The 144179-nt window shown below is 38.7% G+C and overlaps 1 long non-coding RNA gene across 1 annotated transcript; it reads right to left on the reverse strand.

Annotated features, from left to right (window-relative positions):
- Positions 1-15524: 15524 nt before the first annotated feature.
- Positions 15525-104616, reverse strand: LOC136010931 (uncharacterized). The gene is made up of 3 exons (XR_010611080.1): positions 104535-104616; positions 17739-17832; positions 15525-15869 (listed from the first exon to the last, which is right to left on the reverse strand). It is a non-coding gene; the product is annotated as an uncharacterized LOC136010931 (long non-coding RNA).
- Between the last annotated feature and the right edge of the window lie 39563 nt (positions 104617-144179).

Here is a 144179-nt window from a genome sequence, read left to right on the forward strand (position 1 = left end):
CAGCTCACACAGAAATTGCTTCCATGTACCTGCAACAAAGATGTGGAGTGCCCCAAGAAATGTATGCAGCAACCACATCCAAGCAGTGGATATATCTAGGCTGAGAGCTAAATTACTTGACCAGGGGGGCATAATAATTCTTGACACTCCTTCCAGACTTTTACTACAACCAAGCCAGATGTGTAGCTCACAATGCTAAATCCGATGGTGCCAATGGTGCCAAAGGGATCCTGTTTGCTATCACCAACTTTTAGAAAATCTTATATAGCTGGCTGTTGTGCCAGGTCCCTTATCATATCAACTGGCAACTCCACTTTAACAAAATGGTTTTCTGAACAAAATCCAAATATATACTGAAAACAGCTTTTGTTTTAGGCATGCCAATTCATTAGATGACATCAGAATTCAAAAATCAGGAAGAAAAATATAAATACCAATTATAAGGATGTTACAAACAGTGTATCGCTGAACAGAAATTAAAGAGTGATCTGAACAAATTTCAGACTGAAGTTCACAAAGGGAAAAGTGTTCTCCCATTTACAAGATCAAGTACAAAGAGGTCTTCACACTTCAAAAGAGCAAGATCCATACATTCTTTATATAGCACAAATCAATGCTTCATGACTAGATAATGGTCCAATAACGTTGTCTCCTGAAGGACTGCTGAGGATCAAATGGATACAATTAAGTGAAAAAATATAAGTAGTTACAGGAAGAGTTTAAAATGGATTAAATCATAAACTGCGCATAATGGCCAGTGAAATACTCTATGCAGAGCAACTGAGGTCACATTACCTACAGTAGATTTCCAAGAAGAAAGCTAGTCAGTAAAAGCACTAAATCAAATTTATAGGAAGATAAACCACCACACAGTCACTCTGATATTTCAAAAGGCAGAAAAATCAAGCAAAACTACCGCATTTCAGAGCAGTAACTCTCAACACCAACTAGAAAGTATGCCAGAGCAAATCCAAAGCTAAGAGTTTTTTCCTGTAAAGAATGCACAGAGAGGACCTTTCTGCATAGGCTTCAGCACCAAAACCACCTTGGCTGTCACCTCTATGTCCTTTCAAAAAACAGCTTTGTGGTAAACGGTAGTACATACCGGAAGCAAGCCAGACTGTATATATTCTCAACCCAGATATAAACAGGAACCACCTTTTTTTAGGAGTGCACCATCTGCACAGGTGTCAGGGCACAGTAAGCCTGAATGGCTCAACTCACATGCTGCTGTTGGGAGAGGCAGAACTTTTAGTGGAGGCTGATCTTTTTGGCCTAGACTGATCCTTTTGGCCTGTTAGCCACCTCTGTAACAATGGGCGTAAAATGAGGTCTGCTGCTAAGCTGCAGGCTGCAGAAAGAGCAGGAGCACACTTGCTCACTCCCCCTCCCTGCTGCTCAGCCTGAGTATTAGTCACTGCCACCAAGACACCACTCTGCCAATATTTACAGTAATAAATTAAAGCCTATTAAAACCAGAAACTGACTCTTCTGTAGCACAAGATTTAATGTCCTCTGCCCTCCTCCGCTTGAGAGTTGGTTTTGCTTGACTTAAATAACATATTTGTAAAACTTGAGCATAGAGTTTCTTTAAATACTAAGCAGGCATTAGTGAATAGCTTAGACTTCAAACTCTCTCCCCATGTGCATCTTGATTATACATATTGTGTATGACCAAGGCTGCCTCAATTCAAAGAGGACAAGAATGAACGATGAAAACACCCTGGTTATAACAACTACAATTTTAAAATGCTACAAGCTATTTAAGGGGTGAAGAATTTTGCAGAAATAAACAAGGCATGAGTATTCCTTGTTAGATAAAATATCATTGGAATATGTCGAAGATGACTGGTTGTTTTCCTCTGGTACTAATGAGAGGAAAAACCTGATTAATTTCAGTAATTCTGAACTTCACATTTACAAAGTAAAATTGCTCAGATACAATAGATTGATTAGACTTCTTTGATCGAATCCATCTTCATTGTACATCCCCCCTCCCCGCCCCCCCCCAAAAAAAGCACAGATAAATTTACTACAGGATTAGCTTCAGCTCATGCAACATAAATTTTTCTTCAATATTTTAAAATCAAGAGTTTGCTCAACTAGCAAAATGTTTAGAAGAGACAAGGGAGATTCATCTATTGCCATAGTGCTGTCAAGCAAACACAAGGGAAATCACAGTTACAAGAGCTACACCTAAACATGGTAGAATGTTTACACATGTTTTCTTCAAAACACAGGCCAGCCTTGGGGTGCACAGCCGTGCTGGGACAATTTTCAGGCACTACTCTGAGTCTCTAACTTGCAGAGACACAACAGCCTGGTGAATGTCTGGCAGTGTGGGCTCAGAGCTCCTCTTTTACACCACCTTCCTGAGAAAATCATTACCTTAGTTTTCTTGGGATTTTAATCATATTTAATATAACTGAGATCCACTGTGAAGCAGACAGAGAAGGTGTGATGGCATCACATGACATACCAGAAAAATGTTGCAAGAGAATTAAATATTGTTGGTTACTTAGTTTTTGCTTCGGCTTCACATTGAAAAAACCTTTCCCCGGGGGTTTTCTACTGATGTTGAAAAGATGTGAATGATTCTAGAGCTACAGGAAAATTTCAGGTGTTATTTTTATTATTCATGATCTGTTTATGTCATCTTTGTATATGGTACTACATTCTTTCAAAGGCCTGTCTTGAATCTCAAATGTTAAACCAAATGTTACCCATTCAGCTAACAGCACAGTTGACTGGGAAATCTCTGATATAATGTGAATGAGGTCAGATGGGAGAAAAATAAAGAACCAAAAAAATAAAAATAAAAAAAATGAAAAAGGAGGACAATGCACTGCCAACTGTTTGCAATTGGATTAATAAAAGCAAACTATTGAAGAACACACACAAATAAAAAAGTCCAATTATAAGGATGAAAGCATATTTTTCAAATTAACCTCTCAAACTGAAGCAGTAATAAAACATTGATATGCACGTAAAGACTCTCAAGATTGTGTCAGAATTTTTAATGTTAAATGTTTAATGTGTCAGAAGACACTTAAAATTGACTTTAGGATATATATCACCCCTAGTAAGCATAAACTAAATAATTTTTTTTTCTCTAGCAATGGCTGGGAAATGTCCTTCTATAAAACTTGCAGAATGACATTGAATTTCATTCCTAAGTGAGGCTTTTACAGAAAAAGACCACTCACTTGAGAAGAGCCCTCATGCGTTGGCTTAACTTCCACTGGATTCCACCCAAATGCATGCTCAAAAATAACTGTATTTTCAGGCTCTAGATATCTGGGGTGCTTAAGGAAACGATAAATAAACAGTGACAGGAGAAACCACTCCATTTATGCCATAGGTGTTTTTTCGCACAGTAGAATGAACGAAATAAATAAATAAAAACCGGAAATTGAACCATAACAAATCTGACAACTCTCCCCCCATAAATTACTTCATTCTGATATAAAAGCAGTGCGAGCCTGGAGTTGCTAAGGGTTATGCTTTGTGGTTTTCAGCTTCAGCTATACTTCAGCAATCATGCAACCATTTGCTCTTATGATGAAGCAGTTGAACTAGCATGTAATCACAGGCAGGCAATTTTCCATCAGATATAATTTTCCTACTACAACCATTTGAAATTGCTGCCTTAACTATGAGAACAGCTGAAAAGGTTTCAGAACAGATGCAAAAAATTACATTAAAGAATTTGCTGAATACCTGGTGATAAGTTCCTTCTTTGCTGCAGGTATTCCAGCAAGACATACAACTCAACACTTCTAGGCTGGCATTTCTGGACTGAAATTATTATTACACAGCATTAAAACCCTTTTCTGTAACTGCTTTTAGTAAATCTATCATTATATCATAAGTAAGTTATTGAATCTGGCTTCAAATTTCCTGAGTTTCTCTGTTTATTTACCAATATAAGCCATCATATGTTTCAGCCAGATTTTGCCTAACATGCACACATTCATCTATTCTTTTTTCTTTTGAGGAATAAACTAGCTTTCTTTGGAAAAATTACTGAAAGGAAAACCAACGGCTTACACTCAGTTCTTGGGTTCCTTGTACTCAAAATGTCAGAACAGTCTGTCAGTTATTTTTATCTTCTAATCCAGAAAATAGCATATGATAAAACTGAGATAGTTTTTTAAATTTCCTTGAAAAAACACACTATTTTTTATAAGCCATTTACATTATAAAGAAAGCAAAGAACTTTATTCTTCTAGAAGTTGTAGCACATCAGCTCAGTAGAAGGTTTGAAGGTTTTGACACCTTGAAACCTACACATTTTCATAGCTCATTATATCGAAAATCATAATTACCTTCTTATATGGAATTTCCCATAAAAATAAGTAAAATTATAATTTTTATTATTAATTCAGTATAACTTCTCCATATGGAAACTGGTCCAGATCTTATAATTTAAAAGAGTAATTTAAAAGCTAAAAAGATAAGACAACTTTTTTGATATAGTTTGCAGGTTTGGCATCTTGAGAATTCTGACAAAGGTGGCCAGGTCTCAGGAATAAAAAGAATACAGAAGAAAAAGATAATGAACAGAGGTTATCTTATTCCCCATGCTCATTAGAATCTCCTACAAAATTTAACATATAACATATATACAAATGCTGAAATGGATTGGTAAAGGCTATAGCAATCTGAGCATAAAAGAACAGATGACCTGTATTAGAATGCTAGAAACTAGTCATCAGAAAAAAATTGATTAATTTGGGATCTTACTGCCTTAGATTCATTAGCATGCAATTTGAGATTTCTTTAATGCTATGTTAGTATTAACTGTTCAACTCAAGGTATTCTTTGAGAACAATTCATTTAAGGCTCTCACACTCAAAATATACAGAAAACCCCCACAATCTCCCATGAAAGAAAGCTGTTTCCTTTTCTTGTACAAAAAAGTGTCCTTCTCCCTAATGTAGTTATGTCGGTTGTTTCAAGTACCTTCAGAAACTTTCCTACTTGCAATGTTTTTAAATCCTAATTTGATTTTCTTGCCGGCTTTAGAATCATAGAATAGTTTGGGTTGGAAAGGACATTAAGACCATCTAGTTCCAGACCCCTGCTATGCGCAGGGACACCTCACACTAAACCGTGTTACCCAAGGTTCTATTTAACCTGGACTTGAACACTGCCAGGGATGAGCATTCACAGCTTCCCTGGGAAACACATTCAAATGCCTCACCACCCTTACAGTAAAGAATTTCTTCTTATATCTAATCTAGACTTCCCCTGTTTAAGTTTTAACCCATTACCCCTTGTCCTATCACTACAGTCCCTAACGAAGCATCCCTATAGGACCCCTTCAGATACTGGAAAGCTTCTATGAGGTCTCCATGCAGCCTTCTCTTCTCCAGACTGAACAGCACCAGCTTTCTCAGCCTATCTTCAAACGGGAAGTGCTCCAGTCCCCTGATCATCCTCGTGGCCCTCCTCTGGACTTGTTCCAACAGTTCCATGTCCTTTTTATGTTGAGGACACCAGAACTGCACACAATACTCCAGGTGAGGTCTCATGAGAGCAGAGTAGAGGGGCAGGATCACCTCCTTCGACCTGCTGGTCATGCTCCTTCTGATGCAGCCCAGGATACGGTTGGCTTTCTGGGCTGCAAGCGCACACTGAAGCCAGCTCATGTTCATTTTCTCATCAACCAATACTCACAAGTCCTTCTCTGCAGGCCTGCTCTGAATCTCTTCTCTGCCCAACCTGTAGCTGTGCCTGGGATTGCTTTGACCCAGGTATAGGACCTTGCACTTGGCACGGTTAAACTTCATGAGGTTGGCATCAGCCCACCTCACAAGTGTGTCAACGTCCTTCTGGATGGCATTCCTTCCCTCCAGCATATCAACTGAATCACACAGCTTGGTGTCATTGTCAGACTTGTTGAGGGCGCACTCAATCCCACTGTCCATGTCAGTGACAAAGATGTTGAACAAGACCAGTCCCAACACCGATCCCTGAGGGCCACCACTCTTTCCTGGTCTCCAGCTGGACATTGAGAGGTTGACCGAAACTCTTTGCATGCAGCCGTCCAGCCAGTTCTTTATCCACCAAGTGGTCCATCCATCAAACTGATGTCTCTCCATTTTAGAGACAAGGATGTCATGCAGGACAATGTCAAACACTTTGCACAAATCCAGGTAGATGACATCAACTGCTCTACCCCTGTCCATCAGTTCCATAGCCCCATCATAGAAGGGCACCAAATTGGTCAGGAAGGATTTCCCCTTAGTGAAGCCATGCTGGCTGTCACCAAGCACCTTGTTGGTTTTCATGTGCCTTAGCATGCCTTCCAGGAGAATCTGCTCCAAGATTTTGTCAGGCACAGAGGTGAGACTGACTGGTCTGCAATTCCCTGGATCATCCATTTTCCCCTTCTTAAAAATGGGGGTTATATTTCCCTTTTCTTTCCCTTTATATTTTCCTTTCCTTTCTAGACTGCTACTAATTCCTCTCTCCTACAAGTTTTATTCCCTGTCCTTTTTGGTGGAGCTGTCACCAACTAGGTGGCTATAGCACTTTCTCCAGCCAGAGATACATACAACTTGGAAGGCTCCTGTCGTCACTGGTCATTTGCAACTGGCCTCACTGTTGCCCAGAAGCTCCCCTGCCTGTGAATAAAATCTATGCTTTGTCCAGCTTAATAACTGTGGTTGAAGCACACTGATATAAGCTGGAGAAACAGAACTCATCAACTTACTACATTAGTTTGCACTGAGTTATCTTGTTTTTAAGCTCCCTTTAGGGGCTGATCCGATTTCTTTGCAAGCCAGTATATGACTAGTTGAGGAAATAATTTTTCAGTCACACTATATATATTTCAATTGCCATTTAGAGCAAATTGTTCCAATACTAAGAACAGTGCCTGAAGCCTCCTTCCAAAGTGAAGAAAACCGGATCTCATGTGACATAAATGAAGTTTACATTAGCAAAATATGAAGTTTTACATTTTGGGGTTTAGACCTTCATTCCTCTTTTCTGATTAAGAGTAACTAGAACAATGAAAAGGAAAGAGAAAAACATTACTTGAACTTTGACAGTTACAAGTAAAAACAACATAAGTCAAGAACTTCCAGTGTCTAAACATTTAGTCACTTACCCAATAATGAAGATTGTCTACAAAAACAAACAAAATTATCATCATATTTAAAGATAATTTCATTTCAGGACAGAAGAGACAGTGATTCATGGTGCAGAAAACATATTTTGAAACAAGGTCAAAGACACTGTTATTCACTGTATGGAACAGAAAGGAAAAAGGCCATATGACTATTAGAGATGATAGGTAACAGAAGGTCCAAACTTTAAGAATTATAATTACAACATTTTTACTGGGAAAAAAACTGTTCAGGACAGAAAGCTTTAGGTCACTGACCATGAAGAAACTGGTTTCATTTCATCCTTAACTTTGTGTATACAGCATAACCCTTGTGATCAGCAGATTGGAGTCATCGTTCTGAGAAATGCTATAATGACATACTGACATTTAATTTCTCTCAAATTTCAACACTAATTTTTGCCCAAACCATCTGATCTAAAAATCTTTTTTTTTTTTTTTTTTTAATCTTTCTTGACTTTTTCTTAAAAAGTCACAACTGATCAGAATTTAGATCTGGAACAGATTTCTGAAGATTTTTTTCATGTACCCAGAAAAGGCTTTTGACTATCTATTTATCTAAATCAGATCTATCTAAATCCTCTTTGATGTCAATCCTACAGTTAGTTCCACTATAGGTTCACTCCAGATAGCAGGGCAGCTCCTCAATTCTCCTTTTATACACAACAGATTTCAAGTAGGTTTCAATAATTTTTAGAAAATACATGATAACAGACAGTGTGCCACTTCACCCCTCCTTGGCTGGTTTCCAGCTATGGGAACAGGTGTAAAAAGCACTGAGGTGTATTTGGGAAGACAGGGATAAAACTCTCCAGCCCAGATGAAGCTCCCAATTAATCAGACAGTGAAACACAATGACAAAAACGTTTTTTGCAAGTATTTTGCAAGAAGTTAATAACATGGTAAAAGTAAACATAACAATAACAGGATTGGGCAAAATATTTTAATCCCCCTTCCAAAAGGAAGAGAGAGGGAGGTATTAAAGGACATTTTGTTTTGTGATTTGTGGTTGTTTGGTTGGGTTTTTTGTGGGTTATTTTTTTTTTGTTGTTTGTTTGTTTTTTTTTTTTTTACTGGAAAGAGTCTTATTTCAACAGGAAGAGAGTAACATTTTATTGAAAAGCAGAGTTCAGGGTTCAGTTTTTATGAAAAGATGCTCATTTCAATAGAGAATAAAAGCCAGAGCATTGTCAACTACTCAACAGAAACACACACAGATGATATTTGTTATTATGCTTCTGCTCAATAGAATGGTTTCATAAAGTTTTTATTTCACCTCTCACTATGACCTTTGTTCTTGCATTTCACAATAGTGACAAGCTATTTCTTCTTCTCGTGTATAAAGCACACTAGTTTTATATTGACTTTTAATGAGGTAAACCAATACAAGATTTATTTTAATTTATTGTTCATACCATTTGTTGTCCGCTTAATATGAGACATCATATATCACTGCAAGGAAATATTCCTTGGAAGTTCTTTTAAAACTGTCCTGGGTTTAGCAGTAGCAGTCAGTTTTTCTCCTTCTTAGTAGCTGGTGCAGTGCTTTGTTTTGACTTTCAGCCTGGGAACAGAGCTGATAACACCTATTGTTTTTAATTGCTACTAAATAATGTTTATTCTGGCTAAGGACTTTGTGAGTCTCATGCTCTGCCAGGGACAAGGGGAGGCCAAGAGGAAGCAGAGACAAAGCTAGCCAAAGAGGTATTCCATACCACAGCACATCATGCCCAGGGAGGTAACTGGGAGTTACCCGGAGGGGCAAGGGCTCTCTTTGGGGGGCGGGGATCAAACTCGTTCGGCAAGTGGTATTGTATTTTCTTCTCTTGTTATTTTCTCTTATCATTATTATCATTGGTGGTAGCAGTAGTGATTTGTGTTATACCTTAGTTACTTGGTTGTTCTTATCTCAACCCGTGGGAGTTACATTCTCTTGATTTTCTCTTCTTCATCCCTCCAGGAGTGGGGAGCGGGGAAGGGAAGGAAAGAAAGAGGGATAAAAGGGGGGGGGAATGAGTGGACGAGCTGTGTGGCTGGGTTTAAACCTTAAGTAAAGGCTTTATTTTTTTCTTTCAGATCTGATCTGTGTATTTATTTGGTTGAAACTAATTCCATCCTTGATAACCATAATATCTAATTCTGCCTGGATATTGCTGAATGCTTGGTGAGTTATGCAAGAACCTAACTGTCGTGGTTTAAACCCAACCACAAACCTCGTCCACTCACTCCCCCCCTTCTTGCCCTCCCCCTGCTCCTGGAGGGACGGAGAGGAGAATCGAAAAGAATGCAACTCCCACGGGTTGAGATAAGAACAGTTTAGTAACTAAGGTATAACACAGATCACTACTGCTACCACCAATAATAATAATGCTAAAGGAAATAACAAGAGGAAAGAATACACCACCTCAACACCAGCCGACCAATAACTCGCCCCACTTCCCCCAGCCGAGCACCGACCGATACCTCGTCCAACCCTCCAGTCCTCCCAGCCCTTCCGGCTCACTCCCAGTTACATCCTGGGCATGACGTGCTGTGGTATGGAATACCTCTTTGGTCAGTTTGGGTCAGGTGTCCTGTCTCTGCTTCCTCGTGGCCTCCCCTCCTCCCTAGCAGAGCATGAGACTCACAAAGTCCTTGGCCAGACCAAACATCTGAGCAGCCACTGAAAACATCGGCGTTATCAGCACTGTTCCCAGGCCAAAAGATCAAAACACAGCACTGTACTAGCTCCTAAGAAGGAGAAAAATCCCCCAGGAGTAGGGGGAGGGCAAGAAAGGGAGGAGTGAGTGAACAAGGTTTGTGGTTGGGTTTAAACCACGACACTAATAAAGCTTCAAAAGACTTCAGAAAATTCTGGTTAAGCTATTCAAACTGAAAGCCAACTCTTCCAGTCAGCACTGAATTTGGCACTCCATGCAGGACACAATTATAGAAAGACGTGCATGAATCACAGCCCTTGAGTCACAGCCTTGTAGCATAGTAATCGAAAAAAAAAAAAAAAAGGAAAAAAAAAGAATGGTTGTATGAAGGAAGAGTAGTGATATGAAATGTAATCTTGGCTTTATCAAGACTCCATAATTGCTTTCCTTTGTAATTTTATTTCAATCTTCTTAACCAGTAGGGTAGGACAACAAAGCCAACTAGATGAAAATATAAGACCACAGAAATGTATCAATTGGAAAAGCATACGTAAAGTATGACACTTTGCTACAAGTGGAGACAGTAAAGTGCTAGGAAATACTACAAAATTAGTACCTTCTTGGCTCCAACTTCATAAAAACATTGTAGGCACAAGAACTTATGCCATCTTCATAAAACCAATCGTTCGCGGTTTTGTATTTCCCCTTAGGCTCATCCTGGATGATAGGAGTAAATGTCATGCAAAGCTATCCTTAAAATTTCATCTAGATGTCTTGATTCATAGCAGGAAATTGTGCTAATAAGTTATAAAGGTTCTGTAATTCATTATGTTGTCATTATCTTTTGTAATCTTCCTGTAATTAGGTATCAGTGGGTTTCCTTAGAGAACATATGATTGAGCCTTAAATTACAGAATACCCTCAGCAGCATATGACTGAAACAACTGGAACATTTACTATAGTGTTTCTCAAGTGTATATTTAATACATGGAGTGGGTTTTTGTACATGCAAGCCAGTCTGCCAGGGAGTGTGCTCATTACTGCATGTGCGCTTAATGTCTGACAGGTCTACGGTTATTAATAATGCGTTCGATCCCCCCATTTCATAAATTTGCATAAGCAACCTATTTTAGTTTGTGATCAGGGATTGGGGGGGAGTTCAGAGCAATACTGTAGTCTCATACTTTATGAAAACTAGCCACTGATACAGCTTAATACATGAATAAATCAGTTTCTGTTGCTCCATGTAAAACAATGAAGCGCAGGAAAATGCAGAAAACATGCAGACATTTCCACTGTGATACAGCCTAACCGGGTTATATATGGCATTCTATATATGTATTTTTATATACGTATACACAGAATATGGTGCTGGAAATCTGTCCATCCCCTGTAATGTACAAATTTGTCACCTAAGGCTCCCCTCAATAAAACCAGGAACCACCACTCTCTCCATGCTCTCTGCAGCTACTTCAAAAGGTCATCCCACTGGCCAAGAGCTACTGAGTGTTCACCCAGGCTCTGGAGGGCCAAACAAATGCTTTTCTAGCAAAAATTTAAGTGTGTTTAAGAAAACTCGCTGTGGTATAAACTGTTTTCATAATAATGTCAATGGTATCATTAAAACACTAACAAAAATACAGTTACAACTGCTCAATGAGTGTTTTCAACTGACAATTTACAGGGAGAATTACTATTTTGTTTCACGAAGCCCAGTAATATACCAGTAGAAGCCTATTAGAGTAAGTACTTATCCCTCAATGAAAAGCAAACAATGAATATCCCCTTATCTCTCTTCTTGTGCAAAGAAAGCCATTAGCTCGAAGAACTGAAATTGAGTGTGAAAGTAATACATTTTTTTCCCATACTGCAGGAAGAAATGCTGAAATAATTAACAGCACTGAGAATTCTAATCACCTGCATACTTATTTACTAATTCAGTTACTAGCATGACACTGACATCATTCTTCCACTTAAAGTCAGACACTTTATCTAGTCTATCTCAAAAGCATAGTTTCCAAACACGTCTCATACTTAGTGCCTTATCTTTAACTTCAGACAATGCTGATAAAGTTTTAAAAATAATTTTAAACATATTTTAAAATTCAAATGAAACTAAAAGATACATCTCATTACCAACGATTGCTATTGACAAAAATAACACTTCTATCTCCAACAGAGATACGGCTCCAATAGAGCTTCTATCTCCAATCTCCATAACCTGATCCTGAGCCACTGAAGTCAAAAAAGGAAATTGTGCAAAATCCTACTCACAAAATGAGAGCTCCCAACAGCCGTGATAATGATCCCATAAGACAAATACAGAAGATTCCATATCTCTGAATTTCAAATATTTTTAACCATTTTCATTATTTAGTAATTTCTTGTTACCATGAAAGTCATTAAGTTACAAATGCTGCAGTATAATCCTAAAAGTCACCTAGATCAAGATGTTGAAAACTCAACAGCTTTCCCTATGATTTTGAAAGGGGCTTCTTTGGTTGGTTGGTTTTTGGTTTGGTGTTTGGGTTTTTTTTGGGGTGGGTTGTTGGTTTTGGGGTTTGGTGGGGTTTGGTTTTGTTGTGTTTTTTTTTTTTTTTTTTGTGGGGGGAGGGTGTTGGTTGGGGTCTTTTTTTTTTTTTATTTTTTATTTTATTGCTGGACCACAAAGCAGAATCCTGAAGAGACATTTGCATAAAAATAATCCCCACAACCCACTCCTCCAAAAATGTGTTTATAAAAGTTGGGTTTTGATAATTTGATACTGCAAGTCCTTGAAAGAAAGAAAATAAAAAAGAAAAAAAAAAAAAGAGCAAAAGCAGCAGCATAAAGCTATGACAGTTAATTTTAAGCCTCCTTTTCATATGCTCACAAGGGTCAGGAGCAGCTAATGGTAGCAAAAGAGTATATTTGATGAAATACAGGTTAAATGTGATCCTGGCTCACATATGAATCTCTCAGCTTCAACACCAGGAAGCAGGGCTCAGAAATACTTGTATTAACAGGTCTGAGCTCCCATGAGTCTCTTGGTGTCAGACAAAATGTCTACTCTCCCCCTCTCCCCTGCAATGTTGTGATGTATGCTTAGCTGTTATCTTTTACCTCCAAAGAAGCTTCATTCTGGAGATGGGAGCTATAATTTTATTATGGATACCTCAGGATAATTCTGTTATCCTTGAATTTATAGAGGAGACATCTGACAAATTGTGCTGTACCCAGACTTTCTTAGACAGAAAATGTTCTAAAAATTTAAAATATTATTACAATATCCATAGTTCCACCAAACACTTAACTATTTGGCAATTTTTTTTTTTTAATTCAGATCACCTTTGATTCTTCCATAGTTAAATATTTAACAACATCAAGATCACCATTTAATAGACATCTGCAATAAACATGCAAAGCACAGTGGGAGAAATGTAGCATTAGTTTGGTGTTTTTTTCAGAAGAGACATGAATTTTCAAGGATTCAAATAAAAGTGAAAGTTTTTTCAACAGATGAATCTTCCTACAAGCTTTTAGCAGCCAGGGGAAGGTAAAGCACATTTACACGGTCAGCAGTGAGCACATCTTCCAGATATAGCAGTGTGTGGAGAGGATGAGTGGGAAATGAAATGGGAATTGATTGCACTCTGCTGTACAACAAAATGCTTGTACAAGGCAATATGTAGCAACAAGAGAGTAAAACTCAAACTCCTCATATCTGCAACCTTCCTTCATTCAACTTGGAAACCAAGGCACATAGCAGATGGGTGTTTTCTACAGTAGCAAATGCATGCTGTGCTTTTTTTATGCAAAGGACAAATATAGAGGACCTCAGAAAATATATTTGTCTGCTTGCACTGGACTGGAAGTGGCAGGTACAGTTATGTTTGCTGGCATCTTCCCCATGAACACACAAAACTGTAAGCACAGAGTATGAGTAGAATCACAGAGTACCACACAAGCTGTTTACCATGCAATTAATTATCACTAAAAACAGTGTTCAGCTCTCAAACATCACAGATCCTGGGATAGAGAGACCTGCTTCATCGGAGCACGTGCTTAAAGCCTCCTGAAACATGAGGCTCCTTTTTGATGTAAAAGAGATATGTTCAGAACATTCTATCAAGAAATCAATAGAGCTGATAAAGCAAACTAAAAGGGTAAATATTTTTTGTATTTGCTCTTGATGTTGACACATCAGAGCATTTTTGCAGGACTGAAATGCCAGCAGACAGGGACAGCGGCTTGTCTGGAGTTCACTGTTTAATGCATGCAGCAGATTGAAAAAATGAAGACACAGGCTAAGACCAAAAATCTCACCAATTTCCACCAGTTTATGTACTTTTGATGCTTTTTCAAGAACCGCATCTCCTCATGGTGGCAGATAAATAGACTAAAACACCTGTGAAAGACTAAAGACCTAGGAAGTGGCACTAAGCAGCCATCAGTCCATTTAATTGGGATGGGCATGAGAAGAAGTGTTATCCCAGAAAATATCCACTGGCCGTGATCAGAAGCTTTTCTAAGCACTGTGACCCATGTGTGTCCTGTTAACATGCTGGACACAGCTACCTTTCTGCACTGGCTGTAGCGTCTTCAAATTTGGGGGAGAGAAGGAAAAAAAACCAGGTCATATACCATGGAATGAAGGCAACCTTCAGGTTAAATTCAGAGCAACAGTCAGGCCTTCAAATCCTTTCATCACATAAAGAATATAATTATTCTGATATAAAACAAATCTTTTTCTGGGACCTTTACCCTTTTTTTAACTCCTTACATAGGGTTTCTGCCATGCTCCCTGCTCATCACTGGAACCAACTCATTTAATTTCCATCAGTTTAACAGAAGCCTTGACAAACTTCCTAAAATTACCCCTTGCTTCTTGTTTGCTTTCAATGCTTTGTTTACTTAAGTTTATTGATTTTGTGTGATGTTTTCAATTCACAAGAAACACATTAGAATGTTGCCCAGGATCCTGTGCCTGCTGCAGTGTGTGCTTTGAAAGCACAATGCTATAAATTTTATATTCCAATTTTTGTGAACTCACACTGTTGTCAACAGCATGCTTGAAAGAAGAAATCTTCTCAATTCTTAATTAGTGTAGAGGTATAAACAGCCCCAGATTGATGTTGGTAGCATCATGCACTGGACTTCATTTTCTTAACTGCAACTAAGTTTTCCCTAACACGGGAGAAATAACAAATGCCAAGAAAACTCCTCCCCACCCAGCATTTCTTGAAGCCAGGCCCCTTGATTCAGAGAGGGCATTGGTTTAATCCAAATTCCTCCTGATGTAAGCTCAAGTTGTCTAATGAGATAATGAGATATATCACTATGCATTGTTGTGCCCCTGAGGAATCTCGTTAAAAATTGCAAATAACAATATTAACCACTTTTTTTCCTATGAATACTTTTTTAAATTACTTAACAAGATCTATAGCAAGCAGAGTAGTATCCATTATTATTCGACAAAACACTTTACCCAATTTTTTAACTGCCTTAGTTCTGCAATCTCTGTACAGGAGCAGTGAACTCTCTGGGGCTCTATAGAAATGCAGAAATGACTCTGACACAGATTTTCAGGCCTTTACAACATTCGAACAGACCTTTTTCCCTACCACTTTTAAGCTGTCAGTTGTTCTTTCCTCTCATGTGTTGTACAAGGGGATGTTGGATTGTGGAAACTATTGTTACCAGATTAATGCATTGTTCCTCAAGCTCCTGACAGGTGGGTATGACTCAGGAAATTATAGATATGATGCTTGAACATCAAGAATTGGTTTAATATTTTAAAAAGGAGACCCGGACATGAAAGGTGACAAGTGAGGATACTCTCTCCCTCCAAGTATCCATATACATATGTGAGTACACACAGCTGCACTGTTGAACTTCAGGCCATTCAGTTTTTCTTGCAGCTCAAGAAATACTCACAAATCCCAACAGCATACAAAAATTGCTACATGGTAATAATGAAGAGGAAAAGAACAGTAGAGGCATCTACGAGTAACTTCTTATTCAGCACACAGATTACTGCGGCTGTTTCACAGGAAGGCACTGCATCTTCTCAGTAGTTTTCGTTGTTCTACAGCTTACTGATTTTCATATATCTTAAAAAAAGAAAAAAAAAAGAAAAAAAAAAGAAAAAAAAGGCTATGGCTGCAGAATTGCAACTTTCTGTTTCAGCTATAAATAAACTTAGTGTGAAATAAAAATAGGCCATGATGGAGACTCCAGCATTCCTTCCAAGTGCTCAGCTTGAACTGGTCAATACAATTTCCCATTATCTAAGAATCAAGTCAAAAAGTGATACTTCTAAACTCTCCAGGAAGAAGCTTGTGCTCCCTTTCATTTTCTTTTGGTGAAAGAGTTATGACTGTTTCAGAAGATTGATTTTGTTCTTACTGTAAAATTCACTCTGTTTGTGTCTTGAAGGAAGTGATTTAAACGTTTTTGGGTTCTGTTTTTATTTTTATTTTTGTTTTGTGGTTTTGTTTTTGGTTTTGTTTTTTATTTCTTAAATAACAACTAGGAATAAATTCTGTCTAACCAGAACACAGCTACATTTCTTTTGTGACTGCTTTGTGACACTTCTGAAAAGCTAATTTGAACCCAGAAATCCAATTTACGTGGATAAATCCCTGGCAATGTCCTGCTCTACTGGACTTTTTTTTAGCAAAGCATTTTAAAAACTGTCAAAACCCCATTACTAAAAGTGTGTGTAAAGCCTCACCTGACATGGTGTTTTACAAATGTGTAAGACAAAAAAAAAAAAAAAAAAAAAAATGGAGAGGAGAGGAAAAATTAAGACTCCTGGGCTAGATCCAGTCCCTTCCTTCATACCTGCGGCAAAATGTTGACCAAGCTGAAGATCTTTAAACTGGGGAGAAGCTGTATGTGCATGAGTCACCACATCAAAATGACTGCAACAGAGTAATTATGGCAGGTCAGCTGCCTAGTGGATATAGAGAGAACAGTGTAAACTTAGAGGACTGGTGCTGAAGCTAAACATGAATTCATTCATGTTCATGTAAACATTGCTTTATTCATGCATAAGCAAGACATGAAAACTAATTTTAGATGCTCAATTCCCTTAAGTGCAGTACAAACACAGCCAGAGAAAAGATGTAATGGGGGGCTATAAATAATATCTATATATATCTATCTATATGTATATATATACACTCATATATATGAGGTACGCATATCAGTGACATATCAATGTAGTAATCTGATATGAACAGAATCTTCCAGAATGAAAACTAACAAATAAAAGTAAGACATGCTTCTGATGTACAATCAATTCCATGTGCCTTTCAGAAATCTCATGAGGATAGAGCAGGTTTGAAATATGCTCTACATTTTACATAAAGGATGAGCACTTGTTCCTTCTTTTAACACCCCCTATTTCTGAAAATCTAGTTATTACACTGGCCCCTGAAATATAAAAACTAAACGTCTCTCTCTGCACCATGTTAGTGAGATCCATCAAAAAAGAAAGCATTAACATAATTTTAAAAAACATCCTTCCCATTTCTGTTTATTAAGCCAAAATGTAATTATCAGAGACATGCTGTACTAGATGTTGCCTTTGCAAACAGACGAGCCCAGCATTGTAAACAGCCTGCTTCCTAACCACATATGCATATTTATGTGCCCATTTGTAAACATTCTTATTTAGTTGATTTTTAGTCATCAGTTTCTAAGACATTTAAACACAGTTTAATTAAATTCCGTGGACTTACAAACAATTACCATATACTCATTTTAGAATATTTTCAGCAGCTAAATGTTCAGTGTGTTAGAATTTTTGTTCAAATTAATGAGAAGTTAAGATAGATGAGCTACCACTTATCTCAGAGAAAGTGTTAAGTACACTAGTAAATTAGTTTATACCAAATTGAAGAGAACAACATATTTTGATACCATTGAGAGATTTTCACCCTTACAGCTACTCAAAAGAACCAGAACTGGCTTACTTGCTGTGGCTTCACAGGGGTAGTCAATATTCAGTCCCAAATGATGAAAGCTGAACTGCTGTGTGGCTCAAGATGTCTCATTAAACAACTAGCTCTGGAACAATACAAGCAAACATAGAAGAAATCAAGGTTAAGATGGTAAAAGGCATCCACTGTTCAATGCTTAATATCTTCCTTGTAAGCATGAAGGTACAGATAGTCTCAAAAAAACATCTGATTAGGGAATAATCACTTAAAATTCAAACCTAAACAAACAGGCCAGAAGACAAAAAGTAGATGAAATACACCCAAAAATTAAAATCAAAGAAGGCGAGAAGGATGTGAATACCATTAACAAGGCTGAATGTTCAGTAATGCCTCCACGTTACTACCCTAGATGTTGCAACCCCTCCATGATCTGGGTCTCCTTCCCATGAGGCAGGCTCCATGTCCCTGTAGGGATAACTCCCAGGCAGTGATATTCACTTTATTTCTTGAAAGAAAAGCTCTTCTGTAAACATTTCCCAGGTATTGAGTGTTTTCCCTCTGCCTTCCAGCCATCTGCTTACACATGTCAACACAAGACAGGTTTTGATGGAGAACGAGGCCAGTTCTTACAAGCCACAACATCTGCCTTCCAGGTTTCCTCAGAATAACAGAGCAAAATCACCATGAACTTCTCGCCTCTTGAGTCTAATTTCCTTTGCCAGTCAACTTGTTACTGCTGGCAGAGATGTCCCTAATTTTAAGCACAATTTTTTGGAAAATAAAAATTTATAGATTTGGCCAATGTTGGTGTTTCAACAGTGGATTGATTTCAAGCTGCTCTGTAAATCATGTTGAAATATTTTAAAGCCTGAATGAATCCTGAACTTGGATGCTCAAAAGTACAATGCAGAAGTCTAAAGAACAGTTAAACGAAGCATATGAATGTAACATCTCTTTTTCAAAAGGAACTAGCTCTAAACCCCAGACTTAGGAAACCAGAGAGAACCCCCAGATGGAAAAAATTACTATGCAAAATGTACAAGCATTCTTTTCAGTGAAGTCAGCAGGGAGGCCTCTCAATAAGTGTGATGAGATAAGGAATTGTGTGAACAATACAGGTTTGAGAGACACAGAACATGTACATGAACAATACAGGTTTGAGAGATACAGAAGAGAACAGTAGAAGAGAAGATAAGAGTAAAGATTGAAGTAAAGTTAAAAATTGGAGGAAAAGTATTGTCTATTCAGAATTTAACCACATAGGAAATCATAACGTAGAACTCAGTTTTGATCACCTCAACCTTACAAACTAGATCTGTGGAGGGTCTTTTTTAAGCAAGATAGTTCAAAAGTTAGCATTCGTTAAACTTCTCCGAAGTCTTCCTAAATGACTACGCAGGAAGTCACACAGAACCAGACATCTTGTCTCTCCCTTGCATGCAATATGCAATGTGTCATAAAAGGCTGCTAAGTTTCCGCTAATTGTTATGCATCTCTAAGCATATTGGTTAGTGCTTCATATTTCCATGAATAGACTTCTATACGACCTATTCTGTCTGTAATTTTCTGTGATGGCAGCTCAGGGGTTTCCTCTCAGCACTCCTGGTTTTACAGGTACTTCTGCAAAACTCTGCAAATGCTATTTCTCTTTCAGTTCACAGCTGCCAGTGGGGAGGTGGGCATTCACAGAAACTGCTGGCCATGTAATTTTGGATGTTTAATTTATTTGCCATAACAGCTTCCTGAATTATTCGAAGTTCCATGTTGAACTGGACTTCACAACAGACACATGATACTAACAAGACAGTTGCATGGCCAGCATCCTTAACTATTGAATCCATTCCAGTTGTCTAACTGCGTTAATTTGATGGTAATTATATTGTAGGGCCCTGCTCTATATGATTATGCACCATCTACTGTAACACTTAATTGCTATCAAGACCTCCATGATGAAACAGTAACAATATATTTTAGTTACAGATCTCACAGTGAGGCATGTAAGACTTTGCATGCATCCATCAAAGTCAATGGCAAATAAGAAATATAAAGGAATATTAAGATAGCTCTTCAAGCTACAATTCATTCTTGTCTGAATCAAACTTAAGAAAGTTTGATTACATCTATTCTGAACCATAATGTCATAAAGACAATCACACAGCAAAGGGAGAGCCAGCACTAGGTCAGTAGGTACCAAAAAATAGATTTGGGAGTTGTCAGCAAATATGGAACACTAAAACCTGTGAGCATGAATAATAGTGCCTAAAGAAGGACATAAATATGAAATAGAATAGAAAGGAAAATTATATCAGTGTGAGTCTATGTGCAATTTGGGACACTCTGGAAACATAAAGAAAAATATTATGTTGACAGCATAAGAACCTGAAGAAGGCCAACGTATTACACAGACTTAATAAAAAAAAAAAAAATAAAAAAAAAAAAAGCACCAATCTCATCACCTACAGCAGCAAATGAACTAGAAAGAAATATAAGGACTGATTCACAGACATGGCAATACTGAACTGGCAAACAGCATGTAACCTAAAGACAATATTTGGAAAGATTTTTCATATATTTGAACAAAGAAGAATTTATCTACAAATATACTTCTATTTTATTTTTTTTTTTCTTTTCCTAGGCTGCATAGCTGTTATCAAATTTTCTCCACAACTCTGTAAAGGAGGCTCTTCTGCTGTTATACGTATGAAGGAAAACACAATGGTATTATATTATTCACAAAGAGAGAGACAGTGAAGACCCACAGGACTTCTGATCTTGCCCCTCTGCCCACTACAGGGCACTGCCAGGCTCCCCTTCTACACATAACAGCTCTAAAGGCAGTCTAGACAAAACCACATTCACACAATGGGTTTTACAATGAAACCCATTTCCTTTTCCCACAGCATTGCCAGAGCAGGACTGAAGACCCTGGGCTGGTCTGGTTGGGCCAGCTGCCTCCCAAAGATTTCAAGTGATTAAAGCTGGTAATAAATAAGTAGGCCTGCCAGTGAAGAAGGAATTAGGTTTTGGTACTGAGTTTAAGGATTTCTTCTCAATGGTAACTATTTATTTATTTTTTTTAAGAGTTTATAGCAAAATGGAGATGTTTTAAAACTGCAGAAATTGAAGAGAGAGGTAATAGAAGCTGATGATTTGAATTTAAAATTGGTAACTTTTAAGTTGTCTGCAGCTTAAAAATCAATAATTTTCAAAAAAGTGTGATGGACTCAGGGTGACTCTCATCTGCTGAAGTAAAGCAGGAAGAGATGTCACAGCCTTTGGAGCAGCAACCTGGTGCTTTCATATTCCCAAGAATGAGTGCAATGGGCTTTGAGAGAGAAAACACAAGCTGGAAATCTATGTTAAACTGAAGCAATAGAATCTATAGTATTGCCAGTGATAGCAAAGAACAGAAATGTTTAGATTGTCATAATTATAATGAAGTACTTGTTGTAAACAATTCCTACAGGAGGTTTTGAAGGTACAACCAAATACTGTGAACAGCAAAATTTAAATTCTTCTAAGTGCACAATACTGAGGATAGGAGAAAAGGAGAACAGTTCTGAATAGCGCATCTGCTGACCTCAGCTCATACTTGCACAGGCAAGCCTTTCAACTCCCTCTTCAACCCTGAGTTTTCCACTGAAAAAGATGGCTTAAGCTGTAGGTTTACTTGGACTTGAGCTCTCCTGTCCTCTTCACACTATGATGAAGCTGTGTCTTCCTCTCTACCAAGTGAATAGTCTCATCAAGTTAGACCTCTCAAGGAAAAAAAAAAAAAGTCTTACTACAATTGAAGCCTTCTGAAAACACTTTACTCAAAGAGAGGGTACTTAACAAGAGGGAAAAAGATAATAAACAGAAGATTCCAATACAAGAGTATCCAAGGAGATTTAAAAAAAATTAAAAAAAAAAAAAAAAAAATCACAATAGGACTAGGACTTAGCATGCGGATTTGGCTAAATATAATCTAGATGCCCCTGAGTGTTATGAAACACTGAATGATCGAAGAGTCAACACTGATCAAAGAGCTGACATTGATCGAATCACCAAATGAAGAAGAAGTTATTGGTAGGTAAATATGAAAAAAAAAAAAAAAAATCCAAAGTATTCCCCAGTAGATTTCAGCACAAGACACAGTGTAAATGGGAAGGCAAAAGGAAAGACGGAAGGCATGAAAAGGGGAAAAAATGCATATTAAAAAGAAAAGAATGATGGGCAAGTAATAATCCCATCAAAAAGCAGCTGAACAGAAAACCTAATTATTAGGAATCTGTTACAAAACACAAGCTGAGACAAACATCTAAAAGCCCATTCTTTTTTCCTACATGGCTCACACTGCTGTAGTATCTGAGCATGTCAAATCCCTGCATGCATCTATTCTCACAACACTCTGAAATGGAGTAATACCGCTATTTCTTTTTAAAGAACAGAGAACTGAGGAAATGTCATGCTAAGGCCAGCACCCCCCCAGAGGAGTTTGTGTCTTACTTTCATTGATGCAACCCAGGTGTTCACCTGGAAATCAAACACAAAATCTGTGAAAACCAGGGAACTGGATCTAAGCCCAAGGTTTACCTTTTCTAAACTGAGGAATTCATCACAAAACAAGACTCTTCCCCTAGAGGGCAACAGTGTTAGAGATGGAAAAAGCAGGGCAATAAGGCAGCACTGTCCCTCAGATTCCTCTCATTGTTAATATTTTATAAAAGAGATAAAAGAAACTTTTCAGTCCATGACAGAGGCAGGACTGGAAGCAACAAGATACAAAAATTACTCTAGGGGCATGCAGTAATCAAGATAAAACCAAAATGCAATCACAAAACACCACAGTGTCGAAAGCCCACTGCTGAATCAAATCTACTGTTAAGAACTAAACAAAAGAAAAAAAAAAAAAAAGCCTCTCTTCAGCAATTACACTAAAGTCAGATAATGGCTGCTGGGCTGTCCTTAATTCCACTGAGTAATTTTTCCACATTCCTGGATGGCAGTGCCTTCTCCTAGAAGCAATAATTCTCACATCCATAGAGGTGCATCTCGCCTGTGCTGGGGGACAATAGCTCTCATGAGCAGCAACCGTAGATGCATGGTATATACACACCAGTGGCAGCCACTCATAAATTAGAGTCATAGGCTGTCTTAGCCTGCTGGCATCTCTTTCACATAATTTAGATCCATTTACCAGCTGTATCTCCTCGTCCCTCATTTGCTGTTATTCATTAAACAGCTAATATATTATTTCCCATCAGCACCCTCCCTCATCGCCACAGTACTCGGGGGTGGGTGGGGGGGTGTGCTTTGCTACAGCTGTAAATGAGAACACCATGGTCTTTTCACTCTTCTGACAGTGACTCCACTTTTAAGCTGTTAGTGCTCAACTCCTTACCTCCCTGCCAAGAGAAATGCTGCTTAAACAGCTGTTGCACAGGAAAGAAAAAAAAAAAAAAGGCATGAAAAAACAATAAGAAGCATAAATGTATCCTGAGAAACAGGAGAAACAGTGCTGAACACAATAGTTGACCAAGTCACAGCCAACAGACTGAAACAAGGAAAATTGAGCTGCATTTAACAGAGGCATTCAAAAAAGAGCATTGCTGGCACTCTCAGACACATTGCAACAATAAACTTTCTGATCCAGTTTCCACCAAAAGCCAGAGTACTAAGCACAAGTAAAGACATGCCAAAGTGTTTCAGAGCATGTGCAGTGAGAACTTTCACAGTGCTGTAATATCAAATCTTGCTTGAGTGTTAGGTAGACTCCAGAGGCTTTCAGAGCTCCTACAGTTAACAGCTTCTGGTTAAAGACAGCAAGGACACCATCAGCAAGCAGTTACCAGTGCCGCTTCCTAGAGCATCTGGAGTAAAACAAACTTTTCATAAACCCATGGCAACAAATATATGTCATTATTAAATTTCTCACAGAAAATGTACATGTATTTTATTTTTTAAACCAGCATTGAAGTATCTCAGCCACCTACTTCAGCTCTACCTCTGTCTCATGCTCAATATCCCTGGCAACACTGGCACCCTACATCCCCCTGACCGTTTCCACTGAGGCATAATCTCACAATTCCTCCCGTACAAAGCAAAGAATTAACTGTGTTATTGCCCATGTCCATGTACCAAAAACGTGTTTTTAGATATCCAATGGAGACATCCGGTGCCCAACATTATCACTAGAACTTGAGTGGATTGATGTTTTTCCCTGAATAGAAGGCTCAAAACAGGTGAAAGCTCCCTCTCAAAGAATCATTTTGAATAAATTGAATAAATAGAAGTATTTTTGTTTAAGAACGTAAAAATATTTTATTTCAGCCCAACATTTCAATAGATTTGGATAAACTTCGTAAGTATTCCATGTCTTAAAAATTTTTGGGTTTTTCAACTTCTTGCCCTGAGCTGGGAATAAAATACTGAAATTACTCAAGTTTCTCATGGACTAAAAATGCTGTTGTCTCAGCTCTACCGGCTGCTAAAAAGCCTTTCTTAAGAAAGTCTGTATCAGAATAAAAATAATCAGATCCCATCAGTCCAATCCATTATCCTAATCAGCTTGATCATCTGGGATAGACTATACCAACATGCCTCTTGCAGGCACTATTATCACTCAACCTCATTTCAGCTAAGTGCATCAAACAAGCAAACAAAAAAAAAACAAAAAAACAAAAAATCCCCAACACACACACGCACAAACACACAAAACAAAGCAAAGCAAAAAAAGGTTAATGAAAAAAAAAAAGCTAATATGATTATGCTGTGTATGAGACACCCTGCAGCTGATTAAGTGACTGAGATCAGATACGAAAGTTAATCTTGTAAACATCTGCATATTAAAAACATGCAGATCTAAAACTGGCCATTCCTACACTGAAGATATGGCAAATTCTTCACAAATTCACAAAGTAAGCCCAGCCCTGAAAGCAGCAACACATGTGCATCAACACAACATTGGACCTGCTTATTTTGCTGCAAGGAACCCTCGGGGTGTCCTGTAATGTAGTGCTACATACCTTTACACTCCTAGTATGCTTTCCCATATTTTCCTATATTATTTTGCAATCATAATCTCTTCATTCTAATATGCCAAGGGCATTACTTACAGTATTAGGATATATTTAAAACCTCTGTAAATGATTGGTAGAGATTCCCAAAGTGACACTTCCCTAAAATTTCTAACCACATTAGAAATTAAACCAGAAAGAAGAAGAAATCCATCTTTCCCTTGAGAAAAATTCCTGTGTAATCAATGGAAAATACCGCAGTTCTGCAGATTTTCTTTAATGGCCTTATACAGTTACAGTTTTGCTCCTACCTTGTAAAATATAACAGCAACATCCCTGATTAAATTAGTACAAGCTTCTGAAGTCATCTTTGGAGAAAAAAAAAAATGAATTTTTTTATAATTCATGAAGAAATCTCAAAAGCTATATGTAGTTGAAAAATCTTTCAGCGATGCATACCGACGCATATCAATGCATAAAATAAGTGCTGTTTAAATTAAGAGCTAGTAAAGAGTTCCATACTCTTAGGAACTAAATGTTTGTGGAAAGGTATGCTTGGTGCTACAGCAACATTATGTAGCAGTGTGTAGCTGTACATGTAGCAGCATATAGATAGCTGCGTTTGATATGTACATAGTAGCAGTTACTAAGCAATATTTATCCATTCACATATCAAATCAGAAGAAAAAGGAGCTACTTGTAAGGAGTTAGTTAAATATACATCTACATGTATGTATCTATTGTATAAGTACATGTGAAAGTGTCTCTTCTGAAAACAGGCAAGAAACATGGACATATGAGCAACGCAGTTTTTCTGAGGAAAATTAGATTTCAGAATACTACTACAAAGCGTAACAAAAAATCTTACACTTTGTTGCTCTTTCACATAAATCAAGAAAGAAAAAAACCATATTACATTAAAAATGCTCTTCATCAACATCTTTGAAGCACAGTGGAGTCATCCTGTCTTAATGGCAGAAGTATGAGAGAGAAAGAAAATAAAGTAGTTTTTATTTATAAGTAATTTCCACATTGAAACGTTTCACAGATCTGAAGCTATTGAGAGACAGAGAAGTACTGGCCAGAAAACAGACATAGCAACCCTGGGAGGACTTCTAGAAGCAAGTGCTAGTGACACTTCACTCTGGCCACTATTTTCTTGTAAAACATAAGCCTTGATTTCTTGACCTAAATAGCATGATCTGTAAATATGAAGGGAGTTGCTGACTTAGAATAATTCTTCACACAGACCATAATCCTTCAGCAGAAGGAAAACATGCTGCCAGAAGAGTTTACACATTGACCCCACTAGTATTAAGTTACTGGTTCTGCCTTTATCAAATGAAGAACTTGTTTTTCCCACTGCACACACACCCTTACTGAACTGCAAAAGACTGCAGCAGCTCATTCAGGCTCTCAGGAAAAGTCCACGACTAGCTTTAAATTTATTTTGTTGGGTTTTTTTTTAACCTAGAAGAAATTTTACATCTATAGTCTAGAGTGCTAAGTGAACAGACAAATCAGTTCAAGAATAAACAACGTCTCAAAGGCAACTCAGTGCTCAAAAGCACTCCACTATGTGCATGAAACTGAGGGAACATGACTCAGCCTTAGAAAGAAGTGTGAAATAAATATATCTTTTCTTCACTCACTGGGACTTACAGAAATTCCTTGAGCACATTTTCTTATTCCATTAGACTTATTCCACTTATTCCCTAATACAGCATTTGCATTAGTCAAGGGTTTTTGGCAGCACACTGGTTAAAGCAGTATTTCAGTATGAGACCTTCCAGATATTTAGCCCAATGCACCAAAAAACTCTGCATTTATTGTGTTAGCACAGGACCATTCACATGGCTCATGCACAGCAAGCTTCACATACCATAATCACTGCTCCAGTACTTTAGAGATGATTTGTCCAGACCCCTGAGCTTAACCCACAGCCTGCGACCGTGTATTTTAGCAGCACTTCTCTACGTTTCACTCTTCCCACATCTTTATTGGCATGAGTAACAACCTAGAAATGAGAAATGGCCTGCAGTGAGCAAACAGGAAAGGCACTTCCATACATAGACTATCTTTGTAATGAAGCAGTCTTTTTTGTACACTATTATCCAGACTATTGAAAGTTTATACAGTGATTTAGCATCCTGTAAAAGCGTGCTCTGGAGTAGTTTTGGGGCAACGATTCTCAAGGGGACAGTCTGGGATACAAGTGTTTTGAGCACCCTATGCATCAAATACTCAACTGAGAATGAGTTTTTAGTTGCCAGCAAACTATTGTCCAAGAGACCCTTGTTCTGCAGGGTCACTGAGTTCATACCAGAGAGATCTTGTATGTCCCCAGGCACAAGACTGGGTGGGTTCCACAGGGTCCCTTTACAAGGAGCTTTTGAATGGATTGTGCCAGGTCTCAGAAGTGCTCCATCAGGGAAGCACAGCAAGAGGAACACTGTTTAAATTTGCAAGATTTGCTCCGTCTAATAAAGAAACGTAAATCTTTACAAAAGGCCAGGAAATAAACTCTGCTTCTGACTCTTAACCTCTAAAGAAAGAGCTCTGGAGTCCTCGTTCAGATCCCTCTTTGAAATGAGAGGGTATTTCACTGGGAAGTAGAGAATTTGTTGAACCTCGGCTTAGAGGGGGGGAAATAAATCATTAGGAAAGTAACACAGAGAGAAAAATAGCAGCTTGGAAAAATCTCATTTGAAAACCTGTTTGACTGAAGAAAAAAAAGCTGTGAGCCTCACAGAAATAAATAAATAAAGCACAGGAAGAAAGCCATCATTAAATCCAGAGCCAGAAAAAGGAACATTTATGAGAAATTGTAGTCAGATAGGGTTCCCTTTCCTCCAGAAAACAGACTTGCAAGCAGGTTTTGCATGACAACAAAAATAAGTGCAGAATCATATACTGAATATACAGTGGATTTAATAACAGTGGTAAAGAGAATAAAAACCATTCCACATGAAACGTATTTCTTCCTATAGGAAAAAAAAAAAAAAAAAAGCTTGAGATGCTTTCCCCATTTTTTGCTAAAGGGTACTGCTTTCTAGATACAGACTCCCCCCTGGCAGGGGGGTTGGAACTAGATGATCTTAAGGTCCTTTCCAGCCCTAACTATTCTATGATTCTGTGATTCTGTACATCCTGTCAAAATCACATTTTTCATTCTCATCACAAAACTTTTGCATACATGGGACCAAGCCCTACATGTTTATCTCAAGTACTTTGCTGCTCCAGACAAGAGGGAACTATTGTTACTACACGCTTCCCAGGGGTCTGCTGTTCTAGCACCAAACCTCGAACACTCCATTCCTACACCAGATTTCCTCCCACTCATTTTCTTCTGATGACTCTGACACTACCACCGAGAGCATCGTACTTTTCCCCATAACCTATGAACTTGGATTAATTTAACTGAATGAAAATAGATGAATTATTCTGGATTTATACTTTTTCAAAGCCGAAAAAGTTCTTAGTTCAGATCCAGGAAGGGACATGTCACATCATACATTTTTCTTAAAACAACAATTTAAATCAAGGTACAGCAAGGCGAAGCAAGCTATCAATTCTGAGTTTTCATTGTCTGTAATCTAGAAACTAACAAAAAAAATAAAAAAAGAAAGAAAAGAAAAAGAAAGGAAAATAATACTTTGCTTTACAAAAAATGAAAATAAAAAGGCAAGTGCAGAGAGCAGGCTGTAATTTGAGTACCTGTGCTGGAGATTTAGTGACCAGAATAGGAGCTCTGACTGTTTTAATCTGCCACTACCACATATCTGTTTTCACGGGGTTTATAATACGAAGGAACCAGAAGCACACTAATCACTATAACTGTTTAAACTTCTGATTAATGGCAAATTCAAACTAAATTTATCAAATGAAATGTTCCCTCTGTTTGTCTTATATATACACTCAACCTTGAAATATTTTTTAACACTTTTCTTCTTCTCAAATTTCATATACTGCATAAATATTCATAAGTGTAATTAACACTTATTATAGAAATCACAGCCCAGAAGACATTGCCAAAGATTTTTAAATGGACTACAAAGCAGAATGAAAGCTTTACTATTCTGCACTGACAGCAGTAGTCATTACAGTTCTCCATCTCTATATCCATCCTTCAAAGACCTATACATACATCTCTAAACACATATCTACTATGAAGACAAAAGTTATATCTTTAAATTGATATGTAGTAATACAAAATACAATCCTAAGCAAAGAATTCTGCACCTTTCATATCAGGTCAAGCAAGCCCCACACAGAGTACACACAATTTATTGTGCACAAGTTCACATTTTGTGCTCTAGTTACCAGCCTGTTGATTACTGTTGTTTCCAAAGAGAATGCTGTGGAGCATGCGCTCCATGAGCTGTAGCAGGAACGGGTCACCTGGGATGAACTAGGGAGGTCACCCACAACAGGCCCAAAGCTAGGAAGACAGCAAAGAGGAAACCTCATGCACCAATGCAGAAGACATGTCTGCCACCTGCCAACTGCCAACGTTTCCTCACTGCTCAATGGTTTACTGTCCCCCATCCCTTCCACATACCACTGGTGCTGGTTGCTCAGAAGAGCTGAGAGCACATCTGGCCCACCATGGCAAGACTAGGTGTATGGTCCCTGTGAACAGGTCTCATGAACTCTTTAGTACTGGGGCTCAAACATCTATTAGCATTTCTTCTTAATACAAACAAGGTTACAGTAAGTAAGGCTCATTGTGGAAGTAAAGTAAGAAGTGAGGTAAATACCCATGACTTGTAGAATTTGTAAATTATGCTTTACCAAATGCTGTTCCCAAGTACCAATTTATGGATATTTTGCCTGTTAATCACAGAGGGTCATCTCCTAGGAGAAGGCAGAACAAAATTACTTTTCCTAGATGTAACCAAATCTACAAGACCCTCAGAGCATAGTTATTTACAGAAACAGTTCCATTTCTTTAAAAGCAGAAGATACCAAATCCTGTCTCCTGCTAACCCACGGCCCTCTGCAGTAATACTCCCTTCTTCTGCTTTTGTATTTTGTGCATCTCCACAAAAGATACTTATTTTCTCTACTCCCTGTTGTGGTTTAACTCCAACTGGCAACTAAGCCCCACACAGTTGCTCACTCACTTGCCCCTGGTAGGATGAGGGAGAAGAACTGGAAGAGTAAAGTGAGAAAACTTGTGGGCTGAGACAAACACAGTTTAATAAGTAAAGCAAAATCCATGTACACAAACAAAGCAAACCAAGGAATTCATTTACCACTTCCCATCGACAGGCAGATACTCAAACACCCCTAGGAAAGCAGGGTTCCATCACACCTAACGGTTGCTAACACACCTAATGGTCACACTGAACTACCCCTGTTCCTCCTTCTTCCCCCAGCTTTACATGCTGAGCATGAAGCCATACAGTTTGGAATATCCCTTCGGTCAGACAGGATTAGCTGTCCAGCTGTGTCCCCTCCTAAATCCTCATGCACACCCAGCCTACTCTCAGTGGGGTGGGGAGCAGTAGAGGTCTTGACTGTGCAAGCCCTGTTCAGCAGTAACTGAAACATCCCCAAATTATCAACAGTGTTTTCAGCACCATTTCCAAAACACAGCCCTTTACCAGTGACTATGAAGAAAATTAACTCTACCCCAGCCAAAACCAGCACGCTTCCACAGCACAGAAAAGCCAGAGGGGAAGATCCTCTTCATAAGAACTTTATATACAAATCTAGTGCAAAGACTTGAGTAAAAACACAGTCTGCATCTTCATGTTTTATTCACCCTCATAAATATGCTCAGTGTCTTAAAAGGGTTTTTTTTTTTGCCCTCTTTTTTAAACTGAAAAAAATATGAAGAATAAGGGTTAGATTCCCAGGCAGTTTAGTTCTGCAAAGATCAAAAGTCTTCTGTGCCTAAAATCAGCACACAATTATTTTTTTTTTTTTAGATTCCCCATGTAACTGCAAAAGTTGGTTCTCCCTGACAATTCTTAATTAAAATGTCTTGATATTTTCTCCACGTTTTAGAAAAGGAAAAAATTAAACATCAAAAAAAGCCTGTTTCCATCACTGTATTTTAAGTGTCTTCCTGTACTTGAGCTGTACTTTCAAGGTGATTATTAACCAGTCCTATAAAAAATCAACTTATTCTTTATTCTTTTAGGAAGACAGTTAATAGGTTACATTAACAGCATTTCCTCAATTTTCCAGTTGAATTCAAACCTGTTTTAGAGTGATTTGTAACACAGCACATGATTTCAGCAGATGCCTGTTTTAGCAGATATTATTAGCTCTGAAACCATGCATAAACTCTCAGAAGGTCAGAGGAGGATTAAAAACTGACAGTAAGAGGCTCAAGTAAATGTAGGTAAATACATCAAACAATCTGTTTAACATAGACACCACATGAGTTATTAGTGTCACCTCTGAAGAGAAAGTCAAATCTAAACAGGGAAATACTGATTTTTGAAACTCAAGTGCAGCAAATTTTGTTTAGATGAAAGAAGAGAGAAAGGAAGAAAATCAAGGCAATAGCATGACTGACAGTTATTACAGCCAATTCTGCAACATGGCAGCAACATGCAGAGGACTCTCATCTCCAGCGCCTTTATCTCAGGAATCCCAGTACTTATGTCCATGAAATAAACACATCTGTAGTGAAAACTCCAAAAATTCTCAATTAAAATTAGCTGCTGTGACATATTACAGGCAGAACATAAACAACCCCCAGTTCCCATGCCACAGCTCTCTGTTGAGGCTTTGCTAACACAGGGATTAAGACTCAAACGTCACCTGCTCGTAAATCTGCAGAAGGGGAGGGTAATCAAGTCTCTAAATTCTTTCACAACCTCAGCTATATCCATAAAGGCTAGGATTGCCTATGAAAATCTCTTTAAACCTGCAGCTAAAGGTTGTGGTCCAAAGCCACAGCATGAGCATCTCAGACTGATCTAGAAGCACACGAGATGCCATTCTCACTCTGCCTTGTTTTTTGGACACTGTCATTTTCTTTGCCGAGAGAAACCAGGCGCTCTGTAGCATATTTTCCTCTAAAGTCAGTCAATTTTATTGAAAAATCCATCACAGACTTTATGTTACTATGAAGAGTTTTAGCTCACTCATTTTGTAAAATTTCAGTAATATTTGAGGTCTTTAGAGAAGAAACTGCTTGTTAATGTACTTGCGCATGCTCTAGCAGGAACCAACCTCAAATTTTCATGCTTATGCCTAGGTATTAACTCAGATATACTGACAGTGGCAAATAAATATAGTCTTCCCTAAAAATACTGTCAGGAAAGTCAGAAGTTATTTAATGTATTCTCTTGCAAATAGCTTTCAGCTTACAGTAACACAATTCTGATGGGGATCCTGGATACCAACTTGGTACTAGAAAAAGGGAGCCTTAATTACTCATACACAGTTCATCAGAATAGAAAGGTCAGGTTTGGATCTACACAGTCCAAATTGTAAAGTGAGCTTCTATGCAAAGAACACAGTAGAAGTCTTCTCCATATAGCAATCTGAGTTCTTATTCACACAAAGAATTATCTATTATAAGCAAAAGAGCTTCCTTCAAATTGTTTTCCTATTACTTTGAACAATATTGTTGAATCCACTATGAAGAATATGGCACAAAGCTTGTATATTCTTCTCTTTCATCAACAAGTCCTTTATATCAACATGTATCGTAAAGAAACAGGAGGATGAAAAACATACTGCTTTTTCCGTAACACACCTTTCTAAGCTTAGGCTAAAAAGTCATACCTAAACAGAAGTCAGAATGCAGCAAAAACTGGAAGTCCCGTTTTACTTTGAAAAGCAAAAGCTAAACAAACAGAAAAGAAGCTTAATTTCTAGTGGCAATATATCCATATTTATTCCATTGTTAAAATATAAGAGATTTATTTGCTATATTTGATTTTGATTTTTAGAACATCAAAAACAAAGTACACTGAATAACTTAAGCTCTAATGCATTTCCCTGAATGGAACATGCTCTCATGAGAGGTAAAAGAATCAGTTTACATTGAGAAAATGGACAGTAAGAAAGAAAGATTTCTTTAAACACAACTCACCAATACAACTTACAATGTCTGGCTTTATGTAAACTCCTATAAATTTGTTTTTCATATTTTGGCTAATGTAAAACTCTTGTAGCTGAACCACAATGGCATTCAATTCTTATGCGTGAAGAATTTGAACCACTGGAAACAAGCAAGAAGCATCTTGCATACAGCTGGAGAAAGGGAAGAAGATTTCAAATAATTAATCAAAAGTAGGAAAGAATTATGAACTAGTTCTCTGACACTTTGAAAGAAATGCTGAATGGAGTACAAGGCAGTTGCAGTCTCTTCAAATTTAGTTGGTATCATCAGCATGAACACTAAAACACTGTATTTCAGAGATGAGGGCAATATTCAACAAACAATAATATTCTCCTTGTGTTCTCACCATATGCAAACTGAAGTCACAGTTCACACATACAAAGGACTATCAATATAACTGCACGTTTTGACTTCTGTAGTTTTTACACAATACTAGAAGTATATTGACGCAAGAGATCAGCTTTACTTAAAAAGATTAGAGAAGCAGAAATGAAGATTCAGCCAAAAAGAAGAAAACCCTTTATTCTTAACTAGCAACTTTGATGCTTGGTAAAACTATTGTGATGGGAGAGAGACAGTTAAAAGCATCAGTCTCTTTGTCAGAAGTTTGCACGTTCCCAGGTTTAATTTCAGAAATGCCAGAATTCAGGAGTAGGGCAGATTTAACATTTGTAATGTGGAAGACAATGTACCAGTCATATGCTGATCAGCATGCTTTGATTTAGGAATTAAAGCATCTAGATGTATTATTATTACAAATGATCTACCTGTTTTAAACTACTAATGACATTAATTTATTCATGACTTGTACTGAAACAAAAGTGCAGTCAACTGTTTAGACAACGAGTCAAGGGATGGTAACAACATAGCTGTCACAAAAAAATGCCTTGCTTGCTCCAAGACACTACTGGAGTCCAACCAAATTAGAAGCAAGTGGTCAAAAAAAGAGGCAAAAGACAGCTCACACTGACGAGCTTAGATCAAATGTCCTGAAGCTCTCTGCAGGGTCTCTGCTTAGAAAGGGCTGGTAGAAATGCCATTTCCCTTATTATAATAAAATTATTCTTTTTAAAAAGTATTTTAAAAGGGCAGGAAGGTAGGGGGTTTCTCCATGCACACCGATAGCCTTACTCAGCCTGGATACCTGCCAGCAAAAGTAAACGAGGGACATGAGAAATGGTCTTTGTATCTAGAAAATATCACACACACACTGCTGGTTTGCCCTGAATGAGCCAACCAATGCCAATTAATGCAGAGCCAACAAGACTGTACCAGATTTCATCATGTAGGAGGCTAAATGGCAAATTTAAAATTACAAAGCAAGAAAATCAAAAGTAGAGAGCTTGGAACTTATCAGCTGTATGTGTGTTTAGGGATGGCTGAAGGAAATGTTATTACTCTTCAGATGTAGTCCTGAGGACATTAAACTATAGCAGTTATATACCTAATCTGCACAGGTGCTTTGATAAATCCTACAAATGCCTAACTTAACCATATATTGTATAAATATCTTTAAGATACCCAACTCTCAATCTATTAGAGTGTAATTTCTTTCCAGGAGTAACTGAATCTTGAACATATTGATGAAAAACCACAAAGAGAAAATACAACAAAGGCCAGCAATTACCAAAAGAAAAAACAAAAACCAAAAACCAAAAAACGCACAGAATATTATTTTTAACAGTCAACAAGTTCTTATGCTCCATTCCATATATTCACTACTGGAAACTCAGAATACCTTGAAGTTAACTCAGGAGTCATTCAAAGTCATTTTCACTCCTGTCACAAGAACTCATTTTTGCTTCCAGATAAATAGAAAGGACATAAATTCACAGGGGAGGTTCCCTTTCTCATATTTTTTCTTTTATTTATTTTTAATTCTTTCCGTCAAAAAGCTTTTGGTATTGTTTCGGGAACATCCATTATCCTTCAAGACTAAAAACTATATGAAAGTTTTGCAACCTTCTGATATATCATTAATGAGGGCAGTTCTTCCAATGTGAAAGAGCAGAAGAATCAACGAGGTCTTATAAATACATTTTTATGCATGTCCAACTTTATACTTGTATCACCTCTTTTGGCCAAAATTTCTATTGAAAACTCAAGGACCATTTCAGATATGGCCATTCTGATTAATAACTGATTCAGTTATAGATATTCTGATTAAACTACACCAATTTTAATCAAAACTTCATAATTTTGTCCAAGTTGGAGTCAGTGGTGGCCACACACACACATGCAGATACCTCAATGCATTTTTGACATGCAGTCTGCATTGTGAATGGGAAATTTAAATTTCATAACAACTTAATTCGAATCTGGTAAAATAAAGTGTTACAAATGCACATCTTCCCCACATGCAGTGCTTGGTCTGCATCCAAATCTAAACCATTTCTTCTAGAGAAATTTATCTAGAAAAGGAACAGAATCTCCTCCTCAAGAGAAAACACCCACTCCAGAGTCCTCATAATAATGGTAACTGTCATACATAAGGTATATTGTCATAATTTTTCTTGGAATATGTAATTAAAAGATAAATTTTACGTTGCACTTCCTATTGAATTATCATTCATATTTAGACTATCCAATTATGCATTAAGAGACAATTTTTATACTTTTTTTAAATGTACACATTATTCTGTTTTAAAATGTAAATACAATTTCATTTTATATCTTATCGAGAGAAGAATGTCCCAGATAGGCTGCTCTGCACCTACAGTAACTGACATCTGCCAGCAGTTCACATTCTGGTTAGGAAATGTCCTTTAGATTTATTGTGTTTTGTTTCATTTTTCAACTTGCCTCACCAGTTTATTTTCTAAGTACGGAATGTCACGGTACCAGCTCTGAGTGCAGATTAACTGGTGCACACTATTTGACAGTTGCAGCACTGTGAATGTCAGTACTTCTCTCTGCTGGGCTTCTTTGTTTAACAACATTCAAGCTGTATGACAGCAAGAGACCTCTTCATTCCATCTTCCTGCAGCCCCCTCAGAAGTCCAACATTTACATGAAAGAGAGAAAAGAAAATAATTTTTTTTTAAAAATGATAAAATTATGTGCATGGGTGTCAAAGCAGAAACAAAGCCACTGTAGTTGTTAGCAGTTGTCCACCTCATTCTCTCACCATTTCAACTTTTCATTGTCCATATTTGCAAAAAGACCTCCTCATACAGTTCTCAGAGACTAAAGCTGCACGTTTTTCAAGCCCATTCAATAGCCAAAACTTCATAGAACAGATCAGGATATTTAGGAAAGCTGTAGCCTAGATGCTGTGCTGCAGATGCACATTACTCCTGTGCCTGCAAAGGCCAAAAACTAGCTTTCACTCCGTTTACTTTCAGTGACCAGCAGACAAGCAGTTTTATTTCCATTCATACCCCTTCTGGCAAAGAAATGTATGTACATATATGTATTTGATCATACATATCTATATTAGTAATAGTGTTATTTTTTGTTTCACATCACAACCACAATGCTGGGTCACATTTTAGGTACTCTTAAAATTTTCCAGGGACCACAACACACCAAAAACATCCCAAAGAAAAGCTGGTTTTCTCCAACCAGGGCAACATCTCCTGCTCTGTCCTCTCAACATTTTCACTTCTCTCAGTAGCCAATAAAACTCCTACATTTATTGCAGCTCTCATTCTTGGTGGTCTACGAGCTCTCTGTCTTCAAGGCTAAAAAAGCTATTGATATTTATTTTTCCTGTTTGTTTTCACTTTTACTTTTAAGTGTTTAAAATACATTGTCCCAAGGTAAATGCAGAATATATTCTGGCCCCTTTGTTTTTACCATAAAGAAGGCTTGAGGCACCTTTGCCCCACAGTATAAATAAGTGCCAGATCTCTACTGTGCTTTCAGCTTTGAAGGGCTCAGAAAGAGATAACTACCCTAAATGTACAAGAAACGAAACTTGAAATTTTTAGCGGTTGAAAAAATGTTTTTCCATGCTTCCTAACAATGAAGCTTTTCAAATTCCATGCCAGCCAAAACAGCTAAAGCAAACTGAGCATTAGTATGCAGCCATTATTTACTCCTTTATTTTAATATATAACAGTGACGGTGAGTAGCCATAACTCTGTGAACCACATAAAAAGTTTGTCACAAAAGGTTGTGTGTTCTGAACTGCAATGAACTGTGCTCCGGTACAGTTTTAACAATGCATTTAAAAACAAATATTTTTGTTACTCAGATTGTTCTAGAAGCAATTATGATAGTGACTGAAAACATAAGCTTACTGGAGTTTGGAAAGCTGTAGAGATGAAAATGTAAGAACTAATAAAGAGCAGATTTTGTGTTATTACACAGAGTAAAAGAGATCAGCAATGACAAATTCTCCCTTGAAGGAGACATATGCCAGAACATAGTGAAGTGGGAAATAAGAAAAATGGGATTGAGGTCACCTCTACTTAACCTTTCCTGGGAAGGAAAATGCAGGTAACCCAGAAAGCTGTCAAAATGCAGGATCAAATGAAAAGTGATTCCACTCAATAAAGTTGCCTAAAGGTCAACAGTTACAGCAAAAATGAATCAAATGGGGGAAGGTGAAAGGGGGGAGGAGATGAAAGATTTCAAATGAGGTTAGCTATATCCAAGACATGAAAAAGACTCCAGTTACACTGAACAAAATCTCTGACACTATCGTTGCCCTTTGGACTTATACAGTGAAGAACTGGATTGGCTGGTGGCACCAGGGAGCTCCTACTTCAGCTTCAGAGGGGTTTACATTGGTAAGTACCTCCACTGCATTCTTCAGCTGTTATTTTTTCCTCCAGACTAATAGTTTTAATCACTATTAGACAACATCATTGCTTTTAGCTCCAGATCTTGATGGTATTACCAGACAAATAAAACACCACCCCACCCACCCCACCCATTCTCCTTAATTGTTTTGTTTTGAGGATTTGTGGGGGTTTTTTGTTATTGTTGGTTTTGTGGTGTTGTTAGGGTTTGTTCTGTTGGGTTTTTTTTCCTTTTTTTGGGGGGTGGGGGGTTGTTTGGGTTTTCTGTTTGTTGCTTTTTTTTTTTTTTTAGAGCATAAATGAAGTCATTGCCAAGACTGAGGAGTTTTTAATAACAGTCTAGAACATACAAACAGTTTTTTAGATCTTTAAAGGAAGTTGGAAGACTTACTGTAGTAATGTCTCAACAGGGCTAACTATTACTGACGTTACTAAATATAAACACAAGGATAAGGCTTTGCAGTATCTAAGGTCCAGAATGTTAGTCTTCATGACAGGAGACCAGGTGCTCCTGACAGAAAGGATATTTGAATCCTGAGGGAAATAATCGCTAACAATTTAAGTAGAAGGATTATTGGGAAGGTTTAGTTTTTTTAAAAATTTTATATGATGGGAGAGAAAAAAACATATTACTAAGTGTATGCCTTGATTCTATGGAAAATTACTATTATGCTCAAGAAAAAAATCAGTATCAAATCCAAATCTCAGTGTGCCCACTAAAAAGCATCCAAATCCATCAACTGTTCTTCTCTCAAATCCTATGAAATTGAAACAATCAATGACACTGCACTGCACTGGTACATTTAGGAGCAAGTTATAACCTGATTCTTGGTTTTAACTGTATAATGACAAATTGTAAGAAAAAAAAAATTATAGCAATCAAGTGAGGAGCAGCTTCATTTTGAAAGTTTAGAGAGTAATATCACATTGGACTGCAAAGATAGATTAGCTTGAAATTTGTTCTGTAATTAATTCCCTCGAGAGAAATCTATTTGCATGCAAAAAGAAGGAGACTTAATTAATAGCCAAGTATATTTAAATTGATATATCAGCTACTCACTGACAATTGTAGCTTCATTCTATGTTGAAACCTAGCACAGCACTGACTAGCTTTTTTACAAGGTGAAACAAACCTGTAGAATAGATCTTCTGTAAGTAAAAAAAAAAAAAAATAATGAAATTGCTCTGTTTGGATTTCAGTACCCACTAGATATGGAATAATTGAGATGGATATTATACTGAAAATATTAGAAGGTTTTTTTTCATTATGAAGGGAATACAAGTGGGAGAACACCAGTGGTTTCTGCTAAATTACTAAGTTGTATGAATCCTTTTGCATATCTCCAAAGAACCATCTTATTATTTCTAGTAATAATCTTGTCACAAAAGAAGGGTATATGTTAACAATAAATGCTAAAGACAAAATTAATACAAAGTAAGAATCACATAGCTGGACTTGAACTGTCTAGTAACGGGGCTACTAAATACAAGGAATCAGCAGCCCAGCTAGTGAGTCTTGTCATCTCTCACTGTATTTTATACAAAGTCAAATTTGCTAGGGGTGACCCAAGAAAAGCCATTAGGCAGATAAGAAGCATTCAATGTGAGACTCCACTAAAAGGCATTATTAATAGGACCTTTAAAACAATATTTTAAGTCTAGCAAGTGTGGAATTTGAGATGTCAAAGAAATCTGGAGCCCTTACCAACCTGAATGACACTGCAAGTATATATGGACTTTCACAGATGCTTAAATTCCTAGAAAAGTCCAAGCACACACACACTTTACTGCACTTCTCATGCAGCTGTAAACTAAAGCTTTAATCAGAGCTCTCAGCTGAGACAAGTCTTCTCAAGGTAGAAAAGGGTTTGGAGAAGTTTTTTTCCTGGCACTGTTTAAGCTCATGGCTGAGAAAATAAAGTATTTCATTCTCCTAGGGTGTCAGTCTGACTCCTTTGGGAAACCTTGCTTTCAATGAAACAAGTGAAAAGCATAACCTTAAAACACCACAAAATTTCTATGATCATAATAAATCTCTTCCAGCTACTAAAATTGCTCTGGTTCAACAGGAACCAGTAAAGAAGGCTCAGGGGAGACATTATAACAGTCTTCCAATACCTAAAGGAGGCCTACAGGAAAACTGAAGAGGGACTTTTTGTAAGGACATATAGTGATAAGACAAGGGGTAATGGTTTTAAACTGAAACAGTGTAGATTCACATGAGACCTTAAGGAAGAAATTGCATGCTATGAGGATAGTGAGGCACTGATGCATGTTGCCCAGAGAAGCTGTTGCTGCCCCACCCCTAAAAGTGTTCAAGGTCAGGTTAGATGGGGCTGTGAGAAACCAGGTCTAGCTGAAGGTGTCCCTGCTCATGGCAGAGGAGTTTGAAATAGATGATCTTTAAGGTCCCTTTCAACCCAAACCATTCTATGATTCTACAATACTCCACTTGCATGGTACTTCAGCCAACAGAGATCCTAATAATTAAATAACTCTAAATCAGGCACCATGAGTTTGTTATAGTTATCTATAAATCAATGTCATAATGCCAGTTATCATAATGACAACACTGCCTCACCGTTCTACAAAGATTACCATTGTTTCCCTATGGTTCTTGCTAGGGAAGTTGCAAATATATAGTTTGTATGCATAACTACATGTATGTATACACATATAATAAACCTATCACCACTCTATCTCCAGACGGCCAAATGTATGGGTTTGTTCACTTTCTCAAAGAGAAGCAATACTAAAAAACCGCATTACAATAAGCACACAACAGTTCCACCTAAGGACGTAGAAGCACAGACTCTTTTTCAAGAAGTTTAGCCATGCCAAGTGTAAGGTCCTACACCTGGGCAGGGACAATCCCAGGCACAGATACAGGTTGGGCAGATTCAGAGCAGCACTGTAGAGAAGGACTAGCAGGTGTTGGCTGATGAGAAACTGCACATGAGCCAGCTTCAGTGTGCGCTCGCAGCCCAGAAAGCCAACCGTATCCTGGGCTGCATTAAAAAGAGAGTGACCAGCAGGTCGAAGGAGGTGATCCTGCCCCTCTACTTTGCTCTCGTGAGACCTCACTTGGAGTACTGTGTGCAGTCCTGGTGACCTCAACATAAAAAGGACATGGAACTGCTGGAACAAGTCCAGAGAAGGGCCACAAGGACGATCAGGGGACTGGAGCATCTCCCGCATGAAGATAGGCTGAGAAAGTTGGGGCTGTTCAGCCTGAAGAAGAGAAGGCTGCATGGAGACCTCGTAACAGCCTTCCAGTATCTGAAGGAGGCCTATAGGGATGCTGGGGATGGACTCTTCATTAGGAACTGTAGTGGTAGGACAAGTGGTAATGGGTTAAAACTTAAACAGGGGAAGTATAAATTAGAATCTCAGAATCATAGAATAATTAGCATTCAAAGGATCTTAAGATCATCAAGTTCCAATCCCCCTGCCATGAGCAGGGACACCTCACACTAAACCTTGTCACTCAAGGCTCTGTCCAACCTGGCCTTGAACACCGCCAGGGATGGAGCATTTGCAGCTTCCTTTGGCAACTCAGTCCAGTGCCTCACCACCCACACAGTAAAGAACTTCTTCCTTATATCTAATCAATATATCAAAAGGAGCGTGATCAGCAGGTCGAAGGAGGTGATCCTCCCCCTCTACTCTGATCTTGTGAGACTGCACTTGGAGTATTGTGTACAGTTCTAGTGTCTTCAACATAAAAAGGATATGGAACTGTTGGAACAAGTCCAGAGGAGGGCCATGAGTTTAGATTGGATATAAGGAAGAAGTTCTTTACTGTAAGGGTGGTGAGGCACTGGAATGGGTTGCCCAAAGAAGCTGCAAATTCTCCATCCCTGGCGGTGTTCAAGGCCAGGTTGGACAAAGCCTTGAGTGACAAAGTTTAGTGTGAGGTGTCCCTGCCCATAGCTGGGGGTGTGGAACTATGTGATCTTAAGGTCCTTTCCAACCCTAACTATTCTGTGATTCTATGATTCTAAGTCAAACTTATCAGGTTGCTTTTATGGAGAACAGCTACTCAAAAGCTGTCACTTCCAGTAGTTGGTGTATATAACCGATGGGTGACTGGCTCCTTGACAATTGAAAGTATTAACTTGATTCTAACATTCGGGACAAAATTGACAATGAATTCAATGAGAAATTGGGTATAAGTGTCTCACATACTAAGCAATGAAAACTACTGGTTAAATGGAAAAGGCAAAGTATATATTCAGGCAAATTTTGTACTGTGCCAACCTTCAATCAACTTCATATATTACATAGAATCCAAATTACTGCCACATGCATACTTATCTTGTGAGTACGGTTGATGATGAAATTGATGTTTATCACTAAACACAAAGCAGCAGATAAAAAAATGACTTTTAAACTAAACCAGAATATTACTTAACATTGCCTTAATATCTGTACAATGAGATGGCACATTGTTCAGAATAAACCTTTCAAATATGACAAGCATATAATGAATCAGATTAGGGTAACAGACTCAAAACACTGAAGCAGGAAAAAAAGTTCAGCTTGAAAATCACATTCTCCACAGCCTTTTCATGAGGAAGGAGTTACCAAAATTGTGTGCCTACAAAAACTTTAAAAAAGTTCTCATGTTCAGTGGGTATCTTATTCCCTGAAAGACATTACTTTTCCTTTGCCACGTACCAGGATGACATGAAAAATGCTACAGATCGCGCTGGGTAACACTTGTCAGTTTGCATGAGAAAAGACTTCCAAATGAATTAGAAAAAAAAAAATTAACTGTAAGAATTTGCATTTTTGCCATATAAGATCTTCCTATTCTGGCTTTTTATTATTTCTGGGAATACTGCAACATGCTTAAGTCTGCTGGAATACAAAAGGTATGAACCTTAAACAGTACAGTAATTCACACACAATTATTTCTAAAGAATTTTAATTCTAGCTAAGACCTTTGTAAAAAAAAAAAAAAATCTTTTATAGTTACACAAATTGATTAAAATTTGAAAAGAAGAGAGCTGTTTAATTCTGTGTCTCCACAAAGATTCTGCCTGCAGAGAGTACACAGAATTACACACCAGCAGACCAGTCAAAACAAGAACCCAAACGCCATCAATATTTATGTATATAGCATAAAAACTACGTCTAACAACAATGACAGTAGTAAAATATAAATCAAGACCGCTGTTTAACCAGTGAAAAATACATCTGTTTCCAGCAGTTCATCAACTACACAGAGTAAATACAGTATAAGTCAATTCCTCTGCCCTCGGCTGCTTCTTCCCAGCTAGCAAGTTTGTGCTCCTCCAGGGTACTTTGAGTTATGACAAAAGTAGTGAAATGACCTGATCTGCAGAAGGCCTAGAAAAAAATGCTCTGACTGGAGCAACTGTGTTGCACCCAGGATCTCTCAAGAAGCTGCCTGCCCCTATAGCATTGGGTGACAAGCAGCTGATTCTCCCCAAAACCAAAGTAAACCCTAAACACAAGCATGGGAACCTCTACGTCTTGGTGTTAATTTTTTTTACTGATGCCATTTCCATACATTGTTATTTCAGCAGAACCTGGTCAGTCAATTTCAACAGTAGAAAAGCATTAAAAAAAAAACCCACAACAAAACAAAACGCCCAAAAAACCAAATAACCCACAAACATAAGTAAGTCTCTACTGACAGCATAGCCTGCTAAGTCTGCCACAAATTCTGGTAAAAAAAAAAAAGAAATTACATCTGCTTTCATCAGACATTAGAGTCCGATACATTTAAAGAGGTGGTACATAGCAACTAAGTTATAAATTGTATAGCTAAATATTTCAGAGCTTCTACACTTCTCTTTTTTCATCAACAGAAGATAGGTGGCTTTCCAGAGAATATTCATTCACTTTGTCACTTGAAATGTCTCTCTTGAATAATTAACACAAATACTTAACTTTCAAAGATGTTAGCATGTCATTACTTGTCACATAAATTGTAGAGTTAGATATGTGCAGAGGTGCATTTGAAGACTGCTGCCGAGCAACTTTCAGTGTCCATGAATAAGATATAGGACCTTTCATATTTCATTAGAGATATGCATACTTTCTATAGTTATGAAAGAAAGGTGTGCAGCATTGATTTCTAAAGTAAATGTTCACTTTGAACAGAACTTTAAGCAAATAGTAGAGATAGGCAGTAAATCCCATAGCTTCAGTCCAGAGGTCCTCATCCACAGACATATTTTCATACTAATCAACAAGATTAATTGGGCCTTTATGTATTTACATAGGCTGAAGGATAGAGTTATGGCTACATAGAGGCACAAGCAAACCATGCCTGCCTGTCTGCTACTAAATCAATTGACAATTTAAAAAGTTAGACCTGAATAGAAGACCCAAGTATCTTATTTTGCTCATTCCTGTAGCACAAGCTATAAAATTAGTATATGCTGGCAGGTTAATGTTGTTGCACTGAGTTGATTTCAATTTGTTCCCATTAACACACTTCCCATCTACATCTCCCTCCCATTCTCCAGGAAGTAATTTCCTACCTTAAATTTCAGTAATAAGCCTAATGGGAGGAGCTCCTATTACACAAATAGCAAAATACAGTGGTCTGGTCTGTCACTGTATTGTACGTCCTCTGCTGTTTCAGGGTGAGGTTTTTTTATGTTTGATATCTCTATATTTACAACCTGCCATACAGCCACTCTTCATAGTTCCAGCTTTTGGTAAATAACGAAACACTCTCAGCAGTTGCACCAGTGCTTACATACAGAACTACTGTTGGACTTGATTTCCTTAGAGAACTGGCATTTCCAGTTTATATGGAAAACGCTACCAGAATTCAGGCATGTATAAAATATTATCTAGAGGGAGGACACTCAGAGCACCTTCATACCCTGTACCAGGGACAGGTCACAGCTCAGGAATTCTAGCAAAAGCATTTGCAATGGACAGAAACAAGATTTTCAGGAGTATTTCCACTCCCTATCAATATCATTTCTTCATCAACAGCAAAATACAGTAAGTTCAGATAGGTAGAAACAATTAGTGCTAAAGTACCAAACGCTTCCACTAAGCACATTTGGAGAAGCTGGGAGAAAGCAGGTAGCTATTCTAGGACAGCTGTGGTTTGCACCCCTGAAAAGCATTTTGAAAGCTCACTCAACACCCCTGGGGGTTAGAGAGGCAGTAGATACTTAACAGAGATACCAACAGTCTAGAGATGCATTAGTCCACATATGATTCCTGTTGCTTCCCTCAGTCCTTCAGCTTCTAGATGTTATCTCAAACTGGCCAAGGGGATCACCAAAATATGTGGCTCCATTTTCCCTGGAGGATCATATCCCAGTTCTTACTTCCTATTCATTGTAGAAAAACTGCTTGCTTACTCTTTGTCCCTTGCTTATGAACATTCCAACAAACATTTGGTAACCTTTAGTTAAAGAAATCCCAGAGCACAGAGCTAGGCAGCAACTTTTCCTCAAGGGGCATCTCCCTTAACAATTGCAACAAGTGCAATTGTGAGAATGCAGTTATTCACAAAGGAACTGTTTTAAGCCAGAAATGTAGGAATGCATTTTAGTTTGATATTATTAAATGACTAGGCAATTTTGAAGTTGATTTGTGAATCATCCTTGCATGGTCCTTCTGACTTAAATTCTCTTTTGCTTAACCAGCATTCATTAAAAACAAGTGAGTCATTAGGTATAGTCTTGCTTTCAGGCAGGAGAAGGCAGTGGAAATTTCCCACTGCAGCGCATATCCTCAGGATCTAAAAGAAGAATCTGCTTTCCTGGTTAACACTGCCAAGAAGGCTTTTAGGCTTTTTTTTTTTTTTTTTTTTTTTTGAGAGGAGGGTGTGATTTTTTTGTAGTTAATTGAATGATAAATTGCTACTGATCTATGAAGATGCAGAAGACAGGTCTATTATAGCTGACAATAGTTATAGATTTAAACTAGTTTACAGTCTTAGCTATCTAATCAAAGCTTGAAATTTGAGAGGAAATACCATTTGTTAATTTATGGACAGAGAAATGATCATTTATCTGCATGATTTACCTGCATCAGTACAATGTGCCTGTCTTGTCTATGCTCCACCTATCATATTAAAAAAACAAAAACAAACAAAAAAACCAACCATAAAAACAACAAAAAAACCCGAATAAAAAACACCAAAAAAAAAAAAACCTAAAAAAATGAAAAAAAAAAAAAAAAACACTACCACACACACAAAAAACCCACCCAACAATTTCCTTACTAATGTAAAATGTGCAAGTCTATAGACAGTGTGTAGGCAGTAGACTCAATGTGCCATCTGCATGAATACCTCTGTGTTTTGGCATCTGAGACTTGTCCTCTGAATCTTCACAACGTAGAGAGCGCTTCCTACCTCCTGAAGGCAGGAGTACACCACAGTGTGCACAATCACGGGTACTTGCTACTTTTTAATTTAACACTTCAAAAGTTTCCTTACTCTTTAAAGGCAATTTAAATATTTTACATTTGTTTGGGGTTTTATTCGGGGGGTGAGGGGAAGAGGGGAGCGTGAAAGAGAGCGGTAGGGAGCACGGAGTGGTATGTTTGCGTGTGGAGTTGGTGTGTTTCTGTTTTGTTTTTTTCTCTTTTTTTTTTTTTTTTCTTCAGAGCTGGTTTCATTGTTGTTGGGTTTTGGGTTTGGGTTTTTTGGTTGTTGTTGTTTTTTTTTTGTTTTTCTTTTTTTTTTGCATAAGACTTACACAAGGAACTAGAGAGAAATTTTCAGCTTATGTCTAACTGTCAACCACACTATTAATGAACAGATCACTCCTCTTCACTTGGCTGCAATAGTACAGTCGCACTTCTCCCATCAGGAGATGGGCAGGGCAAGGAAAGACTTTCCACGCCATGGTGTCGTGGTCATGGTGCACTTTATGCATTTCAGGAAACGTTTACTCATTCAAGTCGAGTAATGGAACACGAAAGGATATCCAGTTCCTTTCAAAATTCCAGTCCAAGCAAATTGAGTGTTTCTGCAGTACATCATGTATAAAGCAGTAAATTTCTTTCCAGAAGGATATTATCAGTGGTGTGGATGGTGGAAGGTATGCATTAAAGTGATGTGAAAATGTAGAAAAGAAACATCAGAGAAAAAAGAGGTATCAAGAAGAGGAAACTGTACAAAAACCCTACAAACCACAATTCAGATGGATAACCAAGTGGAGAGAAGAACTAATCTATTGTTAAGAACGTATAAACTCATTTCTCCTGCAGTCAATGACAAAAGTCTTAATTGCACTGTTGAATTCAGACTGAACCAATATCAGCAACATACACTGTGCTATCACACACTAATTTTATTAATACACCTGCTTCACTAAAACTGCTTACTACTTTGAAAAGCTGTGTCATTTGAGAGATATAAAAAGCAGCAGGAGAAAAATGGCAAAATATAAAGCGCAACCCTTAAAAGCAGAGTTTGCTCCCAGGTAGTACCAGAAGTAGAAACGAGATCTAAGAACGGGTTTATTCTGTTGCATCTAGTGTCATGCTAACCTCAGCAGGATACCAGGTCTCACTCCAGAAGGCAGCCCTGAAATTGCTCTTAGACATGCTAACCCAGCATGGCTATGTTGAACAACTCAGACGGTTATATATGCATCAAGGTTACTTATTCTCAGTAAACCAGAATCTGCAACTCCAACATTTCCTCTGAATTAGGAATGGGCATAATGATTCTTCTCATTTTTATTGGCACATGGTGCTCTGGGTTCATAGAATCATAGAACACACTTAGGGCTGGAAAGGACCTTAAGATCATCTAGCTCCACCCCCACTGCCATGGGCAGGGACACCTCATACTAAACTATGCTACCCAAGGCTCTGTCCAACCTGGACTTGAACACTGCCAGGGATGGAGCATTCACAGCTTCTCTGGGCAACACATTCCAGTGCCTCACCACTGTTACAGTAAAGAACTTCCTCCTTATATCCAATCTAAACTTCCCCAGTTTAAGTTTAAACCCATTACCCCTTGTTTTATCACTACAGTCCCTAATGAAGAGTCCATCCCCAGCATCCTTATAGGCCTCCTTAAGATACTGGAAAGCTGCTATGAGGTCTCCACGCAGCCTTCTCTTCTCCAGGCTGAACAACACCAACTTTCTCAGCCTATCTTCATGCGGGAGGGGCTCCAGTCCCCTGATCATCCTCGTAGCCCTCCTCTGGACTTGTTCCAACAATTCCATGTCCTTTTTATGTTGAGGACACCAGGACTGCACACAGTACTCCAAGTGAGGTCTCACGAGAGCAAAGTAGAGGGGCAGGATCACCTCCTTCGACCTGCTGGTCACACTCCTTTTGATGCAGCCCAGGATACGGTTGGCTTTCTGGGCTGCAAGCGCACACTGAAGCAGGCTCATGTGCAGTTTCTCATCAGCCAACACCCCCAAGTCCTTCTCCACAAGGCTGCTCCTAATCTCTTCTCTGCCCAACCTGTAGCTGTGCCTGGGATTGCTCCGACCCAGGTGTAGGACCTTGCATTTGGCATGGTTAAACTTCATAAGGCTGGCATCAGCCTATCTTACAAGAGTGTCAAGGTGCCTATGGATGGCATTCCTTCCCTCCAGTATATCAACCGAACCACACAGCTTGGTGTCATTAGCAAACTTGCTGAGGGTGCACTCAATCCCACTGTCCATGTCAGTGACAAAGATGTTGAACAAGACCGGTCCCAACCCCGATCCCTGAGGGACACCACTCTTTCCTGGTCTCCAGCTGGACATAGAGTCGTTGACCACAACTCTGCATGTGGCCATCCAGCCACTTTATCCACTGAGTGGTCCACCTATCAGATTGATGTCTCTTCCATTTAGAGACAAGGATGTCATGCAGGACAGTGTTGAACACTGTGCAAGTCTAGGTAGATGACATCAACTGCTCTAACCCTGTCCATCAGTTCGGTAGCCGCATCACAGAAGGTCACCAAATTGGTCATCGGTGATTCATGTATAAAGAAACCAAACAAACTACCCAAACCATCAAATGCTAGTAAAAAGAGAAACTATATTCATATTTAGAAGCAGCCTATCCATTGCTAAGCCTCCAATAGCCTTTGTACGGTTTTAATTTAACAGTCATTGCGTAGCCCAGTGTTATAGATAGATAGATATTTTTGAAAACATGGATGTATACTCTTTCCAGAGGTGTTTTGTCTATTTTGTCTATCTGAGCAGTGTGGTAGTCAGCTTAATACACACGTCTTAAATTGTACACGTACACAGTCATTAGCTTAGTATAAAACTACATTTCAGTGTATATGCATTTCACATTTTGCCTCGTGGCTGAAATCCCCTCCACGAGTATGCAGTTTGACTATTCACATCTGATGTAGCCTAAGAATAGAGTATCTGATGAAGTGAGATATAGGATCAAAGTGTTAGCTTTTACACTGCAACACAGAGATGTTCTCATATAGAAAAAGAAGAACAGTATTTCGATCTGTACAAAGTGGTATTTTCCTTCAGGTTTTACAAAGCAGCATAGAAAGTGCAATTGTTATACACTGATAAAAGGAAATTTCCTCTTTCAGTTAAAATGTCAATAGTGTAAAAAACATATATTCCATATCAACACATGAAAAATCCAAAACAAAAAATCTTCCAACTGAAAACAAAAAATTTAGTTAGATTCTTAGAAGCTTGCAAAACGTCTGAAAAGTCCATTGTCCACATGCAGTCTTGCATCCACTTGTTAGGCCCTCCAGCTTCCAATACTCAGGTCTTTGACTTATTTCTTTGCTCTTAAGAGACAGCAGCCAGATGGCCAAAATTGAATATCCCTCCCAGCTGGGCAGTGTGTATGCATGTGCCTGCTACCCATCTGGCCAGCCAGCCTACAGATAGCTTCAGGCTGGCCAGCCAGAAAACATATGTTGCCTTTCTCTGAGCTAGTGGACCAGCCAGCAGAAATCCAGGAGCAAACCACGAGCTAGCAGTGAAAAGTTGACATTTTGTCCTAGAAAAATCAAAAAGCACCCCTGCTCACTTGGGCTACATACTTTTGCTGAAGGCTCTTGATATACAGAAGGATGCATAATCTACCTGTCCTCCAGTACCTGTTGTGATTATATCATGCATAGGTGTAAGCAAAGCAGGTCAGAAGCAATTAGGCAGAGAAGCCAAAGAGCTAGTGACATGCTTCTCCCCAGCATTCAGACTCTGAGATACTTGCTGAGCCAGAAACATAGCCCCATCATCACAGCTTGTAGTTGACAAGATATTCTAATTAGCACAAAGAAATAGCTCTCTCTCTCTCTCTATATATATATATATATAAATGTGTATATAAATATGTACAAACATATATCTCAATCTCTGCCATGAACACACAGCCACAGGGTTGCTTGAGAATCAGAACTAACAGTTTTAGACCAAATTCCACAAAAAGATTTAGGGCTGGATAATATTTTTAACTTACACAGGTAACTCCCACATACCTGCTTCCAGATGCACTCCAGAAAAACTCATTGCTTCAGGCTGTGCTTAATTTTCCCCTACTATGCAGGGGAGTGTTAAACATACTATATAGAATGAGGTCCATAATAGCCACATACTGAGTAGAGGATTACTAAACTACATAACAGAATATGCTGAAGAGAAGTGCATCTCTGGACAGTTTTGCAATGGATTTATCTTTCAGGAAACCAGTATTAGTCACATTAAAATCTGTATGTTTTATTTAGTAATACCCCTAGAATTTGAGACGTTTTGTGGTAAAAGGTCTCATTATAAATCTGTATACAAGCAACTGGTAATTAGATATACATAGCTACCACCATATCAAGATGAAATGCTGTGTTTACAACAAATACATTACAAACTCCAGGAAACTAAATTACCATGTAGACAGACGACGGGAATAGCAAAATACTAGCAGCCCCTTTTGCAGACAGACACTAGTATTGTCCCAGTTTCTGCAAAATAGTTTGGAGACTCTCAGTAATATTTTTATTTTAGCTTTTAGCTTCCTCTTTTACTTTTTTTTGTTTCAGTTAATAACATGATCACATAGCTTTTCTCAACCCCCATACCTTTCTTTTCCCATTCATCACTAATCGTTTAGCCCTCCCTATGACTTTCCTTCTCTTTTCTTTCCTCTGACCTCTCTCCAGACACCATCTGAGCTCTCGAACCATCTGCAGTCTCTTGTCCAGTTCCTAAAGCCACCAGAGACCCTCTCATAGTCTGTTTTTCCTCTCGATAATCACTGAAACCACTGTCACCAACACTGACATCTTCTTTGACAAGGCTTAGAAGAACCAACCTCAGCCTTCATTGATAGTCCTTAGACATTATCCTCTCTTGGGTATTTGGAGTCAGTGCCCTGGTCATCCCAGCACTGAACCAAAATACAGGATACACAACCAAATTCAGGACATACAAGACAGTATCTGCTAGGCATACTAGCAGATACTAGTATGCCTAGTACTATTTTGGAGGGATTGTTTGAGGCTATTCACCCCTTCAGGTAATTCTGGGAAATCTATGATGATTGCATTACATCTTTATTACAGAGATATTTAACCACAAATGTTTAATATACAATATATAAAGTATTGCATACCAGAGCACATGGTGCAAAATTTCAGCCTGACACAAACCCCTCTGCAGAGCCACTATTTAGATTCTAGGCTGTTGTTATGAACCTATTAACTTCTCAAGATATTAATGGCCCAGCCTCTTGATTTTTCACTTTTCAGCTCTGTTGCCTCTCAGCCTTGTAAGCCTATTACTGAATTGCTTCAAAACCCATTTACCTCCAAAGCATAAAATTCTAAACTGTCAGACAGAAAAGACATTTACTAATTAATTTAATCCCACACAAGACATCTGTCAAGGCAAAGACAGAGTATGGACCATATTTAATATTCATATTCTAGTATTATCAGAAACATAAGGGAGGTTCCATCATTTTGAGGCTATAAAGCTACATATAGCATTTGATGAAGACCTCGGCAGGTACTGTTTCTGAAGGTTTTCTTCCACTCCATGGAAAACTATTTTTTCACCCAAAATGAAAATTGCTCGCTACACTGGTGTACAGATAAGGCTGTAAGTTAAAATGGAATAATAGAATTGTCTTCTGCTTATGTTTTTTTTGTGCTTAGTTTATTTATTTTGGTTTTTTTTTTAACACCACTAACACTCATACTTGCAGCTACTCTTTGGCAAAAAATCAACACTTTACAGTGTTTCCAAGTTTCTGAGAAAATTCATTTTCATTAGTTCCCCTATTTTAAGCCACTTCAACAAAACATAGTGCAAGCAGCCACCAGAACAACATGCAAGGGTACCCGTCTGGATTTTGTAGCATTGAACTGAATTTCACTTTCCACCCTTTGGAATTTCAAGGCTGGAAAACCATGGCGATTTACTTACAACTGTCCTGAACAGCATACAGCAGCATCACCAAGCTCTACACTTGGCATTCTTTATGTCTTCCTGCAATCTGCTACAGCCCAACAGCTGGTGAGCTCACTGCTCTGATCTGTTACACCAGGCAATACCACTGTTTGGTTTCTCACTCCGAGCTCAGGCTAAATAGTAATAGAATTAGCTTTAACTTGCTTGGCTCCAGACTGGCGTGGAGCAGAGCAAGCTCATGGGCAGGTGCTACCACAGCTGTCAGGTGGTCACTCTACAATGTTGCCCGCCTTTCGCAGCTGCAACGTTCACTTGACCATGTCCTACTTTTAACTCAACTTGGGAAAGTAGTTTGGTCGAGGCCAGACAAAAACAACTTTATTTCCCACCCCGCACTTGACAAAATAAACCCATATATCTGCTATTAGTAGTGAGTGCAGCTTTAGAAAAGAGCTTATCTGAGAAAATACAGTATTACACCATGTTCTCATGCATGGTGTGCCAAGACCTCTCTCCAATATATTTGGAGACAAAAAACAAACCACGACACTGGTCTCCAGTTTTAAACACATATTAAGATTCCAGTCAGTATTTGCTTTAAAGTATTTTTTTTTTTTATTGGGGAAAAAAAGATTGCTGTTATATGACATTACTATGAATTTATTAAATTACTTTGGGAAATTATATTTGCTGATATGATTCATTTCCTTCGTAAGAGATTGACTGATAAGTCCCCTTACATCCATCAGGTGACCTTCCTCCACTGTGACATTATCAGGGAAAAAATAGGACTACACATATAACACCTCCATCACGAGCTTAAGTAATTGAGAAGTTACACTGATCATTTCAAATTTTAGGAAAGCTAGAGTTGTATTTACCCCTCATATTTGCCCAATGAAGATCAGTTAAGGAAAAAATCCAATATGAGCAGCTTCCTTACAGGAAATCCAGGTAATTCAGATAATGGCCTCAGTACAAAATATCTGCAGGTTCTCTCACAGAATGTGTTTCTTAAGACCTGAAGGCAGTGGCATTAAGAGCTCCAGGCACCTGGCAGGATCTGGCCCTACTCACAAGAGGTTACTGTTTCAGCTAAGAGCCATCCACCATCCATCAATTTGTTTCTTTCCTCTGTGCCTGTCAATGAATTCAACCTTCTGCCCATTTGCTTTGGTGACAAATTTACTTGCTACAGGCACTTTCGAAAGCCGGCAGTGCCTACAGAGCAGAACAGGACTTTTCAAGCAACTGCATTTTTGAATGCTGAGCTAAAATTCAGTTTGAGTTTTTCTTGCTATGTAATAAAGTCTTAAGTCTTCTGACAGAGGCATTGCCCTTAAAGTAACACAAGAAAAAAGATACTGGCACAAGCGGGACAATAAGCTTTGCTCTTGAATGGTGCTTTCATTTCCATAACGTCTCATTACCTAAAATACCCTTTAATTTACAAGTCATTTTCAAAAACACAATTTCTATATTATTGTGCAAGTGCAACAAATGCCATCTCAGAAAATAAAGTATTTTTATACTCAGATACCTGAAAAGAAATACAATCCAGAATTAAAAAAAAAAAAAAAAAAAAAGAGTTTTGCCCCCCCCCCATCACTGAAGTAAAGTCAGCACTGACCTGCCTACTGTTACCTCACAGTCTTGCCAGAGCCATGCAATGCTTTGGATTGGATGGGACCTTTGAGATTGTCTCAGCAGGACTAGGGTTGGGCCAGGGGCTCAGGGACTTCTCCAAGTAGGTTTTGAATACCTCCATGCCACTTTTCCTCCATGCCAGGTGGCTACCACCTCTATAAGAAGAAAAGCCACAATCACAACTCCTCTTCTGGTCTTAAAAAAGTAAGTTTCCATTGTTTTCTCCTCTTGACCTGCAGACACAGCTGCAAGAAGTGCACCCCATGCACTCCCCCTTGGGCTACCCATTCAATTTTGTCTAAGAAGCTCTTCATTACACTTTGGAAAATTACCAGAGGCTTTAAACCAAAAGCACCATCAAAAGTAATGTAAATAAACACAAGAGCCAAAAGATCCACTCCTGTAAGTGTAAAGAAGCAGTAGTACAATCACACAATGCTTTCAGCTGGTTTGCAGGGAACAGCTTCTTGTTACATGAGCCACCGTATCAAATAATTCAAAATAAGTTGGGCTTCTCTGACAGATTTTTCAGGCTGAAAATGCTTAACTGAAATGAGAGCAGCTTTGAAAACCACAGCATATCATAATTTGCCTTTGCAAAAAGGTTGATCTCCTGAAGGTCTTGCAGCAACAGAAAGTTTGAAGGATAGCAGGGTAAAGCGTTTCAAAACTACAGAAGCAGGTAAACCAAACATTTAATTTTCTTTTCACATGTTAAAAATTATACAATCTATCAATGCTATATGCTAATAAGCAGGCACATATGTATCCTGTAAGCCTGCTCAGTGATCTTTGTTCATGTCTGGGAATATGTCTTCTTACTTATGTATATTTATCTCAGTCTACTGGAAGCCATTACACATGCATATAGATATTTTCATGAAGGCACTCTACCCTTCTCAGTTTCCTACATATTTTATGGTACTGTTTACTACAATACTAATTTCCATCCTAGTTCACTTCTTACATTAGAGATACAAGTAGGTATTACAGTGGCATTAACCTGGATTTTCATAAAATAAAAATATTCTAAGTTCTACACTAGGCAAGAAATATGCTCACCTGCAAATCTACCAGAAGTAGGGGAAAACAGATTAAGGCAAACTCGGTCTCATTTTTTATGAAAGATTCAGATTTGCACTGCATTTCATATACAGAAGGTCCTATGAAATATTAGTAAGGAGAGAAGCAGAGAAGAAAGTGTAAGATTAGACTGGGCTCTGAAAATATGAACATCAAAATCAAATACTCCCAATATAGATAAAGAAATGCCTCAAGGATGACAAAGAAGAACCTTCAAAAGCTGCCAGATTGCAGGATCCTTTGCTTTCCAGAATCATAGCTATCAAAAAAATAATATTTTTTTCAAAATTCATTTTACCCACAGAGGGTTGTCTCTCTGGCACCAAAAATGAAAAGTTCTGTTATCCAACCACAGCAGAGTTTGAAAAATGGAAGTGCAACCCCCTTTTGTTTTTCCAAAAGGAAGAAATAACAAAGATTTATAAATCATTGTCAAGAAGGTGGTTAACAGTTCTGTATTAACAGACATGATTGCTGTCAAGGTAGTTTGTTATCCAAAGTACTGAGCCCTTTGAAAACCCAAGCATTATTTTTTGCCATATTAAAAGACAATTTACCCTTAAAAAAACCAACCTAACCTGGTCTGCCACAGATTAATAAAAATTTAAATTAATTATTAAATATGCTGATCTGGCTAGGAAAGGGAATACAGTCTTATTACAAGGCAACTGCATTAAATACAAGAATACATAGATAACTGTGCAACATTTTGGACTTCACCTACTATTCTCACTCAGACTTTATGTGCATTTTTCTATACAAGTATATCTGGCAGTCTGGCTGTATAGGTTCATGTTAATTTATCGCCAAGGAGATACAATATGCAAAAGCTGCAGTATTCATGCACTTGAAACACGGCAACATTTTCAAAAGTGTCTCCGCAAGGCAGATCATGTCTCATTTTGAAACCAATCCTGAAGTCAGTATTGAAAAACCCTTTCAAGAACAGATTCAGCTGAGGCACTAACTTTTTAATGAAATTAAATACTAATACTCTATTAATCTCTCAATAGTTTGATTACTTGTATACCTGTTTAACTGCATATTTAGAGGATTGATCTGAATATGAAATAGCACATTTGAAGAGATGAAGTGTATTTTTGTGTCTCTCAAACCTTCAGAAAACACATTGCTTCCAACAAAGATTTCTACTCCATCTACCTTTTTCCACATTAGTTAGCAATTTCTTAGTTTTACCTATTTCTGTCCTGAAAAAAATAAATAAATATCTATTTAACATCATCTACCTGAACTCATGTAGTGTTCAACACTGTCCCAAATGACATCCTTGTCTCTAAATTGGAGATACAAATTAGATGGATAGACCACCCGGTGGATAAAGAACTGGCTGGCTGGCAGCACACAGAGTTGCAGTCAATGGCTCAATGTCTAACTGGAGACAGGTAGCAAATAGGCATTGGGACCGGTCTTGTTCAACATCTTTGTCGGTGACATGGACAGTGAGATTAAGTGCACCCTCAGCAAGTTTGCCAATGACACCAAGCTGTGTGGTGCAGTTGATATGCTGGAGCAAAAGGATGCCATCCAGAGGTACCTTGACACACTTGCGAGGTGTCCAATGCCACACTTATGAAGTTCAACAATGAGAAGTGCAAGGCCGACACCTGAGTTGGGGCAATCCCAGGCACAGCCACAGGTTTGGAACAGAAGTGATTCAGAGCAGCCCTGTGGAAAAGGACTTGGGGGTGTTGGTTGATGAAAAACTGAACATGAGCCAGCAGCATGCACTCGGAAATCCAGCTGTACCTTAAACTGCATCAAAAGGAGCACGACCAGCAAGCAGGTTAAAGGAGGTGATCCTGCCCCTCTGGCTCTGCTCTTGTGAGACCTCACTTGGAGTATTGTGTGCAGTTCTGGTGTCCTCAGCATAAGAGGGACATGGAGCTGTTGGAGCCAGTCCAGAGGAGTGTAATGAGGATAAAGGAGCACCTCCTGTATGAAGCCAAGCTGAGAAAGCTGGGGCTGTTCAGCCTGGAGAAGAGAAGGCCACATGGAGACCTCATAGCAGCCTTCCAATATCTGAAGGGAGCCTATAAGGATGCTGGAGAGGGGCTGTTCATCAAGAACTATAGTGATAGGACAAGGGGAAATGTGTTTAAACTTAGGGGAAGTTCAGGTTAGATATAGATATATCTGAAGGTGCTGAACACTGGAACAGGTTGCCCAAATAAGTGGTAAATGCTCCATCCCTGGCAGTGTCCAAGGCCAGGCTGGACAGAGCCTTGGGCGACATGGTCTAGGGTGAGGGGTCCCTGCCCACGATGGGGTGGTTGGAACTAAATGACCTTAAGGTCTTTTCCAACCCAAACCATTCTATGATTCTATTTTATGTCTTACTCTGAATTATTTTTGCATCTATAAAGGTGCACAGGCAAGCATTTTATTTCTCTGTGTCCTAACTGGTGATATCAGTACTTTACTGTATCAAAGAAAATGCTTTCTGCTTTTTAACTGTAGCTGTTGAAAGTCTGCACATTCCATCTCTTAAGATCTGTTTTGAAGGCAACCGCCTTTCTCAATAATGTGATTCCACCCTTGAAACCAGTTGTAAAAACTCCATGTCAACTACTGATACCTAGCTACTCACTTGTGCCTGCAATTACAGCCCCATGAAGGGCTACCAGTGACTCGGAGCTGCTGGCATGGTGTGGCTCATTCTGAATTATTCTCTCTTTGCTAGAATTTAAGCTGGTTTTGACAGTGCTAAAAATCACAAAAAAGACAAATTAGTATTCCTTTGATCACTACATGCAGTAGTTTTAATGGGCTGCCTTATTTTCACAAAATACAACCAATTATTTCCTCAGATATCTTTCATCATAATCTACACAAGCTAATAAATCCCTACTTACCAATTAAACCATCCATTCATCAACCAGTCATTTACCACAGCTTCCAAAAAATCTGTATTTTTATTTGCAACTATGATTTCTATTTCCAATGACCTTTGTTTGGTTTGGACATTTTCTGTTGCTGACACTGACAGTGGGATTGAGTGTGCCCTCAGCATGTTTGCCGATGACACCAAGCTGTGTGGTCCGGTTGATATGCTGGAGGGAAGGGATGCCATCCAGAGGGACCTCGACACGCTTGTGAGGTGGGTTGATGCCAACCTCATGAAGTTTAACCATGAGAAGTGCAAGGCCTACACCTATGTGGGAGCAATCCCAGGCACAGACACAGGTTGGGCAAAGAAGAGATTTAAAGCAGCCCTGCGGAGGACTTGGGGGTGCTGGTCGATGAGAAAATGAACATGAGCCAGCAGTAGGTGCTTGCAGCCCAGAAAGCCAACCATATCCTGGCCTGCATCGAAAGGAGTGTGACCAGCAGGTCGAAGGAGGTGATCCTGCCCCTCTACTCTGCTCTTGTGAGACCTCACCTGGAGTATTGTGTGCAGTTCTGGTGTCCTCAACATAAAAAGGACATGGAACTGTTGGAACAAGTGCAGAGGAGGGCCACAGGGTGATCAGGGGACTGGAGAACCTCCCATGTGAAGATAGGCTGAGAAGGTTGGGGTTGTTCAGCCTGCAGAAGAAAAGGCTGCATGGAGACCTCATAGCAGCCTTCCAGTATCTGAAGGGGGCCTATAGGGATGCTGGAGAGGGACACTTCACTAGGGACTGTAGTGACAGGACAAGGCGTAATGGGTTAAAACTTAAACAGGGGAAGTTTAGATTGGATATAAGAAAGAAATTCTTTACTGTAAGGGTGGTGAGGTACTGGAATGGGCTGCCGAGGGAGGCTGTGAATGCTCCATCCCTGGCAGTGTTCAAGGCCAGATTGGACAAAGCCTTAGGTGGCATGGTTTAGTGTGGGGTGTCCCTGACCATGGCAAGGTGGTTGGAACTAGATGATCTTAAGGTCCTTTCCAACCCTAACTATTCTATGTTTCTATTCTATGATTCTATGATTTTCCTTTAAGGCAATTATTTCAATTTGATACTGGATTTAAATGTTAATATTCAATAGACCTTTCATTTTCTAATTTATGCTTCTGTATTCAGTATATAAACCTGTACAGAAACTGAAGAACAAGTCATTTATAAAAATTGGAAAAATTCCGACTGATGTTAGCAGGAGGCTATGGAGCAAATAAAACTAAACTATTTCTTAAAAAAACAAACAAAAAAAAAAAAAACAAAAAACACAGCTGGAATTCACAGACATCATCAAGAGGCTGGATTTAAAAAGAAATAATTATTAATATGTAAACTTACAAGCTCTCCACATACTCATGGGGAAGTCAAGAAGGCTTAAGTGAACAAGACTGTGGACTGACAGAATAAAGTACATATAAAAAAAAAAAAAAAAGGATAATCACTGTGGGAACAATTTTCAGGGAAACATTTTAACAAAAGATTTAGCTGTCTACTGACCTGTGGAAATGTGTGGATTGTTTTCTTCACACTTTTAAATCCTATGCTAAATTCAACAGGGAACAACTAGCATGCCACACTACTACATTTACATTCAGAAAACATTGGTCTCATGCACTTCTGAGGTTATACTTCAGCAAAGTACATTTAGCTCTAATTTACCAGTGCAGTCACAAAATCCTCAAGCTACATCTACACAGACCATCGCTGGCATGCATTCAAATGTTTCTGTTATCAGTCCATGGTTTGGAAACATACCTGGAGTTGGGTGAGTTTAGGGAAAGTAAATGGGGCATAATTAGCATTAAAAATAATGTTAGGTGACGCTAACATCAGGCAATTATCCTTTTTAACAGCTGCTAAGTAGTGTTAATTAGCTGCTGTGGACTACAGTTTTCCAGGTTTTACAGAGCAATGCCTATACACACACAGAGCAATTAAGCAAAATGTACCAGGTGACATAAAAAATAATGGAAATGTCAAAAATACAGTTTTGGAATGAGGGGTTTCAATTAAATTTCAGACTGCCGTTGTAGAACTAATCTGATTTTGCCAGCTGAGCCATACTGATGTTAAGCACTTCCCTGTTACACTACACATCACAGAGTACCTAAGGAGGGTCAGCAGATTCCATGCATCTGTTAATGCTATTGACATGATATATAAAAATTCACTCATACAAAAGAAAAAGAAATCTGCTAAAAAAAAAAAATGCTACAGCTACCCCATTTTCTTCAACTGTTAAACTTTCTGGAGTAATATCTAGCAAAGCCACGTAAGATCACTGCCAAAAGTTGTGGCCTGTGGTAGGTTTTCAATTCAGCCAATTCCCATGGAGCTTAACTCCACCTCTGGCAATCCAGATCCTAAATAAGGCACCGCACCAGAGCACTTGCTGCTGCATACAGCAACATACATCAAGTCAGCACAGACTGTTGTGCAGGAAGAACCACAATGCTGACGCTTGGCTTATCCTATCAGTATCGCAGCCAAGAGGCAGTACCCATAAGTATTTATAGCAGATATCCCAATTTGCTACTCATATGACTTTGTCAGTTATTAATGCTTTTGTGATTTTATTTTCCAAGTAGCCACAACCTTTTTAGCAGCACTAATTGTAAGCAGGTAGGACAAACTCAGCAACAAATAAGCCAGCAATAAGAGGCTGTGTATCTTGATCTTTTGTTCATATGTCTGGTTTATGACTCAGCAACATGATTTAATATAATATGAATTTTGAAAGGTGGTATCTAGTCAAAGCTTAACTCATTCCACTATACCCTTATGAGTAATACAGCAACAACCACTGCAGATTTTAAATCACCTTTTCACAGAGCAATTTCAATACAAGATTGCTCTGTGGCTGATGTCATGAACAGCAGGAATTCCTCATGAGGACACTCTTAATATTTGAGTGAACATATTTTGCTCCAAATCAGCCTTCAGAGCCTGACTAATTTAGTCAGGATGCCATTTTGTTCACCTCTACTTGTATTTCTCCTCACATTTTGCTTTCTACCCTTGTTTCTAAAAAGGCTTTCCATTATCAAGAAATCTGCACGAGTATCTTCACCTTTGCTGGTCATTTCTGCAACCCTTCAATAAGGTTTCATCATGAGGAATGATTTGTACAGGGAAAATGTTTTATTCATGTTTGAAAATGACCCAGATGAAACTTAAAATAATAATTCACTCCTCTGTTTTTAAGAGAAGGGCTATATCTTGGATTTAATTATAAATCTTTTTTTTAATAACTGCTAATGACACTGTTTTCTCACTGAAACCTATTTGTACCTTGTCTGTAGAGAGTTGGACTCGAATGCTATGATTTTTAATACCCATGAAGTTGTTAGAAAAGTAATGTTTAAGCTGTATCTTTAAACCCACTGTACTTGAATCTATATCTACATCAAGCACATAAATGGGTTAACAGCTTCTCCATAAGAAAACCGGGCGATTATTGATCCTGGTGGGCACACAAACATTTAAGTGGAATCTGCCAGACTGGTCTAACAAGGGACCTCTAGAATTCAAAGCCTGAGAAGTGTTTAAAAACATCCACAAAATGATTTTGTTTACATTCAATCCAAAATCTTATCCAGCTTACTATGTGCCTGTACAGCTACCCTGGACCCACACCTAGGGAAAAGCTGCAATAGTGTTGGGAACAGATTGCATTTAAGCTTATATATTGCTGGATATGTAGTTACTTACACACCTATGGAAGATTCTGAGCAGTTTTCATAATCTGCAATTATTGTACTATCAGTAAGGTTACTCATGCCAAAAAAAAATAAATACATATATATAAAAATCTAAGCTGATGCTTCTTTAGGGTAGAATAATTATCACAAGATTCATTTCACAGTAACACCCAAAATGTCTACAGAAGTCCCACTATTTACAGTAATGCATCTATAACCACCAGAGAGGATGCTTATTTTCAGTATCATCTATTGTTTTCCCTTGTAGAAAAACAAACAAAAAGCCATACAGATCTAGTATATAACTCAGTCAGATCAGCCCCGTTGTAAATGATCTCTTCAGAAACATTTCCTACTCAAAAATATCTCTGTAATCAACAGCTGAATATTTTTCAGAAGCCTGTAAACACACCCATTCCAACATTTTTAGAGGCTGTTAATTGATGTGCTTCTGTTCTAGATTGCAACTAATGATGAACATAAAGAACAGCGTAAGCTACATAAAACTCGGGCTAAATCATACACTCTGTTCGTTAGGTGAATAAAATGTCTAGTTTTGAAGTGAAAAGGCAGTTGGGTTGAGAAGAAAATTTCAATATTGTATCAAGAAAAATGGTAATAACTAAAGGGTAGCGATTTAAGCCCCTGTGGGTTCCTCCTGCCACTTCCATACCAAACAGTGTTTAATAATTAAATAATAATAAATTAGGTATTGAATTACATCCCAGAACATTTAACATCAACGTTCAGTTTAAGGTTTTGAAGTTAAGGACCAAGTTCAGGGAAGACACATTTGTTCTGCAGCTATAAGGAGCTGGAAGCACAGAAAATGGTGCAAATAAAACTCAGAGTTACATCAACTTTTCCAATAAGCTTAATGCTCTATTCCATTTCTTTACACAGAGTGATTAAATGATCATTTATGATACAACATCTTAAGTTTTATTTAGAGGTTTTTTCCTAGGCTTAAAATACAGATTACTTACAGGTTGGGTTTCTAGGGGTAGAAAATGTGCCCTTAGAAAAATGAGGAAGCAAATCTGCAACTTTAAAGCTAATTCCAATGTAGTTTCAAGATCTAACAGTAACATGTACCCAGCTCTGCAAACAGTGGCTAACATAAGACAACTTTGGCTTTTGAGAACAAAGCACCAGTGTGTATGGGAAGCACAGAACATCCATGTGGAATAATCCAGAGACAAAACCTGAAAACAGAAGTGGTTTTTAGCCTGCTGTATATATGGGGATACTTTAAAATGGGGGAATTTCATTCTAAAGTAACTGTACAAGATTTTAGAGTTTCAAAAGAAATATGACACAGAACAGAGACAATCATGGAAACAGCTGCAGCTGAGAAATATGAAGTCCTGGGGTTAAACGGAGACAAGCTGTCAAGTTCCACTTGAAGTAGTTAGATACACTACAAGGCATTTTCCATAAGTGAACACAAGAATTATCCCCAAATAAGTATGCATCTTTCTATGGCGACGCATAAGGGATATGAAACAAAGAGGCTGTCTGGAGGACGGATGGAACCAGCGCCACTCAACGTGAATATAACACAGGCTTGACTTTACATCACACATGGCATAGCCAGGCCATTTCCATACTGCCATTATCAGTTTAAAATCAATGTGGAAAGAGACAAAAGTTATTTTTTATATATATGCATGCATATGTGTGTCTATCTGTATTTCTTTATATATATAATTACTGCTCAAAATTCCACCTTCTTGCTTCTTTCTGGAGCATGTCTGGAAGAACTGATTACATTTCCCTAGATGTCAAGGTCCCACCCAGACAGAGCAGAGTCTGAACAAAAAAAAAACCCATACATAATCATATGTGGTTCAACATAATCCTATAACAAATAAACAACATAATCCTATGAGGTTCAACAATAACTGCAGAAAGTGTGAGGCTGGAATGCTGTAAACCGTTTCTGCAAGAGTAAGAAGAAAATGTATTTCTACAAGTTTGATAAACTTTGATGTTTTCTAAATATTTTTAATAAAGGCTGTCTGAGTCTACTTTTTTGAGTCAGAATATGTAAGCCATGAGAAATGTTTTGAAAAAGCCTGGTATTCTTATGTTTCTCATTTCCAAGATTTTGATTGAAAACTGATGCATTTTTTGCTTAGTACGGCTTTTATGCTTTGAGCAGGAAACACTGCTGAGGGGCTCTAACTTCCACAAACATGCAAGAGATCATACCATAGCAACACATCACCACCATCAGCAGGACTGTTGACCAAGCAAATAGATGGTACAAGCCCATTTTTATTTTTATTTTCAGGTACAGGAGGGCGCATTTCAGCTAGTGGCATGATGGGCTAAGAGTTTCTTTTGAACCACTATAAATTGAATGCAGACAACCTTTTGGCCACAGCCTTTCCCACAAGCTCATTTCCAGACATAGAATGGTTTTGGTTTGGAAGAGGCCGTAAAGATAACACTTGACTATGTTGCTCAAAGACCCATCCAACCTGGCTTTGGACACTTCTAGGGATGAGGCATCCACAGCATCTCTGGACAACCTGTGCCAGCACCTCACCACCCTCACAAGAAAGAATTTCTTCCTACTATCTCATCTAAATATGTGCTCCTACGGTTATGCCAAAAGCACCTGCCTGCTTAACTGTAATCCACTGCAGTATTTATTGTCAGAAAATTATCCTTTTTAGCATATGTATTAGAGCTATATCAAAATAAAAAAACACCGTTATCCTTGGAAGAATTAATGCTTTACACATGTGATTGGAAACATGAGGAAGCAGGAAGTTACTTTCCTGGGAACTTAGAAACAAAGATTATTAGCTATCAGTATTAATAGTACAACCAAGTTGATGCGCACTCTCAGAAAGAAAAACTAACACAGCAAAAAGTACATACAAATGCTTCAGGGAATTAGCAACGTGGATATTAAGAAATGAACATATATAAATATTTCAAAATGGTTGTTACAAATCTCATCACAATAGCACTTTAGACAGTAGGAAAAATAATTTGACTGTTTTAAAAAATTCACAAAACAGCCAAAAGAAAACCAAGGAGCACAAAGCCCATTAAAATCTAATAAATTACTTTTTCTTTTTTGATTTATTTTATCTCCATGTGCCTCACTGCTAATCAGTAAATGTCTTGGAAAATTAAAGTAATTGCAGGAATCAGAATTAAAAGGAAATTTTAATTCAATCCCTTAGAACCAGAATATTAATACTAAGAAAATCTTAAGCCATAGTTAAGTTCATTTCGTGCCATTAAACACTAGCACTTGTTTTATCTGACATTTAACTCTGTCCAGGAAGTAACAGCTCAACAGCTCAGGTAGTAAGTGTAACTGTAAATATCTAAGAAGTGCAGTTTACACCGAAACACTTAAGTGCTGTTAGTCGACAAGAAGTTTAAGAGAGTTACACAAATAGAAAAGAAGGAAAAAAAATAAGTAAGGGAATCAATTTCTACTCTAATTGAGTATGCCTGACAATACACAAGCACTGGGGAAAAAAGTTCATGATGTTCACATCTGCAAAATAATCATCTTAATATATCAGGTTTTGTCCTGTTATGTATGTATTACTGACAATATGGGTCTAACAGGTAGACTGCCTCAAGAGGCTGTAACATACGTATGTGAGGAGAAAACCTCATGCAGTTTTGTGCTCTGCTTTTTAAATTTCAATTTGAAGTACAGTCCTGTACATTAACCAGCTTTCTCCTTATAGGTAAAAATTTCTCTACAGAGATGTAGGAGATCATCACTAACCCACTCACTTTCCATAAGAGCCATATATTATACCTTTAAACCCCCATGTCTCCCTTCCACATTAAACATGGAGAAAAGGGGGAGGAAGTAAGAGCGTAGCTTCTCAATCTATCCAAAAAGATAAAGTGAGAAGGTTGGCAAGATTAGCTGATATTACAGGAAGGAAACATCACACAGTTAAAACACGTGCTGCTTGCCGTAGAAGGAATATGTGTCTCAAATGTGCCTTTATAAGAGCAGTTCAAGTGTCCTTCCCTCTCAATATTAGACTTAATGTGATGGCAAATTGTCTTCAGAAACAAGTGATTATTTAATAGTTACCTTTCACTTACTTTGATTTCTTAATGAACTGAAAAATCTTTAAACTCAAAGGTCTTTAGATCCCTGATGAGCTGTTAAAAGATATTTGAGCTAATTCCATCACCTGGACCATAGCTACAGATATATTAATGGCTAAGATTATACCTATAGATCATACTTTGTCATGGAGCCCAGCAGGCCCAAGATACCTGCTTCAGGTTTGACATCTGTTCCTGGGAGGGTTTTGCCCATCGAGATTTTTATATTTCCTGAAGAGCTCCTCTGCCTTGGGCATATTTGATAAATAAATATTTTTATAGCAATGTCAAAACAATGACAAAACTTATAAAATGCCATCCCGAATGCTATTGTCCATTTTCTAAGGAGGCACAGAACCTGCATTAGCACCCAAGAGCATCCCAAATGCTGCACATCAACACCAGCTGATCTTTTCTCAACCTTTTTATGACTCACCACACCACTTTACCAGACTCACACTTGCAAGTATTTGAATATCATATATCTCAATATCATTTATGAAGTTTTACATTAAGCAAGCTGCTTTTACAAGAGGTAATGGGATTAAGAAATAAAAGTATACATGGAATACAACAAAATGCACCAAATAAGATGACAAAAAAAGGCAAAGTGTAATAGCCTCTACTGACATTTTATCTAAATGCTGTATGTAAATTTAATTTAAAGTGTAATATTATCTCTTTTAGAGAAGAAAATAGGACAAAGGCATTTTCAGACTGGTCATCTAATGAATTTGTATTGATGAGAAAGTAAGATAATTTCTAGGAATATTATGAACTGCACACCCTTTTTTTCTTTTTTTTTCTTGTGAAATAATACCTAAAGGAGGTGTCCTGGGTTCACCAGCAGCCATTTTTCTCCTTCTTAGTAGCTGGTGCAGTGCTGTGTTTTGACTTCCAGCCTGGGAACAGAGCTGATAACACCGATGTTTTCAGTTGTTGCTAAGTTATGTTTATTCTGACTAAGGACTTTCTGAAGAAGGAGGGCGAAAAAAAAAGGGGGTGGGGGGGTCTGAGTGGACGAGCTGTGTGGATCAGTTTAAACCACAACAGGAGGAATGCCCTTAAATTCTGTTTCCGTTTATTAAGGTTTAGACACTTCACAGAATAAAACAGTTTTTCTTTAGCTTTTCCCATTTTGTCAGGCAAACAGACAAAAAGTTACAGATGGCAGATTCTCATATGACTAGGTATTTCCTTGTTTTGGCAGTTGCATGTAGAAGTATTTGCTTTGTCTGGCATGCTCACCAGGCAAGACTTCTCTTACATAATCCACATAAACACACTTTGTACCAAAAAAGAAAGAAAAAAAAAGATACAAAAATATTGATCTAGGTTTCATGGGGACAAAAGCTGGAATCCTGGCTTGCCATGGTGTATTAGAAATGGCTGGAAGAGCATTAGCTTTAGATGCTGAAGTGGGAAAAAGAGACCCACAGGGATAGGCAGGAATGATGTGAAGGATGAATCAGCTCTTTGCATCAGGGCTGTTCCAGTGTAGTTTCATACAGAATAATACTCAGAAATCCCATAATTTTATATATTGCTAAATATAATGATGCAAAAATGTAAGCGTATTTTAAGAAGCCTAAATAGCTATTTAATTGTTGCCTGAATAACTGCGTAACCACTTATGTCCTTCAAATGACAGCAATTGTATACAGACTTGACATGGGAAGCTGGGAAGCTCTAAGAAAACCACCAGCAAATTGTTGCCATACAAGGAGAGAATAAATGGTGATTATCTAAGAACTGAAGGAAAAGAAATAATAGTTCCTCAAAGGGAAAAAAAACAAACCAAAAACATAATCCTAGAATTTTAATATGCAGGGGAAAAAAAAAAAACAACTGAAAAATCTTTTAACTATCTTTAACTTACATTAAATGGAAATGTGTAGCCATGCATTTCTGCACAGTGGTTCAGAAATTATGCTCAGGTCTATAAACAGTTCCAGTTACTCATCACTAGCTAAATATTTACCTCCGTGTGTCTCATCCAGCCATCATCATGGCAACAACAGTCTTGTTATTTTATTCAATAGAGTCAATAGCTTTCTAAAAGCAGACAAACTATTTCCAGTTTCAGATGTCTTATTACTGGATCCAAAGTATTTCTGATTACCCTTCCAACACTAGCTTTCCCTTCCTGCGGAAGGAATATTGTTAGAGTATGATGTGAATTGAGATGAACAATTACTACCTCCCCATTTTTACTGGTTTTATATCAACTTAGCCTGATTTATAGCAATTCACAACCCCACAGTTTAACATATAATGCCATATTTGTAAGTTAAGTGTCAATTCTACACAGAAAAGTTAACATTTTGAATCTTATCTGTGAAAGGTAAGACTCATTCCAAAAGAAAATGAAAATTTTCACAGATCAGCCTTTTGAAATTCATTCATGAGAAATACTTTGTAAACAATTAAAAAGAAAAATAGACATCCAATCACAATCCCAGCAAGAAGGAAAGCCCTCCAGATTTAAAGTGCAATGTGAATACCTCAGTGCTATGAAATGGTGCCATCCCATTGAAAAGAACAATATTCTGCTTTATCTCTACCAAGAAGCTAATTTTAACATGGTTTTTGCTCTCAGGGTTTGCCAGCACAGGGACATTGAGACATAATCCAAATTAACCAAAAATGCTAAGTTAAAGGGGATCAGTTAAAACTGCCTTACCAACTAAGAAGCTTCTCAGACATTTGGAATTAGCATAGCCTTTTTTCAGTTTATCTCTATTCATTTACAAGACAAAATTAAGACCACTTGAATCCGAAGTATCTGGTCACCCACAATTCAGAACACAGTTAAAAGAAGCCATTAATTCACTCAGATTTTTTCCTAGTTGCATCTACAAAATAAAGCCTAAGAAAACCTGTCTGATTTCTTAGAAGACTGCTAAATATGAATTACCACATTACTTCTACAGAGTTACTGCCCACAGTAGCAGACATGGTATACTGCTCTGAATTTCAAGAGCAATCTCCTCCAGACTCCTCAGTCCCACCATCCCTGATAACATGCAAATATTATAATTCGATTTAGCAACGTGAGTTTCATGGTCAAATATATATAAAATGCCCTCTGTCAGCTCTTCTTCTCTTTCTACTGGCCCACAGTAGCAGATAATTACTTAAAAAAAAAAAAAAAACAAACTGCAACCAAACCAAAGCGTTACTACCAGTCTCAACTTCTGCTACAATCAACTGTTACAACTTCTGTCTCAATCCATTACAGGCCGCCTGATGAAGGAGAACCTGTGGATGAAGCACTCTACAGACAGATAGGAAAAGCCTCACGCTCGCAGGCCCTTGTTCTCATGGGGGATTTCAACCACCCTGACATCTGTTGGAACGATGGCACTGCACAGCACAAACAATCCAGGAAGTTCCTCAATTGTGTGGAAGACAACTTCCTTCTGCAAGTAATAGAGGAGCCGACAAGGAGAGGTACCATGCTTGACCTTGTGCTCACCAACAGGGAAGGGCTTGTTGAGAATGTGGTACTCCAGGGCAGCCTTGGATGCAGCAATCATGAGATGGTCGAATTTGAGATCCCCAGGACAGTGAGAAGAGCGTGCAGCAAGCTCACTGCCCTGGGCTTCAAGAGAGCAGACTTTGGCCTCTTCAGGAGCCTGCTTAGTAAGGTTCCATGGGATATAGCCCTGGAGGGCAGGGGGGCCCAAGACTGTTGGTTGATATTCAAGGATCACCTGCTACAAGCTCAGGAGTGCTGCATCCCAACTAGAAGGAAGTGCAGCAGGAGGGCCAGGAGACCTCCTTGGATGGATAAGGAGCTGCTGAGGAAAATTCAAAGGAAAAAAGAGGCTTATAAAAGGTGGAAGCAAGGGCAGGCGGCCTGGGAAGAGTACAGGGATGTTGTCCGGGAAGCTAGGGACCAGGTTAGGAAGACTAAGGCCCAGTTAGAATTAAACCTAGCCAGGGATGTTAAGGATAACAGGAAGGGATTCTCCAGGTACGTAGCAAACAGAAAACAGACTAGGGACAACATAGGCCTCCTGAGGAAGCTTTCGGGAGAACTGGCTACACAGGATTTGGAGAAGGCTGAGGTTCTGAATGACTTCTTTGCCTCGGTCTTCACTGGCGAAGGCTCTGACTGCACCACCCAGGTCTTAGAAAGTAGATGCAGGGGCTGTGAGAATGAAGACCTTGGGCCCACTGTAGGAGAGGATCTGGTTCGAGACCATCTTCAAAATCTGAACACGCACAAGTCCGTGGGACCTGATGGAATCCATCCGCGGGTCCTGAAGGAGCTGGTGAATGAAGTTGCTAAGCCACTGTCCATCATATTTGAAAAATCATGGCAGTCAGGTGAAGTTCCCGATGACTGGAAAAAGGGAAATATAACCCCCATTTTCAAGAAGGGGAAAATGGAAGACCCGGGGAATTACAGACCAGTCAGTCTCACCTCTGTGCCTGGGAAAATCTTGGAGCACATTCTCCTGGAAGGCATGCTAAGGCACATGAAAACCAACAAGGTGCTTGGTGACAGCCAGCATGGCTTCACGAAGGGGAAATCCTGCCTGACCAATTTGGTGGCCTTCTATGATGGGGCTACAGAATTGATGGATAAGGGTAAAGCAGTTGACGTCATCTACCTGGACTTGTGCAAAGCGTTTGACACTGTCCCACACGACATCCTTGTCTCTAAATTAGAGAGATATCAATTTGATGGATGGACCACTCGGTGGATAAAGAACTGGCTGGACGGCTGCACACAGAGTTGTGGTCAATGGCTCAATGTCCGGCTGGAGACCGGTAATGAGTGCTGTCCCCCAGGGATCAGTGTTGGGACCGGTCTTGTTTAACATCTTCGTCGCTGACATGGACAGTGGGATCGAGTGCACCCTCAGCAAGTCTGCCGATGACACCAAGCTGTGTGGTCTGGTTGATACGCTGGAGGGAAGGGATGCCATCCAGAGGGACCTTGACACGCCTGTGAGGTGGGCTGATGCCAACCTTATGAAGTTCAACCACGACAAGTGCAAGGTCCTACACCTGGGTCGGAGCAATCCCAGGCACAGCTACAGGTTGGGCAGAGAAGAGATTCAGAGCAGCCCTGCAGAGAAGGACTTGGGGGTGCTGGTCGATGAGAAAATGAACATGAGCCGGCAGTGTGCGCTCACAGCCCAGAAAGCCAACCGTATCCTGGGCTGCATCAAAAGGAGCGTGACCAACAGTTTGAAGGAGGTGATCCTGCCTGTGTACTCTGCTCTTGTGAGACCTCACCTGGAGTATTGTGTGCAGTTCTGGTGTCCTCAACATAAAAAGGACATAGAACTGCTGGAACAAGTCCAGAAGAGGGCCACGAGGATGATCAGGGGACTGGAGCACCTCCCGTATGAAGACAGGCTGAGGAAGTTGGGGCTTTTCAGCCTGGAGAAGAGAAGGCTGCGTGGAGACCTCATAGCAGCCTTCCAGTACCTGAAGGGGGCCTATAGGGATGCTGGGGAGGGACTCTTTGTCAGGGACTGTAGTGACAGGACAAGGGGTAATGGGTTAAAACTTAAACAGGGGAAGTTTAAATTGGATATAAGGAGGAAATTCTTTCCTATTAGGGTGGTGAGACACTGGAATGGGTTGCCCAGGGAGGTTGTGAGTGCTCCATCACTGGCGGTGTTCAAGGCCAGGTTGGATGAAGCCTTGTGTTGGATGGTTTAGTGAGAGGTGTCCCTGTCCATGGCAGGGGGGTTGGAACTAGATGATCTTGAGGTCCTTTCCAGCCCTAACTATTGTATGATTCTATGACTGTGTCCGTGCTTATCAGCAAACGCTCATATTCAGAGTAGTAAGGCAGAAGTGCTCTTGCAATTCACATACAGGCTCAGTTTCCTCCTACAAACACCCATCTGTGTTCCCTGTAAAGCACCCCTCACTGCCATGTCTTTCATACGTAACATTTTTCCAGGTAAACTGAAAATTGGATCAAGATTTTAACTATAATACAGGAAAATTACCTAAATAAGGAATATGTTTGACCAGACCTTATGTCCTGGGTTTAGCAGTAGCAGTCAGTTTTACTCCTTCTTAGTAGCTGGTGCAGCGTTGTGTTTTGACTTTCAGCCTGGGAACAGAGCTGATAACACCGATTGTTTTTAATTGCTGCTGAATAATGTTTATTCTGGCTAAGTACTTTGTGAGTCTCATGCTCTGACGGGGATGAGGCGAGGCCGGGAGGAAGCAGAGACAGGACACCTGACCCAAGCTAGCCAAAGAGGTATTCCATACCACAGTACATCATGCCCAGGGAGGTAACTGGGAGTTACCCAGGAAGAGTACGGGCTCTCTTGGGGGGGTCGAACTCGTTTGGCGGGTGGTATTGTATTCTCTTCTCTTGTTATTTTCTCTTATCATTATTATCATTGGTGGTAGCAGTACTGATTTGTGTTATACTTTAGTTACTGGGCTGTTCTTACCTCAACCTGTGGGAGTTACATTCTCTTGATTCTCTTCCCCAGAGAACTGTCGTGATTTAAACCCAGCCACACAGCTGATGCACTCACTCCCCACCGCCCCCACCTTTTCTCCCTCTTTCTTTCCTTCCCACCCCCCTGCCCGCTCCCAGAGGGATGGGAGGAGAATAGAGAGAATTGAACTCCCACGGGTTGAGGTAAGAACAGCCCAGTAACTAAGGTATAACAGCCACTCCACAGCCCTATCATCTCTCCATATCTCCTTTAAAAGACTGATACATGATCAATAAACTCTTCAAATGTATGGGTTTTCACCATAACTACAGAATACACTTTTTTTAATACTAGATTAAATTGAAGATTTTCACTTTTAACTAGAGCAAGATTTACTTCTTTGTTGTTTTCTTTCCCTGAACCCATGATTTATAGACCCAGCCAAATGATGAATACCGAGCTGCAGAGCACCTCTGCTTTTAGATCTTACATTCTGTGTGTCCTGGGTTTACCAGTAGCCGTTTTTCTCCTTCTTACTACCTGGTGCAAGCTCTGTGTTTTGACTTCCAGCCTGGGAACAGAGCTGATAACACCGATTGTTTTTAATTGTTGCTAAGTAATGTTTATTCTGGCCAAGGACTTTGTGAGTCTCATGCTCTGCTGGGGACGAGGGGAGTTTGGGAGAAAGCAGAGACAGGACACCTGACCCAAACTAGCCAAAGAGGTATTCCATACCACAGCACGTCATGCCCAGGGAGGTAACTGGGAGTTACCCAGAAGGGCACAGTCTCTCTTCAGGGGGGGCGAACTCGTTTGGGGGGTGGTATCGTATTCTATTCTCTTGTTATTTTCTCCTATCATTATTATAATTGGTGGTAGCAGTAGTGATTTTTGCTATACCTTAGTTACTGGGCTGTTCTTATCTCTACCCATGGGAGTTACATTCTCTCAGTTCTCCTCCCTATCCCTCCGGGAGCAGGGAGGGTCAGGGGAAGGCAAGAAAGAGGGAGAAAATAAAAGGGGGGGGGGGGGTGTAAGTGAGTGAACGAGCTTTGTGGTTGGGTTTAAACCACGACATGTGCCAGCAGACATTGTCAGAGCTTTTGACGTATGCAACGTTCACCAAAGCTGTGGCTGCTAGCACCAGAATTTTTACTGATATTCTGTAGAGCAATGAGTTATTTTCTGCACTGATTTGCTGCTTAGATTATAGACTTATTCCTTCAAGCTTAACTTATTTAAAGGAAGAGAGGGAAGTTTTAAAAACCTATTACTTCTGCAACTGGGATTTCTGTGTCTTCGCTCCATTACTGTATCATTCCTGAAATTTATGTTTTTAATCATAACATCCCTTTTATGTTGTCTATGACCTAAGCTTGTCTATTTGTAGACTTTGCCTTGCTCACTCCACTCTCCATTGATCTATTTTCTTCTACCTCCTTTATAGGAACCTAGGTGACATAATTCATGTAATTTTTTTCTTTTAGCCTTCATCATCACTGATATGCCATCTGTTCCATCCACACATTGGAGAAGAACATATTTCTAACTTGCCTCAATAAGCTCGGTTTTATTCAGCTCACTCACCATGTACGTCACTCTGGGCTAATTACTTGGGTGAAATCACCCATGCTCTATCAACTTGCATTTCACCAGCAAAGCATGGTTGCAGGTTTAACTTTGCTAAAGCTGGTAACTCTCATTTCAATCTGTATTTACGATGGCAAACATAACAAACTGTATGAAGATGAAATAAGCCTCATCTGACTCCAACAATGCTGTTACATCCTCTCTCAAGATCATATAGTGTAATCTCTTTGGTGTTTGGGGTTTGGATGTGTTTTGGTTTTGGGGTTTTTTTTTTTTTTGTTATAAAATGTGGCAAGCTGTCAAATCTTAATATGCTCTCCAGTTGCTATAACTAGTTTACCAATAGAGAGAAAGTTTCAAGCCATTCAAGATATTTCTTTGGGTGTGAAGGGACTCAGTCAAAGAAGTATTCATGTAAGGAAACTTTGTGTCTACAGTGGTACACCTGGGACAGGTATGATCCAAATACACTTAAGGAGGCACCAGATCACAAGTTTCAGCTGACATTCCTAAGTCTTACACAGTTGCAGAAGCAACACATAGGTAGCTCTCAGCTACCACCTTTGAAAGGACCATCATTTTAATCTGCCAGAAGCCAGAAAGGTACCAGCACTCTGAATGGAGAGGTGGAGCATGAGCATGACATGCACCCACAGCACTACAAATACACAGGGAAGCAAGCAGTCACCCATTGCTTCATAGGGTATATACCACTCCAGCCCATCGCAGCTGTAAGTACTCATTTACAACATTTCATTCGACCCAGGAAATTACAGACCAGTCAGTCTCACCTCTGTGCCTGGGAAAATCTTGGAGCACATTCTCCTGGAAGGCATGCTAAGGCACATGAAAACCAACAAGGTGCTTGGTGACAGCCAGCATGGCTTCACGAAGGGGAAATCCTGCCTGACCAATTTGGTGGCCTTCTATGATGGGGCTACAGAATTGATGGATAAGGGTAGAGCAGCTGATGTCATCTACCTGGACTTGTTCAAAGCATTCAACACTGTCCCGCATGACATCCTAGTCTCTAAATTGGAGAGACATCAATTTGATAGGTAGACCACTCAGTCAATAAAGAACTGGCTGGATGGCCGCACGCAAAGAGTTGAGGTCAACAGCTCTGTGTCCAGCTGGAGACCAGTAATGAGTGGTGGCCCTCAGGGATGGGTGTTGGGACCAGTCTTGTTCAACATCTTTGTCAGTGACATAGACAGTGGGATCGAGTGCACCCTCAGCAAGTTTGCCGATGACACCAAGCTGTGTGGTTCCGTTGATACGCTGAAGGGAAGGAATGCCATTCAGAGGGACCTCAACATGCTTGTAAGGTGGGCTGATGCCAACCTTAAGAAGTTTAACCATGTCAAGTGCAAGGTCCTACACCTGGGTCGGAGCAATCCCAGGCACAGCTACAGGTTGGACAGATAAAAGATTCAGAGCGGCCCTGCGGAGAAGGACTTGGGGGTGCTGGTCAATGAGAAAATGAACGAGCCAGCTTCAGTGTGCGCTTGCAGCCCAGAAAGCCAACCATATCTTGGGCTGCATCAAGAGGAGCGTGACCAGCAGGTCGAAGGAGGTGATCCTGCCCCACTACTCTGATCTTGTGAGACCTCACTTGGAGTATTGTGTACAGTCCTGGTCGAGAGGATGGCCATAAGTATTATTATCTATGGACTGGAGCACCTCCCATAAGATGATAGGCTGAGAAAGCTGGTGCTGTTCAGCCTGGAGAAGAGAAGGCTGCGTGGAGACCTCAGAGCAGCCTTCCAGTGTCTTAAGGAGGTCTATAAGGATGCTGGGGATGGACTCTTCATTAGGGACTGTAGTGACAGGAGAAGGGGTAACGGGTTAAAACTTTAACAGGGGAAGTTTAGGTTGGATAGAAGGAAGAAGTTCTTTACTGTAAGGGTGGTGAGGCACTGGAATGTGTTGCCCAGGGAGGCTGTGAGTGTTCCATCCCTGGCAGTGTTCAAAGCCAGGTTGGACAAAGCCTTTGGTGGCATGGTTTAGTATGGGGTGTCCCCGCCCTTGGCGAGGTGGTTAGAGCTAGATGATCTTAAAGTCCTTTCCAACCCTAGCTATTCTATGATTCTATTCTATGATTCCCAAGCCAGTGGAAGATGGACAAATTCGAGGCAACCTGCATCCAAATAAGGTGACCTGAAAAGGGTTTTGTCAATGACCATATTCTACTGTTGAACTAAGTGAAGCTCTTGGAACAACCATGCAGGTCAGCAATGGAACTTTTAAAATGTAGAAGGACGCAAGATGGGAGAATACTGATGACAAGATGTGTATTCGGTTAGCACACTTAGGATTAGAGTGGACTCCCTCAGAGAAGAGCTGACCTCCAATTCACATCCCCACAACAGCACCCATCTCCACTTGAACAGGTGCCTCTGCCCAGGTCAATTACCATTGAGTTTTACCCTGATTTTCTGAGAAAGTAAGCTGTACGCTTTCCCCCAGCAGCAGAAGAGACACAAACCCTGGTACTTCTTTAGATAAAATACTCTCAACACATTTTTTGAGATGTTTTGTTTCATTAAATACTGAGGAACTTGGGCATGATTTTGTGTTGTTTCACTTAAAGTGCCATCAGCAAGTTACTTTGACCTACTGAAATAGTTTAAAGAAGAACAATGAAGAAAATTAATTTCTGAATATTTTTCCCCTCATTTATATTTTTCTAGATATGAAAAATTTGTTCCACTGAAGATACTTCATCCAGTGTCTGTTCTGATTATCAGTACCAAACACCTCCAGAAATAAGTGTCTATTCAGTGCTCATACCACCACAGAAAGGCAATTTTGGTTTTTGGTTTGGTTTTTTTTTTTCATGAATACAGATGAGCACGTGAAGGAATTGGACACAATACACACTGTATTTAGTTGCAATGCATGGGTAGCTGAGGACTATGTATCACCTACAAACACAGACAGATTATTTACCCTGGAAAAGACGCAAATGAATACAAGTTCCAATGAAAACCATCTTCACCTACCATCTGTAGCCAGCCGCATTTAGGCAGTCTGCACTGCTCAGAGTTGACCACAGCACAAACCCCTAGTTCTGAGCAGCAGTTAAGATACAGTTCCTCACAACTTCTAAATGCATATTAGGTGCAAGATTGACACAAGGCATTATAAATCTTCTGTTTTAAGAGTCTCGATAGCTGAAGAACTTCAGGCACGCTGCTTTTCCTTAAACAGCACAAAGTACCATCTTCTATCTTAAGATTCAAAATCTATTCCTACAGAGAAAACAACTTATTAGTAAACAACTAAACTTCCCACAGTGAAAACAATTTATTTCCCACAGAGAAAACAACTTATGAGCAGAAAGCACACTGGAGAGGCAATCTGGGTTCTGCAGAGCAGCTGCTCATCAATAACACTACTTTGAAAACATGTATTATAATGAACTCTATTAAAGCACATATAGTATAGTGTATTACATCAAATACCTACATTACTGAGACTTTGTGTCTTGATAGTAGAAACACGTTAAATCTTCTAATACTCCACGTGTAATCCTGACACACCTGGAAGTCTTGGTTTAGAAACTGGAAAGAGAAGCCTGGTGTGTTTGTATCTCAAACAGCCTCCACAGGAAATAGACTCATTAAGGACAAATCTCAATTCCCATTTTTTATTCCACCAAGATAGCTTGAATAATATAAAGGCAGCTCTCAAAACATGATCAAAAGGTTTGTAGAAAAGAAGTGTCCCAAGGTGTACCATAAAAAGGAAAAATAAAAAGAAAATTAGAAATATCCATATTAACCATGAATTCACCTTTAAATAGCGAAAAATGAATGACCCACAAGAACCCTCGTAAAACAAAATAAAAAAAAAAAAAAAAAACAAACAACATGAAAACCAAGCTGCTACCATTCTTTTTAAGTTCTGTATCTAGAAGTCAAGTTCAGAAACTCAAAACATTTTCAGAAAAAAATACACTAGTAATTAACTTTGTCTTCTTCACAGGAGCTTGGCTACCCCACAGCATGCAGCCTGTATGCAGTACTTCTTAAGCCTCAACTTTGAGGATCTTGTGTTTAACCTCCATCAAGGCAATCCATGAATGTTCACGTTTATGCAGCATGATCAGGGATGTTTACAGAAGTTATCATCATTTCATTGTCTTGTTCAGAATCACTGACTGTTCCTTGAAGCAGAATAGCTTCAAGAAAGGTCCATGCACTTTTCCAAATAGACAAATTAAACCTCAAATGCACTGGTACTTATACGTAACATCACTCAAGAGAGATTGGTCAGTTTTATCATACACAGTATACTTCCAAAACTCAAAGAAGAGTAGGGTTTTTTCCTGTTACTTTTCTTTTTTGGGGGGAGTAAAGAAGGAAAGGGTTCCTCTTACATCCTTGCTTCCTACAGGGCTTGTATCGTTGACTTTGTAATACAACTGCAAAAGAGGTACCAACAAAAGTGGCATTTCTTCTCTCATGTTTTTGTCTTCTATCTTTCATAAATACATTAATCAGCTTTCCCTAAGTATGTGTCCCAGTCATGAGTAAGCTACAAGTTAAGACTTCCATATTTTAACCCAGATGAAACACCTGTAAATGGTGCCACCAGAACACAGAAGCATTGGCATTCCTTATTCAAGATAAAGGCCAGCATTCAGATATTTATCAGAATACAGATCACGTACTATGAAATAGAGGCTGTTTTATAACCTGGAAGAAGTAGTTAATAAAAGTCAGTAAAATCAAACCTGCCATTTTTTCCCCAGATGCCTGTGAATGAGCTTCTTACAACCCTGAATCCCTGATGATACCATGCTATGCCAACTAACACAGGGATGACTGAGCAACATAAGACACTTCCTCCCAAGGCTTGAGCAGATCCAGACCCTGCAGCCCTCACTACTATTTCCAGCCTCTTTGGCACAGAAAGCCAGTGCACTAAAGCCCATCTCTTACAGCGTCATGCAAATTAACATCAAGCTTTGGCTTAGTAATGAAGAAAAAATAAAAATAAAATAAAAATAATAAAAAAAAAAAAGGGAGCAAGAAGCCAGTCTTTTTCAGCACTGTGTTTTATTTCAGGTCAGCAGCTCAGACAGCTACTGTGCTTTCCTCCAACCTGTTCACTTGATGGATGGTGCCCCAGCAGGAGTGGACAGAGAAGCTACAGAGGTGATTGCAGCCTGCCCTCAACTCGTGTTTGGGTGATGAACCAGAAAGGCCTGCACAGCCTTTGAGTGCAGAGTGAGGAAGACTGATTACAGGAAAGAAAGAAATCCGAGACACCGTCAGCTTTTAACACAAGGAATGAATCTGTGGGAAACTATAACTTTCCATCACTTTAAAACTGATGCTAGTTAAGATCAGAACCAAGCCTTTTGTGGTTTTATCTTTTTCCCTATTACATTTTATATTCTCAAGGTTGAGCTTTGTTATATAGAATCTATTATCAAGGCCTCACTCAGGCACAGATCCCATTAATGTCAGAAGGAGTTACTGTATGCCTGCTTATCGACAGAAGAGCAGGCTCCCCTGTGGCAGGACTTCTTTCAAAGAAGAACCTCACACAACTATTGAACAAAAAATACTTGAAATTTTAAAACCCTTCAGGCAATGATTATAGACCTGATGGTCCTTCAGAGGAGCATAAAGGGCCCCTTTATACCAAATAACATTAGTATTTGATACCTGGCCATAACTCATTTGTGACATGAAGGGACACCCAAGTTACATTTCAAACAAGAGAATGAGAAGGTGGCTACTTTGCTAGTCTGCTGTCTCTTCTTGGCAACAAATGTTTGCTTTTAAAAATCAGCTCAAATCTATATGTCCACCTGCAAGAGTAACTTCACTCTCCTAGAGCTTTTATTGCTGCAGCAGGACCATGCCCTCTGGCTGCAGCACGCTCTCCGCCAGCAAGGTTCTTTGCTGGCTAAGTGGTTCCTTTGACCCAGACCAGCTTGCAGTCGCAGAAGAAATAAAACAGAATTCTGCCGTAAACTCAGAGCTGAAGGCCAACTTTCCAGCACTATTTTGGCCATGACCCACCTCCTCCCAGAAGATGGCACATTGCATGGGGCAGCCCTGAATTTCTTCCCACAGGTGGGAGCATGGCAGCATAGCACCAAGAGGTCAGCACAGGGATAAAGACTATTAAAAGAGGCACAAGGTAAAATTACCTTTTTCCATGATGAGAGCAGAGAGAACTAGCAAATGCAGCGCTCAATGGCAATGGAGAGGAGGTGACAACACACTATGTCTTTTCCTCTACAAGACTAGCCTGTCATGAAAACATTTTCATAATTACAGTTTTCATTAACATATGGCTCTGAAATCTCAAGTGATGAGTCAAAATACATCAATGTTAGAAATGGATTTTACTACAATAAAAATTACACAAGGCATTTTATAAAGGCATGAAGAACTTTTCTTCCTTCCCCTTAAAAGAAAACCATGTCAAAAGAATTCAACACAATCATCTAATGAACTCAGTAATACTCCTTTACCCTTCGTTCCCCTTATCACAGTTTTTCTTCCCTTCTCTAGCCAAGAGTACAATAGCTCTTTTCTCACTATAACACAAAAGAATCTATCTCCATCCCAGCCACAGTAGGAACTATGATTTTGGCCAGTTGCACTGCCACTGAGTATGTGCTTTGCTCTGTTTCATTAACCCAAAACTTTGCTCTCAGCAATCTGCTTAAAATTGAGTGAGTAGGGTTTGAAAAAGAAGGTGCAGCAGTATCTCTGCAGAAGCCTTGCTGAATGTCCTAGTGTGTTTCAGATCTGCAGATAAAACTATCAATAGTGAAATACTCCAAGAACTTGTTCTTGAGCTTTATGGAAGACCTGCTAAGGGCATGCATGTGTGTCTTTATACAACTCTTCTGTAATTACACCAGAGCCCTCACACCCAATGTGCACACACATGCGTACCCAGGAACAATCCCTCTGTTCTAAGCACTGCATATGAATGGTCAGAAGTAACTTCCTCGAGGAGACTGCAACCTAGCCCTTGATTCAGAAATACCAGGTACTCACAGACAGAAGGCATGAAAAGAAGGTGACATAAAAAAAAAAAAAAAAAAAAAACAACAAAACCTGTAGAATATGACACAAGCATATCTGAAAAGAAATATTGAGAACTTGATGGCTGTTAGGTCTGACAAGGGCATGCAGCCCAGGAAGCAACTGTTGTCTCCCCAACTGTTCAAAAATGCTGAGTGTCCCCAAACCTATGATAAAAAAGCAGAAGCTAAATGGAGCAGATAATATGGCCAGGGTTCAAATTCACTTGTGGAAAGCCAGATGACAGGTTTTGCAGTCAGTAAGACACGAGGAGAACTATGTTCTGATTTGTATATTACAATATAAATAGATTGCAAACAAGCTCCTAATCTTACCGCAATTCAGAATAAACCTTTGTTAATTGAAGTTGGCAGGACTTCTAAAAGAAATACGGCAGTTACCTTCAAAAAGTATTTGCTGCAGTCACACATACGAAAAACTTGTTTATTATTCTGTAAGTATGTCTGTTGAAGCAGACCATATAAATTTTGGCCAGTGACACAAAGCAATGTCTGCTTGCTGAGATAGATGCACTGTGCAAACCCTGTGTTGCACAGCATGAAACCGGCATTTGAATGATGAGACTCCTGTATTTTACTCATGGCACCATTGATATTTCACACCAATACCCTTACCACTAAAGCCCAGTTAGCCAGTTCTGTTCATGTACTTGCATGCTAAAAACATTATAAAAAAAAAAAAAAATCCTACATATTGCAGCACTTTGGATGAAAAGTTGTTCAGGAAAGCACATCACTGGCACTAAACCCACATGCCTAGTACTTTGGAAGAGAGGAGAGTGAATATTTTTCCTGTTTTCTTGACATTCAGCTTTGGTCAGAGACAAAATTTTAGTCAGTATATATACTTATCTTATGAACTACAAACTTGTCCCAAAAGCAGTTAGCTACTAGCACTTAAATTACTTTTTAGGAAGAACTTTCTCTATTAATTTACACAGTGAAGTTACTACATTACAGATCAACTTACAGTTATGTGGTAACTGTCAACTGCAGTGTAATCTCGTGCTTCTTGTTTCTGCAGTAGCTTCTCTGGATGAGGTGAGCATTTCAGCTACTTTCACTGCTACAATAATAACACTGATTTAGCTAACAGAGCTAGGGACATTTGCTCACCAGGATTAAAGCTAAGAAAATCCAAACTCATCTCTCCTGCACCCCATCTCTTATGGTAGGACTGTGGAAAAGAAGCAAGTGGGTGTTCTCTCTTTCCTAATTAAGCCATTCCTCCTTACACACAATACCAGTAGTTCTTAAGCTGCCCATGAACATGGCTATAGGCCAGCAAAGAAGTTGCAAAAGCTTTCCATTCTTAAGTAGATCCTTCCAGGGAGCTCTTAATAACCTGTTTCATGCTAGTCTGGACACACATAAGACATTTACCCTAAATTAGCCCATTTACTATTAGCTGATAAAAAAGCAAACTTTAGAAACGTGTTCCCCTAGAACAGCATTACAAGAAGTTTCCCACCTTCTGCACACAGGCCAAGAACATTAGAACATTATGATGTACTCCTACCAGGCTCTTCCTTTAAGAAGTTCCATGATATAACCAATGACACACTCTTGCTATTTTGCATTCAGTTTTAGGACTTTAGAACAGTCGACCTTTTCCGCCAGTTTCCTTATTCAATAGGAAGACAGCTTACCAGAGATGTCTTCATATTAAGCCCCTCTCAAGGATCCAGTTTTGTACATTCCCCACTACTTAAATTCCACAGAGATGCCTTTCTCCTTTTAGAAAAGTTGGAAAACAAAGAATATCTAATACTGCTGAGGAGGAAAGTGTTTTCAGTATGCATACTACTATCGAGCTGATGTAAAAATCTTTTGCTAACTTAGAACAGTGAGAAGTTGGTTAAGATTCTGTACTTTGTTGTTAGTCTCCACATATGCTTTATGATAAATATTATTGAAGTACTTTAATTACCTTTATGTGTTAACCACTCAGTATTGAAAGGACTAGACTTGTTTATATGATCTCAGTGCTCAAATATGAAAATAATTGACATTTCTTCTGATCAAAGGAAGTGAATTATTTCTGTGCTGCATTCAAAAGAAGTTTTATTCTAACAACAATGCATCTCGGAAGACTCTCATTACCATTTAATCAGGCTTTTGTAACAATGGGATCAAATGCACCTTTGCACATTATAATAGTCAAGTGATGTTAATTATCTTGCAATGACTATATTTTTTTGCCATGCAATGTTTTAAAAGTTATTTAAAATATTATTTGAACAAACCTGATTGGTCACTTAAGTGTTACTCAGATACTGCAAGCAGCTGTTTGTCCTTGGAAATAGTTTAAGCAATCAGGATGCTGTTCAAAGTGAGTGCATGTTGACTGAACATGTCCCTTAGGCTCTCAGAAGACTGTATGCTGTGGTGGAGAGAGCAATAGGTGAACTTTAGTGCAAGCAGTAAAAATGAGAGGTGGATTCTTTGACATGGAGAGGCTTTATGCTCTGCCTAGAGGGAGTGAGTCACAAAGATGGCAGCACTTGCCTCTGAAAAAGTTCAGCATTTTGCAAGTCTTAAGTTTTTCAAACTCCACACCAGTCACAAGACCTGGGATAAATCTCAAGCAGCAGAAATTAAACTAATGGCTTTATTAGAATAAGTTGCTTTTTTGCAAAAAGCTGAAGAAACCCCTTAGAGGTCTGTGATGACAACAGCAAGCTCATCAGTAATAAAGCAAAAGTGATTCAACAATAATAGCATAAAGTTATTGATGTGAAGATCGAACTGAACCTCACATAAAAAAGGTTCACTGAGTAGATTGGCTTAACTGTCTATCTTTGCACGGTGGAATAGGAAGCATCATCCTCCCTGCAAAGAGGGTACAGGCACCTCACCAGGAAAGGCAGGACTGCCTACACCACCATCAAGTTTTCCTTGGCATCTTCCATATTGTTGCAGAGGACAGTATGTTCTCTGAACATGTCAGAGAAGAGGCATGACGAGACTCGGCAATTCACCAGAACACATTCTCTGGCTGGAAAGGCGGGCAGCTGGCTGTGCTCACTTCATCTGATTAATCATCTTAATTATTGCATTTTTCTAATTATGTAAGCAAGCAATGGCCCTTGCAGAATAGGGAGGAGTTAACAGTGGGAAGCCCCATGCTTCCAACAAGGGAGTGATGGGGACACAAGCTTGTGCTACAGGTGTGGAACAATCTACATTAGGAAATCACTGAAGCACTTGGAGCTGACATCAAGAGGGCAACGTGATAAGAGCTGACACCAGACAAAAGAAAAAGTCTTCAGAAATAAAAATAAAGGTTTATCTTTACGTGTGAGGAAAAAGGGGACCAGTGAAGGGATACAAAATTGATGGGGCTGTCAGTGCCAGAGACAACAGCAACGACCTTAGCAACTTCAAAGAGCGCTAGAAGAAAGTCTAAGAGATAAAGGATAGAGACTGAATGAAGTCACAACAGTCGAGACAGAAGATAAGATGCTGACCATTTGTTTAAAAAGGACAGAATTTCAGATATATTACTTAAGAATTGACGAACTGAGGACACAACAGCAGAGAACAGTCTTCAAGATAACTACAAGGAGATGTGCTGAAAAAGGACAGTCACTGAAATTGAGTTACTACATAATCAGTATTTCTTCTTGATGGTTATGAAACTACTGAGTCACTGCAAAAAAAAAATTGATATTTCCTCTGAAGTTCAGGATGTTCAAAGAGAAAAGTAACATCCTGAGCTCCTTTTAAAAACCAAGACTAAGCGTTGACATCTATTTGTTCTAGTTAAGTTATGCAAATATATACATATTCATGACCAAATACAGAACCTTTCAATGCCTGCTTCCTCAAATTAATATATGAAACCAGTTCATATTGTATCTCTTATTGTATACAAGTGTTATCTCAAGAAGACACACAAGAAAATGAACTTTGAAAAAGTTGTTTCATAATTCTGGAATAAATACAGATATAATGAAACAGCTATCATGTTGTTCCACTTGAAACTTCATTCTGGAGTAATTGAAATGTAGAGCACTGATTAGCTGTTCCATTTGGGCAGGACGGGAACCGGATGGGTGGGGAGAAGGGGAACAAAGCACCAAACCAAGGGGATTTCAATTCCAGAAAAACTGAAAACAGCATCTATATTCCTACCAAAACCAATGAATATGTCTCAATAACAGCTGTTGTGTTTCCAGACATAGTATCATACATAAAAACAAAAAAATATTTTGCTCAGTTTTAAAATCCAGCAGACACAAAGGCTAGAGGCACTCAATTGCTCAAGTCCACATGACTGCTGTTCACTGCAGGCAGCCAGCCATACATACATAGGCAGAATCGTTTTTTGATGATACATCCACAATGCAGATGAAGCCAAATTTGAAATAGGATTCTTGTATCAAGCTCTTCAAGCAGAAGCCTAAGGGTGTTGGTTTTGGAAATCTGTGCACTGTAATTTCTTAAGTTAACACACAGGAAACCCCCTCACAACCAACAGATGACCACACTCTGAACAGCTTTTAACCTGAAGCTTGTAAGAACATTTAGACTGTGAAGAGGGATAAGGACAAAGGAAAGAGAAAAAAAGCCTCCTGTGGTGGACATCTCCAGCAAACGACAGTCCTCCGCTTCAAGGCCATTTATTCCAATGTGGATTTTGGTTGGTTGGTGGTTTTGTTTTGGTTTTGATTGACTGATTGTTTGTTTGGTTTGGGGTTGTTTTGGTTTAGGGGGGAGGGGGGTGTATTTGTTTTGTTGTTTTTTTTTTTTTCCTTGTTCCTTACTCATACCAAATGAATGCCTCTGATCCTACCAGACTGCATCCTTATGAAGGGATAGACTCCACTTTCCCTAAATTTTCTGATGTTTCTGATACTGGAAGACCAGTTTCCCCAACTCCTTAAACCTTGGTGGCACTCCACGGGCCTTCTTTAGTTTTTCTGCTCTTTTAAACAGAGAAACACCAAATCCAGACACAGTATTCTAGGTAAGGCATATCACATGCCAAGTGAGGAGTAATGATCACATGCCAAGTGAGGAGTAATGATCACATGATTTGCCTTGAGATGCTGCAGCATCTACACTTCCAGGAGCACAGAGGAACCAAAGGATGGGGCTGGCTTGGTAATGCAACTGCAGACAATAGCAAAATATTTCAAGCTGTTTCACCTGTCTCCATAAGCAAGTCCTAGCCATGGTCATTACTGACCTGCATCAGCATCAAAGGGACTGTTATTCTTGACTATGTACAGTCTGTGAGAACTAAAGTTTTAACAAGCTACTCAAGCATCTTTTACTTTGCTCAGGATTTTAAGAGTGCATACTTCAAAACAATCAAAGAACAAATACCATCAGTAAATGTTAGCACTCTCCCTGCCCACAGTAGCTTGCAAATGTACCTCAGTTTTAATGTTGAGGGTAGAAAAGCAAAAGCCTTTGAAGGGAAGTCTAAAGTCTGAGCAGCAACTGCAGTTGAGTGTGATAATCATACTGCTTCTTTTACCTGACCTCTTGCAAGGAGGGCACATCACTGTAATTGGTAGCTCCGGTGAGCCCAAAGCTCAAGAGACCTTTTTTTTTTTGAACATAAGCTGCTCTGTTGCACCATTAGTAGACTCCCCACACTGTGCCTGTGCCAGTTCCAGGGCCTCCCTGGCCACACTGCAGAGGCATCAGATGCTCTGATATTCCAACCTTCATGCAAGAGGGACACATAGATATTTAGCTGCATCAACATCAAATGTCTTTAAGAAGGATACTGTAAGCATTCCCCTGAGGAACCATGGGTCTCTTCAGCCTTATACAACAGACTTTAGAGTCCCAGGATTTTGGGGGTTGTACCCTTACTTATTCAGGGTCTCTTGGGTGGAAGAGAGAATCCTTTTTATCTTCTTTTACTTGTATGGCATGCTCAATCCCCTTCCTTTGCTTTTTTGAAGCAGACAAGTTTTCTTAATGAAAACCTGAGCTCTTTCCCTCATTAAGCCCACAAGTTACTGTTGTAATATATTTGCTACCTAAGTCACTACACCAATTCATGCACAGCTTTGCTTTATAGATGCACCAACTGATGCTACCATCATGACATCAAATAGTATTTGTCCAATGATAATATTCAAGCTCCTGTATCTATTAAAACATAGTTTGATACTTCACCTTATACCCCTTTAGACAACCCCAGCAATTAGATTTCTGTTATTTGTCTGATTTCACTGCCATTGAGTACAGGTCCCTTTCAATTGTTATATGTCCACATTTCACGCCGCAGCATGGACAAGATCTCATCATCATCTTATACTGTTACAAAAAATAATAAAAAACTAGAAAATAGATTAAGTCTCCACATTTGTACTGGATTTCTTTGTCAGTGATTTTGCAGTTTGGGTATGCTATGTGATTAATATGCTGGTACCAGTGAAGTGGCTAAGGACTTTACAAAAAACCTACCTAACCTGCAGGACAAGGCTTTACAAGTAGAAGATTAATATTTATTCAGTAGATTTGTTTCGCCATGAAATAAAATGTTTTTCCTGTATTTTAGCCAGCTGTTAATTCACACCCAATCCAATTAGTCTGAAAGCAATTTAAACAACCAAGGAAAAAAAAAATAATTTATCAGATATTAAGCATATGCACATTCTCAATAATGAATAAACAAAAACTAAGGTATTTCTTTGTAGTGGAATAAGATATTTGTCTCCCATGCACAAAGACAAGCCAGGCGGGTGTTTTATTGCAATCTGCGCAACAAAACCGAGCACTGCATGGTGCTTCTTCATCGCTCTACTCCTTTTGGACTGATATGTGAAGCTGAAGTTTTGCCATGTTCCATGAGCCCCTCCCATCTGTTTCAGCTGACACCATAAACCTCCACCCAACACAGAGACAACTCAGCAGACTTGGCAGAGAGCAAACAGAAGCTGGCAGCAGCTAAAACCATGTGGAGTAGCATGGCGGTGCAAATGGAAGGGTGACCTGTGGACATGGGCCGCCCAGCAGACAAGCGGCCTTATTCATTACCACATCTGACATGTTTCAGCTGTTCAAGCCTGCTGCCACCCCTTCTTCAATAAGAACAATTATTCATTAAAAAAAAAAAAAAAAAGAATTTAAACACCACCATGACCCCAATAACTCTGCACTCCACACTCCCAAAAATCTCTCCTATAACTAATTCAAACAACTCCCCTTATCAATTAAATTGTTGGGGAGGGTAGACTGCAGATTAGGAAGTATTTTTAAGATGCTCAAAACCACTGTGACAGGGAAATCAGAATCATACTTATCTTATTATTCCCTATTTTTGAATTGTGGACTTTATTACACAACTCTCCTGCTCTGTATGAAGACCTTGCCCACTGACCAGCTGCACTCCCCAGTCAGCAGCATGGAAAACATACCATTTCCATTCCTGGAGATACCAAGAAACCTCTGATCAAAACAGAAATGGTCACATTGAGTCAGTCATGCAACAACATACACACAACAAAATCAAAAACTCAAGGCCAAGAAAGCAAGGCCTTTGTAGACTAATCACTAGAATGAAACACCTTAAGCTAAATATTTTTCCTCAAATAAATCAAAGGCATGTGGCCAAATCCCATTTAAAAATAAATAAATAATTAAGCCACGAATTGTTTTTACTGCCTTTTAAGATTGAAAAATCACACCCATTTGGTATCATGTAGCACTCTGAGAACAGAAGCTGGGCAATGTCATCTCTCAGAACTTTTACACCCTGTATATTATTCTTTTATTTTAAACATATGATTATTCAATCAATGTTGAGAAATCATTAATTTGTTTTGATTTATTTTCTTTCAAGTGAAGTGAATACAAGTTCCCATTCCACATATCTGCAAGGTCTACATTCAAAGTTTCCCAAGATGATGGCAGATTTAGATTAGATATTAGGAAGAAGTTCTTCCCTGCGAGGGTGGCGAGGCATTGGCATGGACTGCCCAGAGAAGCTGTGGCTGCCCCATCCCTGGCAGTATTCAAGGCCAGGTTGGATGAGGCTTTGAGCATCCTGGCCTAGCGGAAGGTCTCCCTACCAGTGGCAGGGGGACTGGAACTTCATGATCTTTAAGGCCCCTTCCAACCCAAACTATTCTGTGATTCTATGTTAAAGGTTGTTTCAGGAGCTTACTGAGAGGTTCATGGGAGCTCAAGAAAAGCTGTTCACAATGTCATGAAGCTGAAGTCATAATAGCGTAAGGCTTTGCAGTCACCTTTTTTACTTTGTATTTTTACCACCTGCAGTTTTCCTGTACAGTTGCAGGGCTCCATCCCCAGGAGAGCTGTGTGTGGTCCTTCACAGCAAGTTTCAACACAAGTAAATATGTATAATAGCTTTGTGACAGATGTTAAGAATCCCTAAACGTGTTAAATGGTAAATGTTTTTATTGCCATAGAAGCAGGAGATATGTGCTCCTTTGCCCAAGATCTTCCCCCTCTCCCTTGGATTAGTGGTGAGATAGTCAAGATGTAGCACTGACTGGATATGCAGTGGGACTTCAATAATAATTACTTAACATAAGCACAAAACTTACATGCAAACAACACTGGTGTTTAAGCAGTCACTGAAATACACCAAATATTCAAACACTAAGGATCCTTCATTCAGTGCCAGTGTGTGAGAAATCTGAGCTTTAAGTGGACTGTTCCTACATCTGTATACCAGCATGTCAGATTAAAACTGATGCACACTTACCTCCATCCACAGCTTTCCTAGCAAAAAAAAAAAAAAAAAAACAAAAACAAAAAACACAAAACAAACAAAAAACACCCCAAACAACCAAGAAAAAAAAAAAATCACCGAAACAAAACAAAAAAAAAAGATAAAAAAAAAAAAAGAAGAAAGGCAAATTAGGCTGGCTTGGAGTACCAGAGTATAACCTCAGAACACACATCATCACCCTGCAAGTTATTCAGAAGAGAACAAATTATGTCACTGGATTAGGAGCTTGGTTAAGAGTTGAAGGCTTTCCAAAAAGCCTAAATCCTTCTTTGTGGGTTACACACTGTCCTGGGTTCAGCAGTAGCAGTTATTTTCCTCCTTCTTAGTAGCTGGTGCAGTGCTGTGGTTTTGACTTTCAGCCTGGGAACAGCTCTGATAACACCGATGTTTTAGTTACTGCTCAGTAATGTTTAGTCTGACCAAGGACTTTCTGAGTCTCATGCTCTGCCAGGGAGAAGGGGAAGCCAGGAGGAACCAGAGGCAGGACACCTGACCCAAACTAGCCAAAGAGGTATTCCATACCATTGCATGTCATGCCAAGTATATAAACTGGGGGCAGTTACCCAGAAGGGCTGGATCACTGAGTATCGGTCGGCAGGTGGTGAGCAGTTGTATTCTCTTCCCTTGGTATTTCCCTTATTATTATTACTGGTGGTAGCAGCAGTGATTTGTGTTTTACCATAGTTACTAAACTGTTCTTACCTAAACCCGCTGGAGTTACATTCTTTCGATTCTCCTCCCCATCCCTCCAGGACCAGGGAGGGAGGAAGGTGGACGGGGAAGTGAGCAAGTAGCTGCTTGGCTGATTGGGTTTAAACCACAACATACACTTATAAATTTCTTGTGTAATGTATTTCTTATATATACATTATATATACACACACATACACACATATATATATGTGTGTGTGTATATATATGTATATATATATATAAACATAGAAGTTTTGGGAGGCTCAGATGCCGAGTGATGATCTCGGTCATTTAAGGTAACTCTGAAGGAGGTAACTGGTGTACCAGACTCACCACATATGCCAACCCCTATGGTTATTCAACAGACCCTCCTCCTCATTAGAGCTAAGTTTAGCCCAAACTAGATTTTATGTTAATATGTCTGTACTGTCACCCAGACCAGCTTAGATTGTCAAAACTTTGTATTCCCAGCATAGATTTTCTTGATGGTTCTGAGAAAACCAAAGAAAGAAACAACATCACTTCTTTAAATGCCCATTACCTCCACTCATCCATCATAGTTACGCTGCATCAGGACTTACAGCCTGAGCAAGGAAAATTTTGGGAAATAGCACCAGGCATTACTTTTCAGGATTGGTAGGGAATACAGCAGCTGGGTTCTGGAGGAATCCACTGAGCCCTCATTTCCACAGCATCACCTGGAGCACTGGGAGAGCCTAATAATGAAAATAAATTCATAGGAATGGTCATCTAAAGTTCTGCTGGTTTCTGCACTAGGCAAGTCAGCAGAGACAATACAAATACCGTATGGCAGCAGCAAAGGCACTTGCATCTGGCAAAACACTATACATACTTGCATGACAAAATCTCATTAAAGAAACAAATATATTGTCAACAGAACACCATCCACCTTAGATGACTTTAGTGCCGTGGGTTTTCAGAGCAACCCACTTTATACACCAAGATTATTCAAGCTTGAATAACTGGCCCCAACATAATCCTTTTGTCCCTAGATTGATACAATCACTTGTACTGCATCCAAAAAATGCCAGAAGATGAAGTTGGTAATGAGATTATACTTTTCCCTATTCTCACTAGTTACTCAGGGCAAATAACTGATGTGCCATTTTCTGTTCTCACTATGAGATTGGATTTGCATTTTTGTTTCCAAAGCAGCAGGTATTTTGGTGATGCGGGATTCTTGGTTTTGGTGGATTTTTTGCTAATTTTTGTGTTAGTTGGTTTTGGGGTCTTTTAGCAGCACTTCATGTGCTCTTTACACCACTTAAAAGTCCATATGTAAATGGATTCTTGTCCTGATGTCACTTCAAGACACAGAACCTCCCAGCCATTAAAGACAATAACTCAATCTGATAGTTCTGTGTCTTTTTCACCTCAAAACATGAGATTTTGTACATCAGCCTTGCACCATGACACTGAAGGCACACACACAGAATGCACAGGCACAAAGAAATGTTAGCATTTCTTACCACTGCATTATTTTCCCCCCACCCCAATACCATGGTAACAAGATACAGTTCCATCAGTCTGCAACTGAATTAACAATATGGGGAGTCTGGCTTGAAGGTAGAAAAACAGTTCTGATAAGAAGCAGAATTTCTACAACCTCTTTTGAAAGATTTGTTAAGTTTTCATAGCCAGTGTGTCAGCAAGTAACAGGGTTTTTAATCCAGTACAAAGAAAGCCCAGTCTAAGTCACTTACAAATCTGCCCATCCTAAATTCTTACCAACTGTAACATATTAGGGTATCATATAGCAAACTGATACACTGACACTTGACATTAATTTACATGTATCAGTATACAATTATGCACATAATTACATCTATTCAATCTTGTCAGAACTCACAAAAGTCATACTCACCACCATGCACTGCAACATATAGTTGGCTTATTTATACACTGTAATTGTAATTGAATTAAAGGTGAAGACTTTTCACAGACTTTCCCACCCTCCCACTCTAGGTTATCCTGCTGAAAGGTTAGCTAACAGGTTACTTTTCGTAAAAGTCAAGAAGAGTCCTTTATTTACCAAGTCACAGCCCGTTCCTTTCTTTGCTTTTACAGTTATGTTTACCCTTCTCAATTGTATGTTTCAGTGCTCTCCTCCTTCAGGTATACCCTTAATCTTTGCAACAAACTACCACTCTTAACTGTTCCCATGTAACTTGCCCATTCACAGGTGACTACACAAGTTCTCAGATCTCTGAACTGGCCCAAACAAAACTAAAATTAAAAAGTCCTAGCATCTAACAATAGGGAAGGAGAAAAAAAAAAAAAAGGAAAAAAAAAAAAGCTGAAAGGAGGGCCAGGGGAGAGGTGTTTGCTTTTTTCTTTCCCTTGGAGTTATTCTTCTTCAAGAAGTTTTATAGCTGAATTTTATTTGTAGCAATGCCTACAGAACAAAATTCCTTCCACCCCACCCCCTCCCAGAAAGTCCTTCCTGCCTCCAGACTGCATGGCTGCTTGAATTCTATCCTGCATTTCCTTGGATCAAGTGATAAGTACACCCATCTGTAAATATCTGTACAGTTGAGAACTGGCTGAAGGTCAGAGCATAAATTACATTTATGACAACACAATTTGATGGGCTGAATCAATACGCATGGTGAAGCACACTGTGCAGGCTCCCAACAAGGACAGATCTCCACTCCTGTCATGAATTCTTTCCATTCTTTAAATCACAGCTATCTGCATTATTCCACTGTCAAAATAACCCTGTTCTCTGACAAAACAGCAAAACACATTCTGGAAGAGATGAAATTCCTGTCCAAACTCAATTCAATTTAATAAACTCCCTTGGGATTTTTCCACAAACACCAAATAAGAGGATAAAGAACTATAGAAAAATTATCAAATTCCAATATAAAAAAAAAAGTCATAGCTCTATTAGAGAACTAGAAGAGACTTAATTTCCCTGCTGTTGCTATTTTGTAAAAATGTGTACTACTACACAGTCTTCTTGGAAAGAGCAAGATGTACAGTGCTCTAGGCATATATAGGTTTAAAACAGTATGCAACAAAACCACAAGCATCCATGTACACACCGTTTAAAATCAGACCTAATGCACTTATTTTCCAACACAGAAGAGCATTTTTGTTTTTCATGATTATGGGAGGTATGTTTCAACTGCTTCATCATTCATCTAGAATGGGGGCTTAGTTGTTTGTGTTTTAGTTATTCTTGGGGGGAAATGACTCAGTGTTGTAAGTTTTAAATCACATTTCTGGACTGCAGTTTCCATCTACCATTGGCTGTGAATGAAATGCTCCAGGGAATGGCAGTTGACTGCTCCAAATTACTCAAAAAGAGTTCACTGCAAACAAAACACCATTTATTCAAATATACCAAAAAAACCCAACAAAGCCAAACCCAAGACCACCACCAAGACAAACATTACCACCCCACACATATAAACTAACAATCCCCAAAACTAAACCAGCTAGCCCCAAAGACCGCTTTCAATACCTAGAATAACTGAATTTAACATCTTTCTTTGAAGATTTTGATCAAGTTCAGTTTAGTCCAACTACCACTGAACTAGGAAAAAAGACTCCCTCTCTTTAGCAACACCTTAAGTTTTTCTCTCATTTCTCTCCCAACAGGCTCTCTATTTGATTAGGCACATGACCCCAAATGCATAGAACTTTTCTGAGGAACAAGCACTTAAGTTATTTAAGCACGAATGTATAGCCTTGGACTGCAGTTAAGTGTTTTCTTGCAGTCATACATAATTTCAGGATTGCTTCCAGCAGCTATGAATAATTAAACTGAAGTTGGACATGTGATTAAAGATTATGATTAAAGATCTGGCACTTAATTTGTCATCACTAAGTGGCTCCACAACTACCTGCACATACAGGCTTATTCTCTAAAGGCTTACTTAGGACCCTGGGCTGGCTGGGATCACAAGGATATAAAGTGTAGATACTTGTGTGTATTTATAGTACCATAGTCCTTGTTGGCAAGGTACAGATTTGTCCAGAGACCTCAAAAAAGGAATTTGTGTCACAACCACAGCTATCACAGTCTCAAAAGGCTGAACACATTGGAAAGCAGGGGGAAGGAAGGCAGGGTCAGACATTGTCCTAGGATATGAAAAGGCCACAGGTATCACTGATACACAGGTCAAGGATACAAACTCATTTTCTTCAGGTCAGTACAGTACATTGGCTAAGCTTAGTAGTCAGTCTTGAGGACACATCTTCTAACACCAGGACATGCAGAAGCTCAAAGTTTAAGAGTAAAGCCAGAAAATTATTAGCAATACAAAGTTCCCCTATACATTTTTTTTTTTCAGTTTTTATCACAAGTGAAATCAAAGTCAGAAAAATAACACCAAAACAGTCAGAAACTAGAGTTCAGGAAAGGTCAATTTGTAGCTAAGCTGCAGTTCCAAAGAAAGCCATTTGCCACTGATAAAATCCAGGTATCCCTAAAGATGTGAAAAGTCATTCTTTCAAGGACTGTATAGCAGGATGGATTATGGCAGAGTGACACTAAAAATTACTGTTGATCACAGCAACATATCCTTCTTTCACACAGCTTGTTCCACTGTGCAGGAAGAATCTTGCAAGGCAAAAAACAGCAAAGTACGAGAGAATAAGGGAAGCACTTAAAGCTTATCCTTTTTATTTAATAATAAAAAAAAAAAAAAGGAATAAAAAGGATGTATAGATCTCTTTTCCCCTGGAAGTGGTCAGCAGGTATACACAAGGCCCAAGAACTAGATTCAACAATGTTGCTTCTATGGAAGAACAAAAATTATTTTACCATAGTCTTCAGTTGTTTTCACTAAACCATGCAGACATTCCAGAATAACGAAACTGATTTACTTGCCATCATTTCCTCCTAACAGGGGAAAACATCTTGGAAAGGAATAGTTTTCCCATTCCACATAACAAACACTCCCTGCAGAGGTAGGGGTCCCTCCAGCCACCAAAAGAATAGTGCACCTTCAGGATCACTGCAGGTACATCTGAGCAGAAGGAGCAAACCCCGTCACTTCGACATGTTCTCCCAGTCCCTTCTCAGATGAAAATTAAGTTCTTCTCCACTGAAAACTACAACACTTCAGACTCTTTAGTGATGTATTAATTTTGATGCATTAATTCATGAAGTTCACAGTATCGCAGAGATCTTGGTAAGAGGAGCCCACTGATAAGCTCTGTACGGTGCTGTTTTGCAGCAGCTTTTTATATAAAACCTCCACAATGTCAAACTTGTGTAGCTTGTGGAGCATACATTATTATCACCCTAGGGCTGCAGTAACCTTGCACATTTTTCCTCACACAGCACATTTCAAAGACAGGGGCTTTTTTAGCTTAAGAAATAATCCGCATTTTATACCCCAGAGCGAGGAAAGCCCCAAGGCTTACCTCTCAGGTGTTTAACCATATCAAAGAAAGGTCCACTGGTGCAGGAAGACCAAAGTACTTAATTCACAACTTGCATTACAAAACAAAGGCAGTTTCTAAAATTCCTCCCCAAGTACAATACGTGCATCTTGGCAAAATTAAAAGAACAGCTTTAAAAATAAAGAATCAACCATGAGATTTCACAATTAACTCAAAGAGGAAGATCAACCCATCTCATAATTAACCCAATCACAGTTAACCCAAACACAGAAGACCTTAATACAGATGCACCATGTGAGGAATCAGGTTAGTGGAGGAAAAAAGTCAGGAAGGACCACGCCAGCTCAAGAACTGGAGCTGTGTAAGAAAAGCCTGGCCCAAACACACCTGATAAGGATCTGTTTGCTTCCACTTTTCTGGAAGTGTATGTAGACCTCTCAAAGATTAATTGGAGTTAATTTGTTAAATTCCCTGTAGTGATCAACTATCCCAAGAAATATGAATAGTCATTCCCATCATAAAAAGCAGCCCATGTTTTCACTTGAATTATGATAGCTGTGGAGACAGTTATTAAGTGTCTCTTCACAGTTTGCCACTACTTTCAACAAGTACACTCACACATGAAATTTCTTAGAGAATTTTCTGGCTGTTAAACTGTTTAAGCTGAAGCAGGTATTTTCTAATTGTTTCACAATTAAGATAAACATTTGTCCCAGTGTTTAAATATCCCATTTATCCTCAACCCAAATAATCATGCTTGACCACAATAGTAAAACCTAATCTTTCAGCCATATAGCTGAAAGTAGAAATGGCTCAACCTGTAACTCAAGAGATACACAATATCAAGAGATACACATCTCCTAAGACACTCGTTTCCAGCATGGCAGCAACCCATGGCATTCTGCGGGGAATGGCTACCTTATGCCATTCGAGGGCAAATATTTGTTGAAGAAATTAAGAGTCTCAAGTACCTGTAAAGTCCTGTAGGATTTTGACACGCAGGGGAAACAGATATGTACATGAAAGAGAATCTAATGTCTGAGACTAAAAAAAACAAACCCACCCACTGGCAGGCATCATTAGAGAGAATGTCCCTTTCCTGACTCTAAGCAGCACATATATTCTGGGCCACCACTACTAAACTTCAACACAGACCCCTATGGGCCACAATCCCAGCATGTTTTGCTTTAATCAATACTGGTATTGGATTAAGAAATTACCAGGTACAGATACGATGTTTTTCACTGTAGCATCTGCCTTGGTTATGTACTGTTGTCTCAGTACATACAGGAATGCATTTGGATTGCATGCAGGGAAAATAAACACTGGTATCCAAAATTACCCAATCGAACTGTAAAATCCTGTAGTTTTAAATGTAAGGATTTGTTATTCAGACAGGCTGTAAGCACAGGACTGTTTAAACAATTTCACATGCCCTGTGAGCATGCTACGCAAAGCTTCCACCAACAAAAGTTTCAGCATCATTCCAAGGAATGAATCCTTGGGATTCATCCTAAAGACCTGGTGATGCAACAGCCAAAGGCTGAACCTCCAGCTGCCTCAGCTGCCAAACCGCTTATTCACCCCACAAGGCGGCATACGTGGTTAGGGACTGGGAAGTTGTTTATGTAATAGCAACCACCTCTCTGTACTTCTACACAGAAAACAATTATTCCATTATGAACCAAATTATCAGTAACAAGATTTAGTGATTTACCCTAACTACATAAGATTGGGAAACCTACCTCCAAAGCCCCACATGGCTCCATTTCTGACACTGCATCTTGTCTTTTCTTACCTTAATTCCCTCATCTATAAAACAGGGGTAAAAAATATCATTGCCTTGAAGTCCCCATGTATGAGCTGCTGTTTCAGAGCTGGGTATTGTACTGAGAGTTACTAAATAAAACTTAACAGGGCTTAGCACATTTCTTCAGGAAGGTTTCAGTTTACCTAGGATTTTAAATGAAGTATTCCCTGATAAATCTCATCTCTGTATCTGTAACATGTTTTTCACCCCGCTTTTCCACTGTGAAAACTCTCAAGTTAAATTCCGCCCTTCTCCTTTTTCCTAAAGTATGTCAGTTTGTTTTCAGCATTCAGAAACCAGTCTGATCTCCTAGGCTTTATGCACCAGAATTTGGAGTAATAAACACTGCTGCCTCACCCTCAAGTATTTCAGCTGTTTGTCTTTAGGGTTTACAGGAATGAGTGACTGAAAGAAATAATGCATTTTTCTTTCCAGCTTTGCATTGTATGTTTGTATAAAAAGATTCTAATATAAAAGTGGCATCGATCACAGCAATACTTCTCAATAAAAGAGCTGCTCATAGGAATTACATAATAGATGATACAGCTTCAAATAAGGAGAAATTATGTTACATCACCTCATTTGATTCTTTGGTGAATGCTTAAGTTTAGAGCAAAGAACAGTACAGGATTTGCTGCTGAGAAATTATGTCATTAATTGCAATCTATAGCATACTCACTCAAACAAACTTCACTATAAACTACCTTGGTATAAATATACTACATCCCATTCTTTCACACAGGTCCAGCATCAGATTACTGCAAGAATTTATTGTTCCTACTAAAAAGGCTATTAAGGAGATGGTTGAATAAAATTTTGGAAGATGTATACAGCAACAGGTTTTGTTAGGGCTACAGAGACTTCCTTCCTCTTCCAGCAGGGCTCTTTCTACCTACATACCCTGCACATGACTTAATTTTTCAGCAGATGAATATTCAAACCAGACAGAGGTATGCGAGTCAGCTTCAAACTACTTTTTCAAGTCCAGACCCAGTGGTTTATTCCAGTAAAAACTACTTCGTTGCTGTCTCCTTCCCTACCCACCTCCTATACCAGGCCATTTACTTCAATGGCTGTTGGATGAAGGTCTGTTCTTAGGCTAGAAATTGACAAATACACAGTATTAACTCCTTTCTCCTGCAGACAGGACTGTTGTAAATATCAATGCCATCACCACCCATGCTGTTTAGCTTCATATTTTGAACAACCTGGGCAATGCATCTGCTCAGTTAATTTCTGGGTTTCATACACACATGAAATCTATGTGCTGGTTTCCCTCCCCATTACTCCTCAACTTAAAACAGCCACCCATTTTTCCCTTTACTCTTCCTTTTTAATATGTACATCATTTGCACAAAAACTGTTTCTGTCTGTATTACATATCTAAAGCAAAACCACTGGCCAATCTACTACCTTACATCCCATTTAGACTTATTTATACCAAAACTTGGTTTACTGAAATGTGATCTTACTTTATGCGGATAACTATTCAGGCTCTAAGAACAAGCTATGATAAGTGCTCAAAGGATGAGCCTCCTGACCTCATAATATGCATGCCTATGGTCTAGTACCTGAAAATTACTCTCTCCCAGATTTTTTATGCCAGAACTGCTCTGTACAGAATCTACTTCCATTAAAAATTCATCACTGTTGTATAGTTATGCTGATAAGTATTGCAGTACGCATTGTTATACTCTTACAGTTAGAATAAAGTATTCAGCTCCTTGCCGAAATCAACATGCATTGCTTTTCCCACACATTTCACCACAGTCTAGAACAGATACATGTGAAAGAATATTATATATTATTTATTTTTTTTAAGAAATTTCACAGATGGAAAACCAAGGTATGGACTTTGTCATGACATATGCATAGAGAGGCTCCTTTTCTTTTGGAATTCACATCTTCTGTAGAAAGGCATGGAATAGAAAAGACATTTAATTAAACTGTCTTTTTTCTAGGTTTTAGTGTAATGAGTAATAACAGCATGCATCACTGCAGCAGCCATATTTATACTGACATGCACTGCTTCTGCTCAATGTATTGGGAGTGAAAGTTACTGTGTTTCCCAAAGCTCTGCTGAGCAAATTAAAATTTTAATTAATATTCTTTTTCATTATTTCCTTCTTCTCACCCCCACCCCTAGCTCCCCCAGGATTATGGACCTGAAAGTAAAACAGTACAGTACTAATCTGAGTGCGTGTTATAAGCTGAATGCCAAACAAAAATAACCGGTTAGCACAGCAGCCAGACTCAACACTGTCACATCAATAACCAGTTATAAAATTGGTGATTAAATGAACATGCCTGACCTCACTTGAGAGGTTTCATAACCAGAGGAAGCAATAGCTTGATAGCCATATTAGATGTTAACATTTAAAAATCAACTGTGTAAGATTAAAGTAATAAAATGATTGATTGCAGTTGAAGTTCTCCAGTACACCCATATGAGCAGGCCTTTTGAATTGCCAGGAATATAATGAAGTCTCTTTTTTCATTTAAGGAATACTTTCCTGGCTGCTGCAGGTCAGAAGACCTGGTACAGAAGTAGCAGCAGGAGGAAGAAGGAGTTGCTGTGCCAACATACATGTTTTTTTTATTTTTTAATATAAAAACATACTTACTGGATATGAACAGAACTTGACCCTTGTTTAAAATTAAGTATTTAACTAAAAAGGCAAGATTTTATTGCCAAGGGCATATCTCCTTGTGTACAGACCCAGTAAAAGAGATAACTTTCAGTGTGTGCATATTTCAGCACGTGCACATGTAGATGCTCAATAATGGAAGAGCCAAAACCAAAACTGGAGACCACTCTATTTCAACACTTCCTTTTTTTTCTTTTTTTTTTTTTTTAATGTAATTCACTGCCAAAACTGCTTTAAAATTTCTTCTAAAATGATCAAAGCAAGAAAATATGAGGTGAATCAGGAAAAGAAACAAAAGCCCCAATTCTCTCTAGGATAAACAGACCTCATGTGGACAGTCCTTGTGCATGCAATGTACTACCTTGTTATTTTGCCTGATTCCTGATTATGTGATGCTATTAAAAACCCAATGATAAATTCACAGTTAACACATTTGAACATGTGCATTATTTCAATATTTTGACTTTAAAACACCCCAATCAAAAACCTATAACATTAATAGGAACCTGACTGCTGGGACAGAAAGGAGAGTTAGATCTGAGATTCCTCCTGCAGATGTTCTGTACATTGCAAACGCTGCAGTATAATTTCAAGGTACTCATTCAGCACTCTTAAGAGTTCAGTCATTTTCTTGTCACTTTGCACTTCTACAAAGGCCATATTCCCCTATTTTCTAGGGAATTTTGAGTAACTAGCTATCTTAAAAGAAGTCATGCTTCATGTTTATGCAAATAGGCGTGATTTTAGTTCTTTCTATCAGAAACTGGATTATGTTGCATTTAAGTTCATCTTGGGCTTTGTTTGTTCCTCTGTTCACTGTAGTGCTAGGGTTTTCTTCAAGGGGCGATAAAACTATTGAAGCCTGTTAGAAGTCCCACTGATACTGCAACCATGTTTTTCAAAGATTTTGCTGATCCAGCTGCTACAAAGGAGACAATATGCAATGCATTTTTGAAGCTCTTAATGGCACCAGAAATAGAGTACATCATGCTGTTTTCATGACAAGTATGCACAGAAACAGACAAAACTTAAAGAGTCTTCTGTAGTCAGTTGATCTTCCCAGGATATTTGAGTTTAGGATTGTCATTAAGTTGCCAAAAATGTATCCAGTGGAGGGAATGTATAAAATATTGATAAAATAGGGCCTCCATCAAAGATTTATCTTTGCCTCCACATCATATTAGAGGAGTTGCAGACATTTGACAAATCTCAGATTTGTCACATTCCTTAAAACAGCGCACCAACTCCTTTATCGTCATTAAGCCAAAGACATTCGAGTATCACAAATCAATCTCCTCAATGCAAAGGAGCAACATTCACTAGTACACAGATCAATACTTCTTTCATTACCTGACTTGCTCATTTTGAGGCAATTAGCCAAGATCTCCACATCTGTCCAACCCCAGCAGACGCATCCCAATTAGGTGGACACTAACAGCAGTTGTCTCTTGGTCTTGGATGGAGTTTAATCCAAAATGCAATAAGTGATACCAGTGAAGGCATAATATTTCAAGTACAGGTGGGAAGAATACTGTGGATAACATTAAAGAAGCTAGAGATTACTCTTCGATAGCCTTTATACACATGACAATATCAATGAGGCTCATTCAAGTTCCCATTACTTTCATCATGAGTGTTATACCCTGGCTCCCTGCAGAAGATCTCAGCTTAATTAGTTTACATACCATGTTTAGTAGTAAACAGAAGATTAAGCAAGACATTGCACTTGTTGGGAACAAGCACGGGCTGGGCATGGGGAGAGTTTGTTTGAGGTTGAGGATTATTTTTATCTCTACTGTTTCCCCCCACCACCACCACTTCTTACTTCCCCAGTAAACACTGAGTGATACAGCACAAAGGACAAGTCAACACTACTATCAGAGACAGCAGCCTGTGGGAGTTATCACCAGCAATGCTCCCATGCACAACAACAGCAATGTCCATGTGTGTAAGAAGACAAGGCTATGTTATAGCATCACTCCCAAAAGAATCAGTGAGAGCTTCTCCTTGAGTTTAAGGGCCCAGAACCGTGGTAGGATTCCCACCCTCCCCCCCCCCCCCCCAAGTAAATGTTGAACAAACACCAATTCTCCCTTAAAATATGACACAGCAGGTTTGTGCTGGACAGTGGGGGCCCAGGGCAGAGCTTGGCTGCTGCCAGTTGAAACTCCATGTGCTAGTTTTGCTTCTGCTTATAAGTGCAATTCTTAATATGTGCATGAACCGTCACTGATGCCTCTTTGCTGCGATTCAGAGAACACATTTGACAACAACCACTTGGAATATTGAACAGAAACTGATTTTGGCTGTTCTTTGATAGCTATTATGTACCTGATGCATCTACAGTAAAAATAAATAATATTAAGAAAAAAAACAGCAATCTTCCCTGTTTTAACACCAAACATTCACTTCTGCCTGTGTCATATTCTCAAGAGCTGTCAGTCTGATGCCTGTTGTCTGTACCCATTCCCTGCCGTCTGCCCATTCATCGCGTGCCACAGACATCTCCTCAGTTAATTGTCTGCTCAGCTTTTGTCCCTTTCACCCAGGTTTTCTCCAAGTGAACTGCCTGTCATTACTCAGTTACTTCTGTGCCTCTGCAAATTAACCGGCCTCTTGGCAGGGCTCAGCATCTCAAAGCCTCAGCCAAGGCAGAAGTACATTCCTACACACTGCGTGCCATCTAGTGATAGAAAAAGTGAGAGCACAGTCTCACATCGCTTTGAAACGTTTCCAGATTTTAGCTTTCTTCTTTATGAAAAGTCCAAAGGAAACACTCAAAGATCCGAGAAAACATTCAGTCATTTTCTCACATACTGACCCCCTTTAAATAAAAGCAGCCACAACAGGGACATGCAGCATCTCCTCTAGGCAAAGTACTGCAGTTATTAAAAATGGATTGTAAATACATAAAACATGCAGAAAAAAAAAAAAAAAAACCGAACTAAACTCATGAGAATCATTTTCTTATATGTCACCCTAATGAAATTTAATGAGAAAGCGTTAACAAAACACTGCAGGCCACCCTCAGGTTTTGTACTTCACACACAACACAGCCAGCACATCAGTAGTGATGTCACTCCTGAAGAATGCCAGGATGTAAAGTAAAGGGGAAAGCAGGTGTTCTAGAGGACATCAAAACGATGCAGATATATGCACATATGCATTTCATCCCTCTTGGGGCTGACAATTCCCTTAAGTCATATACAGTAACCAGCACCTTCCATTTTTTTTGCAGAAAATTGCAGCATTCCAAAGAGATCATGCAAGCAATTGTAACCCATCTATCAGCAACAACCCCCATCAACTGTTTGGACAGACCAGGTTAGTCAATAAGCTAAACTATTTCAGCTTTTATTATATACCAACAAGGACTAACTCTTTCATATGCTTGGGAATGATATCCTGGATAAGTCTGAGGAATAGCCCTAAACCAAGTTGACAATTTGCACAGGTGGGTAATGTTTCTTAAACCGCATGGGCCCAAATGCCTTCAGCAGGTGAATACAGCAACAAAATTAATATATTAATACAGCTTTAAGAAGCTTCTAATCACAACTTTCATGCTTATTATCAACAGAAAATATGATGGGTGCTTTTTATTTTTCTTTGACCAATATTTACACGTAAGAAATTCTGCGTGTCTGCATAGAAACAGACTGTCATTGTTAATAGTGTCATAGCAACTAACAACCAAGCAGAGGTTTATTAATGCTCACATAACCAGAGAGAAGCCTTAGAGGGGAAACACCAAAAAATAGAGAAGTATAAGCTTCCACATTAATTAACGTCTAATTAACATGAAAAAAAACACATGCAGGGAGCATAGGGGAAAAGCTTTTGTTACTTGACTTCTGAGCACGAAGCTCTCAAAACTCCATTGCATTAGCTACATTTTGGAATTTGCTAATAAAAATATCAGAATTCACAAGTTACCAGTATTTTATCATCAAGATATGAACTACAGAAACTGCCAGCCAATGCTTGGCTGCCCTGATATTTGTTACCTTTCACTTGTATTGGCTTCAGGCCACAGAAGACCAAATCCTTACAGCAGCCCAACGCAGAGCAAACCTCTCCTGTAATGTTCACTTCCACCATGAGTACTTTCCCTGCTAGGCATCTGATTTTCCAAGATCTTTGAGATTATGGAATGAAAACACAATCTCCCTACAAGAAAGCCCCCAAGTTACTGAGGTTATACAGTTGGGGGTATCACGCCCCAGGGTGCAATTAACCCAAAACAAGTTTACATAACACTAAATAGGCCTCATGCTCACGTAACATAAATAGTTACAACACAACACAGCACGGCACAGACCACCTCTGGCACCACCACATGCTTATCCCAGAAAGTTCGGGCTGAAACCCCTAAAATCAATGCACAGGAATAGACAGGGACTATTTTTTAGTTTTGTGGGTTTTGGTTTTGTTTATTTTTTAACTTTTAAACTGGGTTTTATGGTGGGGTTTTTTTGTTTGTTTGCTTGGTTTTGGTGTTGTTTTTTTTTTTTTTGCGGGGGGGGTTTATTTTGTTTTGAGTTTTTTTGTGGGGGAGTATAAAATAATCAATTGAATCTGACAAATTAATTATCAAAGAACACTTTGTTAACCATACCAGTTAGCAAACAGCAACTCGATGTCTTGAAGACACATGTACCAAAACACTTCTGAAAACTTAAGTTCTTTTTGGTTTTAACACCTTAAAGAATATCTAATGCATTATCAAAGCAGAGACTTTTACCCAGGACCTCAGTATCAGAAAATAGGACAAACACTTATTAACACAAACAAGAAAAAAAAAAACAAACCTGTAAAAAGTATTACCTTCATCAGCATGAACATCACGACCAAACCACCTTCCCTCCCTTGTCCAGAAGCAAGAATAAAACCACATATCTTTTCACCCTCCCCCTCTTTAAACCTAAGCCTAAACCTAAACCTAAACCCACCGTAAACCCCCAGCTGGCACTGATGACTGGCCCACCCCCTCCCTGGCTCTTAAAGCCACACCAGTGCTTCCCAAATGCTTGTCATCTCTTTTCTTGCACACTTGCAGAATTTTTACTAAATTTTTTTGAAAACTTAGGTGCGCTAAAAAAGCCGTTTATGCACCAAAACGGTCTGTAGCAGCCCATGGCAGGGCCATGGCACTGGCAGGCTTTGTGCTCAGAGATATGTGAAGGCAGCATCTTACCTTGTGGGGGCAGGGTTAGTGTAATTTGTGCACTGTAATTCTGCATGTGATGATTCTCCTGCACTGATTTTAATTTGTCATTGTCACCACATGGAGATATGTGGGACTTCCAGCCCTAACACCATTGCTGACCCTATAACAGCCATGCCCATTCAGGCTTTGCAGGATACCCTTTTCCATATCCCATTCCTTTGGGTTTGCACTCACACAGGCTGATGTATCCCCAGATAATCCCCCCCATATGAAGCTAGGTGTCCTCAGAAACCAGACTACCTTTAGAAAGTGTACACAGGGTGCACCCCATTCCCAACTGGCTGGAGAAGTGGCAGTGAAGGAAAGGCAGCTACGGGACTGAGGCCATGACGGTGACTGCTGATCGAGAACATTTCAGAGGGTAAATCAATTTATCGTTCCCACCACCACTTCACTAAAAGATTCTTTTAGCTACTCAGTGAAGAACAGCTGGAGGAAGATCAGTGTGCAAATATAAGCATTACAATAACCGCAACAAAAATCTCCTTACAAAGCAATTTCAAAATGCTAAATTTAGAGACTGGGGTTTCCAAACCCCAGGAACAGAAACTCCTATGATTTACTCTGTGTGTTGCCTTGCCCAGTAACATCTCACTGCAAGAAAAGGTGACTCATTTGAGGGACAGGGTTGTTCTTTCAGCAGAGTTTTTGGGTAGATCCATTAGATTTCTAAAATGATGGGTTAGCTGCAAGGTAGGAGACCAGGACTATGAGCTGACCAAGACAAGGCAATCCCAGGATCTCACCTACCCAGGCACAGCCAATCTAGCCTGAGACATTGCTGCAAGTTTGGCATCCAGTGAGGACCATGAAATACCTTGCAGCATAAAAACTCATGAGCAATCAGCATAAAAACTCATGAGCAATAATTTCAGTCTTAAATGAAATAGAATTTAATCTTTCTCTACAAACTAGTACAACATCAGACATCCTACTGGTTATAAACTTGCAGTCAAGGCAAACGTGATTTCAAACCCAGAACTCCAAATAGTACGTGAAACCAAAACTGATTTTCCTTGGTGTTTTAATCACAGCACATTTGCCTGTTCCAGATAATGTGTGATAATATCAGTGAGAACATTGTGTTTATTCATACGAATGATCTGAAGTTGTTCATGGTTGGCAGGTGGCATTTATTTATCAGTTTTAAGTGAGTAATAAAAGAAATTCCCAGCAGAAATAAATGCAATGAAATATTATCAGTCATTCTTCTAGGATATGACTGTGAATTTCAGAATCAAACCATTAGGAGGATACCTTGATTTTATCATTTATAGTGGTCATAGTGACTCTAAGTTTGTGAAATTTCACACTGAGATCTGCACAGATAATTGTAAGTATTTTTTGTCCATGCTTCTACTCAGAGGTCTGTTTGTCCCAGAATTCAGGTAATTAAAATTCAGGTCATCCCAGTATACAGGGCATCATCTGCCTTGTCCATCAAGGACCAAACAGGAACCTCGAGAGTTAAAGCCCTGTTTTGAATCATTAAGAGCCGACTCTACAGTGACTGCAGGCAGGTACCCCCCATGAATCTGCCAAAAGCAGCAGTTCTGCTCAGCAGTATACAAAAAGGTCTACTGGGAGCATCGCAAATGAAGCCTTCAGCATGTCCCCAGTTGTAAGCCTCAGAAGCCTCCATGAGGTTACTTGCACTGAGCTGAAGTTGAAAATTTCACAAAGGCATATTCTATTTCTCATTGTAATGAGCATAAGGTGACTTTATAAAAGAAGGGTGAATCATAACATTTTCTAACAACGAATAATAAACATCTAAAATCTTGGTTTCAGTGGTGTAGACAGAGAAATGGGCAAATATTTGTTGTATGACCTACAAACTCCCTGATCAATTTGCCAATCCCTAGCATATCAAACTGTCGTGGATGGAATGACGCAGTTCACTCATAAGAAAGAGGCAGCAATATATTGATGTTAAATAGTGATTTTATAAAGTTTAATAGTAAATGCAAGAGTGATTTAACAAGATCTGATGGTGAAGTACACTAGACTCTTCACTGCGTAGAGGGCAGGGTCTAACAAAACTGTCAGGGAGACCCTCTCATGAGTCATGAGGTTCAGAATGGACTCCCTTGTGTTCTAAAGTCCTTTTCAGAGAGGAGACTAGATACAGCTGAATACAGATTTAGCTCCAGACTTGATCAGTGGTTTGTGTCTAAAGGGTTATATATACACAATCAATATTTTGTACCACTTAGCTAAGATTTCAAAGTTTAACATGCTAACAGTCACTTACTGAGGATCTGTTACTGCAAGGAGCCGTTCAAGTTCAAGGAGTAACCTTGAGAGACATCATTACTCAAGTGGAGATTATGGTGTGCATCCCACTGCCATGCAGGATAGCTCAGTAGGCCCTGGGCTGCCCACTGTTCATAGAGTAAGATCATTGACTCAGAGTGATGTTTGCATACCACTACAGCAATTTGGCTTGAGTCAGCTCTTGACCAGTATTAAGGCTAGGGGAAGGTGGTGCACATTGTTCAGATTAGCCCTTGGCTATTGCTGTTATCTGTCTCACAGTAACTGGCCATCACCACCCAAACACACCCATTACCTTCACCACTAATGGTTATCACTTGTACAGAATTGGGAAGTAAAGGTCAGGTTGGGTGGGGGGAACACACCACCACACAAACTCTTTTGACACTCTAAAAATCAGGAACTGGGTGTGTGTCTGCATTTTAACTGGTGTTTTTTATCCCATATATTACAATTATATAATTATATGGTAATATAATTGTATAATAATACAATTATTTCAGTATTTGTCTGCTGACAGCAAAGCATATCTATAAATATGAACCCTCCAGAATTTAAAAGCCTAGGCTGGAGCATTTCTGGTTTATATCACACAACACATATTGTCAAACCCCTCTGCTTTTCAATTCCCAACCTGAACTTCCTGAAAGTTGGAGATTGGCAGATATGGGGATGCTGACACACAGATTAATGTTTCTAAGACTTGTCCCTAGTTTTATTTAGTTATTTCAGACCATGGTAGGATCTGATAGGATGATGACAATCTGTCATTTTTAGTGAAAATGTAATAGGAGATTTTTATTGTAGGATACATCAAGGACTTTGAAAAGAATGAACAGAACATGTACTGAACGAAGTATCTGGGATCTTTTGGTGTCACTCAGATCCGCCTGCTGTGTATACTCCTGACTTAAGAAAGCTGCTGATCACATGAGGTGTGCCCAAGCTGTGGGACTATTTTAAATCCTCATTGGAAATACAGTCTAGTGCAGCTCTAAAAAGATGTTAGGCTAAATGTATAACTGTGGCACAAGGTAGTTATTAAAAAGCTACATTGTTCTATGATTTCTATCTGCTTTTAATAATTTACACTAAGATTTTTTTTACTATAATATAGGATATTCAGATTCAGATGCTGTACTTGTTCTTCCAGTTTATATGCTTCTAAGCAAATTTTCTCTGAAACATTAATGTATGTTCGTATAGCTGTTCTCTGTCCAGAATTAAAGTGAATTTTGATTTAATGGGATCTTCTTCTCTCCCCCCCCCCCCCCCCCGTAACCACTGTTTCAGTTAATGTGTTGTCTACCAGAATATCTTTAAGTTGTTAAGATCATGTGTGAAAAATCCCAGATCAATAACACTGCCAAATACACTTTCCCTTCCCCAGGTTGCCAGCAACTAATTCTATTTGAAATGTTGAAAAATTCACTCTGCATCTCACTCTCATTTGTTATCAGCTATTCAACTGCTAGTTTTTCTGTTTATTTGATCAAATATAACCTAGAGGGGTTTTTGGTTTTGTTTGGTTTTTTACCTGACTTTTTTTTTACATGCTGAGTAGCTTAATAATTTTAGATTTCTTGATAATACCATCTAGTCTTCCTGAACTGCTGAAATTTTACTGAATAACTTTCAGTCAGTTGGCATCTCAGTCTTTCAAGGAACTTTATTTTTACTAATCATCTATAATCTTTCATAGGCTATTACTTCACCTGCTTTACACTACTGATTTAAAGCAGATAATTAGCTGGTAATAACGACTATGCCAATTAGAAATATCAGTCATCTGCAGCATTATGACTGTTGATCACATAAGAATTTTTTGAAAAGCATCACCCAAGGAGAGTTCAGCATAATTCCCAGTACCTTAGGTGGGCCTACAAAAAAGATGGAGCGTGACTTTTTACAAAGGCATGTAGGGATAGAACAAGCGGGAATGACTTTAAACTGAAGGAGGGTAAGTTTACATTAGATGTTAGGAAGAAATTCTTCACTATGAGGGTGGTGAGACACTGGCACAGGTTGTTCAGAGGAGCTGTGGCTGCCCCATCCCTGGAACTATTCAAGGCCAGTTTTCTCCTCTTTATTAGCAGCATGATCCATTCACAAGACTGAAATCTGCAAGTGTCCTTGTTTCAGCTGGGATAGAGTTAATTTTCTTCCTAGTAGCTGGTGTAGTGCTGTGTTTTGGTTTTAGTCTGAGAACACTGATAACGTTGATGTTTTAGTTGTTGCTAAGTAATGCTTACTGCAATCAGACTTTTCAGTCTTATGCTCTGCCAGTGAGGAGCAGCACAAGAAGCTAGGAGGAAGCAGAGGTAGGATGCCTGAACCAAAATAGCCAAAACAAAAATAGCCAAAATAGCACATCAAGCCCTGTCAATAAACTGGGAGGAGTTACCTGGAAGGGACCAATTTCTGCTTGGGTCAGGCTGGGTATCAATCTGCAGGTGGTGAGCAATTGCATTGTGCATCACTTGTGCTTATTGTTGGGTTTTTTTTTTTCCCTTTTCCCTCTTACTTTTGTATTCTCTCACCTTGTTATTTCCCTTATAATTATCAATATTATATTTTACTTTATTTTAGTTATTAAACTGTTCTTATCTCGACTTGTGGGGTTTACATTCTTCCAATTCTCCTTCCCATCCTGCCTAGGGAGGGTGTAATTTGGGGTGTGAGTGAGCAGCTGCATGGTGCTGAGTTGCCAGCTGGGTTCAAACCATGACAAAAAGGAAATATTAACAACTATCTTTATAGACAGTTGCTTCCTTACTTTTCAAAAAAAGAAAAAAAACCCTCACAAAAAACAAACCAAAAACAAACAAAACCACCAACCAACCAATGAAAAAAAATCCAGCCAAAAATCTGAACAAGAAAACAAAAGAGCCATTTGAAAGGGCATATACTTTTCCAAATGTACAATATGTGGTGAATCGTTAATTATATCAAATCCCACTAACTGGTGTCATTGAAGAAATACACCTTGATAAGATTAAAATAGCCTTACAGTGGTCAGAGATGAATAGCAACATGCACTTAAATCACGTCTCTTTTTTTTTTTTCTTTTTTTTCTCTTTTCTTTGCAGCTTCAGGCAACAGAGGAGGGAGCAGCTGGGGAAGAAGGAAAAATCAAATATACACAATTTCTCCCTTCTGACAAAGAGTGTCTTTCAAAGTATCCCTCTTGCTTTTTTTCTAACTGGGCCATAATGAGGATAGTCATTGTCATGACAATAGGTTTATGTTTATTGCTACCTAAGATTGTGCATGACATTTTTATTTTCTATGGCTGCCTCTGAGGAAGATCAGAAAAGTGGAGAATTCAGCATTTCCAGCTGTACTATCCCATTCTTGGGGACCAAAAAGGAAAAAAGTAGTGTCCCTCCAGAGCACAGGATGGAAAAGAAATGTGCTTTAGAGTGCTGTCTTGTCTTGCTCTTCGGTGGGCACTGACAGGTTTACTCTTTGGAAAATGTTTAAAACTTGTGTGATCAAGGCCCTGAACAGCCTGTTCCAAGTTGGATCTTTGAAGCCAGCCCTGGCTTGAGCATAAGGTTTGGCCAGATGTGTTCCAGAGATCCCTTACAACTGAATTTATCTTATGTATGTTGGAGTAGTTCGCAGTGTTACAGCATTAAGGATAGAACTCGTTTGTTAATGATTTCTTGTTGGTTTTATTTTATTCTTTTAAAAATTAACATTCTTATGATTACCGTAGTCAGATTGTTTAGCAGAACAAAATAAAATCTATAACTCAATCCTTGTTCTCCCAGGTTTATGTCTTGACATAACCCCAGCGCTCTCAGGAGAGGGAATAGTAGCAAGTCAAAGATTACCATAGCCATTATAACCTTTACAAAAAAGCAGTGTATCAAAATGTAAACTCTGCCTGTGCCAAGTAAATGTTAATAAGTAGTGTATGGGAAGGTTAAATATAAATACATATAATTACAGCTTGCTAGTGACAAGAAATTATTAGTTTCTTTCTTTCTCAGAGGGCATTGGTCCAGAATATGAAACTGAAATAAAAGTATATATCTAACCCTGCAATCACAACAGGACTTGGAGAGCTACAAGCTATCAGTCAGTCAGAAGTCAGTTGAATACTTATCGCTGCTAATGTCCTCAATTAGTTCTATTTTCCCCCTCCTAGATTGAAAGTAGTCAGAAAATTGCTCTGAAGCTGGAATTTAAAAATTTCAGTAAGAAATTGCTTCAGATAATTTATGTTTTAAAAATAGAAATTGTAGAAGAGAAAAAGTTGTAGAAAAAAAAAAACCAACTACAAATCAAGCACGAAGAATAAATCTCCGTTTTCATTCATAGGCAGGACAGAAAAATGTGTTTGTGAAAGAAATTATTTAAATGTTCTATATTACATTTGATTGGAGGGGAAAAATTCATTTCTTCCCCTGGAGGGAAAAAGCTAATATGTTACTAACTGCAGTAAAAACAGAGCCATTCCAAGCTGATATTTGCAATTAAAAAGAGAAAATATTTAATGGAAGCTTGTGAATGCATTGCAATGGCAAAATTGCTTTTAGGCTTTAGAAAATTTCTCTTTTATTATCATTTGCTTAAATTACCTTTGTGCAGTCTTTGTATTACATGTGATGTGAACACTGGTATTCTGTGAAATAAGGATGGACTAGCCAAAATAATGTTTAAAGATCCTGTGGTCAAGAGCTAATCAAAGGAATGAAAATTTCATCCAACCAGTCCCGTCCATGCACAGACATCTACTGACACCTGCAGGTATCCCCAATCAACTCCAAGCCATCTATTCCAGTTTAAAATGAAGTTACGATTTACTACCTCCTGAACTTTAAAAAAAGTGAGTAGTTTGTAGTGCATGTGTGTTGCAACCATTATGCATCTCTACCTATGCAGCAGTTTAAATAGGAATTGAAGAACTGCATTAATTTCAGCCCCATACAGCTGCCATATTGCGTTCATATGTGGACTTCTGCAACCTAGCATTCTAAAGATTATTTTAGCACTGCACATTTTTCTCTCTGTTTAAAATGTGATCATTCTTACCAAAAAGCTGGGTTGGTTTTTTTTTTTTTTTTTTTTCTCATACATAGGTTCACAAGGGTTGCAAGATGAGTCTGAATTAAGCTTCTTGGATGTATTTGTGCAGTTCTAGGTTGCCTGAATGTTTTATCCAGCCACTATGGATCTATTTAAAACTTGATAAAATCTAAATGAGGGATGAAAAATTAATTTATTTCACAACCTCTGTTCACCAGAATATGAGGTAGTTGATCAGAAATATGAAACCAGTTGAAATGAATCCTACTTTGCCTGTATGACAGATTTATGGTTTTTTTTTTCCTAAAGTGGTAGCAAATGTGAAAGCCCACCAATATTCCTTCTTTTTTTTCTCTTTCTGCTTCTTTTTTATTTTGGTAACACATTAAATCCTTGTCAGACACATTTATTTAACTACGCATGTTCCGATTGACTAAAGGTTTTAACAGATTAAAACCATCCATTTTGATTATAGGGCCTTGAAGCAGGCACTAACTCTTACTTTCTTATTGCATTGTGTTAATGAAACAAAGGTGGTTGAGAACACAGGTCATCACAGCGAGCCAGTGAAAGCTGCTGATGCTCAGGGTGATTGCAAAAATTCACTTCTGTTACTTTTCAGAGCTGGGTGACCTTTGGTGACTCCCAAGTTCATGTTGGTGGATGGAGGGTGATGCAGCAGCACGACTGATTAAGTCTGTAAATCCAGAAAAATGTGGGAACTGTAAAAAATATTGCAACACTTTTGCAAAGGAAAGGTAAGTAAGAACGCTGTGAGGCGAGCAAAATATCACGATGTGGCAACAAAAGAAGCTCAGTCGTGATGCAGGATGGCCAGGGGTACAGGGACAACAATGGGATGCTGGTTCAGTAATGAGGAAGCTGTTTGAGATTCACTGTCCTGTCTTCTCTGCTCCTACACCAACGCTTCTCTACCTGAACACAATAAAATAATCAGAATTAAAAAAAAAAAAAAAAATCAGGCCAGTAATAAAAAAACATTTTTGTTTGACCTTTCAGTAGAGGGTAACCTCATTTATAGTGAAATAAATCTGCAGTTCGAGTAGAGCTGAGCAAGAAATAGATTTCTTGTGGTGGTATTTGCGACCATGGATGTTTTTCCTCCCAGATTAGGATTAAAAGTAAAAATCTATCAATTTCTTGAAAAATCATAATCAATAAACAGATTTATACCAAGTCTGGTAAAAGATTTTCTTCTGTTATCTTCAAAACTGATGAAAAAGGTGTTAAACTTCTTGGTTTTCATCTTAATTAGTACACAATAACCGAATTACAAACCAAAAAGAAGTTGCTTCAAATTACAAAAGCTAAAGTTTCATGTAAGACATATCAAAAGAATCATTAAGACCAAAATTACTTCTTTTTCTTAACCTAAACACTGATAAAAATTGACCTTTATGTTATTCATAAGGAATATTGTGAGCTCGACATTAGACCAGGAACTCGGTTTGTACTTTTAAACAAGTACTTTTTGTTTTTCCATTAGTCAAGAGCACCCACCACACTTTGTTGGTCTTCATGCCAGCACATCTATCAAGTGCGACTCCTGCCCAACAGCTGACAGATGTGACAAGAGAGCTCTGAACACCACACAAAAGCCAGACATGAGCTGTCTCTGATGCTCTGTCTTTCAGATCTACAATTCTAAGCCAAGCAACAGCTAAAGACCTGATTGGATCCTAAAATATGCACCATTTTAATGGTAATTTATGAGTCAGCTACTTAAAATGTTAACCAAGTTACAGTATTTATATAATTTCTATCGTGATTTTGCATTGTAACAGTAGCAGTAATATGCAAGGTCACAATACAATTATTTTAAACATTTTTTATTCTAAAGCCTGTTTAAGCTTTCTGCTTTAAAACTGTAATTAAAGCTTTCAGGGAAATCCTTTCTTACTCTCGAACTCCTTTCTTATTTTCTTTATATTAATCAAGCCCTCCTCTCACTTCTCAGTTGCCTATACCATATCCCACATAAAAACCTGAAATACAGATTTCTCTCCTACACCTGCAGCACACCAAATCTGGAAAACAGTCTAATTTAAGAGTCCTGTGCCAATTGATGTGCCAAGTCAGTATTTTCTTTTCATGGTGTGCTTTTACTCAATACCAAGCTTTTCATACTTTTTCATTCATCTGCTCAAATGGGTGGTCTACAAATGTATTTTGGAGAGCTTATCTTTGTGACAGAGTCATGGAGGTGCCACAAAAAGATGCTGATAGAAAAAGGACTTGGCATACTGGAGAGCGATGAGATGGGAACAGCAAGCAATGGAAGCCGTTGTTACCTGAACTAACATAGCTATTGTAGAAAAATACTTCTTTATTTGCAATAAGAGTAGAATTATGAAAGCTGTGCCAATAGTATATGTATGATAATTAGTATTTTTTATGAATGGTTTCCATAATTTTTATGAAGTTTTATCTCCTATGAATAATAGGAAAGTAAAAATTATTTTAAAGATTATGTAGCAGTTTCATGTTTTTCTGATTTCTGAAACTTTTAACTTTGTGAAGAATGTACTGCTGAGGGTTAAATTCAGGCCATTTAATTTTGTGGACATGTCTGAAGGTCGAATAGTCCTGTCAGGGTACCTGGCTCTTTTCTCTTTATTTTGGGCTTTGCAATTTTCTGTACTCATATGCTGCGTGGCATCCATTGTTGCCACTCCTCGTGAAGTTGAAAATACATGGAACAATTTGCAAAGTCAGTAACATGCCAGGGCCCTAATATTGCTCCTTTTAAATGATTCATGTGTGATCTGGTCCCTTTAAGTCTAAAGCGATTGCTCAGCTTATACTCCAAACTAAACATTTCTCTCTCCAAAACAGAAAGTATTAAAACCCACCACCCACCTCACCATGAAAGCCAAGGTAAAGGTAGTTATTTATTTCAGTTCTTCAAAGCATGTTTGTAAAAAATGGTTTCCTCCTCAACTGTTCCTTGTATGGTCCTGGTTATTGAATTAAAGCAAAGTTCTCAAAAATAAATTAATTTAGTGTACCAGATGGCCATCTATAATAGCATGTATTTTGGCTTACTGTGTAATAGCCAAGCTGATTTAAATCAGCTAGAAGAGAGGTACACTTTAATCAGGTTAGCTGACAGTTATTAGATCAAACCTGATTGAAATTCACAAATTTAGGGAAAATAAATTTGCTAAGAATCCAACATTTTCCTCCCATGGGGACCCTATGGATAAAACTTTTAAGACATTAAAATTATTCTGGTTTGGAGAATAAGATTTAGTAGACATGTCAGGCTTTTATTTCACTGTTTAGCCTCCGTGACTTTGTTTGAGTGTAAAAGGTATCACATAAAATCAGGCACCATGGAACAAACAGAAGACAGAAAAGGTCCAATTCTTGGCTATCTTGCATTAGTCATTTAAAATTGTTCAAACTAGACATAAAGCACTACAAAGGCAAAATAGCTGCATTTTATACTTGGCTTACACAGTTGTATATGGAAACAAAGCTGAAAGTGGAGAATTTATGCAGCAGAAAGGATATATTTCCTTCTGGAATTTGAGCTACCTGTGTTATCATTCATTAACTTTAAGCATTCTTTTCGTAAAAATGTTTGCTAAGTATAGAGGCAAGGTACAGGTGAGTTTAATGCGCCACCTGAGATGCCCCTGTCAGTGTCTTTTAATTAAGATATTCTTCATGGCTCTGAACTGCGGAACAACAGCTGGGTTTTATCCTCCAGGTAGGGAATGAAATCTCTCTCTCATTTTGCAGATGTTGTGCACAAATCTGGTTCAAAAATAGATTTTCCAGCCTGTGGGACAATTCCAAAACTTTAATATTTATTTTCATCTCAAAATCAAGATGAAAAGGTACAGTTCAGGAGTATTTTGGGGAAAACATATTCAGGAAGGGGACCCATTTCTAAGGAATGGATTTTTTCCTGTCAAAATGGGGTGATTAAACATTTTTCTTATTAAAGAAAAGCAACTAAACTTGGAACTTAGACCATTCAGATAACCTGAGACTCTTAACTCCCTGCAGCCCAGAGAAAAGCTTTGTCTCTGTCCCAGGAACTTCCAGGAGTCCCATCTCCAGGAGTTATTTAGGCTTGCTATTCCTCTAATTTTCTTTAACCTTTCTTAGGCAACTTAGAATGACTTGACCTGACAGGTAGCTTGTGTTTAACAGGACATTGATATTTATTGCCACCTTGTCCCTCTGCTTTTTCTTTTATCAAATCTTCTCAGTATGGCATGGAAGTTCCTTGTGGTATAAGTTCAGCTGAAAACCAGGAACAGTGTAAAGTCACCAGGAACTGCCAGACTGTGGATCTAATTTAATCAATCATGTTCTTCTTGTCCCATACAAGACAGAAAATGCATCCGTCTATCTAGTGGCAGCATTATTTTTAAAAGTCAGTATTTACCTGCAGCCTTTATTTCACAGAGTCAACTTGGAAGGGATCCATAAGTCCAACTCCTATATATTTGTGCATAGGATATACAATATATTCGTCTTAGAGTAGGCTGTTAGAAAACACAGTGAGGCTGGAAGAGATACATTCAAGAGATGAATCCGTCATTTCTCTTCAGGCAGATTAGACTAAAAAAATGCTGCTTACATTTGATTTGGCTTATTATAGCATGCCCTTATTAAAAATACTTTTATAGGATAAGCTTATGTCACAGATTACAATTAAACCACATTTCCAAACATTCTTGTCTATACAGAAAAAAAAAAAGAAAAACTGTGTGGAGTTGATTGATAGCAGACTTTTCTGTCAACACCAAGCAAGTACCTACGTGTGCTTCCATTGCTTTTCAAGGTCATTCTACCCCTCATTGGCCTGCATGCTGAACCTTGGCTTACTTGAACAAACTATAAAATTAGGGGCATAAGCAGAGGGTTCATCTGTGGATGCAGATGGCAGGGTCATGCTCTGAACCAAATACCCAAAAAAGCTGAGCACAGAGCGTGCAACAACCATGGCACCAGAAGTCTGGCAAGTCTGCACTTGTATCGTACAAAAATGCGATATTAAAAAAGCAGTAGCTCATTGGAAACCCCAGCGTTTTTCCCTCCAGTTCTTCAAGTATTGCTGTTGTGCACACAGAGTTGTGATAGCAGGAGTGACAGTCCAAATACTCCTTTATATTTTATCTATTTACTTCTCTTTCCATTTTTAGCTGCACTCATACTTGTGATTTACAATGTTCCAGCCGCTTGTAAGTCAAAGGGAGCTGAAAGCTGTAGCACAAAACAACATCTTGCAGAACCAAATGCTTTGAGTGGGTCTTAATCATTAGACTACATTGAACTTCGGACTATTCAAATGAATAAAAGATTACGAAATCAGAGCCTCATATAGCATTGCTTAATTAATGTCATAATCAGCCACAATTACTGGGCTGTTGTTTCTAAGAATAAGCTTAGTCTGCTAACAGAAACAGGCACAATAAGCTTACTTTTTAGGTAGTATCTTTGAAATATAATCTCTGATGCAACATTTTTTTAGGCAGCTCAGAAACCTCTTCCTAAGACTTTGGGGGGAAAAGCAGAAAAATCCACCAATTTTTCTAGAGACGTAAATGACAAATATGCATCCAGAAACATTCAGTAGGTGTTTGCTGGGGTTTCTTTGTTTGGTTGTTTTTTAATACTGTGTCTAAATAAGGTGAATACTAATAAAATGAGTTAACACACTATTTGTTACAATTGATATCTCTCTGTGTGAATGGGACTTCCAAGTATTAGAAAGTACAATTTCAGGTTGACAGTGCTGTAATAACCAGAAATATCTTCTGGGCCACTTACTCTAAAATAGACTCTGTCCTAAAGTACAACAGCCAGCCACTTTTTCTGCCAAGGGTAAAAATTAAATCTAATTACAGTCATACTCCATAATGTACTGTTTCCATACTGGAATTATTTAGGAAATGTTCCTGAAAACTAGCAGAAAATAAATCTGTGCAGCAATATCTGTACTGAATATTATATATGCCCCACACAAGAATGCAGAGTGTAGAACATAACTTGTATGTTACTGAGACAGACTTACCATAAGATAATTATGAGTTACATATGATCATTTCATTTAAACACTAGTATTTAGGGACTAAGCCAGGACTAGAGTATTGAAGTCACCACTAGTTTATCTAGGGTGAAAGTCATGCGCCTTGGAGTCCCCTGAGCCCAGAGTTTTACCCTGGTTTCATCAATGAGAAAAAGTCCCACAACAAATAAACCCCAGGAAACATCATTTGCCTCTGCTCCAGAAAGATTTTTTGGCATGAGTTTACTTTAATTTGGACATTTCCAGTAGTTATGTGCGTGCCTGCATGTTTTCTTGTAATTCTGTTTAGCAGAAGCTTAGGGCAATAGAAGGATCCAACACCAGGTCTGTGCACTGCTTAAGACACCTATCTATAAATTAAGTCTGAGATAGGATTAGAGTGATGGCAGCTCTACCCAAGGCTTCACTTCACTTGCTGAGTGATCGTGAAGCTATTTCTGCTAAATATTTTGGTTCTCCAGACTGTTTTAGTAGGATTAAAATAGTTAATAGCAATTTATTCTCTCGTATTTCCTACCAAATTACAGAAAGCTTGCTAATTGCAATATGAAGAGATGAAATTTGTTTGTTACAGTGATGGTTAGCTTTATGCTAAAATGTTTGGGATGTTTTGGTAAACCACTTTGTCCTCCAAGTTTAATTAAATTAGTGTTAATTTCTTCAGTTTTTAATGTAAAACCCTGAAAACTCTTAAAACAATCCCAAAATACTAAACCATGAGCCTCATGCAATGGAAATATCTATTTCTACAATGTAAGTTCCTTTGACAGCTACAAGGCTTCTTGCATTTACTTTAAATTACATTGCTTTTCAATGTCAAGGATTTGCATATATACACATATATAGATAAATCACTTATATAAGGAAATGAGACTAGCAGGCATGTATCTATTGTTTTGTTCCTCCCAAAATGGTTGCTCTTTTTGTCATACACTTTAAAAAAAACAGCACTTTCATTTTTCCTGGAAATGATATAATTCATATGTTACAAATATTCCTTCTCATGGAAGCAATTTTTTTCTTCTAATCAAAACAATTTCAAGGTATGAGTAAGAGGAAAACACACCTTTGCATTGCCTTGTGGTTTAAAAATATAATGGTTCATACCCCTTAATTTTATGTTCTATTTCTAGAAAAAAATTAAAGTTAACATGAAAGATTCTTCTACTCAAAAATGTAATCATTACGTTCCTTAAAATTACACAAGCAGACCAACTAGCTAAAGAAAACAATGTGATACTTCAATCTAGAAATGATCAATTACATGTAAAAATTAGTCATCAGAAAGAAAAAGAAACCAGTAGGATATCAGTGTATAAACTTAATTGCTTAGATTTCTTGAATTTCTGAAGTGAAAGGTAATACATTAAAGACCCTAATTAGTTATTGATTTAAATACATTTAGCCCCCTGGTGACTAAGCAGTGTTTACTAAGGGTTCTGGTGTAAATTAAAAGCAATGAGGAAAAAACCCAAATATTTTTGTACCCCTGGTTACAAGAAAGAAAGTAAAATTAAAGTCTCATTCACACAGAAGTTACATTATTTCAAAACATGCTGGTCTTATTGCACTGAGACCCTCATTCTATTCATTGGGAAATAACTGGCTGTTGACATGGAGCCAGGTACAGTAAACTTCTAGGTTGGAGTGCAATTATCAGTTACATGCTTTCATAGTGTCAAAATCACATTTAAGAAACTACAGTTCCCTGAAATAATGGAAACAAAGAGCTCTGAAATAGTGAAGTGCAACTTCCTAGGGAAAAAAAAAATAAAAAGAGTAAAACTCCTATATTTCTGCTTGCTTGTTTGAAAGCAGATATATGCACTGGGAGAAAGGTCCCCAAGCAGCCTTCACCGGGTTCATGAGTTTTTTGTCACACTAGGTGTGCTTTACTAGTACACAAACAGCAGGTCAAGGAGTGAAGTTATTCCCCTCTACATGGAGCCATGACACCCCACCTGGACTAACTCATCCAGCTCTGGGGTGGAAAAAGATAAGAGGCAGTGGACATAAAGTCTAATCACAATTTTGTGATCTCCAACCACTTCGATAAGGCAATGAGAAATGTGATCAAATTTGGGGGTTAGTCCTGCACTGGGTTGGGCACTGGGGTCACTTCCCCAAATTTTCCTTGGGAAGGGTTCTGTCCTTCCAGAGTGAAAACTTGCCAAGCAACTGAATAAACAGGCTGAACCTGTACTGATCAAATAAAAAAAAACAGTGATTAAATTAAAAATGTAAGTCATTAAAATAGATAAATAAAAATATTTTTAAAATAATTAAAAAAATGTAAAAAAAATCTCTTTTACCTTCAGCTCCCTCATTTCTCTGTCCCCAGTGTCTAGCATTCTCTTTGATAGTTCTGTTACATATTTTGTGCTTTCTCTCTAATGTGTGGTCTGACAAGTGCCTTATACTTCGGGTGCTTCTTTGACGGTAGGATGGTTTAATATTCTAACAAGCACACTGTAAAAAAATATAAGCATTACACATTATTTGTCACGGAATCATTTTACGGATGCATTCACTTGTGAAGGGGGAAGTTACTGTAAATCACTATCACCAAACCAATGTGAATTGCTACTAACAAATTGTAGTGACAGTTGACAAAGTGACAGCTATTGTCTCTATTGTATCATTTCTTCATGAATGGTTTTTCTGTGCTACAGCTTTAAGCAGCACTGTGAAACAGTTGTTTCCATTATGGAAAGGTGCTTGAACCTCCTTTTTGGTTAAAGTTTGTTTTATGCGCTGCCTGAATACAACAGCTGAAGTGTAGAAGCTAAAAGAAAGAAATTTATATACAGAAGTTGGACAGTATCTTCATCAAGTAGCAGTTGTCTTTACAGACATTTGCATTGATCTTTATCAATTTTTAATTTCAAAATATTCAATTGACTGTTTCTAAAATAAATTATAAATTTCCTGTTGGTTTCAATATTTGCAGATATTTCATTATTTTCCCCCTTTTCAGTGCATGATACTCATGCATGTCGCCAAATCATGTGGAATTGCAAACATGGTGTTACCCGTGTTTGTACACAGCAAGCACTGTGTACTGTCATATCAACCACAAGATTGAAGAAGCTAATAGTCACTTTGGATTGACTTTTGGGTGTTATTAGAGCTGTTTTCTGTGGAAGTGCTATCGAGTTGTTAATGGTATTAGTTTTCCCAGATTTAAGGTTTCCTGCAGATCTTAGCTAATGTTTTGGTCCTTATTGACATTGTTCTGTGAACTACGACTCGTTTAATTAGCTAGAAGTTTGTTTTAGATTAATTATGATACGAGGAGCTTGACATTCTCCATCTGGAGCAGAGTTTTCAGATGTCGCCTGCTGGGGGATGAGCCATTTGATTCATAAAAAGTCATTTCATTTATTAAAACATATAATTTACAGATTTAGCTTTTCCTGTTAGGGCTGATACTCCAAGGGCTAAATGATGCTCCTGAATTGCATCCTGTGCTACCCACAGGTTTCACTGGAGGAAAAGGGGGCGACAGGGTAGCAGGTCATGTGGTTCTGTGACTGAGCATCTGAAGAGCAATTCAACTCTATTGTTTTTCTTCTTTTTTCGTTCTCCCACCCTATTAAACAGAAAAACTCAAAAAAACTTAGATCCAAAAAAACACCAGCAAGCAGCGGGGTATGGCCAGAAGCCCTTGATGTGATCAATTAGTATTATATTAACATTGCTTCCAAAGCAGAAAATATATATTAATAAAAAAAAGGAAACAAAAAGAAAAAAAAGAAGCCCGCAAAATCTGTATTATCTGTGGGCAAAAAAGATTTATTCGAGTACAGGCATTGGGAGACTCGTAAACCAGGTGTACTTTCAAACTTTAATGAGGGCAATGGCTTGGGAATGTAGCTCTGTGAATACTGAATCATGCTGTGTATACAAAACATCTTACCTGAGTACTCTTCACAGTAGGATCTGTGCACTTTTTGCAAGATGCTAACTTGCAAATGCCCCTGCTACTCCTAAATGTAATCCTGCTGGGCAGGATTAGCTCTTCCTTCTCTCCCAGCAACTCAAACTGAGCAGACAAAAATGAATATTGCATGATATACTTTTAGCATGGATATGTTTACAACTTGCATAAATGTGTTAATTTTCTAACCTTATTATTCTAACCTTTCTTGTTAGTAGAACAATTGAGTTTTCTCCTACTGGATTTTTCCAGAGAAAAATTTCAGGGCTATCAGAAATACTATGAACATTTCTTCTGTGCCATACATTGGGATTTTATTTCCTAGGCCCTTCATCTAACATAATAATTGATGCTGAAATTAGATCATACATTTTAGGAAATTATTCCATCTCATTTTAAAGAACCTTACTGATGGTGCATGAACCACATCCACAATTAATCTGTTCCAATGTTTAATTACCCTTGTTAAGAACACAATTAAGAAATTGTCTGATTTCTGTTTGACCTTTCCTGCATTCAATATCCTTCCATTTCTGTAAAAAATTCCTGATAAAGTTTCTCCCAGATTCTCTTAGTTATATTCTAATACAAACTCTCCTCTTCCTTTCCTAGAGTGGAAGTGGTCTATATCAATAACAAAACAAAAAATAAACAAACAGCAAAGAATAGAAAGGACAAAGAAACATAATATGAATTATTTTAAAGGCGTTTGGTTTATTACAAAACAACTGAGCGACTCAGATTGTATCATGGCTATATATAGGCAAAATTCTAGCATTTAAAAATCAATTCCAGGGTGTTTGCTAATGCCCAGAATTTATTGTTACAGCTATCAGTATTGTGCTGCAGTACATCTGAGGTGCTCAACTGCTAAATCTACAATCACCCTTATGGATAAGGTATGATCACTAACACTGAGAACATATGCAGGAATAAAGGCCAACATTTCTCTAGGTACTACTGCATTTTCCTGCTTCACTCTTTATTTTGCCACCACCACAACGATATGCATATTTTTTTAAGAAAACAAAACACCTGATATGTTTTGGCTTGAAAACTCCAGGTTTTCAATGTTCTGTCAAAAGACAAAACTTCCTGCTGTTTCAGTACTCCCAGTTGGGCTTCAGGATTTCAATGAGGCTAGAAATCAGCTCATCCACTTTGGCCATCTCATACATGCCTGTGTACTTATCTACAGTCCTCTGGACTGTAACCAGCTTTCGTTCAAGCCAGCAGCAGAGCCCTGAGGAATTATAACCTGCTGATTCAGGTAAGGTGTGGGCAAGACTGATGTCTGCTACTCCTGAAGCTATATCATTATAGTTGGATTATTGATCCCTTGCAATGTGCACATTTGCTCCAGTGTGGGTGAATACATGCAAACAAACCCAAACCCTTTATGATACTATATGGGTGATAGAGCACATTTTGTTGTAAGTATTTGCATCTCTCTAACTCCTACATATAGTTTCCATGGGAAAATTGCGGAATGCCTACGCATGTTAATTTTTAGTGCAACAAGCCGCTAAACCTATCATCTAACAAAAATGTCCTTTTATAGCCTTGTCAATCAGTCTATAATTAGCTGAATTTACATGCAGAACAGATGGGAATTTTGGAAATGTTTCTTTTACTAAATGCATGTCATGAGAAAAAAAAAAAAGAACCATGACTTGGGGATTTAATATATATATTCATAATGTGATGTTGAATTGAATTAAATTAGGTTCTAAAAATATATGCAATAAAATGTGCAGCAAAACATGCCAAGCATTATTAATTAATTGTAAACAAAAAATGTTTCTCTGGTATTGAGAAGAGAAAGTAAGTAAATAACATATTTCATTGTGAAAAGTAAATATCAAGTTTATGCTTCAAGTACTCTTTAAGGGTAATTTTCAAAAGATTTAGGGACATGAAGGCTCTATCATCTACAAACATTCCTGGGAAAGGGCAAGAAGGTTGAAAGTCACAAGAAAACAATGCTTCCAGTCTTTAAAGAGCGTGGAGCTGCCATAACTAGCTGTGCTGATCATTATCTGCCTCAGAGGAAGTGGAATATTTTCTCTGTATTTAAAAATTTGCCCATACATCTGCCCATGCACATCATCATAGTAATTTTTTCAAGGTGTAGCTTCCAGAAAGAGAAGCCAAAGAGAGTAAAGAAGACACAAAAGGAGATAGACATTCAGATGTCATCCTTGATTCCCTACATAGTGTCTGCCAAGCTGCAATGTCCTGACAACAATGGTTTGCAGAAATATCCCATATTTATAGTCTATACTACCATCCATGGTTTCAGCCTCCAACAAGTCACTACTAATTCTGTAATTAATGGATAAAGTGAGACTGTATAATCTACTGTTCATTTTTCTAATTCCAGTTACCTTATAACAGTGTTCACATGCATGCTAAGCCACTGAATCACTTAGTACTATCAGTGGGATCCCTGTGACTTTGGCCTCCAAGTGGATAAGTGCTTAATATATTCATTCATTTTTTCAAACATTCACACCCTACACGTGTAGCACCCTGGTTTGGGGCTAGGGATTTCTGTAACCCCTTCATGACCTAGCCACTGCTTACCAGTACTCAGCTACTTAACATTTCTGATAGAATCTAAAAGATGATACACGTAATTCAAGAATCATTACTGCTTTACGCATAGGCTAATCCACCAGGCTATTGCATTTAATAGCTATTTACTATTTTCTTTCTTTTCATGTGCTGTTCTATAGCTGTATTTTCTCTTTATTGAAGCTTTGGTTTATACTGAGTTCTCCTGGTAAGTTAAAGAGATAAAAGAACATAGAAATATGGCATTTTTTTCTTCTTCTTTCTGTCTGCACACTTCTAGGTACTAAAACTTAGCATTCTGACAGCTCAGTTCAGAAGTGGAAGAGAAAATAGAGTGCCAGATTAGAAGGGGATAAAATGAATAAAAATCTTCAGAAGAAAATTTTACCAATATTCACTATTTTGGAAATAAACATCTTTTCAGTTCCAGGAAAATGAAAATTACTTAAATGTTTCCTTGAAATCACACAAAAAAAAAAATAAATATCTTGTCTATTAAAACAGGAGCTCCTGACAACAGGCCTTTTGCTGTGCCCCTGACGACAAAAAAATTAATCTCCCAAATGATGCTGAAGTTCAGGCTCTCAAACCAATAAACAAGTGTATTCATGAGCTGGACTAAGAATCATGTAGCTTTTGTTGCCCTTTGCAGAAATTCTATATCACCAAGTACTTTAAAGTGTAGTAGCTGGAACTCAAAAATAAGTTTTACTTTTTAAATCACAGGCAATTTTGGGGCATGATGTTTCATTTTTTACTATTTTAGCTGATACCCATTTCCCCTCTCAAATAACTACAGTGGAAGCAGCAAGGTCAGGCCCCTTATTAGTATGAATTACCATAATAATAAGTGGATGTAATATGATTAGTGCCTGAATTTGATTTATTACAATCAAGAAGGAAATGAAGGGCAAAAAAACCCAGCTTTGTTTATTACGGATATTCAGATAAACACTAGTAAGATCCCAGATACTAAGGCATTAAAGTGTTAGAATATACAAACTGATGGACATTTGTTTGTTTCTCCTTGGGCTACAAAGTGTAAATTAATTATACCTTGGCAGACAGATTGACTGGGGGGTCCTTGGAGATGAGTAGAAATAGATGGAAGAGACTTGGCTGTTGGGTATATCAAAGCTATGATGGGATATTATTTTTACAACCAATATAGCCAAATAGCCCTGGGTAAAATGCCCCCAAAACCGTAATTAAGAAAAATTATCAGCAAATTGGATCTCCTGGCTTATGAAGTCCAGTTACTTGCTATGCTGGGCATATTGCCTATGTGATTCCTTCAAAGAGATATCAAATACCATCAGCCTAACTTTTACAAATAGTTAGGATTGGAATTTTAAACACATTTAGACAATTCTTGAAGAGGTAAGAGATCATACTTCCTTCTAACTAGTGTCTTAAGCTTGAAATAAATAGGAGCAGACCTATATAGTATAATTATGAACTTATCTTGGGAGTTGAATACAATGTAACGTGAAGGAGAGAGGAACTTTTAAAGTTAATAATGCTGCCAAAGCCTGCATATCATGAAAATCCAGATATTATTGTGACAAACAAGTAGAAAGATGATATTCAGCAGAAAGAAAAAGGATCTGTGAATTTGAAGCTACGAGTTTATTTTCATAAATTACATACTGTTCTTCCTTTGAATCTGAATTTGTCCTTTTAGACTATACCTAAATTTTTGGGTGCAACTTCGCAATAAGCCATAGATTACTAAGATGTTTCTGCTTGCAGTGATATACCTTTAGAATAAGACTGTCAGGCTCCATTTCTTCATGTACTCAGCTGTATGTTTAGGTTTCGTACATGGGGAAATTAGATCAATAGGTTTAACCTGGTTGCAAAGCTAAGCTTATGTAGTCCATTAGAGAGACCTATATTAAATTGAATTATATGCATATTTCCTTGAATATCTGAAGCTCAGCAATAGAAACTTGGAATAACAACTGCAGGATTAGGCCTTGTAATATGTTGCATGTTAAATAATAGTTGTGAAAGGAAAGTAGCATTTGTTTTCAAGAATAGATCATAGTAAAATGAAGTTTTAAGATTTTGATTCAGAACATTATCATATCTTTACAGAGAAGCAGGGAAAAATTAAATCTTGTGCATTAATTATTCTGTACATATTAAACTTGTCACAGGCAACAGGCTTTCCTCCACTTTCACATTATTTTTGTATTTAAACAGACAAAAACAAAGAAAAAATTAAGCAAAATAAGCAGAAATGTTATTTTGTGTCTACCAAAAAAATGGATTATGAGGGAAATATGCTTATGAAATGTGATTAAAGTTTGCACCACTCATCACTGGAATCCAGGTACCTACCTAAAATTAAATACTTATGTATGGATTGCAGGGAGTTATTCCATCTGTAAGAAGTAATTAATTAATTAAGTGGGGTTTTAGCAATACAGCTACAGAAATTATTGTTAGAGTTTCTTGGAAGGGTACTGTTTTTCCACTCTTGAATTCTGTAAGGGGCTGATAGTAAAACTAAAGAGGTGAAGTGGAGATGTGAAGGCTCTTTTCTATCTGTTTGTGAGTTCTCTGCAATGATTTACTACAATCAGGGGAGCAGTAAGTCTTCAGCAACATCTGAACTTCAGTACGCTGACATGCATCACATTAAACAAGAAAATTTGATCTATCAGTGTTTTCACAGTGTTATATCTAGATCATCTTATTTACACATAATGCAGGTTTAACCACATCAATTCTCAAAACATCCCCTCAAATAAGCCTTGCAATGCTTTGCAACTGCTGGAGAAGCCTAAGAGGAAATATCCAATTACAGTGTTCTACTTAGGGCAGCTGGTTCTGCCCTAGAATGGTTTCACGTGGAGTCCTGCTTCTCTTCATATCTGTCACATTAACACATACCTTGCTTCTCCCACTTCAGTGATGCTCTGACAACATGTCAGTGTGGGATCCTCTCAAATCTCCTTCAGAACAAGAGTAAGTACATTTTGCAGTATAAGGCACTGCTATTAAAGAATGCCCCATGTTCCTGATGAAACCAGCACTTGAGATTGAAAGTTAACAGTAATATGCTCTGTCATATCCCATATCCCTCAGCCAGCTTTGTCTAGTCTAAGCCATAAAACAAAAGCACACAATAAGAATAATCTACTCATGGAGTTTAGCCAACAGTCAATTTTGCAGAGTCAGCAGAAGAGATCATCTCCGTTCTTGCCCTCCTCCAAGTTGATAACCAAGCTTCAGTTTGAAAGACAATGTCAGCATAGTGTCCTGCTGGATTCTGATGATTAAAAGTTGTCTTAAAGTCTCACGTCCTTTGGTAGGAACACAATGCAGAACCAATTCACAAACAATGACTACAGCTGAAGAAAGGATTCTTCAAACCAGTATTTTACTTCAATTACACTCAGTTGTACCATAAAAAAAAAAAAAATACATTCTTTCTTAATGGCACAAGTTTTTGTTTATAAAAATTGTCTTTTGATTTTATCAGATAAAATTGTACTGTCCAGAACTTCTTCATAACAATGGTGTGTGTGCACGTGACATCAGAGTTTGAAAAAGCAAAAATAGTAGAACAGTGAAAAATAAAGAATGCTTTGATATAAACATTCTTATTTTGACATGGTGATGGAATATTTACTCATCCAAAGACCACACAGATGTGCTATCCGATATCAACACAACAGCTGATTTTTGTCAGTGCTTGTTATTTGTCTATAGCAACACAGGGACTCCCACTCACACATGTATTCAGAGAAATTCCAGATATGCAGGTATTCCAGCATGAACAGACATTTAATCCTTTAAAAGAACAATCATATTTTGAAAGAATCCATTCATGATTCATTTTGGATAATTTGCATAATGAAGTCATATGAAGTAGTACAGTAATTCAAGAGAAGGTGGGAAGGAGATTGAAGGTTGCAGTTTTAGTCGTAAATCTTAAGGCTATCAAAATGCTTCATGAAATCACCAAGGATGAAATCCATATTTCCCTACTGAGTTAAACACAACTTGACAATGCCAATGAACTTTCAGAGAAATGACAGACAAATTACAGCGTGTGTGTACTAAGCCATGTTGAAACCTTCATTTCTAAAAGGCAGCCTGTCAGGAGTTGTAAATACTATGGACTAACACCAAAAGATTTTCTTCCTTCTTCCTATAGCATATATTTTCAGCTTAAAGACTGCTTATAGACTCTGCAGATTATTCAGTGGATTGCAAATGAAATACATTTTGACCAGGAAGCAATTGAGGAATACTGAGGTATTTATGGCCACAGTCAGGAAAGGATTGTTGCTTGTTTCTGGAGATCCCTGCTGAGGGACTATCCCTTCCCAGACTGTCCCAGAATAAGTCTTACATATTTTATACATCTGAGGATTGATTTTGTTTTGTGGAGTTTTATTTATTTATTACTTTTAGCACTTGTTTTCTGAAAGCCATGCAAAACCAATCAGCCCACAAATGCCTTTGTGTCTATGTGAAGGACATTCAGATAGGATGCATGACTAGAACAGGATTTGTTTTACACCCTCTCAAGCTGAAGCTGCAAGAGGCTGAGGCACACCAGGCTAGGTTACACTACCAACTATCACACCAGCTTTTACCATACTATCACAAGCTCTCACTGCAGAAAAGGGAGATAAGGAAAGGCACTGCAGGCTGAGCCTCCAAAAGGCCTTTTAGCATACATATCATCCATTCTTCTAATAGTCTACTACCTACTAATAGTACTATCTACTAATCCTCTACTCGCTGTCCAGTTGCTGTCCCTTACTGTTTACCACTCCACAGCTGCTCATTTCAATACCCCTTCCAGAGCAGTGCTGAAACATTCCAGTCTCTAGCAGGACTATTGGAAAGGCCAAAATTCCCAGGTCTGAGCCAGACCCAATATAACTCAGTTCAGCAAATGCTGAAAAATTAGCAATACCCACACCTTTTTTCTTTTTCATTCCTATTTAAAACCAGCCACACACGTAACATTTAATTCTGTAATCATATTCATGTTGCATAATGTTTTATTCACTTGCCTAGCTCCTGTCAGACCAAATAAAATTCAAAAGAAGAAATGCTGTTCTGGGTGAATAAAGACCAGGGAGCTGGGCTCACAGGACTTTGTGAAACATTTGCACTGGCTGGCTGACACAGCAACGTTAAGATTTGGCTAGGGCTCATCAAAAACAAGTTTGCTATTGGAAAAGGTTCACAGGTTCATTGTTTTCCCAAGACAGTGAGAAATCCTGCTGGAAAAATAAACAATATCCATTAAAAGCTCCCAAAGTGAACAAACAAAAGAACTATTTTCTGCAAGAAGGGGAAACCATATTCAGACAATTTTTTTTGTTGTTGTTGCTGTACTTTTGGTAGCAAAACCCCTTTGTTTATTCACCAAGACAATTTTTAGGACGTTTCTAAAAAGCTCTGGTTTGGGTTTGTGTCTTGCTTTTTTCCTCCCTTTAACATATGCTGTTCTGACATGCCAGTATATCACAGAGCAAGGTTGTCAGGTCCTCCCTCTAGAGTTTTTACTAAATACTACTAAAACCAAATGTATAGCTCCATCTATCTTATGAAAATAAAATTAAAAAAATAATAATTTTGCAACCAAGCCAAGAAGTTTCCAGTGGAGACCTTGAAAGCATTCCTCTTTAATATTACAGCAATCTGGGTTATTAATAGCACTAATTTCAATGTTGATACTAGGTCAGTTCAAATTTTGGCCTGATGAAGAAGTAAAACATCTGCAGGACAAACGTTTCTTTTACGTTGCGCCTGACATGGGAATTAATGGGTGCAATTCTGTGGCCTTTGTTATGCAGGAGATCAGACAAGATGATCTTAGTGGTGCCATCTGGCTTTAAAAATCTATGAATCTACATTTAAATTCTCACTTGAACTTAGGTAACCTCTCTCTAATCCCATCTGCATGTTGAATACTCCTGTTGAAAGGCAGTGACTAGCAAGCCAAGTATATTTTACTTGCCCAAATCAGATTTATTTTATGTAGCCATTGACATTGTATTTTGGCAATAAAAACCCAGAATAAAACCAACACAAACCCAAGAATTTCTACCTATAAATGCAAAAGACAGAAAAATTATAATTAACAGTCCCTACAGCCAGCGCACCATTGCAGGGGGTCCTGGGTTCAGCTGTAACAACCTCCTGATCACAGAATCACAGAATCACAGAATCCCAAGGGTTGGAAGGGACCTCAAAAGATCATCTAGTCCAACCCCCCCACAAGAGCAGGGTAACCTACAGTACATCACACAGGAACTTGTCCAGGCGGGCCTTGAATATCTCCAGTGTAGGAGACTCCACAACCCCCCTGGGCAACCTGTTCCAGTGCTCTGTCACTCTTACAGTAAAGAAGTTCTTCCTGATGTTAACGTGGAACTTCCTATGCTCCAGTTTACACCCATTGCCCCTTGTCCTATCACTGGATATCACTGAAAAAAGCCTAGCTCCATCATCCTGACACCCACCCTTTACATATTTGTAAACATTGATGAGGTCACCCCTCAGTCTCCTCTTCTCCAAGCTAAAGAGACCCAGCTCCCTCAGCCTCTCCTCATAAGGGAGATGTTCCACTCCCTTAATCATCTTTGTGGCTCTGCGCTGGACTCCTTCAAGCAATTCCCTGTCCTTCTTGAACAGAGGGGCCCAGAACTGGATGCAATATTCCAGATGCGGCCTCACCAAGGCTGAGTAGAGGGGGAGGAGAACCTCTCTTGACCTACTAACCACACCCTTTCTAATGCACCCTAAGATGCCATTTGCCTTCTTGGCCACAAGAGCACATTGCTGGCTCATGGTCATCCTCCTATCCACCAGGACCCCCAGGTCCCTTTCCCCTTCGCTACTTTCCAGCAGGTCAACCCCCAACCTGTACTGGTACATGGGGTTGTTCTTCCCCAGATGCAAGACTCTACACTTGCCCTTGTTAAATTTCATCAAGTTTCTCCCCGCCCAACTCTCCAGCCTGTCCAGGTCTCGCTGAATGGCAGCACAGTCCTCTGGTGTGTCAGCCACTCCTCCCAGTTTTGTGTCATCAGCAAACTTGCTGAGGGTGCACTCAGTTCCCTCATCCAGGTCATTGATGAAAATATTAAACAGCACCGGTCCCAGCACCGACCCCTGAGGGACTCCACTAGTCACAGACATCCAGCTAGATTCTGCGCCATTGACCACAACTCTCTGCCTTCTTCCTTTCAACCAGTTCTTGATCCACCTCACTACTTGATCGTCAAGCCCACACTTCCTTAGCTTATCTATGAGGATGCTGTGGGAGACAGTATCAAACTGCTGGCACCAAGTTCTGAAGAGCAACCTGAACAGCAAAGTGAGTGATGTTTGTGTGCAACAAGCCCTGGGAATTAACTTGGCTGAGATGTTAGATGAAGACTTGCACAGAAAGTAGACTACGGAGCTACAGACAGCTCAGGAGAGGAAATCATGCAGGTTTTAAGGCAAGTGTAGAGGAATATGCAAGGGTACATATCTTGTGCCTCAAGTTAGAGAGATTTCACACACACACACACACCCAATTGTTCACCCAAGGCTTGGCTTAAAATCAGGATTTTAGAAGACAACAGAATAGAACTTTCAAAGAGTTGCAAGGGGAGGAGAGACAAAACCCTTCTCCAAGGCCTGACAGCTCCCTGCTCCGGTGTCCTGTGACAGGCTCCAGTGTCCTATGACCACACACGCCTCTCTTCCAAAGACACAGTGTTTTATTCTTAATAACTATAGGGCTTAGACAGCTTATAATTATCATAGAATCATAGAATGATTTGGGTTTGAAGGGACCTTAAAGATCATCCAGTTCCAAACCCTTTGAAGGGACACCTTCCACTAGACCACTTTGCTCAAAGCCCTGTCCAGCCTGGCCTTGAACACTGCCAGTGATGGGGCAGCCACAACTTCTCTGGGCAACCTGTGCCAGTGCCTCACCACCCTCACAGTAAAGAACTTTCTTCTTATATCTAATCTAAACCTGCCTTCTGTCAGTTTAAATCTGTTCCCCCTTGTTCTATCCCTACAGGTCCTTGTAAAAATATCCCTCTCCAGAATTTTTGAAGGTCTCTAAATACTGGAAATAATTTATGCACGTGAAGGGGAAGACGATGTTATTTAAGCATTTCAATTAAATCAGTCTTGTATATGTACCTTGTAAGTTGGTCAAAGGCCTGTAACAGACCAGCATAACTTGAATGATACAGTAGTTTTTCATAGGTCTCAAAGCAATTTGGAGATGCTGTACTGCTATCCCACTGTGCCTCAGCTCTGAGAGGCAGGGGCTTACCTGCAGCTACACAGACATAGCTGGGTCAGATCTTTCATTCCTACTCTTCAGAATGTCCTCTCTATTAGCTTCAAAGGGTTTAATGAGATTTTCTTTCCAGGAAGCTATAACAAACCTGAGAAATTTTTGAAAGAGATCCTCTTGATGGTCATACACGAACAGTGGGAGCCTGATCCAGAATTTATTGAAGCAGTATTGCTGTTCAATTCACATTTACAAGCAATCAAGAGTAAAGGAAGAGAGAAGGAGTAGAAATAAGAGTATCAGCAGGGTATACAGAGGGTTGGGTTTATCGGAGGGAGATTGTTTTTTAGTTTATTTCGGTTTGGTTTTCAATATATATACACTTTGGATCTAAGGTTGTTTACACAGTTGGATTTTGGGTCCCATGAAAATGTATGATCAAATGTGAATTATTTCTAGTGAGGTTACTTGTGGAAATATATTCATGAAGACACTGTATCCTGCTGCTGCATGCAAAACAAACACAGATAAAGAGACAAACCAGGAAAGGGATCTAAAGAGAAGCAAGTAATGAAAGGAACATTTTAGGCACAATCTGTTATTTGTTATTATTATACTATGTCCATACTCTTCTCCCTTATTCTCAGCACTGTACATTTTAATTGTCTCCTGAAGAAACAGTTCTATAGACACATCCACAGGGAGCAAAGGCTCTGTCAGTGACAATCAAATTAATTTCTCTGTTGGAAGTACGAATGTGACTTGAAACCCCCGAACAATTTATTTTTAGCAGTTTGGACCATCTTTATCATAGCGTTTGCCGTTTATACTTTGGAGTCTAAGAGCCCTGGTAGCACAACACCTATTTAGAAAGACACCAATAGTAAGAATTTAATAGGTCTGACTACAACATTGCCTCAATTTTGTCATCAAAATTGATGAACATTTTATGAACATATAAAGAGGCCTTGCCTTAGGATTTATCATACATAAAAACAAAAGGCTTCCTAACTGCAAGTCACATCAAAACTACATGCAGGCCAACTTCCATACCTTGGAGTCACCTCTGGGTTGAGGTTTTCAATGCACTTTGCTTCAAAGTCCAGCAGAACTGGGATCAGTCCATTGCTCTTCAGTACAAACTGGAGAATAAAGCCAGAGTGTAATGTGTGGGGGAAAAGCAGTATTTTCTTTTATGGTTATAGCAACAAAACCTGTATGAGATGCTATATGCACCTACGCCTTGAAACATCCCAGAGAACACTGCAATGTCAAAACATAACCTGCTGTGCTTCACTCCTGCCAAAGGAGTTCCTTCACATTTTCATGCTTCTCCCTCACAGTAACTATTTTTTTTTCTTTCTAAAAGAAACAGATGTTTTTTTATCTGTGCATGAGTCATATGTAGTAAGAGAAGGAAAGCATATAAATTTATTGCTTAAAAAGAAAAAAAAGAATCTCCACTGGCCTTTAAAATGTTAACCCTTTCCTCTCTTTCTCTCCTTGGTGCAAAAGCCAATACTGCCGCAAAACAGAAACATTGTCTAAGGGAACTCATACAGTGCTTTGCATTGTGGTCATGAACAGTCTTCAGACACAGCTTTGGACTCCAGGACCAAAGTATTTTGTTGAGTATATTGATCTCTGGATCCAGGCTGATGACACTAGAATGACTTCAACTTCAGGGTGGTTGTAAGCCTTGGTTTTCATTCAGAACAACTGCATAAGTACATATACATGTAAAACATTTTAAATCATATCAGAAGAATGTTTCTGAGGGGACATAACCCAGTATTAACAACGAAGAAATTTCTGATTAGGACTGCTTGGTCAAGTCATTGCATCCCGTTGTGCAAGAGCATAATGAGGCTTTGCAGTGAGAAGGTTCCACTGAGAGCTATTAAATGCAGTGATGTAGCCGCCTCTTCCAGGTCAGTAAGCCCTTTAACAGCAGATTACTGGAAGCTGGGAGAGGATATCCAGAGGAATTATCTCTCAGTGCTTGCCCAGTTCTTACATTCTGGCCCTGGGCATCTGCTCCTAGCCACTACCAGAGATAGGACACAACAGGCAGATGATCTTAGGGCTTTTCCCCCCACTCTGTTGTGACTCTCCAGCACAGGATGCTGCTATTGGGTGTGAGAGGTCTCGCTGTTGCTTTAGTTTATTTTGAGCAAAGAGAATGGAAAGCCTTGTGAAAACCACGTACCATGCCTGATGTCATACATAAATACATGTTGAGCTGAAAATCTCTACCAAATGAGTACAGAAGACTAGCAAGGAGGAAGAGGAGCCACTACTACTTCTTCTGCCTCACAGTCCTAGAACAAAGCTGCTCTTTTTTAAAGAAGGCAAACTTTTTCTTTTTTTGAGACAATGATTTGTAAACCCCTTACCTTCTGTGAAAAGGTCTTTAATCCCCATGTAGAAGTCATGAGCTGGCTCAGACATCCTGACAATGGACACCATCCAAAACTGTAATGGGTTACACAGCTGCTGAGCACCCCACAGGTGTCTGGTGTGTTATGTATCACTTTCCTATGATCTCAAAATCCCCAAGATGGGTAAATATCAAAATATTTATTAGCAGGAAGCACTAGGAAGAGATGTGAAATGTCATTGGTGGAACCAGATACTGGCATCAGAGAGGAGCTGAAACTTTCTTTTCCGAGGAGTACCTACATAGAATCATAGAATAGTTAAGGTTCAAAAGGACCTTAAGATCATCTAGTTCCAGCCCCCCCTGCCATGTGGAGGGACACCTCACACTAAACCATCCTACCCAAGGCTCTGCCCAACTTGGCCTTGAACACTGCCAGGGCTGAAACATTCACAACTTCCTTGGGCAACCCATTCCAGTGCCTCACCACCCTCACAGGAAAGAATTTCTTCCTTATATCAAATAGAAACTACCACTGTTTAAGTTTGAACCAGTTACCCCTTGTCTTATCATTACAGTCCCTAGTGAAGAGTCCCTCTCCAGCATCCCTTTTCTGGCCTCCTTCAGATACTGGAAGGCTGCTATGAGGTGTCCATGCAGCCTTCTCTTCTCCAGGCTGAACAGCCCCATCTTTCTCAGCCTGTCTTCATACGGGAGATGCTCCAGTCCCCTGATCATCCTCATGGCTCTCTTCTGGACTTGTTCAAACAGTTCCATGTCCTTTTTATGTTGAGGACACCAGAGCTGTGCACAATATTCCAAATGAGGTCTCACAAGAGCAGAGCAGAGGGGCAGGATCACCTCCTTCTACCTGCTGGTCACGTTCTTCTTGTGCAGCCCAGGATACAGTTGGCTTTCTGGGCTGCGAGCGCACACTGAAGCTGGCTCGTGCTCATTTTCTCATCGACCTCATTGGCATCTATCTCTCTATAACATTGTTTCCCATATATGATCCTTTCCTACAAATGCTAGTGAGAAAACATGGCAAGGGAAGCCCAGCTGTCTTTGGGCTCTAGATATTTCTTGATTCTATATATTTCTTAATTACCAAAACTTCGTATTTTATACTGTATATGTGTGACTAGTTAATGCTTTCAATGGTATTTTAGATGGCATGACACCGCTTTCCAATAGACATACGTTTTAACTGCATGTTTTACAAAAGCTTTATCTTGTGCATATTTCCTTGTGTTTATTCTACTTTAAATTGCTATTCTCAAAAAAATAAAATCCTTCACAAAAATAAGGGGAAAAAATCCTTTATGCACTCAACTTTTTTAGAATTGTCCAGTGCAATCTTTTAATTCAAAGAACAATTTATAGCTGTGCCTGCCACTCCTACTTCTAAAACAGCTCTTATGTTTAAAACAATATCATCAGCAAATTCAGGGCACTTAGTAAAATCCCTATTTATGATATAAATTTCTGTTTAGTTGGCACAGACTTATTAACCTAGCTGAAAAGAGTGACAGTAATTGCAACTGGCTAAGCGTTGATCAGAAAACTCTGTCTACTCATTTGAAAAAATATTTACAGGCTGGCAAAGCCATGTCAGACAAAAGAACCAAAGATAGCTGCACTTGTTATTTTCTAATTCAAGATTAAAAAAAAAAAACAAAAAAAAACCCAAAAAAACAAAACCCCATAATATTTGTACTATGGTATGAGACATTTTCAAAATGGTAACTTTATCACCATTTGTATCTTACTCCTTCAATGTCTACTCAAAAATAACCTTTCACAGACCAAAACTGACCCTTATTGCTCAGTTATAAAATAAATATAAATAGAAGACATCAGATTTGACCTAGTAACACTGGTAGAGGTTTTGTGCTGCAGGCACTGAAGCTGTGGTTCCTAAAATAATAGAAGTTATTAATTGAAGAGAATGCAGAATTTAACTACCCAAATGGAAAATAAAAATCTCTTACTTGGCCTCACAATCAGCAGGAGAAGGTGCCAAGTGCCTCTTCCCACCCACAATGGGGCTGGCACAGTAGCACTATCCAAATAAGCACTCCACCAGGGAGGGCTGCACAGCCACAGGTTTATGTTGGAGCCCTTTCATTATCATAGAATCACAGAATGGTTTAAGTTAGAAGGAACCTTAAAGATCATCTAGTTCCAATCCAAAGCCCCATCCAAACTGGACTTGAACAGCTGCATCCACAGTTTCTCTGGGAAAAAGAACACAGTCTGAATGGGAACAAGTGTTTAAAAAAATAAAATCTTAAGTCTACAAAAGCTGCAATTTGGTAAGTCTTTGTGTCACATTTCTGGAATAGAACAGTTCTTCCCCAGCATCACCACATTCATGCAATTTCCCCCTATCATCACTCAAGAAAACCATCACATCCCCTGTCCCAGGTTGGCATTGGCTGCCTGTGGTGCCACCAGCATCTTCTTTTCCAGCACAAAAACTTTGTGTGGGCAGGCAAGTCTCTGTGTGGTCTGTGGCTGAGAAGTCCCCTGGAGAGACTCCGTTATATAGGATTGAATTAAAGCATCTAATGCTACCCTATAATGGGATTATCATTGTACTTTTATCTGGGTTTCAAAGCCACTCAGTAGAGTGACCTTTCCTCAAGTATTTTTGTCTGATTCTTTCTGATCTGAATTTTCTGTGGAGGAAGAACAAAAAGAGAAAGAAATATGCTTTCCTTTCCTTTTCACACCGTGTGAACATTGTATCTGTTTTCTAAGGTTTTTGGAAGATTTGAGATTTTTGCATTACCTAGGATAAAAATAATTGTAGCAAAGATGTGAAGCCTTGTACTTCAGGCCAGAGATCAGCTGCTAACTGACGGAGGAAGGAAAAAAACATTTTCCTGTGAGAAAATCATTCCCCAGTTGCCTGTGACAGATCTCTCACACCTTTCTAAGGAACGACTATGAGAAGTGGAGGTTAAAATAGGGGCATTTCCAGCCTGCTCTAATATGGCAATTTCTCTGTTTCGAAGGCAAAGAATTTGTTTTCTTTCAGCCCTTGTGCAATTGTTATATAGGTTTTGATAGATGGTGTTTGCTGGTATTTTTACATGTACATGTAGACATTAAATGAGAAAGTACTTCTATGAGTGAATTTATTTTTAAATCCCTGTGGACAGGGCTCCATCATTATGTAACATACATTGTTAAATCCTAACTCACACATGCAAGTGATGTTGTTGACTTACATTTGAATGAATAAGAAAACCTGTGTTCTACCAGCTTCCTTGCTCAGGAAAGGAGTAGAAAGATGTTACATATATTTAATTCTTTTTATTCTATGTCTCATACTTCAGTTCCCCTAACTTTAGTTTCACAACTTCTCACACACTCACACGGTTCACATTCACAGCTACTACAGGCTGTGATGAAGCGTTCGGGCTTTTTTTTTCCCTGAGCACTGTCCTACAGATCCAGCAGCATCTCCCACCTGTAAACCATTTGAACATCCAGGTTTATTCAGTACTATGATTTCCAGTGATATTTTATTCTCTCAAGGAAACCTCAAGTATCAGCTTGATGTCATGGAGGGTTCATTTAGACTTTTAATCTGACAAAACATTTTATTAATCCAGCTCTTTATGGGCCATTGTAATACCCAGATGAAGAAAACATATAATGTATACACTTGTAAATGGCACATATCTCTAAAAATAGAGAAAGTACCCTACAGGTACGATATAAACCTGTAAAAACTTAAATACAAGCAGCAGCAGCAGCAAAATTGAGGAAATAACTTTCTAATGTATAGCTTAAAGAAGAATAATTATTGGTTTTGATATGAATGCAACAGCTGACTTTAGTGAGCAATTAGGTAAAAAAAAATAATAAAAAATTGGAAAAAAAAACCCAAACCAACAATAGAAACAAAAAAATGCCAGGAGATGCCTGTAACTGAAGTTACACACAAGTTATGTGGTAATAACCACAACTCAGGGTGTACATGCTAATTGCTGTGAAAGTAACTTAGTGTCACTGTGGACAAAACTGAACGGATAGAGTCTGAGAGGCAAAGTGACCAAAATGAAAAGAAATAAAACTTGATAAATAGTAAGTCTAGACTGGATATATGAAGCATTAACTAAGCAAACAAGTCTACCGCAAACTGATCATGAACCCCAGAAACCATATCTCTTTCTGTAAAGGCAAAGGTTGCCTGGGAATACTTAAAGATGTTGCAAACGTCCTTCCTAGATGTTGTCAGGCAACACTTGATAGAGAGCTTACAGACCAATGCTCCAAGACTTCAAGAAAATGTAAATGGATAGGTGCTCCCTCCTTCAGTCACAGGTCACCTAGCGTGTTTCACAGATGTCTGGTCTTTTTGAAGACAAGCCCATACACCTTAGCAGCATCCATAAATCTGTATGGCGGCAGTGGCAGCTCTGTTCTGCCCTGTCACCCAGACTGATGCTTGGCAAACCATGGGCTCAGGGTTGCCAAGCAGTAGCACCGCCATCCTTTACCCAGAAAGAAACTATTGCCACGTGCAAATCCTTCCTTATTACCTAGACAGTCATCACACTGTTATTCACATCTTATGCATCTGGTAAACCATGTGTTAGCTGCTGGTAGGGTTAAATCCAACTAGGTGAAAACTCCAACACTTGTCCCACATTTGATGGGTATAACCCACCAAAATAACCCCTGCAGCAGAGCAACAGTACTTCCATTGCCATGGATTTTACTTTGGCTTATCTCATGCACTGTAATCCACAAACATAAAGGATGCCAGGGGTTTACGTATTGCAGACAAACAAAATAGAATCCACCTTCATAGAATCTAAGTCTGGAGCAAAATCCACATGAAATCCAGGAGAACAGTGTGAACTCAAGGGACTTCCATGAATCTGAGAGAGGGTTTAGTTCATCCAGGACTTGCTCCTGCTCTGACTGCCCCAGTGGTCTCCCTTCTGCTGGTAGATGAGAGGGGAGAGATTGTCAATATTGAGACTGCAGCTGCTATTCCAGACTTGATCTGTTCTGGAAGAGGTGGCAGAAGACAGCAAAGAGGCTGCCTGTCACTGGTGGAAAATACTCTGCCAGGAATCTATCCTTATTTCCTTCCCTCACCTCCAGTATAGTGAAGAAACCAGCTTTGAATTCTTAATGTGTAACAACCCAGCTGCCGTTCATTTTCTTTAATGCAGTCAGTAGTAGTGGCACATTTCAGTAATGAAACCCAATTCATTTTCCAAACCTGGTTAGAGAAATTTCACTGTCTGATGAAGGAGTTAAGGAGTCCAGACATAACGCAAAAGAGGGTTTTGGGTAAGCACAGAGGGCAGAGGAGATAGGAAAAGAGTAAATCAAGGCACTTTTAAATCATTTAATCAAGCTGTTCAGAGAAGTGAAAAAAATCTGAACAAACCAAAACCCAACCTTCCAACCCAGGCAGGACCCTACAGATGACCACAGCACAAGATACCCATGGCTCAAATAAAATCTTCCAGAAATTTCTAGGCACTATAGCTTACTTCCATGAATATGAAAGACAGCCCTGGCTTATCCTTGACCAGGTGCAATACTGAATTTTAATCACTCAATAAGAATTTGATAGCTTGCAGAGAGGAGAGTTTTTGTAGTAAGGTTTGATAAAACATCACCCTTGGGAGAGCTTGTACATAAACACCTCTAAAGAGTTATGCAACCTAGTATACAGCTTTCATGACAACAAATCTATCCAGCACCAGGAGCACAACTCAGGACTTAAAAAGGTTATACAGCTGCATAGCAATGTTCTCTTCCTCACAGTAATATTCGTTCTCAACAAGGTATGCAAAGGGCAGCAGAGATAGGTTCCTCCCTCTCCTAAATCTTGACTGAAATTATAGTTTTCAGGAACAGGACTAAACCCAAGATTTTTGCCAGCATTGCCACATTATTTGCACAATAATCACCTCCCTCAAATGACAGCTCGGTGTCATTTCATATTTTTATGATGCCATCTGACAGCCAGGGTTTCCAAGGAAACACCGGTATTGGGGGAGCTGGAAGGAACAAAAGAAAAGGACAGAACCTAAAAATAAGAATCACACACCTCTTCCAGACATTAAAACCACCTGATAAAAAACTTCTAAACATCTCCTCCTTGGAATGGTGACCTTTCTAAGATACTCGTAAGACTCCATCCAAGTCGAATAATTTTGCACCGAAAAATGTTTCGCTAAGAGAGCTATATTTATGAAATCACATTCTTTTAAAAGATGCTTGGAAAAATACGCTGACTAGATTATTTCTTAAATTTCCCAGAATAAATGGTAACATTTTCATTTTGCACTACTGAAGCCCCCAGTAGCACTCAAAGTCTCATGTGGAGCACGAATAGAATAGATTTCACCTATTTTGAGTGTCTGAGGCTTTTATGCTGGAAGTGTAAGATTTATATATACATGCATACATATACATATATGTATTAAATTGAAATGGGTGTGGGAAGAGAAAATAATGCTCATCCACACGAGTATTAACAGAATATGCTGGATTTGGATATCCAAAGCACTCCAAACTCAACTGCATTTTATGTGCCCAAAGTAATGACACTGCAACCTAGCAAGTTAAACACTTTTAGATCAAGCTGCATCTGAGTTAAGAGATAGAAAAAATATACTAACCATTTTCAGACTGTTCAAAACCTCCAATTTTTCAAAATGTCATTGCTTGTCCAATTTCCCCATGAAAAAAATAAAAAATCTCCTCTTATAAGGATATGTTTCAGGGATATTGCCTCATCTGGGATGAAATTAGGGCTATGTTTTAAAAATGGACTATAGTCTGGTCTGTAACAGCACACAGCACAATGCTGAAGACAAATTTGTTATAAAATAACTTTGACACAAAACTCACTAAAAGTGCTTAAGTATTTTGCCATCTCTCCCAGTTACACAGGTAACCACAACTACTGCACAGTTAAGCAGATTTCATTGAATGTGACTACTGGTCTTTAGACTATATATAAATATCCAGAGTTTTACTCCTAGACAGTCACACTCCATGTACAGGTCAGGAGGAAAATATTCATGGAACTGAAGTCAGAACATTTCAATGTGCTTTTAGAAATGGTATCCAGACATTTGTTTGCAGTATAACTTTGAGGTTTCTCACTGCTAGTATTTAGACAGAGATCCAAAGGATATCAGTTTAGCAGTATGTGTAGACCCCTAACACCAAGTACTGTGATTTACCATGAAAACTTCTTTGTGTCAGGGTTGAAATAATTCTTATGCTACATAACTTGGAGAAAGAGAGAGCATACATGTCATAGCTGTAAAAAAAAAAAAATAAAAAAAAAATGTCCCCCCCTCCCCATATATAAAGTCAATCTTTTTCATGCATCATCATTATTTAAAGCAGCCTTTAACCACTAGCTTTTAGGTATGCAAGCATACTTTTAAGTATATAGGAATCACCAAACGTTATTCTGAAACGAGCACTGTGACATACCCCCAGCAGACAAGCAAAGCTGGGCTGCTCTGTCAGTTGGGAAGTGAGTGGCCCCTCAGCTCCCCCAGAGCATCTCCCCAACCTTGTCATCTTCAGAAAGCAGCTGTCTTTTCTTTCTTCTGCTGATAGGGGCAGACAGATACAGCCAAGCTCAAATTGCCCAGACTCATTAGCTACATTAAAGGCCAGTTGGTATGCCTTTTTGTTTGATAAAATGCAAGAGTCTCATACCTACTTGTTTGAGCAACCAAACAGCTCCTCTCTGCATGGCCCTGAAGCTGAAGCAGTGGGAATGCCCATGGATTTCCAAATTGATTTAGTCACTTAGTCTCTTCCAATACACCGAAAGAGGGCTCTGGCATATGGAAATTAATTTTTAACTGTTCACATGTATCATACACTATAAAAGAATTCATCTGCTGTCTGAGATAGGTTAAATCTTTTCAAACCCTAACAGATATTACCTTAGCTACTGTGCTGAAGGAGAACTCCCATTTATACCACCAGCTGGAGCCCAGGAAACAGGTTTCAATTAGCAGCACACACACACCTGAAATATAAAGCAGAGAAAAAAAAAAAACACAACCCACCCCTCACTATATCTTTCTCTTGTTACAGTCAAAACTACACAAATTCATTTTTGTCGTTCCTGAGTTTGGTCTTTTCAAGTTTGATTCATGATGATAAACCAACAGAAAATAAATCTTCATGCCTGAGTTAGCAAGTGGACAGGACAAAACCCCAGCCTGACTAACCACACTAACCTTTTAAAATGCTTTATTTTCATCGATATGCCATTCCCCATCCTTGCAGGCTGCTGAGACTGCACCAGGGGAGAACAACAGTTGCCAGTTAATCCAGTTATAGAATGCTATAAAGGTTGAGGAGATGGACTAGCTTGCCATTTGATGCATGATTGTGAGGGATTAAAATCTTCGTTTGTGTGACAAAATTTTAATAAGGACAGTAAATGACTCTGAGAAAAATGTGAAATATCTGCAAATGTTTAGGGATTCTTGGTGAATAAAAACCAAATAGAAAATATGAGAGAAAACCAAGGAAAATTTCCAGACATGTTAAAAAATATTCAACAGGTTTATAAATCTTTTCCATAACACTACTTCAAGTGATACTTCGTGAACTTGCTATAAGATGTAATCAAGACCCAACATTGAAGGTCCAAGAA

Source organism: Lathamus discolor, chromosome 3 (assembly GCF_037157495.1).
Source record: "Lathamus discolor isolate bLatDis1 chromosome 3, bLatDis1.hap1, whole genome shotgun sequence".
NCBI classification, from domain to species: domain Eukaryota; kingdom Metazoa; phylum Chordata; class Aves; order Psittaciformes; family Psittacidae; genus Lathamus; species Lathamus discolor.